This window comes from Mytilus galloprovincialis, chromosome 1 (genome assembly GCF_965363235.1).
Source record: "Mytilus galloprovincialis chromosome 1, xbMytGall1.hap1.1, whole genome shotgun sequence".
In the NCBI taxonomy this organism is placed as follows: Eukaryota; Metazoa; Mollusca; class Bivalvia; order Mytilida; family Mytilidae; genus Mytilus; species Mytilus galloprovincialis.
This window is the reverse complement of record NC_134838.1, coordinates 71,410,106-71,547,163: the sequence shown is the minus strand read 5'-3', so window position 1 is coordinate 71,547,163 and position 137,058 is coordinate 71,410,106. Positions and strand designations below refer to the sequence as shown.

Genomic DNA, 137,058 nt, shown 5'->3' with positions numbered 1-137,058 from the left:
TATTTGAACAATATACGGAATAGGTCATGTTGGTAAATGTTGCAAACTCTGTTAACAGATTTTCAGAAGATCAATTACTTAATTAAAAATTGTTGTTTTGATTTCAAGTAGATAGATATATGATATTATATGTTTCGTTGATACATATGACGTGGCTTTGTACGTATACATCCCGTCATTGTGTTAGTATGCTGTTGTAAAATTTTGTATTCTTGTCTTTCATTTTTGCTTGTGTGCTTTGATTGTATATATAAAGAAGATGTGGTATGATTGCCAATGAGACAACTTTCCACAAGAGACCAAATGACACAGAAATTTATAGGTTATAATACTATGTTTATTGCTGTGCCCCTTTTTTGATACTTCTACTTATTATGTTTGTTTGTTTAGTTCATGCATCATTGTCAATATAACGGAATTTGATCCACAATTTCTACATTTGAAAATGCCTGTACCAAGTCTGGAATATGACAGTTCTTGTCCATTCGTTTTTTATTTTTTTTATTTGATTTTACCATGTGGTTATAGACTTTCCGATTGGATTCTCCTCTGAGTTCAGTATTTTCATGATTTTTGTGCTTTTACTTTTTTCAAGAGACGCAATTAGATGAACATGGTCGAAATTATTTCAAAAACTCGAAATAAAGAAATCCGTCATTAAAACTTGTAAATAAAATGTAATTATTATTGCTACAAAAAAAATCAAGCATCTTTTTAACCTCTGCATATTTAAAACCTGTGTGTAAGCTTTTAAATATATGTTAATGTATAAGTTAGATATCAATCGTGCAATGCTCTGGTCATTTGTCCTAATTTGGTTATATCAACATGTTAGATGTTTTTGGTTTGTTTTTGGTTTTGAATTAACAAATATTTCTGTCTCGAGTTTCACTGAAGAGACACTAATTGTCGAAATGCGCAATTGATGCAACAGTAAAATTGATACCGCATATTTTATGACAATCGAATACCTTCCATCAACTAACTTTAACAGTAGAACATATTAGGATCCTTTTGTGGAGCTAGTTTTCCTGACAATACTTGCTGTATGGATACACAATACATTTTAGATGAACGTTATTCATATATCTCCACTAACTTACCACCAAATGTAATATAAATCATGGTTATGATACTAATGTAACCAGTGTCCACCTGGAGATAGGAATTCGATCCAGATGTTATTGAACACATGCCGGTCCGGTTTCCATTGACTGACAGATATGCTGGATGATTTTTATTCGATGGTGATTGAGTTGATATTCCATTATTAGCAAGCTTATCTGTAATGTATATGCATAAAATGAATACATAGACAATAACTGTTAAGTGTCTTTAAATATCAGCTGTATTTGTACGATGCTAGGAAACAAGGTGTATGTGAGCTTTCATCGATCTATTACACCTGTTCTGAGCCGAGTACAAATTCAGCTGATATTTAAAGACACTAAACAGTTATTGTCTTTATCCTTCAATTAATAATGTATATAATTTGTGTTTTGAAAGACGCATAAACACATGTTTTGCATTTATTTTCGATTTGAAATCCCTTGAGACCCGTGTAGTAATATGATACAGTAATCACACGTGCAGCTGAAAACGGGTTCTCAAAAAAAGAATCTCGAATGGTCAACAATAATAAATCGCTCAAGGTGAATAATTATCTATTTTAACATAACAACTAATTTCAACAGTAAAAACAAATAACAAAACATTGTCCAATTTGAAACAGGAGTGCACGAGTTGCCCTACGCTTCAGACTCGTCATTCACTAATCATGCATGCTGAAATTGACATGGTTGTTTTTGTTACACAGTCATACACAATTAAGTTTTGAAATCGATAGTTGTCATCGTAGAAAAGACTGCTGTTCATGCGTGTATGTTATCAGACAGAACGTATAAAATTGATCGTTAATTCGCAATTGATACGACATTGGAATGCGACTGCAATACACATTCTGAGGTCACACAGGTTCATACAATACTCAGTCCGGCAGTGGGCGGAGCTTTTTAGCGATATCTGTATAGTATACAGATACAGCATAGCGATATCTGTAGGGCGGCTGTATCTGTATAGTAGGACACCCAATTGCAGGATAAAAGTGATTCTTTTTACAATAACAAGTGACAAGAACATCTTTAACGGTCTTTTAAGTATATTTTCGACGAGAACAACAACAAACTTAACTTTATTAAATACATTCCAAAAGGTTATTGACTTTCATTATATTATATTTAATTGTTTTTTTCAATCTCAGCGAAAAAATACTTATGAAATAATTAATTTAAACGATAATGATAAAATAGGTTGTTAGACATAACTTTTTAAAAAGGAAACATACTTTTAACGTGCATAATGCATTATACGATAAACTGTTATACCTTTGCCAACATCACTCAAGATACGAAGTACACTGATACACGTTAACTGTTTAGTTCTTGAATTATTATTGTATAAAGTTAGTATTTGAATTGTTTACTTATATCTTTGGTTTTATACAAGCAAAGATCTTACATCTAGTTATATTGCAATACTGTCCACCAAGTCCAGCTTCACATCCTTCAATGCATACACTGGTGTTCATATCACTCTTGGCATGGAGGCAACCAGATCCCCAAATACATGAACCATTTCCTGGATAACAGTGATTGTCTATGCAATTAGCAGGACAGGCATTTATACAATCAGCTCCCCATGTACCTTTTAAGCATCCTATGTAAAACATGTATAGAGATCACATAGAAAGATCATTAAGACACCGACTAAAACTAATACTTAGATAGACTATGTTGCCGATACAGTATTTGTAACGTATGTAAACAGTTTTTCAGTTTTGTACTGTGATCGTTTCATTTTTCGATATACACAATGATATACATATAACTGTTTAAAAAGCCTGATTTTTTAAATACTAGGACTGTTCTATCTCAGTTATAGATTACCTTAGCTGTATTTTTGAAATTGTTGGAAAAAATTTAAAAAATAATGAGGATTTCTTTCATGTTTCGAGAAATTAATTTATTGATTTGTAAACTGGGCCACAGTTTCACAAACAGAGCTCTAGTTTCTATAATTTGTGATTTATGCGATGCCAAATCTGTCTGTGTGTGCAATAACAATATATGGCTATTGCAAAACTTGGTTTCAGTTTTGAATGACTTTTAACTGAAAACATATTGTTCATATAACTTTTTCTAGCATGAAGAAAAAGGAGTATATGATACAAAAAAACACAACATTATTGCATCTTTTTTTCAAAGATAAATTCTTGATTATTTTCTAAAAATTATGACCTTTGTTCTACTTCCAAATCAATCAGATATTACAATACGAGTACTGCAGTAATGTTATATAACAACCAATCATATCAGACCGGAGGTCTGCAATCATAGTCAATTTTTTCCATTAAACTTAAGAGTTACTATAAAATCTAGTAAAATCTGTAAGAAAGTTCCCCAGAAAAAAAAGCTATGTACAATTCGCGTGGCAACCAAATTTCTGAATTTCCCTGTATATTTGGGGGAATTAAGCATTAAAAAAGTTCTTTGAAATAAATCTATAAACAAACGAGATTTTTTTATTCTAATAAGTTAACAATTTTAGAAAATATGGCACTTAACACAGAAAATATCAATGTCATTCAAAGGTATGAAAATCCATTTTCGGCTTGTTATGGTCACAACAGTAGGATCACGTTATTTTTCATTGTATGGTGTTCTAGGCTGTGCACTTGATACATTACATAATGTTGTCAATATCTTAAACGAACTAAAATATGAAGCGTTCCCTGCAAAATAAAAGTATCATAAAAGAACAGGTTGTATAGCTTTCTAGGTGGTGAGAGTACTTCTCAGTGTTAAAGGCTGTACAATGACCTAATGTTGCTTATATGTCAATTGGTATTTGGTTGAGGGTTATTTCATTACCAATAATACTTTAACTTCATGTTTTTATTTCAACAACTCGTGAGAATTGGATATGATCGCCTAATTGATATCGTGTCTTGTTGTCTAGTTTTCACAGTAATGATGAACATTATACAAAGACGTTTAAGGGCAAAGTTGTTCTATCTCCTTATGGAACGACGAATTTGCTTGAATATATACCAATATAAAAAAGTCTGGACAGGAATGTACATTGTACCTTTTTAAACAGGATCGCGATATATGCGTATCAAATATCTGAACTATGCTTACCAATCAGGATTCTATTTTGTCAAAATTATAAAATTGAGAAAGGAAATGGTGAATATGTCAAAGCGACAACCACCCGACCATAGAGCAAACAACAGCCGAAGGCAACCAATGGGTCTTCAATGTAGCGAGAATTCCCGCACCCGTAGGTGTCCTTCAGCTGGCCCCTAAAATATGCATAATAGTACAGTGATAATGGACGTCATACTAAACTCCGAATTATACACAAGAAACTAAAATTTAAAATCATACAAGACTAACAAAGGCCAGAGGCTCCTGACTTGGGACAGGCGCAAAATTGCGGCGGGGTTAAACATGTTTATGAGATCTCAACCCTCCCCCTATACCTCTAGCCAATGTAGAAAAGTAAAACAATAACAATACGCACATTAAAATTCAGTTCAAGAGAAGTCCGAGTCTGATGTCAAAAGATGTAACAAAAGAAAATAAATAAAATGACAATAATACATAAATAACAACAGACTACTAGCAGTTAACTGACATGCCAGCTCCAGACCTCAATTAAACTGATTGAAAGATTATGTCTTCATCATATGAATATCAGGTACAATCCCTCCCGTTAGGGGTTTAGTATCATACTATCATAAAATATATGAGAAGAACATAACCCGTGTCATGCCAACAACTGTTTTTTTTAGAAATAAATGGGTTTAGTTCCGATGCAAAGACCCTATCAGTGAATCAATGTTAAAGCCAAAATATGCAATCTTTAATGACCTGACAACAGTATCGTAACTATATCCCCTTTTAATAAGTCTATTTAAAGGTTTTGTTAGTTTCTGAGGAGAATACTGACATTTTTGTGCTTTATAAAGAATATTTCCATAAAATTTTGGATGTGAAATACCTGAACGTATAAGATGTCTGCATGTTGAGTTATATTTACGAATTATTTCCTTATACCGGTGATAAAATTTAGTAAATGTTTTGACCAGTTTGTGATATCGAAAACCCTGGTGTAATAATTTTTCAGTAATACATAAATTTCTCTCGCTAAAATCTAATACATTGTTACATACACGAGCGAATCGTACAAGTTGAGATATATAAACACCATAAGATGGTGACAAGGGAACGTCACCATCTAAAAATGGATAATTAACAATAGGAAATGAAAAATCATCTCTTTTATCATAAATTTTTGTATTAAGCTTCCCGTTTATGATATAGATATCAAGATCGAGGAAAGGGCAGTGGTCATTGTTATCATTAGCTTTATTTAAAGTAAGTTCTACAGGATAAATTTCTTTAGTATACATACTGAAGTCGTCATTATTTAGAGCCAATATATCATCCAAATATCTAAAAGTATTGTTAAATTTTTGTATCAAATGTTGTTTTGATGGGTCTATTACACAACCATACTTTTCAATGGCGATAATTGAAGCCATCGAACATATAACGCCGTGTCAAATTTTCGACAATTTAACAATAATTTATTATTTTGTTTTTAAATAAATCTTGGAAATGATTTTAGAGGTTGGGATTACTTTCCCAAGATTACACACACAAATATTATAAAAGTAATGAACAAAAAATATCCACAAGTAAAGTCTCTCGACAAGTTTGTTTTCAAATTTATTTCGTATTTTACAATTGGTTTTTTTTGCTATGCCTCATAAGACTGGTATTTTGCTTGACCCATACATTTTTTTCTACTTTTTTGTACTGTCAATAGTTAATGTTTATTATATGAAAATGTAGCCAAAGTATGTAAAAATTGATATAACCTGAATCGAGAAGGTGTATTGAAAACTGTTTATTTATAGGATTTTCAAGAAGAAAACAGACAACGTTTACTCAAGCACGCATTTTGAAGTAAAGATGTGCCGGTCTTTCTTTTTTATAATGAGATTATCGCTTAATTTTGGGATATCTTTTCTCTAAAAAAAAACCAGCAAAAATTCATATTAATGCTGTCAAAAGGTAAATCTTTCATCTTATGATGGGACTTTTAGGCTGCGTTTATGTTTATGCACAAAAGACATTCCCACGGTATTCCACATACTATAACCGACTTGGATTTCGTTTTGTCTTTACTTTGAAAGTTAGGAAATACATATCTCGATGCTTCATAATATAAACTAAGTATGAACATCGAAATAGGATGCAGATAATCCTTTATTATGCACCTATATTTAACCATCAGAGACAATAGAAACAGATGGTAACCATTCAAATATATTGAAATCTTGATAGTTTTTGTAACACAAAATAATTGATGAATGAAATTATAATGTTGTTATACGGTTGTATAGCTTGCTGCTACATGTACGTGTTGAGGATATTTTTCATGGTTAAAGACCGTACAATGACCTAATGTTGCTTATATGTCAATTGGTATTTGGTTGAAAGTTATTTCATAAGCAATAATACTTTAATTTCTCTTATTCAACAACTCGTGAGAATTAGATATGATCGCTTAATAGAAATCGTGTCTTGTTATCTACTTTTCACAGAATTATTAGAATTCTACAAAAAAAATGTAAGTGCAAAATGGTTCTATCTTCTGATGGAACGACGTAGATGCTTGAATATATACAAATTAAAAAATCTTGACAGGAATGTAAATTGTACCTATTTAAACAGGATCTCGACTTATGCATATTAAGTATCTGAACTATGCTTAACAGTCAGGATTCTACTTCGTCAAAAAGTATCTCCCTATTACAGAAAAGTTATACATACAGCAGAATTACGATCCTAACATTCATGGCAGTTATATTCTGAAAAGGCAAACATATCTACAGTACTAGCGATACATTAGTATTTAATGTACGTATCTTTGTGAACTTTAAACTATTGTCTGGTCGGTTATAAGTGGGAATTTTCGACAGTTAAAAAAACAATTATCAGATTATTTTCTTAATAACTCGTTTCTTTTAGAGGTTTAGAATACTTTCCAAAGATTACACACACGATTATTATAACAATTATGAACAAAAAAGACAAGTGATTTTTTTTTAATCTATTTGTATTTTATAATTGGTTTTTTAACATATTTACTCTGAGTTAGAACTCATAAGAAAGGCATTTTGCATGACCCATATATTATTTTCAATTTTTTTGTACGGTAAAAAGTTAATGTTATTTCATAAAAACGAAGTCAAAATATGCCAAAAAAAAGTTAATCTAAGTCGAAACAGTGATTTATATCTGTTTTTTCGTAGGTTTTTCAAGAAGAAAACAGACAACTCAAACACGCCTGTGCATATAAGGTGTGCCGGGCTTTCTTTTAAAATGAGGTTATTGCTTAATTTTAGGATTTCTTTTTTTCTAAAAAGTAACAAGAAGAAATACATGTCAATGCTGTCAAAAGATAAATCTTTTATTTTTTTATGAAACGTTTTATGCGGAGTTTAGGCAAATGCACGAAAGACATTCACACTGAATTGCACATACCATAACCGACTGGGATTTGTGTGTGTCTTTGACAAAATATTAATGAGTTCCTCGATGCTCCATGATATAAGCTAAGTACTAAACATGTACATGTATATAAGATGAAGATAATCCTAAATAAGTCACCTACATTCAACTTTGGGATACAAAAAAAACCCAGATGTAATCAATTCAAATATATTGCAAACTTGAAACAAGAAATATTTGATGAATAAAATTTTAATATTGTTAAAACAACATTAAATACACTGAAGCAATCCTTTCCATTTTACCGTCTCTAATGAATATTGATTCCTCTTTCTTTTCTTTTTTTTATTTCAACAAGATATCAGTGTGTACCTTTCCATGTCGCAAAATATGAATCACGTTTTACCTTTGGCTTGAACTTGGACTACTAGTAACATATACTGACTGGTATGTTTACCAATAGGCTTTATAAGGCAAACAGTTATATGCAGAGTTATTATTTACGATTTTATTTCATTGAAAATTGATCAATTGCTATGTGAAATTTAAACTGATAATGATTAAGAAACTATGAAAAAACAATTTCATAACTGCAAATACCCACCGTATATTGCTATATAGCACAGATTTATTATTGCTGTGCCTTGAGAAGAGCTTGATCTATTGTTGAAGATATAAACACTATTGGTGAGCGTATTACAGTTAATATTCTGGGTAATGTTTGGTAACCCTGCTGTCGTATCTCTGTAGCATAACGATTTATCATCCGCATCAATCGTTCCATTGGACAAATACAAGCTAAAGCCATCCATTATTTGTTTTGCTTTGTAAAATATTATAATTAAATATATCATGTACATATATACAGTTCTGTTAATATTGATTAAAAAGATGGTATAGTGCTCTATATTGAATACATTTTGCATTGATAAAGAGAATAGTAAGTGATATTAAGTAAACATAGACTGATTTCTTTGTGATTATTACATTGTACATGATACTAATCACAAAAAAATACTACATTGAATATATCAGTGAAAACAATACAATATTTTCCTTACGCACACACCATTAAATATTTGCTGAACGACAAAATCGTTTGATATTCCAAATTTTTTTCTTGCCATATTTTTGGTTACACCGTTGCTACATGACCTTATACTATATATGGGGTTATTAAATTCCAAATAGGGGGAGATCGAAGCTCAAATCGTAATTCGGGATTTTTTAACCCGTATATATCTAAATAGGGCACTAGTTTCCTGTGTACCGAATTTATTTAACGACCATCTTTACATGTAGCATTTTAACAGTGGTAAAGTGTTTGCTTGTACCTAAGCATGTTTTCTGTATATATTTAAATCGTTCATCGTCAAGTTCATCATCTGTTGAAAACATTCGGCTTTTTCTTCAACACCATGTTGTTTTCTCAACATGCTCAAAGGGACGTAACAAATCTAGTCGTTTATGACATTGTATGTTTTCCTTCAACTTATGAAATTCAATATTCCTTTGGTATGTTTATAAAATTCTAGACGGACGCAAAAATGTCCTCCTCTTCATTACTGAGACAAGGGAATAAAAGGAGCCTGGAAATGTTCACGCTATTTTCATTGTTTTTACTTGATAAAAAAAGTTGCCTTTTTAAGATAATGGGGTTAATTTCACATTTCTCAGAAAACGCAATTAAACATGATATACAATAAAAGTCATAATTCCAAGTTAATCTTTTTCAAAGTCAAAGTCCATTCCAAACTGATATTTTCAGTTCCAAGTTAAAATTTGTCAGTCCATAACTAAAATTTCACAGTTCAAATTTGATATCAATATTTGTTAGTTCCCTGACATTTAAATTATAAGTCTTAGCTTTAATGTGAACTGTTAACAGCCCTCGATCCCTTTTACATATAAAATTGATAACGTGGAGTGAAAGGGTGGTTTGCACTCCAACTGCAACCCTACGCTTTACATCTGACAAGCAAACGCGACAAAAGTAATGTTATAAATCTTATTTTATTTCTAGCCGTTTCAGAACTTGTCAAAAAAACTAAATAAACTGATTTCATTCTTAAATTTCACGATATAAACATATTGACACAGCTCAAATCACTACTCTAAAGGCAAAAGAATTGGCGAAGAAATATGTGTATTCGCTCTTGTGTCGTGAATCCAATAATATTCTTATCCAGCATTGTATCCTTTTGATCAAACTGTTAAAAGGCCTTAAAACACTCAACATGCTGAATATACTGGAAAATTAGACACGGATAGCATAACTCTAGAATTGATTGCCTTCATAAATCTCAATTCATTAACAGTAAATTAATATTTTAAAAAGTACTGATACTAACCATTATTATGATAGTATATCTCAATATTTGTCACGTAAGCAACTTCAAGGAGTTTCACACCCCACCATGCAGTAAGCTTGTTCAAACGTGTGTATGTACATTCGTTATAATTGTAGACATCTGCAGGGCCACCTTTAATAGCCAAGTTTGCATAATATGTTCCATATGTTGAACTCTGTGTCGCCTGTCCTTCTGAAGCCAGATTTTCTGGAATTAATTTTATTGTCATTTTAATTTGTATTTTGTATACCGTATATTCATGATCATATGCGATAAAATATTTTGTGACAACATCCATAGTGCAAACCACTGTCAAGAAATTAATTGATGTGATGGTATAACATCGCACTCAAATGTTTATTTTGTTTATCCTTAGCCTTTGTTTTAGGAAAACAGTTTTTTTGGTCTAGCAACCCAATTGTTCATGTTTATTCAACATTATCAAGAGATTAATGCTTGTCATTAGCATTGAATAGCCCTTGGTTGAACCAAAAGGTCATTCACCTCTTCACTTACTGTAAGTAATCAAGAGTTGATGTGAAAATCCTTCTCGTTGATTACTGATCTGCTTTATATATTATTCCCCAAAATAATGTATCTATCACGTCGTTGTCTATATGTATACATTGTTTATTTACGTTGCAGTTAGACTGTGGTACAATGTCTTACATTATTTCGAATATTGAAATGTACATTATGTAACAAGGTGGTTCAATATAAATTGCATACGAGGTCCTATATGCATACAGTTACAGTGGAGATCACTTCTTACCTCACATTAGAACTGTCAGAATAATCTGTCATAGAACTGTTCTAACCTGTCCTAGAACTGTTCTAACCTGTCCTAGATCAGTTCTACCTAGAACAGTTCTACCCTAGAACTGTTTTAAGTAGAACTGTCATAATCAGTTCTAGGTAGAACTGACTAAATCAGTTCTAGATAGAACTGTCAGGATCAGTTCTAGGGTAGAACTGTCTAAAACTGTTCTAGTTCTAACCGTAGAACTGTCAGCAGAACTGACTAAATCAGTCAGGACTGTAAAACAGTTCAAAATGACGTCACTGCAGTAAGGGCACTTTAGAATTTAGAAGAAAAAAATCAGTTCCAATTACTTTGCTATGTAATAGCAGATTTTCTATATTTTTTACTGATCAAATGTTACATGTACAAATATCGAAGTGGATAGAAGGTTATCAAACTCATCGGAGAAATATTTTTATAAGATTGCATACGAAACATCATTTTTTACGTTTATTCGTTCCCCGTTTTTAACGTTCTCTTCCTAAATATAACTCTGTATTTAATTCATGAAATTTTAATCGTAATTTACCTTGTTTGCCTTGGATTTACATTCATGACTTAAGATTCTGTTTTGACAAATGTTCAAACGAAAATTGTACAGTGGATGAATTATGGGATATTAATGAATAAAGTGTTGTATAACGTAAAAAAACTATATACATTTGCACCATCTCGTCAATGTTAGCCAGACTTATCCATAACGATTATAAATGATATCTGGGAATATGGAACGTCAGAAAAATATACTCGATCTGAACATGAATAAAACATTTGCCCCTAGACGTTCGGCTACAAACAAAATCCTGCATTTTTCTTTGCCTTCTTCAAATTATATTAACAGTATACTTTTCCAAGAAGAGAACTTCCCATACATGTACTTTTTATTTTAAAATAAAGTATATGAATCAGTCATGTGAGTGTTTGATGATGCCGTTAAATAGTTTTGTTTTAAAAAAACATCACAAACTATTGACTTAAAAATTCACTCTAGTGACGGTTCATTATTATCATGATTATGGATACAGAGAGAAAATAACGGCGCGATAATTTTTTATTTATGGTATTAATACACCTTATGGCTATTTGTCCGCCATTACTGGATATCACACAGGTTCCCGTAAAATTTTGACGTCATAAAACAAAATATCTGACGCCACAATGGAAAAGTGATTGTTTTATGCTTCAAAAGTTCAAATGGCCGGGTCAGCCGGGATTAGCGATAAGGTGTATTGTGTTCCAAAGTTGGTGTCATTTTTATCATGCGATCTGTCCTGACATAGAAATATTATTGGTTTACAATGAGGACATATATATTTACATGATTAAGTGTAGATATGTTCAGTTTTTGTTGATGCGGTCAAAAAAATTGTTAAAACGACTCAGTCTGATATATCGAAACTACTGAAAGGAGTAGGTTCACTAAGACCCCTTTTTGGCCCCAAGATATAGCAGTTTTAGAAAATTGTGAAAATGCAATCTTTAAGCTATATTTTGGAAAGTAAAATGCTTCTGCTACATAAATATGCGCTGTTCTTGACGATACAATGCACAAATATCGCGTTTTAGCATCATTAAGTCAAGCTTACTGAAATCTTCAAAATTTTACCATTTTGGTCAGTTTTTAGACGGTTTCCGTCTACAATGAAAGTGGCCGCATTCGTGTTCATTCATAATATTGAAAAGTCAGTTGTATTTGATGATAATACAAAACATATATAAAGGTTGAGGATGAACACGGATGCGGCCACATTCATTTTTGACGTTTTTTGGCATATTTGACAGATTTTTCATATTTAAGCTTGAATCAGAGCGTTTTTAATGACTAAATCAGTTAAAATCTTTCACATAAACTAATCGAATCAATTGAAATAGACACTTAAGTGTTTAAAAAGTGTCCAAAAACTTTCGTTAGATGAACTTGAAATTTTAGGCCAAAATCGGCCCTTACCGAACCTACTCCTTTGTTTACAATTCAATATTTTGAATAAAAAGAGGACTTGCTGGTACTCTAAATTGATGTGGAAAATTTTTTGTAGCCGATGTGTTCCAATATTGCTGTCATTTGAATTATACAATCCATCATGATATGTAACTATAAGTGATTTAATATGCGGCTATATATATATATTAAGATTTACATCATAAAGTGTAAATATGATCAGTTTTGGTTGACGCTGTCACATTTGGTCAGTTTTGGTTGATGCTGTCAAATATTATCTGATGTCAGTTTTGGTTGATGTGGACAAATAATTTTGTTATACCAGTCAGTCTGAGGTATGAAAACTACTGATATTTGTTTATGATGCAATATTACGAATAAAAAGAGGACATCCTGGCACTCTAAATTGATGCTAAAGAAATTAGGCAATATTGTGTTCCAATATTTCTATCATTTGTATTATCATGATTATAAAATCCATCCTTACATAAAAATATTACAGATTTACTATGTGACTATAAGAGTTACATAAAAAAGAGCAAATATGGTCAGTTTTGGTTGATGCGGTCAAATATGGTCAGTTTTGGTTGATGCTGAAAATATGGTCAGTTTTGATTGATGCAGACATATAATTTTGTTAATCCATGTATACCAGTCAGTCTGAGGTATGAAAACTACTGATATTTGTTTCTGATGCGATATTTTGAATAAAAATAGGAAATGCTGGCATTCTCAATTGATGCGGAAAAAAAATTGTGGTCATTAATTTCCAATATTACAGTAATTTATATACTACAGTCCCTCTTGACCTAAAATTATAACTGAATTACTGTGCAGCTATATAGATCTACATAAAAAAGCAAATAATGTAAGTTTTGGTTGATGCAGTCAAAAGATTTTATTACACAACTCAGTCGGATGTATGAAAACTACTGATTTTTGTTTATGATTCAATATTTTGAAAAAAAGGACATGCTCATTGGCGGATCCAGGGGGGGGGGTCCAGGGGTTGCAACCCCCCTTTTTGGGAAGATCAATGCATTTGAATGGGCGCATATAGTTGGACCCCCACCCTCCGTTTTACTCTGGGTTGGGAACCCCCCCTCTTTGTATAACTTGTATATTACAGTCCCTCTTGACCTAAAATTATAACTGAAGTACTGTGCAGCTATATGGATTTGCAGAAAGAAAGAGCAAATAATGTCGGTTTATATTGATGCGTCCGAGGTATGAAAACTACTCGTAAACAGATATCACATTTGTGGATATGGAAACAAGTTATTACATTTGGTTAATGAGGTCAGATATTTTTTGTTATGTGATAACGAGCCATCCTGACTCCCGGAATGACAAATGTAAAACAATTCAAATAACGATGCCCCCCCTAATACTAACGGCCTAATTTATGTACAAAAAATAAAAGAAAAACAAATAATTTATGTAACACATCAACAAAAGAAAATCACTATATAACAGGCTCCTGACTTGGAACAGGCACATACATGCAATATAGGGCGGGGTTAAACATGTTCTCTTGCCGATTATAAATCTGAAATAAAACCGGCAAAATAGCAAAACTCTATATAATATTAATCGCTATTTTGCTGAAGTCTTTATATTTAGACAAAGAGTTCTTAAAACTTATAAATCAATTTTAGTCGTATAATTTATAAATCAATTTTAGCCGTAGAATTTATAAATCAATTCTAGCCGTAGAATTTGAAATTAATTATAACCGTAGAACTGTCTAAAATTGTTCTAGGGTAGAACTGACCAAATCATTTCTAGGTTATAATTAGAACTGTTCTAGCTAGAACTGACTAAAAGGTGTCAGGCTGACAGTTCTACGTATGGTCCTAGAACAGTTCTCCTGACAGATTCTGACAGATTTAATGAGAGGTTAGAAGTGACTTTAGTTTTGGTTGTTCGTAGTAAAAATTAGGTTAAAAAAAATTCCGCTCCCTTTTCCTTAAATGATCAGCAAATAAACCCTTTACCAAATATTTTCCAAAAAAAATCTTTGTTGATTAAGTCATGTCCACTAAAAGTTATATGGTGTATATATTATATATAGTTCGATACTGTATACATCAATTTTGTTGTATCTAGGAAAAATAAAATGGAAAATGGAAATGCAGAATATTTCAAAGAGACAACAATCTGACCATAGAGCAGATAACAGCTGAAGGCCTTACATGGGTCTTCAACGCAACGAGAAAATCACACACCTGAATATGGTCCTCAGCACACCCTAAATAGAGTTGTTCGGTGAAAATGGAATTCACACTAGACTTCAACAAATATAAATCAACAACAATTTAAAAACATACAAGACGAACAAAGGCCAGAGGCTCCTGACTTGGGACAGGCGCAAAAATACGGCGGGGTTAAACATGTTTTGTGAGATCTCAACACTCCTATCCCTCTAGCCAAAGAAGAATAAAGAAACACACAACCATACGCATAGTAAAACTTAGTTTAAAAGAAATCCGAGTCTGATTTCAGAATAGGTAACAAAAGAAACTAAGCAAAATGACAATAGAACATAGATTAGTAAAGAACTACTAGCAGTTAAAAACATGCCAGCTCCAGACCTCAAATATTTTATACATGATCAAGGAGATGTCTTCCATTGACAAACGGTGATAATGTCTGAAGAGAATGTGCCAGATAACCTCATTGGTTGATATCTTTGGCGGAAGTACATGTGATACATCCTCATTCTTTCAATATCCAAGCTGTGGGAAGGTCGTGCTCCACGTGTTGTCGGCAAAGTAACTATATTCTTTAACTTTTACTTACATTTGCCTTGGTGGCTTTAAGACCTTGGTGGTCATTTATATATGCCTTGGTGGCAAAAGACCTAGGTGGTCATTTATATATGCCTTGGTGGCAATAGACCTAGGTGGTCATTTATATATGCTTTGGTGGCAATAGACCTAGGTGGTCATTTATATATGCCTTGGTGGCAATAGACCTAGTTGGTTATTTTGATGATTTTTCACATTTGTCTTGGTGGCAACATTGAATTAAAAATACTAGCATTGGGGGCGTTAAGACCTTGGTGGTCATTTATATTCGCCTTGGCGGCTTCTTGATAGAACTAGATGGTAATGTTTGACCTTGGTGGCAAAATGTTTTGGGATTTAGACCTTGGGTAGTTATTATCAACCCAGGTGGTCAGATATGTGTTGTGCCGTGCGGGGCAAAGTGCTATCGCTATATAAAATATATGTGGAAGTGGGGGCTCTGGCCATTTTGGAAACCTATAGTTGAAAGGAGAATAATAAATTGTTTATACAGGGTAAATAGTTTCTTTTGTTACTTTTGAGTGTTGTGGACTCTTCATTGATTATTACATCGTGCATACTGATAGAAAATGCTCTTTAAAGACTTTGTAAGAAAAGAATAGACTTATTGAGAAAGTGGAATAATTTAGTGTGAGATGTCACTTGATATTAATGCTGTTTACCGGAGCTAGTGATGTGTATTGAATTATAAGGTGTCTTCGTCGAGGTCCGCGTTCAGCGGTCTGTTTGATTGTACATAGAATTGAATAGAATGTTTTTGTTTTCAGATGGTGTTACCTACAATGAATGAAGGAGAAGCGATATGACATTGCACGATGATTCATATCAATGAGTTCGAACAACCTAAAAGGAAAGGATTTTTTCTGATCAGAATATGGTGAGAATAAATTGTAATTTAAGTAATGTTTTGATTTCTGAAAATAGGAAAATAATGTATCTGTGATGGAAGCAGCTTTATGTTCAAATGAACCAATTTAAAAGTAAATCTAATAATTTGTCCGTAATTTCATGATGTTTACTATTGGATGTGTATATACTTTCATTGATGTGTTGAAATATGTCACAAAAATCTTTTTGTCTTGGGAGATTAAACAATTGCAATATTTTTGTTTTGTTTTGTTTTGTTTTATTTAATAAATATAATGTTGAATGATTTTTTATACTAGTACAAATGTATACTTAAATTTTATGTATGGTTAAAAATTTTAATTTAAATTTCTTTGTCTACAGTTCGAGGGACACTGATTCCCTAGTGGTTTTCCACGTGAATTGTAGGCAAAGGGATTTTTCCTTTTCAAAGTGTGACTAATGCTGTCTTAAGTACAAATAAACAATTTGTTATTGGTTAATATATTTTCAGCAGACATGTGAAGAATCAAGTGGAAATAGAATTGTCAATGTTCTTGATTAGGAAGTAAAGAGTGTGTTTGATTCAACAACAGTAAAGCAAGAGACAAGCCAGCATAGATAACACTTGGAGGTGAAGTCCCTTTGCTTACAAGCTTTCCACATGCTGAAGATGTTATTAAAATAATGACAATGTTCATTTTGATATGAGTTCATTGCCTTAACTCAACTTTTAAAAGTCTGTATGTGGTCAAATTCATGAGAATTTATTGAATTATGAACTTTTTATAAAGAACTGTGTACACGTATCTTGAAATGTTTAGTAGTGTTTTAAAGTAATTATGGAATAGTATTTAATAAAAAGTGTTGAAGATATTTTTGTTTTGAGTATTGGGAATACTATTCCTTAAGGGAAAGCCTTACTAGTGGTGTAATTTGAGATTGGCCTGCAAACATACTGTATGGACTATAGAGTTTTCTATGCCCATAACTTAACATGAACTGGATGCAAGATTATATCAATCACTGAGGATATGTGTATAACCTCATTGGTTGATATCTTTGGCGGAAGTACATGTGATACATCCTCATTCTTTCAATATCCAAGTGGTGGTTGCTTTAAGGGCTATGTTTGGTCAGGCAATATGTATTCGTACCAAAATGTGGATATGTTTTTGTATTTAATGTATGCATTTTGGGTTGATGAGCTTGAGACAACATTAGAAAAACATAAGCATTACCATTGGATCATGTTGACAAAACAAACCTTCGCTTTATCGATTTTCAAGGGAAAGGTCAATTAGGGCAAGTGTATTGGTATGCTTGTGTTTGTTTTTTCATTACAATGGTAAAAATAAGATTATATATCTCGGATGACAATAATCATGATTATAATGCTTCATTATAAGAGCTTCAGAGTAGTTTTATAACTGAGAAACAACTGTGCACTATATCCAGTGAGCTCTACTGCAATGCATTGTGCATAGACATCCACATTTTGGTTTCTGAAACGTTTAGATATTATCTTGTATTCGGTTTTTTCCTCTAGAGTTTTCTATGCCCATAACTTAACATGAACTGGATGCAAGATTATATCAATCACTGAGGATATGTGTAATATATACATATGCGGATAAATCTTTACGTTTTAACTTTTAATTGCAAAAGACGAAAATCTCTTATTTTTGAACTTAGTTTGTAGTTGCTTTTTAATTCCTTTAGACTATTATATAGCTATCTTTAATGACAAACTATTTACATGTTACAAATCATTGTTATCATAGTTAATGTATGCATGTGTCTGTCCCAAGTTAGGAGCCTGTACTTCAGTGATTGTCGTTGGTTTATGTGTTACATATTTGTTTTCCGTCCATTGTTGTACATAATTCTTATAGGACGTGCTTCTTTCGCTTTGACAATTGTGAATAAACCCGTACACTAAATCCAATAAAATTCGTTTGCACATGCGTTTATTGTCTACTGCAGAATAATGAAGTTTAGCACATTGGAATGCATTTAACATATTTTAAAAACTTAAAACACTTCCAAAGTCACATATTGTTACTAATTCATTTATCGTGACTGTAATGTGTTGCAATTAGAAATTGACATGTTTGACCTAGATACGACAAACGTTCATGCTTGCTCTTCAAAAATCATCCCTCTGAAAAATCATAATGCCTGTCGTTTTCTTGTTTACTATCGCTCGGGCAAAAATAATCACCAATATAATGCTTACTCATGTAAAAACTACAATAAAGTATAGCTTGCATCAATTATTTCTTAGGTAAGGCCGTTATTTTTCTCGTTTGAATTGTTTTACATTGTCTTTTCATACCCTTTTATAGCTTACTATGCGGTATGGGCTTTTCTCATTATTGACGGCCGTAAAGTGACCTATAGTTGTTAATTTCTGTGTCATGTTTGTCTCTTATGAGAGTTGTCTCATTGGCAATCATACCACATCTTCTTTTTTCATATTAAGATCCGAAGATCTTAAAAACAGGATACTAAAGAATCAAAGTGAAAACTAATGACTCACTATTTCATATGATGCCGAAAGATGACTCCAAACTGCAAAATTTAAATAAATTTTTGCAAAGTATAAGCAATTATCCAAACCCTGCCTGGAAGCGATTCGTGAATATTTTTTTATAAGTCTTACTGTAAAATTTACAAATGCTTTCAAATCATTAACAGCTGCCACTGCATTTTATGTAATGCCTTTTTTCTGTGAATTCATTTGATCATCTTACCATTTAAAGAAAAACACGTGTAGCAAAACACTGCTTTATACCAATACACATATTTACACAAACCACTACCATTTTTTCATTCAAGAGTCGATAGCTTTTTGAAATCGCATATTTTACAAATATAATAGTGAGTAGATTTACAAAACAAAACTTTGCTATTGAGATCCGGAATACTAACACCTGTGATTCAAGAAGTCAACCACCGATATACCAATTGAAAGATTACTGAGTTGTAAATATGTGTTAAATTGGATAATCTACAAAAAGAAAAAGTATATGCTATGAAACTAAGTGCTTGGGGGAAGTCCCTCACTCAACTTGCATAGTATATACCTTTTTGATAGACTAACCTAGACGTAGATTTTACTAAAATAATCATACCATTAACTTTGATGTTCTACTACAAGATGATTTCACTAGACATAAGTATTTAACACGCTTGGTGACCTTTGCGTAGCTATAACACAGAGTCTAGACATGTCTGTACCAAGTTAGAAATATGACAGTTCTAGTCGTTCTGTTGGTTTTTGTTCTTTTGAATTTCTCATTTTTTTGGACTTTGAATTTACCGTTCGAGTTGCTATCACATTTTGTTGAAACATTATGATCACCCCGTGCACACGTCATGCAAGTTATCAAACTACTTTAAGTCTGCTTATGACATTCATTCCAGGGATCTTCTAGATCTTACTATACCTTTTATATTTGACCTTTATTATATCCTTCCAATCATCTTGATTTTCCTGGTTATGTTGTTTTCAGAAAATGCTTTTGATTCCACGCTCATACATTTAAACATTATATTTCTCCTTTTTTTGGGCCCAAATTTAAAATTAGTTTGGACATTTTCGATTGTAACGAATCAGTTCAATTTCTAGCAACCATTAATGACGCCTTTCTCCACAAAAGTATGCATTATTCAATCAAGCAAATATTTAAAAAGGTGCATACGACTCAAGAATTTCACTTTATTAGGGGACTTTTAAGTAAAATGTAAGTTCGACTGAAGGAATACTAAATTTAATATGGGTTTATACATACGGACCTTATTCCTCATTGAGTAAGTCTACTGATTCAAGCCAATAATTGCATTAAAAACTACACTAAAGACCGTCTTTAAGCTATGACTATTGATTCATGTTGAAACCCCATTTTAAAATTTAGATGACTAACAATTATAAAAGAACTGTTTATACATGTATGAATTTCGATCCGTTAAAGTATTTGCTGAGTTTTTGTTTTGCATGAAATCAAACTTTTATATTATAATGCAAATTTGACAAAGACGCAATATGATGATCTTTACACTAAACTTGTAGATTGATTAGGTACATAAGCTGACGATGACGAACGACTGTTTAACGTCCAACAGCAGATCACATGCATATTCAGGACGAGATCATGATTCTTAATTATAATGAGATTTGGATAATATTTCTTTTGTGGACTAACACTATATTTCAGTTTTATGTATAATCCGGTCATTGTTTGAACCCACGACTTTAGGTGTAAACGCTTCCACGAGATCATCGACGTTATAGTATGTAAGACTTTGTTATGTTTATACTTGGTTCACATGTACGTTTCGTGATGTGAAGTTGGGTGTCTATTTATGTGAACTATCACACATATTTTTTAGTGGCCAACTGAAGTTGCCTCCGGGTGGGCGATTTGCTCCCTGCGTTGAAGACCAATTAGTGGCTTTTTTACTGTTTATTGTTTTTGGTCGGATTGTTGTCTCTATGACATACTTCATATAAGTAATTAATATTAATAACTAAACTAATTGGGGTAAAAAAGTAGCTGAAGACCTCAAGTTCCAAATATGTACAAGATGACTTATAATATTGATCAAATTTATCTTAAGATTAGTTTAAATGTAATGAAAGGTTTAGCAATACAGATTAAAATATACGAAATGCAAATGCTTTTTCAGCTATGGCCGCAAGAACAACATTGTTTAAACTGCAACTACGTGTCTCTCCTCATCAGCGAAACCTGAATCTAGCAAATTGTTGCACCACAGTGCATCCCTTCCCTTTTTAAACATTATTAAAGCAAATGCAATACTAAATCTATTTTCATTACTGTGGATCCGTGTCAGATCAAATATATCATACAAGAACACGAATAAACTGTATCGTCCAACAAAACACAATAACAGAAACTTAATACAGTATCACAGTGTGTTTTTGGAGATATTTAGTTGACTGAACATTATGTATTGAAATACAAAACATACACTGATCAAGTCTTTCAGTCGGATTTCTAAAAATATACAAGTAAGAAGATATGGTATGATTGCTAATGAGAGAACTCTCCACCAGAGACAAAATGACTTAGAAGTAAAAATCTTTAGTCACAGTAGTTTATTTTAAAAAATCAACAGACTTTACAAAAGAAATTTCAATTTAAAGTTTTGCAACTTTATAATGCGTAACAGTTGATTTAAATCTACAATATTATACCTTTATTCAATTTTATCTGTCACTTTCTGTAGTTTTTCTAAACACTTTCCTCTTACTTTATGATCTTACTTTTTATGTATATAAAATCAAATCAAAACATCCGATAGGGATCTTTATGGTAAAGTTTATGGTTCACACAGGTACAATGTATTTGTTCATACATAATCGCCTACCTCTCATGTAAAATTTAATAGTTTTTTATTCAATTTTACTTGTATCTAAACTTAGTGAAAAGGGTTTGTATAAAAACGCTATTTTTGTTTCTTATTGCGTTTTTGTATTGCTTGTTTACTGCTAATTATAATCCTGGTACCTTTGATAACTATTTGCTGGGTTTTTCCTAGTTATTTATCTATAAACTATGATAACACTACAAATACACATTTGGATATTTACAAACACAAAAAAGATCATATTATGTGTTCTAAAAAGTATTAATTTACCTGAAACTACATTTTGTAGATTGTATTGCAGAAAGGATCCTCTCCTTAAAAGTAAGATGTAAATGTCCATTGTTAAATACAAAACAATTACTTTAAAATGTAGTTGTTGATAGTTTTTTAATCTGTTTACATTTGTCTTGTTGGCAACTATACAACATCCTTTGAAACAGATTTCGTCTGTACAGCACATGATTATGGGTTCACCTTCATGTTGCAAATTGCAGTCTAAAGGTACAATCAGATCTAACCAGGACCATCAAATTTAAAGAATCAAAAATATAATTTTTTTTGCGGTAACTCCATTAATAACACATAGCTTCGCATCGTTTGCATATCTCGGGGTAAATGTCTGCTCTATGCCCTACCTCTAAATTATATTTGTTATTCTGGTTTTCTATCTATACAATTTCAATTTCAAAGATATAGTTGTGCATAATAGCTCCCCTTATTTGATAAAGTGCCTGATGAACCAAGCTCTGCGTGAAGGATAATAGAACATTTGCAATTATCTCCCTTGTATTAACTAATTAAAAATCTGATATTTTTATATATAGAATAATTAAATTGAACGGAGTCATTGTTTATTCAAGGTATACTACAAAACAAAATGCGAAGTGCTCTTATTCGACAAGTGCATGTACATGTATGTACACCTTTCATCAGTTTGAATATAAAAATTGTTTATAAAAGTGATACACATAAGACACAGTATGCAGTCGCAGATCTAGAACTTTTTTTAAAGGGGGAGTCTCAATGATGTCAACCAAAATGTCCCCAACAAAAGGATAATCAGGATGCTCTGCCCCCTAAGTAAGCATCTAGTCTTTAAAAATATTTTGAGTATTCTATAAAAGATAATAATGCTTACATGCATATATTTTACATTAAAAAATGTATATGTGTTTATGATTTTTCATCAATTCGATATTTTCCATTTGGCTTCTTAATTATACCAGCTATATGATAAAAGCTTTATAAGATGGAGGATGTTATACTTCCTCATATGCTTACTTTGTGCTGCAACCAATAGAGATGAAATCTTGACAATAGATATGATGACATGTATGTGCATGGCTATATCTGAAATTAACATAAGTTTGTTTTTTTTTAAATATGCATTTATTTAGGCATAATTGAAGCTAAAAGATATCAAGCGTTAACATTTCATTTGAAGCAAGCAGTTTTATAGTACGGAACTTTTTAAGCAACAACGGGAACTCGAGTAAGACAACAATGAATTTAATTAACACTTCCTGACGACTTCGGAGTAGATTCATAAGCAGCGAGAAGCGATCAAACTGCTCATCATTTGCTTTCTCATAGCAGCTGCATCGGTTTGAATACGGAACTTCGTTGATGTAAAAAATGTTATCCCTGGCTAGATTACCTTAATACACAAATATATAATGCACATGTAGGTAATATTAAATAATAATAACCATGAAACCCAATCATACATTTATCTATGAGTCACCTAAATACATGTTATATTAAGCATAGTTGTATAACCGCCGAATTGATGTAAACGAATTATTTTTTACTTCTTCATGTTGCTCTTACCTGACCGAGTACCAAGTTGTCCTACCACACAATAGGTAACCCGATAAAACATGAATTCCGCAGTCAAAAGTCGTTATTATAAAAACTGTATAAAACCGATATATTCAATATATGAAATGGTATACTTGCATGATATGATTCATTTTTTCAAGACGTAGTATTATTAAACTTACCCTTCTATATGAAGCTTGTTAAAATTAAATCTAGTGGTAAATGTTTCTCGTTGTATATCTAGCAGGAAGTCAAGTTGTTGTCTTTTAAATTGAATTTAAAATAATTGTTTTACATTACCAAACAGGAAAGTTGATTTTAATCTACCTTGAAGTAAAAATTGAGGATGTGGTGTATGTACATTTGCTAAATGTACCATTAAAAGCGATGAATCATAAGACGTGGTATATACGACAAGACTTATTACTTTTTTATTTACCTGTTATCGCAACATAAGATACCCCGGGAGAGTTTCTGTGTAAATAAAACTTATATTATCAAATTTGTAAAGGAAACATGCAATTATTTTACATTCTTACAATGCAAGTGTATCTGTAGAAACTTTTGATGCAGATAAATAAAAAAAAAGGAAAAGAAAACTGATATGAAAACGAATGCATATAACAAATAGTAAACATAAATGTTGGGAACCGAGGAATTTAAAGCAACTATACACATAGAAAAATTGAAACACCCCCTGATATATTGCATTATAGTTTTTTTTACCAAAAATGTTTATTTAAATATCAATATTGATTTTAATAAGACCAATGTTCCTTTATAAAGATGTGACCATACAGGTGTGACCAGTCATTCAGATATCGACGTGAATCATGCCTCCAATGCAAATTACAAAATGCGGTTTCCACGTGCTTCACATTTGAGTAGTGAAGGCCGGCGATTTGAATATTTTATTCACACTCTATGAAAAAGGTACGAAGACGAATATCGGCGGCTCCAAGATGGCAGATAATCGGTATGTGGTTATCAGGGTTTATCTTATGGAGCTATTGGATATCAGATGGGCTACCATTATACTGTAGTCAGCAAGCTAGACACATCCAAACAAATAACGTGAAAGACTTGCAAAGATCTGGTAGACCACTGGTGACATCGCAGCGTGAAGACAGGGCACTGCAACGCCATTCGCTACAAGTCCTGTTCTTCAAAGACAATGGATACATCACCGACAGCTATCAACCAGAACTTTAAGGAACCGGTTGAAATCAGCAAGACTGAAGTCAAGTAGGGTAACAAAAGTCCCATGTTAACGGACCGACATCAACAACAGCTTTTGGCATGGTGCTTAGCTGTCTTTGTTAGAAACTGAGAAACTGGATACATCGGTCAGACGAGAGCCGGTCTTTTTTTCATGTTACAGATGGACGATTGAGAGTTTGGATACATAAAAATACAGCATATACCCAAGCAAAATCAAAGCAAATCCTCCTTTTCGGTGGTGGCTGTGTGATGGTATTGGGGTGCATTTCTCATGATTTCAAATTGGACTTGGTGACTATACGAGGAAACCTGAATGGTGATCAATACATCAGAGAAGTTCTTTAGTCAGTAATCCTTCCTCATTTTGTTACCAACCATTAGCTGCTAGACCTGTGTTTATTGATGACATCGCTAGGCCGCGTCGTGTAAGGGCGTTTACCGTATTATTTCTAGGCGAAGCAGTAACTGCTCTTCCATGAACTAGGATTTGAATGCGATGGGGCATATTTGTAATATGTTATGCCGTTGAGTACATGCAGCCGAAACACATGTACACAATTTACCTCAGTTGGAAGTAGCATTAATTAACAGGGAATGGCAGCAAGTACCACAGCAGGAAATCCGATGACTAACTGGAGGAATGAGACGCAGTGTTGAGGCCTGCATCCAATTACATGGTGGTTTTACTCCATATTGAATATGAAACAATCGATATTGTTAACAGACTTAGAATAGACGTTCTCTTAGTGACATAAGTATCATGCTAAACGAAAAAAGAAGGTCTATACAAAAATGGATATGTCTTAATTTTTGAATATGCTTGTGGTTTTGTGAAAATATGTCCTAGCAGTCTGAATTACTATTTTTGCTATTACTTGTTCCGGGAACACATGAATACAGGCAACATAAGTATAGTGCTGTTCGAAATTCATAAATCGATTGAAAAAAACAAATCCGGGTTATAAACTAAAACTAAGGGAAACGCATTGAATATAAGAGAACAACGACATAACATTAAAATGTAACACACACAGAAACGAACTAAGCATTAGACAAAATCCGATGAGAATAACAAATATAACATGAAAACTAAATACATGAAGTTGGGATAGAAAAGAACCGTGACACGTCTTATAGTAATGTGAATTCACACTCAAATATAAGAGGAAACAAACGACACAACAGAAACACAACGTTAAAATGTAATACACAAAGAAACGAACTATAATATAACAATGGCTCTATTCCTGTCTTGGAAAAAAAATAGTGGATTGAACCTGATTTTGTGGCTTGCCAAACCTTCCGCTTTAGTGGCAATGTTCAATATAACATTTAAATGAAAAAATAACATTACAGGACTACAATACAGAACATATTGGAAAAAAAAGCACACGAATAATAGCTAACAAAAGGCACCAGGTTTAAAATTGAATACGCCAGAAGTGCGTTTCGTCCACACAAGACTAACTAGTGACGCCCAGATACAAAAGTTTGAAAGCGAAAATAAGTACAAAGTTGGTGTTAAACTTTCAAAATTGATTCAATAAATGAGCAATTGACAACTGATCACAACTGATGCACGCGTTTCAAAAGTACTGAAGAAAACATTTATATAATTTAAAATTTCAAAATATCGTGCCTCGAGAGCGTTCTCGTGGAAACTTGATCGGTTTTAAAGGCTGCACTTAGTCGGATCAACAATCGACTTGATCAAATCAACGAATTAACCATTGGTTTCGTTTGACCTTTTCTTGTCTAACCATTACACCTCTAAGGATAAAGCAAATACTGGTCGACATGAAGTTAGAATAGTGTGTTTGGATCAGGTACAAAATTCTCGTCTTGTCAACTATATTTAATATAGATCATTAATATTGTTTTCGCAGAATTGATTTAAAATCAAAAGAATAACAAAAACACAATTGAAACAATAACAATAGCATTACACGACATGTTGGCAGCACGAACCCTACCTATGCAGCATGTGTTCAGTTTCATAGTTATTAACCATTCCAATCGTTCCCTTACACAGTATGGAACTAATATGTTCTTTTTTATAGTAGCTTTCATGAAAGAAAATGTGATACAACAAAAATACCTTACTACAAAGAAAATTTAAACGAAAAAGTCCTTAATAAATTGGCGTTTCCTTGTGTAGAAAATGGTGGATAAAACCTTGTTTTATAACTAGCTAAACTTCTCATGTGTATGACAGTCGCATAGATTTCTTTAAACTGACGACAATGTGTAAGGAAAACAATCAGCCATGATAGGTAAAAATGTCAAAAATTGGAGTACAGCAGTAAACATTGTGATATAATTTTCAAATTAATTGATAAATTTGTTTAAAAAAACCGAGATGAAGTACAAAAACACGTTCATTTTTTATTATGAAATCAAAACAGAAGACAATAATATCTCCTGTAATGGATATGCGGGAGTATAACAATCTTTTTCCTGTATGCGATTGGATCTGTCATGGATATGAATAATACTAATATACACACATTGAACATTTGACCTCTGTACAACAATCTATACACTGTTGATTCATTCTTTTAATGTGTTTTTACAAAATTATAGCGTACACTGGCGTACAGGATTCCTTTGATTACTCAAACAGTAAATTGCTCTGTCATTACACATTAAAGATTCGCATAAACTGACTGTCCTTCTAATAAATCTTTGATACACTTGTAGCAGTACTCATACTGATCCTAAAAAACATAACCCATTCTCATTATACGTCACTTATTCACATGAATAACTATTGGAAGGTATAGTTCTATGCTATGTTGTTAAGAGTTTTTATTTTTGCTAGAAACGCGATAATGTTTGATAAAGGAAACCGTTGTAATAATTTTATAAATCTAAAACTTATTAGATTTAGATCTCTATATAACTATAGTATGTTGTAGTATAATACTTTTTGTGTGATTATATCGGTGCGATGACGAAGTTTGTTCTTATAATGTCCTGTTAAAATACTGGTTCATGCACGATGAAAGTTTAGCGCTCACAACTATGTTTAACGTCACTCCCTCAACATCCTATACATGCATTAACTCAGTCCGTCCAATTCGGAGGTAATGTTTAATGTGTGGCTATCCTATTTAATACTCGTTTATAGCTTACAACATAAATCAAGCAATTATTGTTCTTTTGGTTTTTTTGTAGTTTATTCTACGAGTAGTAGTTCTTTTGGTTTTTTTAGGCTAAACGAAGCCCAATGCCCAAATATTTACTATTTTGTCTATGTGTAGTGGTTGTCTTTTTGGCAAACATACTACACTTTTTCAATAAATAAAGCAGTACACAATTAATTGTTATTTGGGAAATGTAAAATATTGTTTTAAAAGTACGTCACATAAATCGTTAGGTAGTGTAATGTGATGTTGTAACACAGTATGTCAACTTGTGTAACTCTGACAATCGTATAAGCAATCCATAATATGGCTCGATAGCTGCTGTGATATTTGTGTATTTTATAATGATTGTAGCTCTTGCAAACTTACAAAATTAGTCACAAATTCTGGTCGCCGTAATTGTATTGTTCTTATAACTTGGAACACATCGACTTGATCATCAATCTTCATTTTCTCTAAAATCAAACTTAATGCAACAAACAACCCACTTGTTGTTGCACCATTGCTGGAAAACACATGCATATGTTAACTATACATATATTGCAATGTTAGGAAACAGGGAAGGTAAGGGAAGATGAATCTAATTCATTATCATCACTACAGCTTATCTGTATCAACACATTTAAAACATTCTCTTTTAAATCAAATCAGAAGCAGTGTTATTTGTAAAGCTTTAATATAACAGGCACTATGTCGTCTAGTTCTAAAGTTTTTTTCATTGTCTAAGATGATAAATGTTAACAAATTTTTTTTATTGTTCGTCATCCATGATATTTTAAATGAAAACAAGAAAGATACAAACAAATAATAATATTTATTAAAGGGTCAACTATTGCTTAAATTTTAATAATCTAAAAACGATAATTTATGGTTGAACGCCTGTTGATATTCAAATTCAATATTTTTCAATATAAAATAAAGAATTAACTTTTCGCGATTCCGGATTTTCGTAAGTATTTTCCTTAAAATTTATTTCGTAGTCTGTTTGTAATTTACACACTATTTCAAAAAGTATGGTTTTTAGAATACCTGCAAACGACAGTCACTGGACCGGTCTGATGTTTGCGTTGATCAATCACTCTTTGCAACAGTACCAGCATGTCAGCTGTAGTAGGTAGAAAAGAGTTGCCACTTTTACATTCTTTTGCCGAGAACACATGTATAGATCTTTTATCATGTTTATTCTTGAAATTACAAAAAAATGGAAATTTAAATTATTGCAGATGTTATTAGTCTGCTGTTGCCGTATTATTAGACATACCACAAATAACACTTCTTAGATTTTTTTCACGGTATATTATACAATTTTACTAACTGTATGATAAGTTCTTTTCAAACGAAAACTAACAGTTTTTTCTGAAACAATTTTTATAATTAATCATTTACTGCGAGACGTGTATTGCCAATTTTGTGTAGATTAACGAAATAATTACGATTGACATACTCGGGTAGGATTGCTACGGATGATTCCGACAACAACAGTAGGCGTGTTATACACCATTGTGAAGATAAATCAAATTAGGTTTACGGCATAACAAGTTTTAGTTGGGTTGACAGCCGAGACACGGCATTTAATGAAATTTCGTCACCGTATGACATTTTTCAAAATCGCGAGTTAAGTACCTTGTGTTATATAAAGGTATATAGGGGAAAAAAATTCTGAGACGAGTGACTGTGAGTGGTTATTAGTGTTCTTAACATAATGCAATATTTGAAAGTGAACGCTAAGTAAACTACAACCAACCGATATCAATAGTATACTTCTGTAATACGAATTCTTGCATGGTCTAAAAGAATGTTTTGTAAAAAATTGCATGCTTAAATACATTATTTTTTTTATAAAAATAACTGCCACATTTTCTCAAATGTACTTCCGGTGGCTGTGTTTTTTAACATTAATTACTAATTAATGTTTTGTTAAATATTTGTAATTATCATTGTTTATCTAAACATAATATAATACTACCATGTTGTTCGATTCTCTTAACAATTCACTTCAATTCAAAAAACCATATTCCACTATTATAGACTTGCTTATCAATACTCAGAAACCTAACAAATCATATGTTTTCTACATAGATATAGGAAGATGTGGTATGAGTGCCAATGAGACAACTCTCAATCCAAATAACAACTTATAAAAGTAAACCATTATAGGTCAAGGTACGGCCTTAAACAAGGAGCATTGGCTCACACCGAACAACAAGCTATAAAGGGCCCCAAAATACATGTATTCACAATAATCAAATATGAGATTTACACTGTAATTCTTACCTACAATTTTAATCAAATGCAGCTTTACACTGTAAGACATTTAAGGATGTATTTTAGATGTAACAAATAACGTTCTTTTCTAATTCCTATCTGTTATGGCGAATCGTAACTTTTGCAATAACATCTCTTTAGCTAACAATATGCACGTTGGAGTTTTGTCAATCTGTGGTCCATTCATCAACGAAATTTCAAGACTAATATCATGTGTGTCCTAAAAAAAGGAAGGCACAACATTCTTGTATTATTTGACATTAATTGTATTTTCTTACCGCTCGATGTATTATGGAAAGTTGAACTTCTCTCGGCGTCTGATCATTATCAAGCTCAATATCAAACTTTTCAAACTCCAGTAGTTTCTCTGTTTTTGACCATAATGGAGCATCCTTAAAATAAACAGAAAATGAAATCGTTACTTCAGACTTCCTAGTTTTAAATACAGTATTTTTATCATGGAATTTATTTATCTATTTATTTGGTCTCATCTTTTCAGTTGTATTAACAGAGATTGAACTGTGGATTTTTAAATTCAAATACTTTCGACTCAGCGATACCAGACGTCAGAGTTTATATGACAATCTAGCATATAGTTTCGATTTGGTAATTATAAATAAGATACACATTGCTATCATGTATTTGATATTATGTTTATCGTGACCTGGACTTTTGATGAGACCGAACATTCCAAAATCTGCAGACTAACCAAAACAATAACAATTATGAGAAAAAAATTCTTTCTTGTTCACAGATTCCTATGACAATACACTCTACGCATGCTACGGTAGTTTGAGGCTGTTAGAAATATGTGTGTCCTATTTTCCCCATGTACAGTATCACATTGGATTCTGATATTCAAGATATGTTCTTTTCCGCATGTATAAGCGACTTTATAATCAATTCATGTTTGATTCATTTATCCTTTGATCATCTAAACATAATTTAAAAATGTCGTTTTTAGTTTTTTAGCGATGTTTTAATTACTCCTGCAATTCTGTTGAAAGTCATATGAAACTTCAAATTTGAAAAACAAAATGATGCATATGTTTTTTATAACTAAATAGTTAAATTTTATTATAAATATTCTGTACATAAACCTTTTTTTCTCAAGAAAATTTTATAAATTGTCCAAATTTAGCAGATATTTACTTTTTTTAATTGTTTGTTCCAGTTAACAATTCGCCGATATGTTTTCCGTAGGCAGTGAACTCAGCGTTACCTTTCTCGCAAAAATTCGCTGATCTCAATACACATGGATCTGTTATAAAATAATTTATCTTAGTGTTCATGTTATACGTTTGAAATTGACGTTTTAGAGAATGATGCATTCTTACATCACTGATCATTGCCAGAGTCAATCTTAAATTAACTCCCTTTTGTCCATTTTGTAATCATTTTAATTTGTTATCGTCCTGAACTTGCATGTTTTACTTCCCATTTGACGTTAAGCAATAAACATTCAACCATTCAATCAAAATGTAATAGTCTTGTGATATATACTTTTCCGAAAAACTCATACACGTTTAACCAGTACGAATAACCACCTGGTCATCAACTGATTAAGCTTAGTTATAAAACATTATTAGAATTTAATTAAATGAAAATAAAATCATTTATTGAATTAACATATACATGTATTGAGACTCGATAAATCGAGTCGTCCTTACTCTTATTGTGCTAATTTGAGCATGTGACAGCCGAGTAGTAAAAGTCCGTGCAATTTAACGGTCTCTTTTACCTTGAAAACCGAACAGAGTGGACGTTAAAAAATTAAGAGAAATATTTTACATACACTATCAAGAAATGTCTAGAATTTTTAAATTTTAGCTTTAAAAATAAACATCTTCCATTTACGCAAAGGCAAAGTTTACTGAATCTAATTTATAAAAAAAAATGATCCTTTAGAACTGGCAAATTATAGACCAATATCATTATTGAATAGTGATTACAAAATACTCTCATACAGTACAGTATCACATTGGATTCTGATATTCAAGATATGTTCTTTTCCGCATGTATAAGCGACTTTATAATCAATTCATGTTTGATTCATTTATCCTTTGATCATCTTAACATAATTTAAAAATGTCGTTTTTAGTTGTCAATTAATTTTAGCGATGTTTTAATTACTCCTGCAATTCTGTTGAAAGTCATATGAAACTTCAAATTTGAAAAACAAAATGATGCATATGTTTTTTATAACTAAATAGTTAAATTTTATTATAAATATTCTGTACATAAACCTTTTTTTCTCAAGAAAATTTTATAAATTGTCCAAATTTAGCAGATATTTACTTTTTTTAATTGTTTGTTCCAGTTAACAATTCGCCGATATGTTTTCCGTAGGCAGTGAACTCAGCGTTACCTTTCTCGCAAAAATTCGCTGATCTCAATACACATGGATCTGTTATAAAATAATTTATCTTAGTGTTCATGTTATACGTTTGCTTAATATATATTCTCCTTTGTTGCTTGTTTGCTTAGGCGACAATCGATAAACTATGGCTTCAACACACGGCAGTTATTTAGCTGTCATATTTTCTCATTGTAACAATCCGAGAAAAAAAAAATTGACGATTATACGATATAGTATGGTAAAAATGATGATCAGAAGACTAAGTTTATGTTATATACATATTGCTTTAAGAATTGGATAAACAATAATTTTCACAAGTCACTCGTTTCATATGAGTTTAAAGGAGTATAATTAGACACATACCAACTATCATACCAACAACATTTAAATGTGTACACTATATTTAGCCTGATTGTGATGTAAAAAATTAATTAAATAGTTCATAATTGTCTCACTTCATTTAGTGTGTCCAAAAACACAACAATACTGGAGTCATGATCATACACCATTGTCCAGAAATCAATCACAGTTTCTTTTAATGGACAGTGGGTTACCAAGAAGCTCCCATGTGGAGAATATCCCTACAATAATAAGATGTAGGTATTTAAATGAAGGCTATGTGATAATAAGCGTTTGAAAGGGTTGATGAACATAATGTTGACGAAATAAGTGCAAATTTAAACTATGTATAAAAGATAATAACGTATAAATGTACTCTCAATCCATTAACTTTTATAAAATTCTTTTCAAAAGGAAGAAACCCATTCGTGTATTCAAAAATAAGTTTGTTACATGCTTAATTTAAATGTGTCATTCCTTTTAAATACAAGCACGGGTATGTTGTTTTATTTACAAAACATATCAACTAGAAATAAAGCGGCAGTCCCCAAACTGGTTACACTTGCAAATATCCATGTAACAAGTTTAACTCAATCAGTTCTGTAAAGAAGTGTAATGAAAACAACTAGTTTGACCGGATTTCACAGTTCATTAAAAATGAGTACTGGTTTAAATTCACTTACTGGTATTAAGACTGCATTGATGTAATTGTTTTTGTTTTTACCAAAAGACATAAGATATGGCCTGAAGTCATCATCTACAATGTAAATGAAAAGTCTTATTTAAAATGGAAAAAACGAAATAGGAACATGTTGAAACAAATAAAAAATCAATAGTCCAACACATTTAAATAAACCTAATTAATTTGTTGTCTTGGTAGTTAATTTATATCGATTTCAATTAAGCAACAAAATATGCAGAACAAAATATGAAAAGTTTAACCTTAAAACATATATCTATTTAATAGTATGGCATATTTTATTATATTATAATATATCTTCATCAATCACAGACCAATAACATTAGTAGAGTTGGTTGTTGAAGTGTAAAGTTGACTGAGTCAGCTTTTATTGACTTGTCTCTTTCTTCAATTACCTTGGAGTTCGGTATATTTCTCATAGTTTTCTCGAAAAAAAATTCCAGCAACATATATATAAAAACATGACTATGAAAGCATGTATCGATAAACGAATTAAGACGCGTAAGACTCAAATTTGTAAGAAGTGGAAACAATTTCGGGAATTCATTTCTCATCATCTAATTGCAACTTTGTTTAAATTGACGTTTTAGAGAATGAAGCATTCTTACATCACTGATCATTGCCAGAGTCAATCTTAAATTAACTCCCTTTTGTCCATTTTGTAATCATTTTAATTTGTAATCGTCCTGAACTTGCATGTTTTACTTCCCATTTGACGTTAAGCAATAAACATTCAACCATTCAATCAAAATGTAATAGTCTTGTGATATATACTTTTCCGAAAAACTCATACACGTTTAACCAGTACGAATAACCACCTGGTCATCAACTGATTAAGCTTAGTTATAAAACATTATTAGAATTTAATTAAATGAAAATAAAATCATTTATTGAATTAACATATACATGTATTGAGACTCGATAAATCGAGTCGTCCTTACTCTTATTGTGCTAATTTGAGCATGTGACAGCCGAGTAGTAAAAGTCCGTGCAATTTAACGGTCTCTTTTACCTTGAAAACCGAACAGAGTGGACGTTAAAAAATTCAGAGAAATATTTTACATACACTATCAAGAAATGCCTAGAATTTTTAAATTTTAACTTTGAAAATAAACATCTTCCATTTACGCAAAGGCAAAGTTTACTGAATCTAATTTATAAAAAAAAATGATCCTTTAGAACTGGCAAATTATGAACCAATATCATTATTGAATAGTGATTACAAAATACTCTCATACACTCTAGCTTTAAGAATAAAAAAAATCTTAAATTTAATCATTAATGCTGATCAAACAGGATACATAAAGAACAGATTTATAGGTTTTAATTTACGCCAAATACAAGATGTAATAGATTACGCAGATAAGTTTAATATAGAAGGAGCAATTTTATTCATAGATTTTTCGAAAGCTTTCGACACATTAGAATGGAATTTTATGTATCATACTCTAGAATATTTTGGTTTTAATAAACCCTTCGTAAATTGGATAAAAACCTTGTATACAAATATAAATAGTTCTATATTTAATAACGGCTGGATATCTGCCCCCTTTAGACCCCTAAGAGGTATCCGGCAGGGGTGCCCGTGCTCTTCTTTACTTTTCGTAATGTCAGTAGAAATAATGGCTAACCAACTAAGGCAAAACAACAATATAAGAGGCATAGAATTAAAAATTGATAGTAAAACACATTGCTTAAAAATCACGCAAGTGGCTGATGATACAACTCTATTCCTAAAATCTAAAGAAGAAATCAGAACAGCATTAAATATAATAGAAATTTTTGGAACCTATTCTGGATTACAACTTAACAAAAATAAAACGGAAGGAATTTGGATTGGTAAACTAAAGCATTGTAGAGATAAAGTAGATGAGATTAATTTCACGGACAAACCTGTTAAAGTGCTAGGTATATATTTCGGCATTAATAAAAAAGATTGTGAAAAATTAAATTGGGATACTAGATTTGAAAAGAGTCGAAATCTGATTACATCGTGGAAAAAAAGAAACTTAACCATTTTAGGTAAAATTCTAATAGTTAAAACTCTCATTATACCACAATTTACTTTTTTTAGCAAATGTTACAGTTTTAAGTAACTCAAAAATAGTTGATATAGAAAGAGAAATCTTTAGTTTCATATGGAATAGTAAGAAAGACAAAGTTAAAAGAAATACTTTGGTAGCAGATTACAACCAGGGAGGGCTTAAAATGACTGACATAAAAAGCTACTTCTCCTCTCTTAAAATAAGATGGGTCTCTAGATTGCTACAGGCAAAACAAGAAAATTGGACATTGATACCAAAGCTATTTTTAAATATATTAGGAGAAAATTTCCTCATTTTTAGAATGAATTTAAACAACCAAACTTTAAAAAAACTAGATTACATAACTAAGGACATTCCAGAATTTTACTTAGAAATAATAAAAAGTTGGATTCTATTTCATGAAACGAACAACACAGAATTGAAAAACTTTGTCGAAATAAGAAAGCAAGTTATATGGGGTAATAAATTTATAAAATTTCAAAACAAGCCGCTTATTATGCTTAACTGGATACACAGTGATTTTATTTATATAAACGATATTATTGACGATAATGGAAAAATTGCCCAAGATAAAATATTTAAAAAACTGCGAAACACTAAAAATTGGATAGCAGAAATTTCAAAAGTCAAAAACTCAATTCCAACCTCATGGCTAAAAGCTTTAGCTACGGAATAATCCATCAAATCAAAAGTAAATTTTAACCGATTATTTATCAATATAAACAAAGAAAACATTGATACTGAAAATTTAAGCAACAAAAACGTGTATCAATTGCTCGTTCAAAAAACAATTTCTCCAAACATTGGCATAAATAAATGGAAAAATGAATTACAAATAAATTATAATTTTACCAACTATATGTTTAAGTTTATACACCAACATTTAAAACTGAATAAACTTAAAATGTTTAGATGGAAATTAATAAGTTGCATTTTACCAAATAGAGAAAATCTCTACAAATGGAAAATCGACACTAGTCCATTTTGTCAACTTTGTCAACTTAAAGACACGTATCAACATTTTTTTATCGAATGTAAATTTCTAAAAGAATTTTGGGAAATCATTAATAAAAACTTATCTCAAATGAATTTTAATAAAAACATTAACTTAAAAGATATTGTAATAGGCTACAAAATAACAGATAAGGAGTATATCGGATTCAATATAAATCTGACACTTATAGGATTTGCTATCTACAAATCATTCTATTTATCCAATCAAAGAAATAAATCTACTAAGGTATTCAATCTCTTTAAATTTGAATTAGACGAATACGTAAGATCCTACAATCTACAAGAATATACTACAGTCCAAATGCTTCAAACTTTAATTTCTCCAAAAATAAAATACTCTTAAAGAAGATATTTCTAGAACACTTTAACTAATACAAATAAAGAAATGACTTACCTAATATGTTTCAAATCCAAATAAAAAGAAATTAAGTCGCCAAATTCAACATACATCCTTTAAAAAGCATGCTCTCTCTCACCTTTAAACAAGGTAAACCATCCGATCAAGAAAATCGATATCACACACTCTTAAATTATGTAATTTTTAAACGAGATAATTGACACCAGACAATCAATTTCGGATAAGTGTATTATATGGGTGTTATTTAATTATGTATGGAAGAAAAGTATATCATTAATTTCAGATCAGAGTATTGAATTGTATTATATTATTATTGAACATTGTACTTAGTTGTAATATTCTAATATAAAATTTAAGAAAATAATACTTATCTATATGAAACCCTGTTCTTATAGATACTAACAATTTCAGGGTACCTTACAGTTAAAGCTGTAGCGGTAAGGTTATTGTTAACAGCTTTAGTGCAATAAATTTATATTCAAGTGTAAAAAAAAAAAAAAAAAGAAATGCCTAGAATTGGTCGACGGAGAAATGGGAATGGGCGCGCACGAGTGCCCGTTGTTGAAGCTCAACCACCAGAGAGACAACGCGGAATGAGGAACCGTGCAGTTGCTGCACCAGGAATTCAAGATGTGGGCGCAGTTGTTGGTGAAGTACAAGCACCTCTTCCTCTACCAATCCAGGCTCCTTTGCCTATTGAAAGATAACCTGCCTTGCAAGGTCCCGTAACACCAGCGCTGAACGTACAAGCGCCATTTGCGCAAGTTGAAATTCCAGCTCCTGTACCAATGCCTAATCAAAATGGTGAGATAAATAGTGATCCTAGTGTTATGATATTGTAATTATTATGTTTATTTATGTTGGCCTAATTTGTGTTGTATGGCCTGATAGTTGTTTACCAAATAATCTTATAACTGTGCAGTTTAGGAATCACTGGAACAATCACAGAATGATTGGAACTTTCTAGAATGATCCTTATAAAAGATGCGTAATTTAAACTTCTACGTTATTCCAGAAACTTCCATTGTAACTTTCCAGGATTTTCCACAATGTTCCATTATAGAGTGTTCTAGAATTTTCCATGACAACACTATATATACAGACACTAAAGTTAAACTCTCATAATTAAACTTGGACATAGACATTGATAGACATTAGTATTCACAGCATTTGGATTGACACTTTTATTCTACAAACAACATCATACTGGATTGTGACATTAGTAGTGAACGTAATATTCAAATTGGATTCCGAAAGATTTCCGGATACAGATAAAGATAACAGATTGGACTCATATTTTGACAGTTAAGTTAACAGTAATATTTGTGTAATACCTTTTGTAAACTTTTGTATATTAAATATTGTTAAATTTTACTATTGATTTGTGTCTTTTGTTGGCTACAATTTAAAGGCGATTTCTGGCCGTAACAGAAATTGGGGGCTCGTCCGGGATACTGAACATATTTTATTCAAAATTTGTTTAATATTTTTATTATAACTAGCCAACAAAATTCTACAAAATGGCATTTGATGCAGGTAAATTTTTGAAAACGCCAGACCTGGAGAGTTTTGATAATTTAAAGAAAGAGGAACTAGTGTTGCTTGCTAAACAACTGAAATTAGTTTTCAAAGTATCTATGAGAAAACAAATTATAAAAAATTTGGTTATAGACAAATTAGTTGACGAAGAAATTTTAGGTGAAGAGGCTCTTGATCTTAAGGTTGAAAATGTTGACGCCTTTAAGTTAAAACAGCTTGAATTAGAACATGAACTTAAATTAAAAGAAATGGAAATGAAGGAGATGGAGAAAAGAAAAGAAGATGAATTTAAATTAAAACAGGCAGAACTGGAAATGAAGGAAAGGTTAGAAATGGAGAAAAAAGAAAAAGAAGATGAATTTAAATTAAAAGAACTGGAAATGAAGGAGAGGGAGAAATTAAAAGAACTTGAAATGAGGGAAAGGCTAGAGATGGAGAAACTGAAAATTGAAATGGTCAAAGAAGAAAGCAACACTAAAGTTCACTCGAAATCAGATTATTTTGATGCAGCAAAAAACATACGTTTGGTTCCAAAATTTTGTGAAAAAACAGTTGATAAATATTTTCCACAGTTTGAGAAAATTGCTAACAATTTGAAATGGCCTATGCCGTATTGGACTACGATGCTGCAAAGTGTTTTTGAGGGGAAGGCCGCTGAAATATACTCCGCACTTCCATCAGAAAAAAGTTCCGATTATGACACGGTAAAACAGGAAGTTTTGAAAGCTTATGAGCTAGTACCAGAAGCATATAGACAGAAATTTAGATCTTATAAAAAGTTTGATTCACAAACATATGTGGAATTTGCTCGGGAAAAAGAAGATCTATTTGACAAATGGCTTACGTCAAAGAAAACAGATAACAATTTTGATAACCTAAGACAATTGATATTATTAGAAGAGTTCAAACTATGTGTTCATTTAGACTTAAAAACACATTTAGACGACAAAACTGTTGAGTCAATACATGATGCAGCTGTCATTTCAGATAATTATACTCTTTCACATAAAAGAAGTTTCAAGGGTCAAAATGTCAATACTTCCAGTGGAAATTACAAAAATCAAAGCAATGAGCGTACTGATAGTAAGCCTGTTGCACAGAATAAGAGTCAGTCCAGTTATAATATGTCTAGTCCAAAATTTGATACTTTTGAGAAGAAGTCACTGACTTGTGCTTATTGTAAGAAGATTGGTCACCTGATGGCTGATTGTTTTAGACTCCAGAAGAAGAATGAACGAGATAATAAGCCGAAGACCAGTGCTTGTACGACACCTTATAATACCAGTACATTGGAATGCCCTGCGCGTCAGGCTTTTAAGTCCAGTTTTTGTGATTACATGGAGGAATACAAACCCTTTATGTCTGATGGATTTGTTTCTATTGTTGATGATACCACTCTTCAGCCTATTAAGATTTTACGGGACACTGGAGCTTCTCAGACTTTATTGTTAGAAGGTGTGTTGCCTTTGTCCGAGAATACTTCTGTTGGTGCCTCCGTTTTGTTACAAGGTGTAGAGTTAGGTTGTATAGATGTTCCTCTCCATCGTATTTATCTGAAGTCAGATTTGATAACTGGACCAGTTGTTGTAGGTGTTCGTCCTAATCTCCCTGTTGAGGGTGTTACATTATTGCTAGGAAATGATCTAGCTAGGAACAAAGTGGTTGCTGAACCAATTGTTACCAGTGAACCGGTGGTGGATGTTAAATCACCTGAAGATGATGCTGAATTGTATCCAGCTTGTGTTGTTACTAGGGCGATGGCTAGAAAACAACAAAATCAGAATTTGCAAGAAGACAAGTTTGATTACATGGACCTTTCTGACACTTTTATAGCTGACATTGAAGGTCCTGGTAGCTCAGAAAAGGCCATTACAAGACCACCTAGTGTTAACAAGAATGTTATTATGCCATGGCCAGACGTTAACAGCCATTCATTAGACCGAAAGAATTTATCTGAAGAACAACATAAAGACCCTGAGGTTCTTCAGCTCAGCCAGAGAGCTCAACCACAGGAGGAAGCAGACAAAGTGGCCGAATGCTATTACCATCAGGACGGCATTTTAATGAGGAAGTGGAGGCCTCCTGATGCCACCCCAGAGGAGGAATGGAGAGTGCTATACCAAGTGGTGGTGCCTAAAGTTTATAGGCAAGAAATTATTGGTCTTGCCCATGACACCCCCTTGGCTGGGCACTTAGGTATAAGGAAGACTTGCCTAAAAATATTGCAACATTTCTACTGGCCCAGACTTAGAAATGATGTCGCAGAATACTGCAAATCATGTCATATATGCCAGGTTGTTGGTAAACCTAACCAGAAAATACCACCAGCACCACTTCTGCCTATTCCAGCCTTTGACGAACCTTTCAGCAGAGTTCTAATTGACTGTGTTGGACCTTTACCAAAGACCAAGACTGGAAATGCATATTTATTGACAATCATGTGTACATCTACCCGCTTTCCTGAAGCTATTCCGCTCAGAAATATCAAGACACCTACTATCGTCAAAGCTTTGATCAAATTTTTCACATTAGTAGGACTTCCTAAGTCTATACAGTCCGACCAGGGATCAAATTTCATGTCAGGTTTATTTCAGCAAGTCGTATACCAGTTAGGGATTGCTCAGTACAGATCAAGTGCTTATCATCCAGAATCTCAAGGTGCCTTAGAACGTTTTCATCAAACATTGAAGAACATGATTAGAACTTTTTGTCTTCAATTTGACAGAGACTGGGATGATGGAGTTCACTTTCTACTCTTTGCGGTTCGAGAGGCTGTTCAAGAATCCCTTGGATTTAGTCCCTTTGAGTTGGTATTTGGTCATACTGTAAGGGGACCGTTAAAATTGATTAAGGAAAAGTGGCTTACTGAACATACTGACTTGAATCTTTTAGACTATGTATCTAGATTTAAAGAAAAATTGTATACTGCTTGTCAAATTGCTCAGAAAAACTTTAAAAATGTACAGAACAAGATGAAAATATGGTATGATAAAGCTGCCAGGGACAGAGTTTTTGAGCCTGGTGATAAGGTACTTGTATTTCTGCCTGTCCCTGGACATCCTTTACAGGCTAAATATTGTGGTCCTTATACAATAGAGAATAAAATTAATGATTTGAATTATATTGTAAAAACTCCAGGTCGGCGCAAACAAAATAGAGTGTGTCATATTAATATGTTAAAACCATATTTTGAGCGTACTAATGTACTATGTGATAGTAAACCAGTTGCCACTTTAGGCATGGTTAACTTTGAGAACAATCATGACAAACCAGATGTAATTGAACCAACTTTTAGTTGTAAAACTATGGAAGAGACAGTTAGATTGAAAAATTCAGAAATTTTGTCAAATTTAGATTCAAAACTTGCACATCTGTCTTTTGATCGTAGAGAAGAAATAAAAACTTTGGTATTTTCTTTTAAAAATCTTTTTCCAGATGTGCCAAACAAAACCACTGCTGTTTGTCATGATGTTGATGTCGGAGATGCTTCTCCAATTAAGCAACATCCTTACAGGCTCAATCCACTCAAACTTGAAGTTATGAGAAAAGAAATTAAATATATGCTTGACAATGATATTATTGAGCCGAGTAACAGTGAATGGAGCTCTCCTTGTCTCCTTGTGCCAAAACCAGATAAAACTTTTCGTTTCGTGACTGATTTCAGAAAAGTAAATTCAGTCTCAAAATCTGATTCCTATCCGATTCCAAGAATAGACGATTGTATTGACAATATTGGTCAAGCAAAATTTGTGAGCAAATTTGATTTATTGAAAGGTTATTGGCAAGTTCCATTGACACAGAGAGCTCGTAAAATATCAGCTTTTGTTACACCAGATGGCTTATTTCAATATACTGTAATGCCATTTGGCATGAAAAGTGCTCCAGCTACATTTCAAAGAATGATCAATAATGTTATAAAAGATTTAGACTGTTGTTATGCTTATATTGATGATCTTATTGTATGTAGTGATAGCTGGGAACAGCATTTAAAACAATTGTATGATACTTTTGATAGATTGTCAAAATCAAATTTGACTGTTAATCTTGGTAAAAGTGAATTTTGTCAGGCCACTGTTGATTATTTAGGGCATACAGTTGGCCAAGGTCAAGTAAAACCTATTATGGCTAAAGTGGAAGCTATTTCCAAATTTCCACCTCCTACAAATAGAAAACAACTTATGAGATATTTAGGCATGATTGGATTTTACAGAAAATTTTGTTCAAATTTTGCTACTGTTGTTCAACCATTGACTCATCTTTTACGGAAAGATTCTAAATTTATCTGGAGCAAAAATTGTCAAAAAGCTTTTGAAAATAGCAAATCACTTTTAATTAATAGTCCAGTTCTGATTACTCCAGACTTTGAAAAACAATTTAAACTTGCCGTTGATGCAAGCGATGTAGGAATAGGAGCTGTTTTATACCAAGAGACAAATGATAATGTTGAGAAACCTATATCATATTTTTCTAAGAAATTAGATAAACATCAGAAAAATTATTCAACTATTGAAAAAGAGTGTTTTGCAATGTTGTCAGCACTTCAACATTTTGATGTATATTTGAATCCCACTGTATATCCTATTCTTGTTTATACTGATCATAATCCTCTCACCTTCATGCATAAAATGAGAAACAAGAATCAGAGGTTGACTAGGTGGAGTTTATTGTTACAGGAATATGATGTAATTGTAAAACATATTAAGGGTAAAGATAATGTAATAGCTGATGCTTTATCTAGAGCTTATTAAATCACTTTGTATATATTATGTATTTTTGTTCATATTATTCATGATAAGTTTTTGTTACACTAAAACTTCTTTTAAGGGGGGAGGTGTTATGATATTGTAATTATTATGTTTATTTATGTTGGCCTAATTTGTGTTGTATGGCCTGATAGTTGTTTACCAAATAATCTTATAACTGTGCAGTTTAGGAATCACTGGAACAATCACAGAATGATTGGAACTTTCTAGAATGATCCTTATAAAAGATGCGTAATTTAAACTTCTACGTTATTCCAGAAACTTCCATTGTAACTTTCCAGGATTTTCCACAATGTTCCATTATAGAGTGTTCTAGAATTTTCCATGACAACACTATATATACAGACACTAAAGTTAAACTCTCATAATTAAACTTGGACATAGACATTGATAGACATTAGTATTCACAGCATTTGGATTGACACTTTTATTCTACAAACAACATCATACTGGATTGTGACATTAGTAGTGAACGTAATATTCAAATTGGATTCCGAAAGATTTCCGGATACAGATAAAGATAACAGATTGGACTCATATTTTGACAGTTAAGTTAACAGTAATATTTGTGTAATACCTTTTGTAAACTTTTGTATATTAAATATTGTTAAATTTTACTATTGATTTGTGTCTTTTGTTGGCTACAATTTAAAGGCGATTTCTGGCCGTAACACTAGGCTTATACCTAATCAGTCAGAATGTGATGTTTACGTATCTCAAAATTTAAAAGAAAAAATATGGAATAGAGAATAAATAGATTTGTCATTACTTCTTTATCAAAACTTTATTAGTCAAATTGACAGACCTCAAAATGTTATAAGTTATGATAATGCAGTCGGTTCACTTGTAATCACATCAAACAAAAACAGCAAAGTTAAATCTATTCAAAACATTGAGTCATGGACTGATGCATTTATAAACTATATGAAAATATTTATTCAACGTTTTCCAAATTTAGCTAATGAATTGACCACTTATATGTCAATCATTAGAGGTACACAAGTGTCTTTTGAGAAGATTTATTGTTATGACCAGAAATTTATATTAAGAATGGCAAACAATCCTACAAGATCTTGGTCTTCCATTGATGGCATTTTATGGTACACCGTCATAGCTAATGGAGAACCGGAGGGTAATACAATTCAACAGACAAGTGTAGGTAATCGACCATGCTATGATTACAATTTTAAGGGAGCTTGTCATCGACAAAATTGTTTTACACCCATTTATGTATGAAATGCGGAATGGCCCACCCTTTCGCTGGCTGTCCACAACAAGCAAATAGCAACCAGGCATATGCTCGTGCTCAAAATGCAGCCCGATGCACATATCAAAATACAGTAAGAGTTGCTAGAAATTTTGCACCTAGAACTCAAACACATTTTCAAAGAGCAGCGAATTCGAATCAAGGATTGTCAGAATCTTTAATTAATCCGCTGGACATATGGTGTCTTGGCTTTACTTCGATCAATGTCACAGAATTAAATAAACTCCTTTTCAATTACCCAAATCAACATGATGCAATGATATTATATAAGGGATTTTCTGAAGGTTTTAGGTTAAATAATTTGGACCACGATGTAGGATTGAATCAAAAAATTTACATCCAGTCATCCAAAATCCTTGGGTGGCATGGTAAAAAGTCATGAGTGAAGTAAAAAATGGTCGCATAGCTGGTCCTTTTTTGACTAGACCTATATCTAATCTAAGGTGTTCGCCTATCGGTGTAATTCCTAAGAAAACTGGTGGATTTAGATTGATTACGCACTTATCTTTTCCGCCAAATTTGAGTGAAAATGACTTTATTGATGAAAAGTTTACTACAGTAAAGTATTCGTCTTTCGACAATGCTATTGATTTGATTAAAAGATTGGGGTTCAAATGTGGAAATTGGAAAAAGAACATTAAATCCGCCTTCAGATTGCTAAAAATTTATCCAGGGGACTTTGATCTATTAGGGTTTAAACTTAATGAATATTATTTCATAGATAAATCATTGCCTATGGGGTACTCAGAATCAAATTGCTTATTCGAAAAATTTTCAACTTTTATTCAATGGGCTGTCATGAATGAGTCCAATTCAGATAATCTTGATCATTATTTGGATGATTTTTTATTTGCCGGTAAAAGCAATACTGAGGATTGTAAAAATCTGATGAATAGTTTTGATAGAGTATGTTGTCGTCTTGGAGTCCCAATTGCTCATGAAAAAACAGAAGGCCCAACAACAAAACTTAGTTATTTAGGTTTACTTATAGACACAGAAAAAATGCTAATACAAATTCCGGAGGACAAAGTATTGGAGTTAAAGTCGAAAATTAAATGGGTATTGGGTAGGAAAAAGATCACTTTAAGGGACCTTCAATCTTTGTGTGGGTCATTAGCTTTCTGTGCAAAAGCTCTACCTGCCGGCAGAGCATTTAGCAGACGAATTTATTTGGCAAGTAATCACGCAAAGAAACCGCATCATTATGTCAGAATCACAGAAGGCATGTATCAAGACTTATTGGTATGGGAATTGTTTTTAGACAAATTTAACGGCATTAGTTACATGCTTGACATTGATTGGACTTCAAATTCAGTTTTACAACTATTTACTGACAGCGCTGGTGGTTCAACAAAAGGGTGTGGCTGCTATTTCCAAGGTAAATGGGCTTTTCTTAAATGGCCTGTAGAATGGTCTGGTACTGAAGTTCTCAGGGATATATCATATTTAGAAATGATACCTATTGCACTATCTGTTTATTTATGGGGTAATCTATTTAAAAAAAAGGAAATTTTATTTTATTCGGATAATAATACCGTGGTTGAAATTTTAAATAAGAAGACGTCAAAATCTATACGAATTATGAATCTTGTTAGACACATAGTATATTGGTCGTTATTAGGCAATTTTCACATAAAAGCACAGTTCATTCCTGGTTATACAAATATAATTGCAGATTGTATTTCTCGTAAAAAATTTCAGAAATTCAAAAGTCTGGCTCTGACAGCAGATACACATCCAGCTACAATTCCGTAGGAATTTTGGATCATTTTAGGCCAGAAATAGCAAAGCTATTGGACGCATCGAATTCTCAGAACACATGGAAAACGTAATAATGGACTGACTTCATTTGTTTCATTTAGATTAGAAGAAGGTTTAGGAAATACATGGCCGCCCAGTATTTCGCATTTAGTAAATTATGTTGCTTCTTTATCAAAATTAGGGTATGCTCCTGCAACGGTTAATGTGTACTTTTCAGGTTTAAGCTATTATTTACGAATAAACGAGCTCACAGATTTGACTTCATCGTTCATTATACAAAACATGTTGAAAGGAATGGACAAATTATATGGTGTAGTAGATAGTCGCAAACCTATAACTTTAGAAATATTAGCTCGATTAATAAACTCGTTGCAATTTGTTTGTTCTTCAGTATATGAATGTACGTTATTTAGATCCATGTTTTCGTTAGCATTTTTTGCATGTTTGAGAATTGGTGAAATTACAACTAATAGAAATACGCAACATGTCATTAACAATGACGATGTCAATGTTTCACATCATTCACAATCTGCATATATCACAATTCCATTTTCGAAAACAGACCAAAAAGGTTTATCTACAACATTAACAGTTGAAAGGTTTAATCAAGTAGATATTTGCCCGGTGAGATTGTTATTCAACTTTATTTCAATCAGACACAAAAACAATGGACCACTTTTTTGTCATTTTAACAAAACCGGTGTAACACGATATCAATTTTCTAGTGTACTATGCAAGACCATGACATTTCTTGATTGTAAACCAAATGAGTACAACACGCATTCATTTCGAATAGGTGCAGCTACACATTTTGCTATGAAAGGCCATATTGATGAAGACATTATGACTTTAGGTCGTTGGAAATCTGCATCCTTTAAACGTTATATAAGAATTGAGCTAACCAAATAACTTATAATTTCAGCTTGTCTTAGTAATGAAATATGGATTATTGGTTCTTCAATAATATGCAGTGCTCGTGATCACTCAGAGAACAGACCTTCAGGTAGTAATTTAAGTCTTTTAAAAAATAATAATTGTTTTTTGCGATGGGCAGGCAAATCTGGTATGAAATGGGACGATGTTGTTGGCACCGTTAACAGCATAGTTAATTTATGCAGCAAAATTCCACATGCGTTGATATTGCATTGTGGTGGAAATGACATAGGAAATGTACCATGTGGTTCTCTGCTTTATCACATTAAATTCACAATAGCAATTCTGTCTCAAATGCTCCCAAATTGCTCTCTTATATGGTCAAGCATTCTTCCCAGGCGTTCATGGCGTTACTCAAGCGATGATCATGCCATGGAAGTTACAAGAAAGAGAATAAATAGGGGAGTGAGATCTTATATACTCAAACATGGAGGATACGTTATCAAATATCCAGATTTTGACGACCGTCATCCAGCGCTATATTCTGACGATGGAGTACATCTATCATTTATTGGAAATGATATTTTTTTAATCAAATTCAATCAGCACTTGAAACATTCATAAAGTATCCACATTGTGTTGCATTTCCTCACGATCACCTTTAATTTAAAATAAACATAGTTCATATTGACAATGGATGGAAATACATTTATTTTGTGAAATTTGGTTGTTATATAAATGTTGAATTCGCAATATTTTTTATTATTTTGACTGTTTAAATGTTGTTAAGTTGATTATAGAATTGGAGATAACTGAATTGTCATGGGTAATTTTTGTGGCGGATTATCATTCTGTACTAAAGTCCGAAATATAATTTTGGCGAACTTTACTTCATTTTATGCAGACTATGGATAGCCCAGCTGCTAATTCTGAAATATTGCTGAATGGACCGCCCTTCAGTACACCAGCTTTGGATCGCCCAGCTGTGATACAATGATTTAATTTAGTTCAATCGTCATCAACATTTTATTGATTGACAAATATTTTGGTTGTGTACTGTTGTTGTAACAGTTGTTGTTGTTTTATGAATGAATTTTGATTAAATGTTGCCATGACAATTCAATATCCAAACAAAATCAGTGTTTGTTATTTGTTGTAGTGAAATTCAAATCAAGGCATCAATGGCGTCTGTTCGTCAATTCTGATAATTGGTTAATTTACACCAAGTGATATTTTTGATCAAACGATATATTCAATAAATAGTAGTTACTTGATTGAATGATACGGAATCACGTGTCATATTTAATTTCGATATATTTTTTTTCTTGAAATTGGCAGAAGCAATGAATAACCTTAGCAAATTGAAGCCTCGATCGAACAACCCTAGGCTTACTATTCCCCGGTGAACAACCCCGACAAATTGAAGCATCATTCAAAATACCCTATTATTCAGTGCTGAATAACCCTTGTCGTACTCAATGATCGCGAGATGATTTCCTTTAAAGTGTAACGTCACTTAAGTCAGTTGAACAAAATAAAAATATGGCAGCAGCCAGGTAAGAAGTCCATCAAGTGACGAAGACACAAGATCATACAAGACTTGGCAATTCATCTATAATTGTCGAAGATATCTCTTGTAAACGGCCCTTTTCAGGGCCATCTATATTTTACAGAAATAATCTTCCTTTGTTGTACATACGCGAAATGTCAATAGACGCAAAAGAGTTTGCTAACGTAAGTGTTTTGTCAATCGGTTACATTATTTTACTTTTAAAAGTAACATGTTCGTTCTGTATAATAAAACATGTACGGCCCATTGAGTCGATGAATATCCAAAATGGTCAACCCGAGAAAGGATTACTACCCTTAGGTAAAACCCCTTGTGATATAACCCTTACTCGGGTTGACCATTTTAGATATACACCTCCTCCGCGGGCCATAAGTGTATACTATTGTATGTCTTTACATAAAATATTCTTTAATTCGTTCATTTATTCAAAAAATGTTATGGAAAATCGGCAAAGCAAACAGTCTTATCGAGATGAGAAATATAAGTAGTAATCTGCTCGATCATTTTAACAGACACGCCCTTAAATCAATTCATGACGTAACACATTAAACAATGAATTTCAAATTTGGAAAAGATTTGCCAACTGCTTCGAAATTAATTAATGTTCTTCCAGTGAATTTGAAAGTATCGGTGAAGTCAGTGAATCAGTTGTCTGTCGAATCTTTGTTGCGGTCGTTCTTTTTCAATGATTGAAAAGAGGCAACTAAACAGAATATGTATTTACAATTCAGTACATATTAGCAACTATATCTATGGTGTTGAGGACTTTTCGGGGGAAAAAATGTAAAGCAATCTAATAAGGAGATTGCAACCCATTGTAACCACAAACACACGTGTTTGGCAGCACACTTGTTGAAACTATTTTAGAAAGGAAGTACATGTGCTCCTGTTTTCCTAATTAACGCATGTTACATTTAATAGCTTAGAAAGTGACCAAAAAATGAAATCATTGGATTATCAAAGTAAACATTAATGCCTTCATTTAAAAATTTTAAAATCATGTATGTATGTACTAGATATCATGAGATGATGACATGCTTCCATATCAACTGTGTATAATGTATTGTCAAAAAAGTTATCTCTGACAAAATAGCACTTCTGTGTTATTATCAAATACGAAACATATGAAAATATACACATAAACAACATGAATAACAAAAACAATGCATATTCAATACACTCACGTGGTAAAATAGAATTCACTGCATTCTTTGAAATGTTCTCCTCAAGTCTAGAAGATGTATAATGTTCCGACGAATATGATGGACGAAGACTTTGCAACCTCTATAAAACAATAATTGTGTTGTGTTTATGCGTTTTCCGTAAACATAAAACAAATTTAAAACAAAATAAGTACACATCATAACGTAAACTTTACTTATGAATACATTTTATTCAAACCAACAATTTACCGGTATTTACCTTCATTTTACCTCTTAAACGTAAAATATCTGATAGAGTGCACTGTTAAATGGGTAATAACTGAACGCGACACTGCTTACTTATTTAATGAATGAAAATAATTAATTATGCATTTGATTGCGTATGAGAATACTCTCTTTTGGTTAGTTTTAGGTATGATAAATCCCTGTATAGATACTTTATCAGTACCTATATCAAAGAGTCAACACTAAATTGACCACCATATATGTTTTGACTTTTCTATGTCATTGTGTTGCAATTGATTTACTGAATCTCAAATTACCGATATTTTCCTTGCGTCTTCTTGCTTATTTAACAATTGTTTTCCCTTTCTGAAACTACAGAAATATCGATGTTTGTATTTTTTTTATCATTGACACATTTCATATTAAACGGTTAAAAGTAAAATAGTTTTTGCATCATTGAGATTAACTTTGCACCCTCATTTTTGTATTGAGAAAAATGTTAAGTGTTTTCGTTCATATCAAGAAACTATTCTAAAAGTCATATTCAACATAAAGTTAAATTACACAGGATTCTTAGACACGACGTAGTATCGATAGCCATTGAGAGGCAGTCTGGAATAATTTTTCTAATGCCAGTATCTCAATGTTTGTCATTCTTATTTCTAGTTTTGTTCTTTTTTCTCTTATTAAATTTGGTTTGTGAGTTTCGATTATGGTTTTTGTAACTGTATATACCTGAAATTCTAATCGATACGTCTTTTGGTTTTGTGGGACTTTTGTATTTTCTTGTTCTTGAACGTAACTACAGAAATCATTTACATGAATAGAAGTGTCTGGTACAGTGAACAGTTCTTGTAATGTTTCAAACACAGCCTCGTATTGTTCCTATAAATATAATACTAGAATTATACAATAAATTAAACTGTCAGTCTCAAATTAGTATTAAGAAAAACAATCATTTAATTGTTAAACACTGTAAAAAAACGGTTTGTAAAATGTTTAACTACACTGGACTTGTATCTTGTCTTCCTTAGACTGACCAGTTGCTCTAACAGTTGGAAGAGAAAATCAAATACGTTGTTGAAATTCATTACAAACCAAATAGTTGGCAAATGTTGTGCCAAATACGACTTATGTAATTTATAACTTGTGTGTAATACTATAGTCTTCCTAGTAGTTCGACAGATCATGTAAAAAGTAAATGTAAAGAAAATCAACATTTACATATCATTCCAACACAAGTTAGAAATGCTGACTACGTATACTGTGCTAATGATAAATTAGAAACAAAACGTATACCACTACAAAATTTAGAATATAGCTCCAAATTGATATATATCTGTCAGTCAAAGTATTCCAAGCTGTTTGAAAGCATGTACGTGATTTTTTACATATCAATTGTGTTTTCGTAAAAAAGAATACAACAAGCAGTCAAACACCCAATGTTTCACAACGATTACTACTCTATTTGCTCTGTTTGAAAGATGGTTTTAACAGCTGATCATACATCTGTTTTAATTTGTTTACTTCCAAAAAGATAACTGTTGCATTATTACTTTCATTGTAGTTAATTTAGTCGTCAACATTCACCAAGGGGGTTTCCCGTTTGAATGGTTTCACACTACCAATTTGTGGGACAACGTCATAGCTTACTGTTCGGAGAGAGCCAATGCTCCATGTTGACTTTGACCTATAATGATTTAATAACTATTAAAAATCGTGACTTGGATTGAGAGTTGTCTCATTGGCACTCATCTCACATCTTCCTATATCTATTGATTCATTATTGATATTCTTAATTGGTAAATTGGTTTATGAACTAATAAAGATTTAGGTAATGCATAAAGTAAAATCACAAAAATACTGACCTAAGAGGAAAATCAATTCGGAAAGTCCATAATCACATGGCAAAATCAAAAAAACAAAACGTATCAAAAACGAATGGACAATATTATTGCAACCAAATATACAGTACACACAGGATTGCATTGTACATGTATTTGGAATGAAAAGTTAAGATGTTCTTTTGTATATTCATTTTAATCTTTACTAATGATTTTTAAACTTCATAATATCGTATAAAACTTACAAATGTTTGAATCATATTCATTCTGTCCTTCCGCATAATCTGTACATATTCCTTGACATCAATATAACCAACTGATTTGCCATGCTCGTATAAAGAATCTATTGCAATAAATGTACCCGTTCTGCCAATGCCTGCACTAAAAAACAGAAACATTTTCAAAAATTAAAATTGGTCTACGGTAATAGTGCAAGGAAAACAACGGTATAAAATATATTTTGCAACTTTTTTAGTGCCTATCAGGCGTATTTAGTGGAAAGAGTATTCCTTTTTATACAAATAGTTCAGATAAGTTTTCTTGTTGGATTTTCGGAAGGTTATTGAAAGAAAAAATGTGGTATTAAGGATTACCTTTTCTGTTTCTTAGTTCGAAATTTTTGGCTAGCTGTTTATAACATGGTATTTGTTATTCTAAAAATGGTATCAGATCTTGTACGTCCATTGTACTTCATTTTTTTTATTTTATGTACACAGCAATTGCCTAAAATATTTGTATCTTACCTGCAGTGTACGAGAAGTGGTCCAGACTTGTCACAGCTAATATTCGTGACTGCTCTATAGAAATTCACCAACTTGATACTGTCTGGAACACCATGATCAGGCCATTGGGTAAAATGAAAATGATGAATCCTTCTCCCTTGTTTTTCCTGTCGGAGGAAAACTAATTATTGATACGCTTGTTAGCATATTTAATGCACTGACTTTTTGTAGACAACTTATTATCTTCTTAAACGTTAACGGATGGCGACAAAAATATCACTAGTGCTTTCTTTTTTTTTGGCGTGTTGTCAAAACTTCATCAGAGAAGTTGTATGCACTTTAGAGTTGACCGTGTTCTCAAAAACAGTGTTGTTAATTAACTATGATTTAACGATTGAAGTGAAGGCTATGTATATATTAAAGCAGGTTTTTGATCGACATACCCTAAGTTTAATAATTGCCTGCGTATCAGCATTATTTAATTGACATCAATCAAAACAAAAAGTATATTACCAATTTGTGCTTAACGTTTATCAGCCTGTACATGTAAACAGAGTGCTCCTTTTCTACTTCCATGGTCAATACAAAGTTGCCTACTATCAATGGCTTGTTAGTTGTCTGTGGCCAATACTGGTCACATTTTTTCTGCAAATGTATAGTTAGAAAGTTCGTATAAATAAAGATGTTATTTATTTTTTGATAAAAAAAAATAAGTCAAAAGCATACGACTAAAAAGGAATACGCATTTCGTTCGGGCAACCATTAGCTCGATACTATATTCCTCATCTGGAGATATATCCAGTCTTCAGTTGTTGACAATCACATGCGTCGAAGCCATATTTTTACAAAAAGAAGAAAGCATGTGTGTATCTGACATATACATGTACATGTTGGTAACTTTTGATATTTCAATTGAGAATAGACCAGTACAAATGTGTTAAAACCAATCTAGTACGGTCAAACATACTGTCTAGTCCCTGAAACCAACGATTTGTATTTATACTGAAAAGGAAAGAATCGTCGTTCTCAAACTACATTCTCAATGACATTTCGGTGTACAGTCAATTAATGATTTCCTTTTAAGATTTGATATCAAAACAATGACAGTTTTTAGATTTTGTTAAGACAATCATGCAACTCATGTGTAATTCATAACAGTATTTAGTTGGACAATTTTAGCAGTTTTCGTGTTTGCCAGGCAGTAACTTTCTGTGTGACAATACTTTCATATTGTACCGTTTGTCCTTATGGATCATGAAAGTTATAAAGTCAGAACTTTAAAGCGGTTTACTTTTTACGACATTGTTTTTTTACTGCTACATAATTATTTGAAATAACTAAAAATAAACAATCTTTCAATTCTCTGAATTCATTTTAGAAACTCAAATGTTCAACAATTTTATGATGTCATATACTTTTCCTTCTTCTTCAAGTTGAGTAACCATCACTATTTTCCCAACATTTTCCTGCCATATCATATGCCAGAAATCTCTCACAGTATTTCTTTTTGGACCTGAAATCATGAAATAAACAAGCAAAACAGACAATGAAGGACATTTGCACCTGTAGTTCAATTTGTAATCTGTTTTTCTCTTTGAACATTATAATTATGCACAATATAAATGAACAAGTTTTGTAAGTTATTATCTATTTGTGTACTGTGCCATAAAAAAAAATCATTATCTGAATCTGTTTAATGTATTTATTTCACAGTCAATGTGTACTGGCAGTATAAATTCTTAATTCGGTATAAGAATGCATCAATCTAACAAGCATCTGAGACTGTTGAGCATGGCATTGCGAAATTGCTCCGAATGCAATGTAAAAAATCAAGAGTTGTGTCATTTTTAATTCGATATAAGCATAGAGTTACACGAGATACTGTCAAATAAGAAAATAATTAAATCTTTCAGCTACTCGGGATATATGTCATTAATTGATCAAATAAAACAATTTAGATTAATTTTACTGGAAAGCCATTTTACTGATTTCGAATACTTATATTTTAACACACTAGGATACATTTTTCTTTCCGCTCAGATTCTGTTGAGTAAAGGGAAAGAACCGTGTTCAGCAATTCCAGTAATGGTTAGCGTTATACATGGTTATATAACGATATTTAATAGAACAACAGACTTATGAAAAGTCTTTAATGCATAGACCATAGCAGAGAGAATTTTTACTGAAATGATTATCTCGTTAAAGTTCGATTGGTAATAGGGGTTTATAGCATCGGTATGAGTGTGTACTAACTCATGTAACAGATACTTTATTTGTGCTTGACTTCATCTATTACCATTTATCTCGGTGAAATGTTTAATATTGTTTTGGAATTCGATTTTATTTTCTGGTTGCTTTGATTCGAACGCCATTGTTGAGTGTCTTCAGTAGTATTTTATTCTTTTTCATTTGCATTGTTTTCTGTGGGACTACTTTGGCACTGTTCGTAAAAATAAGAGATCAAAAAGTAACGCATTCAATTCATATTAAAGAAGGCAGTGGAATTCATTCATCGTCCTTGAGTCATTGCAAAAGCTATAACAAAAACATTTCATGATAGCAGTTTATCTAATTCAAATTAATAACTATGCTTTTTAGTACGTATTTTGAGTAAATTTATAACCGTTATGATGACACGTAAAAATTTAATTGTGTTAAGAAAAGTCTGAACCGTAGTACACCATAACCAGTGTTGTTCCATCACAGAAAAGTAATATGTTCTTAAATATACAAACCTTGAGTAGCAATGTACGCCTTTTCTTTATAGTAGCTCTGCAATTTGAAATATTCAAATATTATATCAAATCACTTCAAAAAAATAACGCTTCATAACTAATTATTCACAAAATGAAGCGCTTTATAACTTAGTACATGTGTTTAAAGAAGGTAAACAAATTTAAGATAAATAATCAACAATTATTCACTGAACTAGTTCACATCTTTGTTTAGGGGCCAGCTGAACCCCTCCTCCGGGTGCGGGATTTAATCGCTGTGTTGAGGACCAATTGCTAAGATTAGGCTTCATTCTACTTTTTGAACAGCGTGTTGTCTCTCTGACACATTCCCCATTCCCGTTTTTAATTTTGACTATAAAGGTTTATGGGGATTTGGTATAATTACCAATTTGACAACTCCCCATCCAAGTCATACTTTGTAAAATGTAAATCGTCATAGTTTAGCGTACGGCCTACAACACGGAGGCATCGCTCACACCGAACAGCAAATTATAAAGGGCACAAAAACGACTAGTGAACAACCAATCTAACAAGAAAACTAATGGCTTAATCTCTATAAAAACACAACCACATTAACAATAGTTATTAAAGCTATACCAGGCTTATTATTTAATACGCCAGACGCGCGTTTCGTCTACATAAGACTCACAAGTTACGCTCAGATCAAAATTGTTATAAAGCCAAACAAGTACCACGTTGATGAGCATTAGGGACCCAAAATTCCAAAATGTTATGCAAAATACGGCTAAGGTAATCTATGCCTGGAATAAGAAAATCCTTAGTATTTTGAAATATTCATACTTTTGTGAACAGGATTTTTATAAAAATGACCATATAATTGATAATTATGTCAACAGCAAAGTGGGCTGGTAATACACGAGAACAACTAAACAACAGTTTCCTGACTTAGAACAGGTGAAAACCAATGCAGCGGGTAAGACGGTTTTAAAAGAAACTCGTCCTTCATTCTGACCTAAAATAATAGTGTAACATCACAACATAAAAGGAAACATTATGAAACAGCATGAGCAATCACTTACCTCAATCAAAAGACTTAACAAAAATAAGTAAACATACACTGAAGGAATAAATTTCATGTATGACACAATGTGAATAAAAAAATAATAAAAAGAGTCAGAGTGAGAGGTAAGATAAAATCAGAAACTATGACCTTGGACGAAATGCCATTGAATAAAATAACTTACAATGGATTTATTTTTTTAATTGTTAAGAGTACAAAGAGTATAGAATTGCTTTTTATAAAATAAATAGATTTTAAGTTCATAGTACATGAAATCCGAATACAGAAGTGAAAAGTTTTCGTCATACTAAATACTAACAGTATCAAACCTGGTATATATTAAAAATAGTGAAATGAAATATTACACAAAATGTTGAATATGTTGAATAACAAAATAGCATTACAAACTGATCAACAGGTCAAATTAACACGAAAGAACGATTTGAGAGTACTCACATTTACTGAAAGCTAGTTCAAAGCAAAAACAAATAAATAGTAAAAAATCATGCACTTCATATAAAATCTAAATTGTTATTCCAATCTGTATCTATAGCTATAATTAGGAACTTACGTCGATGTAATTTGCATTTATGTAATCATATGTTGTATCTCCTTTCAAAACTACTCTGGAGTGGTCATCTGAAATGAAATAATAGATTTATTGTTATATCGATACGAATTTTTTTACTAGCATAAATTATATATATTTGTAAATGGTAGCAACAATAAAAAATATAAAACAAAATTAATAATCCATAGTTATATTTAGCATGTTTAGCCAAAAGAGCGAAGTTGTCAAAGTTAGACCGTTTAAGCTATCTCAAGTCTTCTTTGTTTCTCAGTGTATTCGTTTTTTCAAAACTACGGACCGATATAATTTCAAAGTACAAAATGTATACACAACTTTAAATTGAAGTATGATCCGTACTATATAAATGATTGTAAATATATTTTGCACTTACATGGCCATGTCGTCAAAAATCGATTTTTAGCTTTATTTTCTTCTTTTGATCCCTCAACATGAGCATGAATTAGACCTTTTGGGAACATCTGTAAAACATAAAATACTGCGATATATGGAGGAATCACAATTGATCTATTCATATTTATCTAATTTTGTACAAAATCATAGTGTACAGTTTTACATCAATTCAATTCAATATTCGGTACGTGAGTTGTTGTCTAATAGTCCGTTTCTATGTATGTTGCATTTGCATTGTTCCGTTGTTTTCCACATAAAGTTGATGTGTTTATCTCGATTAAAGTTTGTAACCCAAATCTGTTATCTCACAATCGATTTTTAAGACTTTTGAACAGCGGTATACAACTTTTTTCCTTTAATTAGACATTCATGGAGTTTCAAAAGGCTCCGCTTTCTCCGTTATGATTTGTTGAATGTAGAACTACGTTACTTTGCCGGATAAGATTAAACCAGAAATCCTTGTGGGGATTGCGATAGCCTTTTTTTCCAAGTAGCTCTGTGGTATATCTTTAAAATGTTAGAAGGCAGATATATCAATACAAATGTTGAGCTTAGTATTAAAAATGTCAAAAAATAATTTTGACCGAAATGTATGTATATGTGTATCAAGATATCAATTATGGTGTCTTGAATTCTACTATACCAACCCCATATTCCTTTTCAAAGCCATGATCTTTACGCTTTTCATTTATCACGTATGACAGGTCCTCAATTTGAATTTTGTGCTGACATATATCATCTTCTGAAATGACATTGCCATATACATTGACATTTCCCTCTTCCTCCTCATCAGGTAAATCATAAGAACTTATATCACGTGTTCGGATTTTTCTATCATGCTTTTCTTCAAACGATAGTTGTATATTTTCTGAACTTGCAAAGTCGCCTGTCACGTTTTCATACATTGCACTTTGATCAGTTAACGCTGAACGAGTCTTTTTGTCTGAAAATTGAGAAACACTGTAGCTAGATTTGTTTAGAGACACAGTTCTTCAATAAATAAATGAAAAAGATTCTTTATAATTTCATGCAAATAATATTCTGTTATAATTTTTATATGATTTGCATTATAGGAAATACGTTGATATGATTGGTCGAGAGGTCTTCCGGTAGTTGATCTTGACGTTGGTTATTTTTCGATAGATGACGTTGACCGAACTTCTTTTCGTTACCAATGTAAACAAGATGGCGGCATTAATAACACCGACGTTAACAAACAAAATTTTCACTACACGTCAATCGTTAAATAAAATAATAAACACAAAAACATTCGTTTGAATGATAATAAGAGTTTTTGCAATTTATTTTTTATCAGATAAAAAATTTTCATTGAGTACATATTTTTGCGTTAAACAACAAATATATTCATACGCCAGGCCTATTGAAGACATAAATATACAATTTACTACTTTTAGTTGTTTGTGAGTGAATTGGTAGAGTTTATACACCAATAACTTCCTTTAAAAAGGCGTTAACCCTATAATGTTTTCGCAGGTATTGTAATTTTGTTTAACGTTGCCGCATTCACTAAATTAGTAAATGTAAAAACAATAGCTTTGTTACTCACAAATTTGTATTTTGTAAGGTTCCGTACGTTCTCTAGTTTCTTTGCGAATTCATATATATCCCACTTCAAATTTCCGTTAATTTTTTAAGAGAATAATGGCATGAATGCATAGTTTTGCTTTAAAAAAAAACATAGATATACTGTAAGCAGTCACAGATTAAAAAGTACTTATTTCATCGTATTGTTAATATTACAAAATATACATTGTAGTTTACTGCAGCTATACGAAAATATTGCCTGACAAGATTTTGAGGAGTTAAAAATATTAATAGTAAAACGAGTAAACGTTTAACCCTTCATCATGTTAATCATTTAATATCGAAGAAAAAACAACATAAAAAGATTGAAAACAAATAGGTACTCACTCTCTTCCATGTTGGGATGATTTCTGTGTTTTTGCGATCTAGAGAACCGTCTGAAATACATGAAAGAAAATTTTAATCCATTGATAAAATTGATGTAGTAATTTTCTGTTAATTCAATATTCACAAATTTAAGGAGTATTCGAACCTTCAAGATTGTTCTATCCATATGAAAAGTTTAACTTTTTCGAAATTTGTGTTTTAAGCTAAAGCACAGCACAACTAAAATAGACAAAACGCGTGTCAGACTTTTTTAAAAATAAGAAATATCATTCAATGACTATTGTTATTAATGTGTATGATATTCACATTAAATGATAATAAGATTATATACGAGTAATTAAAAGAAGTGTATAAAATGGTAGAGTACGGAGATAGTGCGGCGAAAAAAGTGTGTGCTCCCATGTTTCTGTGAACCCCCTATGTAATAAATAAATGGTCTATCAATAATGAGAATATCATCCTTAGAGGAAATCTACTGAAACCAATAAATACCTGTAAACGATAAACAAAATGATAGCAAGAATCACCATGAATATTGCAGCACAAACTCCTCCTATAATGAGCGTAACAGGTCCTGGTCCTTCTATAGACTGAAATTCTATAAATATAACATCATGTTAGTAACGGATAATGTTTTGTCAGGATTTCGTTTAGAAACTAAATTAATATTTCTTTCAAAACTGATTCCAATGTTAATAATATAATACTGATTTGTACTTATTTACAAAAAATCCATTTTACGATAAATTTGCATATATCAATTTTCAAACATCTTCCCTGTTATTACCTGCTTGCTTGCTTCCATAAGTACAATTCCCTTCATATATTTCACAGGACGTGTTTAAGCAATTGTTACAGTAACCAATACAATTGTAGCCAAAATATCCTTCGCTGCATTCTAAAATAAAAAGAAAGAGAAGAATGGATTTTTAATACACAAAACGGAATACGTACATGTAAACAGCAATTGTTATACTAAACCCATATTTTGTTTTGGAATCAATCAAATTATTTAAAGTTAATCTTTCTAGTTTCTGAATATCTAGGAAGTTGTGAAAACACAAAACCGCTCACTTTTTATGGTAAAGAAGTATGTACACTGTGTTTTACTCACCTTTATTACAAGATTCACCAGACCATCCTTTGTCACATTTCCCGCCAGGGCACATTCCCGTAGATTTATTACAAGGCTCTGAGAGACAGTTGCACTTTTTTGCACAATTTTCACCATAGAACCAATTAGCACATGCTGGAATTTATATTTCACACAATTAGATATTGATATAGTTGTATCTATCGTTAGACTGATTTTTGGGTTAAAATATTGAATGTTTTATTAATAGTAGATAATATAAGAGCTACACTATGTAATAGGAATATAAATTAAATGTAAAAAGGTCAGAAACGTTAATAAAACATAGGTATAACTAGCTTAAGCAATTAAAAGGTAAATGAGTAATAAACGATTTCATTGTATATATGAATCTGGTTTTTTCCTAGTTAAAACACATATAAGATAGCAGTAGCTATTTATGTTCCATTTTGCTCGTACAGCACTTTTTTGCTCAAACATGAATACATTTTTTTGTAATTTAAATATTCAACATGGCTTTATACATTCAGATATCATCGTACTTCAACTTTGTTATATGTAATTTAAATCGTGATCAATGTTGATCCAAACATTTAAACTGCAAATTGCTGAGCAGATAAAACTCTCGAGGAAAAAATTATCATCATTACGTTGTGAAATCTACCCGGAAATTTGTGTTTAATTATAGTCAACTGTGTAAAAATGTTAATATCAGTGAAAATACACCTACTTCATGTAATTGTAGTATCTCCGAATATATTTATGGACCCATTTCCCATGTTATGACAGGAGATCTTAACATCGTTCAAGACCGAGAGTTAAAATCATTCCTCAGTAAAGGACCTAAATATCGCCCCCCCCCCCCGTCAATTATTAATTGGAATGAGTGTCGTAATATCATCCACGACTCACTCCATACTTACTGTATGAAATGGATAAAACGGGAAAAACCTGACAAAAAATCTTTGGACTCTTTTTTTAATTCAGTAATGAAGATAATTGATATACGTATTCAACATTTTAAAGAACATTTTACTATTAACAATAACCACAAAAAAACCTATTTCTCGTATCAAACATAAACTAAAAGAACTAGCCAAGAAATTTGTTTTTGTCCCGGCCGATAAATCTGTTAATAATATTATTATTGTTTGACGTAAATTTTACATTGAGGTTCTGAAAAAAGATATCACCAATTCACCAACATTCCAACTAACTCCATTTTCAGAAAACGACATCTGTAACAAACATAAACTTTTAGCTACCGCTTTACAAGCAGAGCCAAATACAATGAAAGTCCCAACTATGTACTGGCTTCCGAAGCTACACAAAACACCTTACAAACATAGATTTATGTCGTCGTCAAGCCATTGTTCCACTACTAAATTGTCTATTATTCTTACCAGCACACTTGGTACAATTAAAAACCTAATAATAAATTGTTCAAATAAGGCCTTCGAAAATAGTGGAATTAATTACTTTTGGAGTGTCAAGAACTCGTTGGAAGTACTTGATAAACTGCATGCTTATATTGGTGATTTTGAATCTGTTCAAAGTTTTGATTTTTCTACCCTGTATACCACATTGCCTCACATCCTCATTAAGAAAAAAACCACACACCTAATTAAATTGGCATTTAAAAAGTCAGAGTGTGAATATATATGTTCAAACTCTTTTAGGTCATATTTAAGTAGCAATAAACAAAACAACTATGTCAATTGGACTTGCTTTGATACTATATATGCCCTTGAATTTTTACTAGATAACATTTTTGTTCGATTTGGGGATTCCTTATATCGTCAGATTATCGGAATTCAAATGGGGACTAACTGTGCACCACTTATTACGGACCTGTTTTTGTATTGCTATGAGTTACAATTTATGACAAAAATAAGCAAAGACCCATCGAAACAACATCTGATAAACAAATTTAATAATACTTTTACATATTTGGATGATATTTAGGCTCTCAATAATGACGACTTCAGTATGTATATTAAAGAAATTTATCCTGTTGAACTTACTTTATATAAAGCTAATACTAACAATGACCACTACACTTTCCTCGATCTTGATATCTATATCACTAACGGAAAGCTGAATACTAAAATTTATGATAAAAGAGATGATTTTTCATTTCCTATCGTTAATTATCCATTTTTAGATGTCGACGTTCCCTTGTCACAATCTTACGGTATTTATATATCTCAACTTGTACGATTCGCTCGTGTATGTAACAATGTTTTAGATTTTAACGAGAGAAATTTATGTATTACTGAAAAATTATTACACCAGGGTTTTCGATATCACAAACTAGTTAAAACATTTACTAAATTTTACCATCGGTATAAGGACATCATTATACAAATATAGCCTTTGTATGAGGTCGATACAGGGATATATTGACCTGAAAGAAGTATATTGACTGAGGACGAAGTCCGAGGTCGATATACTTCTTTGGGTCGATATATCCTGTATTGACCTCATACAAAGGCTATATTTGTTATATTATTAATTTCCTACCATGTTTGTATCAAAATCGTCATTTAGGTTTGTTGGAACTTTATAGATATTACATTTTCTCCTTGACAATAACAACATATTAGCTGTTATTTCATTTTTTTTTTTTGGACATCTTATGTATTTGAAGACTTGTTTTCGTCAAATAATCGATCACAGATAACATTTGTTTCAAAACGTTAAACAATATCCTGAAATTCATTACATGACGTTGAGACTACTTTAACAGTTATAGTAGTCTCAGCATGACGTCACAAAGTATATCGGTTTTTAGATATTCTAAAAATAACCGTGCAATATGCTTTTTGCCGGTCAATATGCATTTTGCTATCCGCCGTTTTTTCTCTACCTTCGAAAATATAGTTTAACATGTGACTATCCCTTGACGAATCAAATTTGTTAAAATATACGAATTAATAATATTCGTAAATATAGCTCAACATGCAGACTTCTCATACGTTCAGGTATTTCACATCCAATTTTTTATGGAAATATTCTTTATAAAGCACAAAGGTGTCAGTATTCACCTCAAAAACTTACAAAACCTTTGAATAGACTTATTAAGAAGGGATATAGTTACGATACTGTTGTCAGGTCATTAAAGATTGCATATTTTGGCGTTAATATTGATTCACTTATAGGGTCTTTGCATCGGAACTAAACACATTTATTCAAAAACCAGTTGTTGGCATGACATGGGTTATGTTCTTCTCATATATGTTATGATGGTATGATACTTAACCCCTAACGGGAAGGATTGTGCCTGATGTTCATATGATGAAATCATAATCTTTCAGTCAGTTCAATTGAAGTCTGGAGCTGGCATGTCAGTTAACTGCTAGTATTCTGTTGTTATTTATGTATTATTGTCATTTTGTTTATTTTCTTTGGTTACATCTTCTGACATCAGACTCGAACTTCTCTAGAACTGAATCTTAATGTGCGTATTGTTATGCGTTTACTTTTCTACATTGGCTAGAGGTATAGGGGGAGGGTTGAGATCTCACAAACATGTTTAACCCCGCCGCATTTTTGCGCCTGTCCCAAGTCAGGAGCCTCTGGCCTTTGTTAGTCTTGTGTTATTTTAATTTTAGTTTCTTGTGTACAATTTGGAAATTAGTATGGCGTTCATTATCACTGAACTAGTATATATTTGTTTAGGGCCCAGCTGAAGGACGCCTCCGGGTGCGGGAATTTCTCGCTACATTGAAGACCTGTTGGTGACCTTCTGCTGTTGTTTTTTTTCTATGGTCGGGTTGTTGTCTCTTTGGCACATTCCCCATTTCCATTCTCAATTTTATTAAATATTCCAAAACTTTCAGTCTAGTCATATCTCAATCTCAACCTTTCGTTTAAAAAGAAGATAAATAATGATGAAAAAAATGACAATAATCTTTTAAATTCCATCAAGTACTTATGAAACTTTAAACTGTTTTTGGGACAGGAGGCTTGTATTAAAATACATACATTGATTACATTTAGGGTAGTTTATGTACCCTGGTTTACATTTGTCCCTCACATTGCAGAAGCCGTCTACACGGTCACACGTGTTCGATATGCAACCATCACATGACTGTGAACAATTTCTACCAAAATAACCAGGACTGCATTCTAAAATTTCAATACATAATTATAAGAACAATTAAATTTAAAATGATAATGATGATGATGATGATAATGATAATGATGATGATGATGATGAAGTTACTGTTGGTAAGCAAATAAATTCATCATAGATACCAGGACTAAATTTTGTATATACGCCAGACGCGCGTTTCGTCTACAAAAGACTCATCAGTGACGCTCGAATCCAAAAAAAAAAAAAAAAAAAAAAGTACAAAGTTGAAGAGCATTGAGATCCAAAATTCCTAAAAGTGTTGCCAAATACAGCTAAGGTAATCTTTGCCTGAGGTAGAAAAGCCTTATTATTTCAAAAACTTCAAAAACGCATTATGTTTGTTGAATGACACATGTATATATGATATTATGTACATACACTTATGATATCTAATTGTATAAATTTAAACAAAGATATGTTAAATTATATTTTACTATGATGGCTAACGTTTGTTCTAAAAACATTTGGTCTTAACTTAATATGAGGATATTGTTTCCAGACATACATGATGTGTGGACCACTCTTTTATAGTTCTAACAAACAACAATATGTATCTTACCGGTAAAGCAGTTAGTATCTTTCCATCCTTTTTTACATCCTCCATTACATTTCCCCGTCACATGGTCACAAGGAAGCAAGAAACAGTGCTGTGAACATACGTGCATACATTGGTTTCCAAAATTACCTTCCTTACAGGCTAAAACAACATTAATAAGTGATTGACACACAGATACTTGTAAACTGACTACAACACTTTCTTTCGCCTTTACTTTTTCGACACACTATCAATGACGTGTGTTCTTTGGCTAAACGAGTTGATTAGCGAGTTACATCACATTGTTTATATTATCATACCCATTTAACATTTTCTATTTTTCATATGTTGTTTTTACATCAGTTATTTGTATATTAAAGTAAATGATTACAACATTTCTGAAAATAGGTATTTAGTTCAAATATTATTGTCTGATACGTATAATATGCTTACGTTCGTTGCACCTTTCACCAAACCAGCCATCAACACAACCATGTGTGCAGTTTCCATTAACTAAATTACAAGATCCTGATATGCAGTTTTCTGAACAATTCATTTCACAGTTTACTCCATACTTTCTTAAAGGACAACCTATAAAGGGAATTTAAAACAGCATTTGTTATAATAAGAATTACATTAATTTACACATGTTTTTTCTGATCTAATAAATACATTAGATGACAAAATGAATGCGCCTTACTGCTGGCAATAAAGTATGCGAATTGATCATGAATGCAGTTTATAATAAACTAAGATAAATAAGAACGTACAGCACTTTAAAAATCAGTGGGAAAAGGCTGAAGTCATAAGATGGACAAAAATACAAGTAGACGTGGCCGGGTACTTGTACATCCAAACAACAAAAAGACACTAGGTACAGATCTTAGTTTAGTATTATCTTAGAAAATACTAAACTAAGATATGTACCTAGTGTCTCCCAACAACAGCTAAGATCTGTACCTAGTGTCTTTTTGTTGTTGAGATGTACAGATCTTTGTTTAGTATGATCTAGGCCGGGTACTTGTACATCCCAACAACAAAAAGCCACTAGGTACATATCTTAGTTTCGTATTATCTAGGCCGTGTACTTGTACCTAGTGTCGTTTTGTTGTTGGGATGTACAAGTACCCGGCCACGTCCACTTGTATTTTTGTCCATCTTATGACTTAAGCCTTTTTCAACTGATTTTTAAAGTTTGTTCTTATGTTGTACTGTTAAACCACTATCCCAGTTAAATAGAGGGTTGGGATCCCACTATCATGTTTAAACCCTCCATATTATGTATGTATGTGCTTGTCCCAAGTTAGGAGCCTATAATTCAGTGGTTGTCATTTTTTTATGTGTAATATATTTTTTTTTTCGTTTATTTTTTGTACATATCTAAGGTCGTTAGTTTTTTCGTTTGAATTGTTTTACATTTTCATTTCGGGGGCTTTTACCGCTGACTTTGCGGTATGGGCTTTGCTCATTTTTGAAGGCCGTACGGTGACTTATAGTTGTTAAATTCTGTGTCATTTTTGTCTCTTGTGGAGAGTTGTCTCATTGGCAAAGGCGATTTTCTTTTTTTATAAGTTAGAGAAGAACTATTTAATTTTAAAGAAGAGAATGGGGTTATTGTATTTGGATTTTATCCTGAATGTATTGTTCGTACCATCAAGATGATACAATAATCCATTTGTTATTTTTAGCGTCAAATGGGAATATATTTTAAGGATTTAATGAACAAATTATACGAAAGGTAGTTGACAGGTACTTACCACCAATTTCTATTTCGCACAAATATACTTCGGATGTTCCACTTATAGAACTTATAGTAGGCGGTACATATATAACATATCTGCATACAGCAGACACGTGAATATCTGTCGTCGGACGTTCGCCATGATATAATACTATTGCGTCTTTCCAGTCGTCACTTCTGTTTGTACAACGAACTGAATGGGTACCAACGTTAAGTGATGCAGAACCTGTGTTCATAAAGTTAATACACATCAATTTAATGTAGTTTTATTCTCAAATATGAAATATACTTTAACTTGCAAATCACAAGACTACTAAGGACACTTTTACAAATACACGCAGAAGTTTAGGAAAAGAAATTAAAGGTTTTGATACATATTTATATAACATTATATTTTACCTCCATCATGTTCATCAAAAACACAAAAAAAAACCAATATATTGTAAAGTCAAAAATACATAGAAACCAAAACAGTTGAAAAGGTATCTGACAGAATAGGACCTATAGAAATGATAGCAATATCTATCTCAGGTCAGTTTAAACCTTTTAAATGATTTGTAAACTTATAAACTTAATATCATCTGACAGTAACAAATTACGTAAATTTAAACAACATCAACAATAAAATTTATTTCACATGTAATGATTGTTAAATTTGGTAACATCTCTAAATTGAGAGTTTACTCATAATTAGTTACATTACCACCGTAATTTTGTGTCACTGACGAGTTGAAGTAACACTTTAACAACGTATGCCATTAGTAGAGCTAGAACTGTTGATACTTCTCCCAAAAAAAATGATTTTAACACGGATGTTCGTGGTGTTGGGTTGCTCAATATTTCTGTTTTTGTCCTATGTTTTGTGGTTTATTTGTTTTTATGTTTACTTATTTTTTTCTTGCCTTTTCCCATAAATCCTAAGATGCAATACATGTTATTTTCCAAGTAAATTATAGTAGTGGCATTAAGGCCTGGTTTTGGCCAAAGAAAATTAAATGTTTGATAATTTTTTTTTAAATTGGCAAATAATGTATAAAATGCATAGGGTCAAGAAATATTAAAGAAAAATATAAATATTTTTATCTGATGACGTCACAATTACGTCATAATATGTACTGTTTTCACAAAAACGATGAAAAATTCAGAATTTATGCAGTTTTCTATCTTTATTTCCATCGCGGAAACATCATGCGCAGGCAAGAAACAACAAAATAATTTAACTGAAGTTTTATTATTAATATTGACATAATCTCACCAAATATAAAGTTGTTTCTCGGATGCGCACATACTTTTTCAATCTAAAATATACTCAAAATATGACGAAAAATAAGGAAAATCACGATATTTTACAAAATATGCAAATTAAGTCATGTTTTGTTGCCATGGTAACTTGTTCAATGTCAAATTTGTTTTGTATTTTTTCTGAATACTTTGTACTTTAGTTAAGTTTTCAGTAATTTAAGAAAATGTATGATAACTTTTAAATTTGCAGTAATTTTTGGGCCTAATAAGGGCCTTATTGCCCCTACTCCTTGAAATCAACTGTCACTCACCATTTAAAGTCAGATAAATCATGGTTATGATACTCGTAAACCCCGTGTCAACCTGTAGATATGAGTTGGGTCCAGATAACCTTGAACAACTACCCGTCCGTTTGCCATCGATGGACAGATAAGCTGGATGACTTTTGCTCAACGGATTTCCAGTCGCCGTTCCATTAGAAGCAATATTATCTGTTAAGCGTTTGTAAAAAAAAGGATTGATAATGATTGAGCTTTATTTCAAATTTTTATTTCATAGACATTTAAACCATATTAGAAATATGTGATTGTCCTTATTTTTATAGTCGCTTTTATTTTTTAACAATAACATGCTTACACATTAAACCGAACAATGTTTTAGGTCAAAATGATGGTAAAAGTCCATGATATTTTCTTCTCATATATATATGTATGATGGTATGATGCTAAACCCCTAACGGGAAGGGTGTGCCTGATATTCATATGATGAAGACATAATTTTTCAATCAGTTTAATTGAAGTCTGGAGCTGGCATGTCAAGTAACTGCTAGTAGTCTGTTGTTATTTATGTATTATTGTCATTTGGTTATTTTCTCTGACTTCTCTTGAACTGAAATTTAATGTGCGTATTGTTATGCGTTCACTTTTCTACATTGGCTAGAGGTATAGGGGAGGGTTGAGATCTCATAAACATTATTAACCCCGCCGCATTTTTGCGCCTGTCCAAAGTCAGGAGCCTCTGGCCTTTGTTAGTCTTGTATTATTTTTAATTTTAGTTTCTTGTGTTCAATTTGGAGTTCAGTATGGCGTTCATTATCACTGAACTAGTATATATATGTGTTAAGGGGCCAGCTGAAGGACGCCTCCGGGCGCGGAAATTTATCGCTGCATTGAAGACCTGTTGGTAACCATCTGATGTTGTCTGTTCTATGGTCGGGTTGTTGTCTCTTTGACACATTCCCCACTTCCATTCTCAATTTTATGTCACTCTACCCGGTCATATTATTCGGATTTTGAACTGACCAGTGTTTGCTCGTAATCTTCAGTGCCACTTGACTTAATGACAAAATTTTAAAATAACTAGTGTATTTGTTATGTTCATTTAAGACAGGGGTCGATCATTGAGTATAATTGGTGTTTTCATTTGGGGAAACAGTAACTAGACTTAAGATACTTGAACTGAAAATAGAGCTTTTGAATATCATTTGCGATAAAATAAACAAAAAAATCCCTGAACCTGAATCACATCTAATTGAAACTGTTCTCACAAAATTACGTGGAAGATTGAATGGAGTCACTATATACGTGTTTATGGTCACCATCAAAGATTTATTGACCGATACGATGAGTCTCAAATTACTTTTGATATACTTTCGCTATCTGTTTTGATAGCAGTATATTTTTCGAATATGTAATTGACCCGATTATGTCCTATACTCGCATGTCACTTTTTAAATGAATATATTAGGCATGATGATGGTCGGTAATGTATACATAGCAGAAGAAGCTGGCCATGTCGACTGAACCGGTCAAGCTTCTTTTTGAGTTCATGTGATTCCCATAGTTTCTATTGTTTACCTTATTTTGTCTCTCTCTTATCGATTGATGAGATTTGGACAGCGGTAAACTACTTTTTCTAGATTGTACTTTTAATTAGTACTTAAATACATCAGGAATTATGATTTAATTCTTATCATGTTAATGGTTTTTTTTTCAAACTTCGCTATAGTAATTAAGTATGTCATGATTATATACTTTCGTTATAAAATTCGTTTGTTTTATTTCATTTGTCAAAGTTTTAATGTGGGATGTTGAAAATTGAAGTCGTGAGTATTTCTTCGAGTTTTTCTGTGTCATTTGTTTTTCCTTTTTCCCCTAGATATTCAAGACTCAAAGATAATACAGAGCATCGCGATAATACGCATAACAGTTCATAAAACGCCTGTACCTTTTCAACGAATAGAGTTCCATATTTAACTCTTCGATGTCCCAACAGAAACAAAACAAAAACAGAAGGGAGCTTATTTCGTTACATATAAACCAGGCCCTTGAGCGTCATAAAAACTGCATAAAGCATTTGAGAGATATTGTCCGAAAACTTTGAAATTACCCTTTTATAAATGAAATAACTCAGAAATTTAAAATCCAACATTTATAAGTATCAAAAGGAAGATAACGTCAATTGATATAAACAATTCACCAAAATTGCAGGAACATTCATTTGATTAAACCGTTTTTTAGTTATTGTCGATCATGCTGACGACGGACGAACGGACTGACAACGGTATACCATAATATGTCCCTTAAACGGATATATAAAAATTGAGAAACTTTAAGTGAATTGTGCATGATATCTTCTAGACACAAATGCAATACTGTAGTTGGATAGTCGACCTTCTTATGGATAGAAACAAGTGTCTATTTATATGGATAGTCGACCTTCCTATGGATAGAAACAAGTGTCTATTTATATGGATAGTCGACCTTCCTATGGATAGAAACAAGGCCTGTGCAAAATCCTCATTACTGTACATATATATCGTATTGTATCAGATAAATGTTTATTCAAATATAAGATTTTACGGCTTATGCTTTTATAGCGATAAATTACTCACAAAACTCATTATTACAGTTCTGTCCAACAAGTCCAGATTTACATCCATCGCTGCAAACACCTGTGTTTGTATCACAATGGTCGTGGAGACAGTTGCTGGAATCACACCCCCAAATACAAAAACCATTACCAGGGTAACAATGGTTGTCTATACAGTTAGCAGGACATGCATTTGTACAATTTACTCCCCATGTACCTTTCCAGCATCCTACAAGGTATAAAACTAAAATTACGAGGTCCAATTTGTCAGCCGTCATCACGTAAAACCGATGAATCAAAGAATTCAACTTTATATATAACTAATATAGTACAATGGTGTTGATTAAAAATTACACCACTGTAATATATATAGGGGGTTGAATCCGCGTTTCCGGAAATACTGTTCAGTCCGTATATGATTTTGTTATATACATGTATGTAATCGTAATCACATGTACTGTCTCTTTTTCGTTTTGCAAGTGCCATTAAAGGACGTAATTTTATTAGCTGTTGATATTTTGCCTCTCGCACCCCCATACAGGATCATTACATGGCGGAGGACCCGAAATATAACTTCATTGAAAGGACTTTATTTGTGTAAACCTGAACTGAACTGAAATGAAATGAAAATTTTTTCCCCATAATTTTCACTGAAGTGGGAAAACCACGTGGGTGGTCAAATTTTTTATGCAGATTATGATTTTCTTCAAGTTGCCTTATGAATCCCAGTTTTCTGTACGTGAGATTCATCTCATTACAGGCGTATTATTTAACATGCACATTTAATTTTTTTATCTGTACGTGAGATTTATCTCATTACAGTGTTGGTTTTTTTTCTTCGTTGATGTCGGCGCCGAAATATAGCAATTTAAATGATATGAGCGATGGTGAGTCTACTTTAAGTTTACACTCATTAGTTGAAACGGACGACGAATTTACCGACGATTCACTTTTAAGTTCATATTTATTGGCACCGACTAGGCCTTCTCAAAACCAAGAATTAGATCAAAGTTTGCATTTATTAGCCCCGACTAGGCCCTCTCAAACCAACACATTAGATCGTTCTATGCCAATTTTAACACCACAAATAAGTTTGGTTAACAGATTGCATCAAAATAATTTGACTTATAACACAAGTGCATGTTACACTACAAGTACGCCTAGATTAGAACATACAAGTATACCTAGAATAGTACATACAGCTGTCATGGAAAAATTAGCTCCGTGTAGGAAATTCGGGGGATATCCCCATGAAAATGGACTTGTTTTCTTGCGTGAATTTGACTCTTTTGCTACACTACATAATATCATGCCTTATGAAAACCAAAGGCGAATAGCAGCTTTTCATCTCCAGTTAACGGGCCCAGCCCTCACGTGGTTTAACTCATTAACATCCAATGACAAAAGCTCCTGGGAAAAACTTATTGAACTGTTTAAGAGAAAATATGTTAATCTCGATTGGCAAAGTCCAACAATCATGCTAGAAAATGAGGTTTTTGAACACATAAAGTTGTCACCGGGTCAAGCACTCGAAGATTTTTACTGCCAGCTTGTAGAAAAAGCTCAATTATTACACAAAGCTGATCATGATATTCTCACCAAATTCATCAAGGGTCTTCCCGATAAGTTAGCTTTCTTTGTAAGGGCAGGTAACCACAAAGACAGTAATAGTGCACTATCAGCTGCCAAAATGGGCGAAGCATACGGGTACAGGTTACATGATGAAATATCTGTTTCTGCCATCAAACAACAAATTACACCTAAAGCTGTTGTTGCCGAACAAAACCCGTCAGTCGTACATGAACTGAAATCACAAATTCAAGATTTGACAAGTGCAATACAAAAACTTTCAGCTCAATCAGAACAGCCCAGACAGCAACCTCAAAATCGCAGGCAAAATTATCAAAATTTCCGTCAGTCTGATTACCCTAAAGAACAGCGGGATTACAATTTGAACAGGCGGCCCGAAAATCGTCCACCCTTTTATTGTCACGCTTGTAAAGGGCCACAACATTTTAGGCGCGATTGTATGTGGGATGGTGAAGGTCAGGCTAACCCAAGTTCACAATGTCAGCTCTGTAGTCAGTATGGGCATTCAGCGTCACACTGTTTACGTTTTTCAAGCCAACAGGGAAACCGTCAGAACCCGGGGGACACTGGGCACGCTCCCTCGGGCGACCACCCTTAAGTGCCAGAAGGCGTAGTCGCTCTCCTAGTAGACAACACAACGTACATGTACAATCTTGTAATTATACTTGTGACAATAATGAATCTGACTCATATGATAGTACTTGTTCTGAAATAGAAGGAGAAGAGTCATCTCGCCCCACATTTTTATATATGCCAGTTACTATAGACAATATAGAGATAGCCGCACTTATAGATAGTGGCAGTTCCATAAATGTAATATCACAACAACTTTTTAATTCGTTGCCAGAACATTACCGTAATTCTTTTAAAAGTGCAAACGAAAAGATACTTTTGGCAAATAATGCGTCAATAAATATTGTTGGTACAGCACGTATAAAGATCAAAGTTCCGACTGGCAAACATTGGTTACATGTGTACATACTATCTCAAACCTCGAATCCGTTGATTTTAGGTACCAATTATTTATTTACTAACAAGATAGTGCTTGATTTTGGTAAATTGTATATAAATACTAAGACTGTGAAGGTTAAGTGTCAAAAACGAATTTCTGTCCCTGCAAATTCAGAATTTTTTATGTGGAGTAAACTTGGAAAGAATGTATTATACGGTACGCAGGGCATATGTACTAGTAGTGACTATATGAACAAAATAGGTTTATTAACAGCTAAGGCTGTAGTGTCAGTTGATCAGAAAAACTCAGTGCCGGTAAAACTAATGAACGTTGCTAATGAACCTATCACAATTCAAAGAGGGAAAGTTTTAGCAATTTTTAAAGTATTAGATACTGATTATTCAATCACGTCATTAGAACCGGACAATGGTAAAATACAAAGTGTGCAAAATGTTCAGTTAAGTCATAGAACGGTGAATGAACGTGATGATAGCAAATTTTTATCTTACTTTGATATACCTAGTCACTTGTCCGATACTGAAAAATCAAAACTTAGTCAGTGTTTGCAGTCAAATAAATGTTTGTTTGTAACGGACGAAAATCCAGATTTAGGATACACAGACATTGTTCATCATAAAATATGCATGAAATCCGACTTTAAACCTAAAAACCAAAGACCTTATAGACTTCCACCTGATAAAAAAGAGGCCTTACGTGAACACCTTGATGAACTCCTTCGTCAAAATATAATAGCGCCAGTCAGTGAAACTGAGGATGTTCCAATAATCAGTCCTATTGTTTTGGTTTCAAAACAAGATCGAAACAAGAAACAACAAGAAAATTCACAAAAGAGCAGTGCTAAGTACAGATTTTGTTGCGACTTTCGCTATTTAAACTCCCAAGTTCAAGATTTTTCGTATTTTATTCCTGATCTGACCGAACTAACTGAATCATTTTCTGGGAAAACTCCAAATTATCTGGCTTCAATCGACTTAAGCTCAGGATTTTTCCAAATGCCTGTAGATAAAGACAGCCAAAAGTACACTGCGTTCAATACATGTTTTGGAACTTTCAAATTTCGTCGACTTCCAATGGGGTTAAGTTCTGCGCCTTCATCATTTCAGTTATTGATGGATAAAATTCTACTAGGGGGATTGACATTTAAAGTGTGCTTATGTTACTTGGATGATATTCTTATAGCATCAGAAACTTTTGACCAACATATCGATGACTTGAACACTGTTTTCGGCCGCTTGAAAGAAGCCGGTCTTAAACTAGGACCCAAGAAATGTAGCTTTGCACAGCAGTCATGCGTTTTTCTGGGGCATTTAATTTCCAGCAAAGGCATTCAGCCCCCACCGGAAAGGTTGCAAGCGATCAAGGATTATCCATCTCCAAAATCTGTTAAAGAACTACGCCGTGTCGTCGGTCTACTAAATTGGTTTAGAAAATACATTCCAAATTTTAGCTCAGAAATAGAACCAATGACAAAATTACTTAGGAAAAATATGAAATTTCGGTGGTCTGCGGTGCAAGAAAATGCCTTTCAAAAACTGAAAAATTTGCTTTTAAATTCACCAGTTCTTGCATTTCCAAATTACAATATACCATTTCATTTGGCGGTTGATACATCCAGTAAGGGCATAGGATACGTTCTTTACCAGATTCATACTGATGAACATGAGGAGGACATGATCAGAGTGGTCCGTTTTGGTTCAAAATCATTAAGTCGTTGGCAAAGATCTTATGGCCCCACCAAACTTGAATTACTTGGAATGGTGACTGCAATTCTTGATTGTTCTGTATACTTGCGTGGGCGTAGATTTATCGTTGAATGCGATCACCAGGCTTTAAAGCCTTTGTTTCAAAAACAGCTGAAGGGAGCAATTTATGAGCGCTGGATCGCCATACTCCAACAATATAATTTTGATCTTCGCTATAAACCAGCAAGGGATATGCAGGTTGCCGATGCCCTATCGCGTATTCCGCGGCAGGAGATTTCTGATGGATTTATTAGTCCTGATATTGAAGACCCATACTTCCCGTATAAGGAGGAAATAGTAGGTGATATAAACATTGAAGGTGGATACAAATTTCCATCATTTAGACATTCGGATTCTAGTGAAAACGACCAGATAAACAATATTCGAGTTGATCAAAATTTAACATCAAATTTCAATTCATTAAATCCGGATTATCAACACAAACCCGACTTACAAACGACAGCAGAATATGATGCCGATACGGAAGATGATGTTCCTTGCAAACAAAACAAACTAAAACGCAAAATTGTTTCAAAGAGAAAATTACTTTCCATTCCAAATATTAGAATAAATCCGTCCGAAAATAACCCAGTTTCAGTAAACAACACAGATATAGAGATCGTTTCCGACAATGATATGAAACAAAATATTGAAATACAAAATCCGACAAATACCGTAGATACCGATATAAGCGTACCATCAACAGATCGTAGTAGTGATGATCAATCAACTGTTTTAAATGAACATGATTCGGATATTTTCAATCTTACAACGGATGTGAATACGGATCAGGATAACCAAATGAGACGTCAAGTTGAAATGATAGATCTGTTCGAGAGATCTGACTTTAGTGTAGAAAGTTTAAGCAATCTACAACGGAAAGATTCAGAATACAGAAAATTTGTTTCGTACTTGGATAAGGGAGAACTGCCGAAATCACAAAAAGAGGCCCGAAAACTACTTTTGCAATCGCCTGATTTTATGTTGATAAACGGATTACTTTTTCATTCTCGAATTGCAAAATCAAAGCGCGCTAAAAATCTAAAAAATTACCAACTAGTTTTACCAGCAGTTGTAGTGAAAACCGTTATTTCTATGTATCATGACTCATCTCTTGGCGGACATGGCGGAATACAACATACAATTGACTTAATAAAGGAAAAATATTTCTTTTCAAAATTGGCGCAGAAAATTTCTGACTATATAAAAAGTTGTCCGGCATGTCAAAGAAGGAAATTGACAAAAATCAACACTAAGGCCGGAATTGTCGCATACCGTACGCCAGATTCGCCGTTTCAAGTGTGGCAAATCGACATTTTTGGACCAATAAATCCAATATCTCCAACAGGAAATCAATATGTTTGCACGGCGATTGACCTTTTTAGTAAGTTTGTATTTGCCGAGGCTATTCCTACCGCCGATACTATTACAGTGTCTGAAGTTTTATTCAGGATGGTTTCGCAGTTTGGTGTATTTGATACTATAATCAGCGATCAAGGCTCCGAATTCATCAGTAAATGTTTCAAAGAAGTTTGCCGGTTACTAGACATAAATCATGAATACACCCCGAGTTTTGCACATCACTGTCTGGGTGCGTGCGAACGTTCGCATAGAACTTTAGCCGAACGCATGACTCCATACATTGCAGATGGTAAGAACTGGCAAGATTTATTACCTTGTATTCTTTTCTCAATGAACAATACCGTTAACGCCAGTCTAGGATATTCTCCATTTGAGATAGTTTACGGCAGGAGGCCTAATTTTCCATTAACCGGACATTTTAGACAGGATATAAACACGCTTCCAAACGATTGTCATGAATATGTTCAAAATTTGTGCGCAAGATTAGAAATAATTCGATCAGAAGTGAAAGAACATGCATTAACTTCTCAAATAAAAATGGTGGAACGTGTAAATGACAGTTTGAACCCTCTACAGTACGCAGAACATGATTATGTTTATCTCAGCAAAAATCCTACAGGACAGGGACAAAAACTGAAATACCGTTATGCTGGGCCATATATCATTCATAAAATTCACAGTCCTCATATGGTAGTTTTGAAGGACCCAGATTCACAAAAATGCCTTCCGAATCCTATTCACATTAATCGGATAAAACCGGCGTACGTGCGTCAACCAAATCCTGCACAATACTTCATGGATCAAGTTGAAACAAAAATGCATGTAAATACAACCACGGACCAAAATACTGCATCGGACTTCTCTGAAACAAGTGAATTATCGAATACGACAGTGTCACATTCTGAAATAAATGACAATGATTCAAGAGATACAGAGAACGACACAGGAAAAATTGTGATGAATAACAATTCAAACAATGCGACAGACGAACAAACAAAAAAGTGCAAAGGGAAAAGTATTCAGTCCCCAATCCGGAAATCAACCCGATTAAAAAAGAAACCAGCTCGGTTTGAAGATGAAAGTTTCACCGATCCAGGAGACAAAACTGTTTCGAGTGATGAAAATCGTTTTTACAAAGTTAAACGAATACTTGCTAGGAAAATTGTGGACGGAACAATGAATTATTTAGTTCATTTCATTGGAGAACCGGCTCAAAATGCCCGTTGGCTAAAGGAGTCCGATTTTGACAAGAAAACCCGTGATTTGATAAACCACCGACCACCTCCACAAATTCTTTAAGTCGTTTTGTGTCCGTGAGGTTTACCTCATGATACACCGTTTTTTTTTTAATGTTTTATTCAGACGTGAGCGTTTAATTTTATGGAACGCTCATATTGTACATATTTGTTGTAAAATTCAAGACAATTGCCAATGCTTGACGAGGATGTTTATTTTGAACCTTTTTGTCCGTGAGATTTGTCTCATGACAATGCCCTTTGATGATGGTACAACGACTTTTTCTGGCGAACTTTTCATGTTTTTGTCCGTGGGATTTATCTCATGACAATCCGTTACTATGATATCAGATGAAATTCAGTACAGAGCGGACCCCTATTTCAATGTTATTCAATAAGAACTTTTTTTTTAAATATATGGACATTAGTTTGTTTGCATATATAATATACATGTACATGGAAACTGATTATTAACTGCTTAAGATTTTTTTTTGCATATGTTGATATTATTTATCTTTTTGAAATACTTGAACAATTCGTATTATGTATGTTTAATATGCTTGATTTTTTCTATTATTCTGAGGAAAATAATGAACGATTGTTGATACGAGTTGCGTATACATGACATTATGCTAAACACATTTTTATACATGTAGATTTTTATTTCAATTTCATTCACATGAGTATCAAGTTTGAATTATCTAGTCATTAATATTTGATTTATTCAATTTTGTAACATAATAGCAGAAAGTTGGTACTGCGTTTTCAGATTTGTAATTCAATAATTATTTTCTATGAAGAATGCCGAATTTTGTATGTTTATATTGAACATCGATCTTTACTATTTTTGAAATATGTTGATGAGATCGTATGAATATGGTTCATTTTGTATTTAGTGGATTTTTAAGGAAACACGATAGTGCTATACAGTTTCATTAGCAAACAAATTAAGGAAAATGTAGAGAGAATGTTTTTTTTGTTGTGTTTTTTTTTGCATGGTATAAAGACGGAAATCTGTAGTTTACGTCCAGTTTTGGAACTTTTATGAGGAGTATATTATCTAGGATCTATGTTAGTGATATCGAGATAATTTCATAAATAAACCCCGTGAATTGTATCTTTCTGATATGTTTTATTTGTTAGCAATTTTATATTTTTTATGAGAGTGTGTGTGCGTAAATGGGGTTGGTGCACCATGATTCTGTGAGAGATTGTTGATATATTTTTTTGAAACTTGCAACTTATGAAATGGGATCATTATAGGACATTTTCACAATATTGTAAGAGTTAGGGGCTCTGTTGAATTTATTACTCAATGATACATGTATCACGAAACAACTTCGGATCTATAAAAATATATTTAACTACTAACTTTCAAAAGTTGAGATTTCGCAACGTCAGATAATTGTAATTTTTCATGCTGTGTTTTGAGATGGTATATGAGTTGGTGCATATATATTGTAAAGCGAATTCAACCCTGAGCAAAATTTACATTTTTCTTTTGTCGGGGGGATGTAATATATATAGGGGGTTGAATCCGCGTTTCCGGAAATACTGTTCAGTCCGTATATGATTTTGTTATATACATGTATGTAATCGTAATCACATGTACTGTCTCTTTTTCGTTTTGCAAGTGCCATTAAAGGACGTAATTTTATTAGCTGTTGATATTTTGCCTCTCGCACCCCCATACAGGATCATTACACCACTCTAGGCCCATTTGTTTTCCACGTAAATAATATTGCCGATAATTAAGAAGTTCCGAATCGAGTCCGACACCGATACCAATAGTATATTCACCTGTTACCTATTACCTTATCTGTACGTTCCGCATCTGACAGGCGCACCACCAAACAGTGTATTTAGAATTTTGCTGTATACTGTTGAGTAAAAAATACTCCATTCCAGGCCCTTTTGTTTTCCAAATTATTAATATTACCAATGATTGAAGGTTCCAGGTAGACGGGTTTAAACAGAAAGATTTTTGAAAGCAGAGAAAACTGTGCACCTTATACATGTTATAATCGGCATAACTTTATCAGATGACAATACCAATACTAAAAAGGCATACGCATACATGTAGTTATATATCAGTCACGGACCCGCGATATCACGGGTATGTTCTAGTAGATATGAAAAAGGAGAGTAGTTGGAAATTTCCTCATTGAAAAATTAACTAAAAGACATAAATAGTAAAATGACAACTGTTACGAAATAGATATCAACGAAATTATCTAAAAAAAAAACAATCGTATTTGCTTATTTTGTCAGTCTACACGAACATATTTTGTTTTGTAAATCCAATTCTTTTTCACAGATTTAGTTTTCTAATATCTTTATTGTACCTATTGCTTACATAACTGTATTTTGCCGTGAAAGTTCGTAAATAAGAATTTAAGGAGAGTCATTGCACCTTTAATTTTACTACATTACTGTACAGATTTCCATAATGCACTTGCATTGTATCGTAGAAATGTGGTATGAGTGTTTATGAGACAACTCTCATACTAAGTCACAATTTGTAAATTGTAAAGTAAACCATTATAAGTCCAAGTACGATTGCTTTATTCACGTTTCTCCTTCATTTGATAACTAGATCAAAACAACATCAAGGAATAGGGATGCTCTTGAGAACTGACATCATGATATTTACCTGTGATTACACATACATGTATCAATTCTAAACTAAAATATTGTAATAAAGGGTTTTGTTTAACAATCATACATGGATATATTTGTTTAGGTGCCAGCTGAAGGACGCCTCCGGGTGCGAAAATTTCTCGTTGCATTGAAGACCTGTTGGTGACCTTCTGCTGTTGTCTGCTCTATGGTCGGGTTGTTGTCTCTTTGACCCATTCCCCATTTCCATTCTCAATTTTATGTATACATGTATATTAAAACATTAACAAATGATTTTTTAACAATAATTGATTTTCATATATTTGAACATAACCAGAAAATGTTGCGTTATTATTTTTATCTAGATCTATGTTTGATTTACAACATTAGACAGTTAACAAAATCAGCTATATATTAACAAATTTAAAGAAAAGATAAACATGTCTCCTTTAACTGTAAATGTGAATATTTCATAAAAAAATTAGCAAGAAACAATCACACCATTATGTTTTGCTATTGACAATTAATGCATGCTGACCGAGAAAGTCAAATATACCACATCTTGCATTACCGCGCTAGATTGTATCAACAAAACATATAAACCCAGGGTAAATGATGCGTTTTGTTAATATTATACAATGAACCTTTTTTCAAATGCCCTCTTAACAGTATTATCGTAATGAATTTATACGATTGCATTTCTGTAACAGATTTTTATCATGGTGCCAGTCCTTAAAAGGACAGCTTATCTAGTGTTATTGTATGCTAATCGTCAACTGTTATAGGAAAGTAACACATCAACTGTTCCAGACCGTATGAGTATTTGGACCGTACGCGTACGGTCTGGACCGTATGCGTACTTTTTCAAAATACTCATACGGTCGGATCGTACGCGTACGGTCTGACTAATATTAAGAAGTTGGCAAAGTTAATTAGATGCATGTAACAGATCAATTTTACTAACTCTCAAATTGATATAAAAAAGTTTAATTGTAATTGAAAAAAAACAACTTTATATTTTAAAAATGATTTGAAAATTCACACTAGTTGAATCTGTTAATCTCATGTATTTAGCATGTCGATCACTCAGTAAAATAATTGAATTATGATCACTAAAATTGAAAATATCGGAAGTAAATATAATGTGGGAGAACAATTATTGTTTTGGAATATTTAGCAACTTTACAAAAAAATGCAAATGCTAAGGAACATACACGAACTGCAAAAATGTAAATGTAAAAAATATTAGTACGTTACTTGTGGTAGCAAGTGTAACATTGGTTGAGAGTACCAAAATTAGGATCAAGATATACAATTAAACAAATATTTAATTTCAATTGTTCATTTGATTATTTTATCCGTGTAATTGTATTAATATTAATAAGTAAAACTAAACATAAAGATTGTGATTAATGTTAATTTGTTTAGATTTAACCCATATGATCTAATAGCAAATACTGGACCATACGCGTATACGCATACGGTCCGACCGTACGCGTATGGTCGGACCGTACGAGTATACGTATACGGTCCGGACCGTACGCGTACGGTCCAAATACTCATATGGTCTGGAACATCAACTGTTACAGGCATTTTACATAGTACGGTCTGAATTTGGAAAATGTTTATCAAATGCATCGTATACTGAATGTACGTCATAAACAAAGAAATCAAAATACTACAAACCATATATTGCTATATAGCACAACTCTACGAAAGCACCTTCGCCAGAAGTTCTTCTGTTGAAGAAAAACACATTTCTTGTGAGTCTATTGCAATTGATATCCTGGGTAACTTCAGGTGTGCCAGCTTTTCCTTTATCTGAATAACAACTAAATTTATCCGTAGCACGAATGGAGGCATTGGAAAGATATAAACGAAAACCATCCATACGGTCTGGTCCTGTTAAATGAATAATATTAAATTCGTAGTAGAAATGCAAGGGTGAATGTGTATAGTAGATAAATGATCTCAGTTAACAGTAAAAATAATTAATAAAACTATTTAATTATTTTATATCATCTGCCCGCACTTTATTTTATAAATTATTATTATATACATGTAAGAATAAGAAGATGTTGTATGAATTCCACTGAGACAAACCTCCACAGGAGACGAAATGACATAGAAATTAACATATATAATTCACCATATGGCCTTCAGCAATAAGTAAAACCCATTATGCATAGTCAGCTGTAACATGAACCGTAATAACAAATGTGAAACGATTCGTACGAGAAAACTAACTGCCTGATGTACATTTGTAGTACAAAATAATGTACGAATAACAAATACAATGTATGGTGCATGTATACAGTATCAAACGACACACATTGAATTATACAGGATCCTGACTTTTGACAAGCTCATTCGGGTTTCGAAGTATTGATAAAGAATTTACTAATCGCATTTTGTTTCGGGCCTAGGTTTTTCTCGGAAAAAATAGAAGTTTTATCACAAAAACTAACTATTGTTTTGGTAAATTTAACATACTGGAACTTGACAAAAATTTGAAAACTCGATGTTAAATCTATTATTTCCGTAATTTTAAACAGTGACAAACTGTTTTATTTTTATAACAAACAATGTCAGCTCACAAAAGGTCAGCTCCTTCCAAACACACGCACTCACAAAAGGTAAATTATCTGTGTATATTATAGGTGCTTCGGAAGCCTATGAACAATGGTATTACTAAACTGTGGTGAAGCTGCATAAATGATCCAACCATAGTACAATGTGTGTGTAGCTTGAAATACATAAATATACATGTACATGTAGTAGATCGTAATATGGAAATCAACGATATTCGGGACAACGTGTCAATATAACAACATTGTTTTGATTTTCTCAGAAACACATGTATTAAATGAGTCTGAAAAGAAATTTAAAACAGAGGATGTTTAACACCCGTCTCAAAGGAATCGACCCTGTTTGTCCTTTTGATAATATTTTGCATATATGTCAAATATATTTATGATAATGAATGTAAATTTGTTTTGCTTAGAAGCCAAGACCGTTAAAACAATGTAAATGAGCTAATGTACGCTGTGAAATGCCTCGGGAAAAACTTACTGCTCCCTCTATAATATAATTTAATATTTGTCACGTAGACGAGTTCTGGTAGTAGTAATCCCCACCAAGCTGACCATTTCCCCGCAGCTGTAGAGGAGCACCCATCATCCCATTTATTACTTGCTGGTTCTTTAATAGCTAGGCGTGGACCAAACGTTTGGTATGTTGAACTCTGGTCCACCTCTCCCTCTACAGCAAGGTTTACTGAAAATTACGAGGATACAAAATAAATTTCACTTACATTAAAAGGTACGACTGGTGAATATCAATAAATTTATTTAACACATGACATGGGTAAAATCTCTTTGTTTTTACTGTGCTATAATCTGGATAATGCAAAGCAAAGGTGTGCATTAACTACCTCAGATATAAACTGCACAGTTCAAATCTATTTTTACCTTTAGGGGCGGTTCCTGGATTTTGAAAGGGGCGTTATTCTACAAAATCAAAAAAAAAATATCACCAAGTGTAGCGAGTCTAAAAGCAATATTATTATATTATTATGCTAAAACACGATACTTTGTCCAATCCAAGGGTAAACGACCTATCCCCCATCCCTGGATCCGCCATCTGCCTTAAAACTACGACAAAGGTGAAGTTTGTACAAACATCGTAGTTTATAAATGGGTAAAAAAGAAAGGTCTCTCATTCCCTTTTTTTTTATCTAAGCTGGGACATAAAATATTTTATCATATTTTGAGTACAATGTAAATCTTAAATCAGTGTTTTATAGTCAGAAAGGTAGCTAAAAAAAAGATTTGGATATTTCTGCCAAAAATGTAATGTATCTTAGAATATCCGAATAACAAAAATCTGATTTGGATTAGCTTTAGAGTCAATGGAATTTATAACGACTTTTTGAATATCTATCTATTCCTATAAAGTATTTCTGCCAAAAATGTAATGTATCTTAGAATATCCGAATAACAAAAATCTGATTTGGATTAGCTTTAGAGTCAATGGAATTTATAACGACTTTTTGAATATCTATCTATTCCTATAAAGTGAATATTTTTGGATCGAATTTAATGAGGATCATATTTAAGTTAGTTTCAAAACAGGGGGATTAGCTGGAGATCAATCAGACTTCATTTAGATGGAAGTATCCGGAACATCATTATGTAACATCCTATATATGATAATTGCTTTTGTGATATCATTGCTGACTATCATAGAACATGACGGGTGTACGCGTGCAGATGTGGGTCGGCTAGAAAAGGAGGACTGAGAGTGTTACAAGTTCATTCGATTATCCCACCTAAAGCTCTACAATCTGGTTGATTTTTTTTCTCTCGGGTGTCTCCGTTAGCTTCAAATGACTGAAAGTTTTTAAGCCCCTTATAGCGTGTTCGACTTATAGCCGACACTCGAATTTACGCAAATTCATTTGTTTACATTTTCTTCTTTCTACTTGTAATTTAGCTCTTTTTGTTGATGGCGTCTGTAGGGGTAACCATTTACGAAGAACAAATATGACAGACAGTAGCTACATGTAACGATCACCACTGAACCACAGGACCCTTACTTAGGACAGGCTAATGAAAAGTATTGCGGGCTTTCCTGTCCGGACTTTTTATTAGTTTATCCTGCCTTTTTTGTGAAGTTACTCATTCTGCCCTTTTTTTAAACTAGAAACTCCTGATTTGCATTTTTTTAATCTAATCCTAGCCCCCTCCCCTTTCCCGAAAAAAGGTACCCCCGTAGAGTAGTAATAGGTAAAATGTACATATCCAACAGATTTAATATAAAACCGCCATAAATATTTTAGAGAACCCCTAGCATTGTTATCTTAAATAAAGGAAAGACCCATCGGTCATTGGTATTAATTTTTCTATTGTCATTTTGGCGAATTTCCACAAAACGTTTCAGGAATTTATAAAATACAAAATATATGCATAAAGTGGTGTTAAGGTGTAAATGCAGTCATTATCCAATGCATTTGAAACGCTACAGGAATGTCTAACCGTTGAGGATTGCCTCAAAAAGGATCAATGCAGTTTTTAAATAATATTCAAAGTATGTACAGGTAATAATACCTTTAGTGTTTTGACACATTCCCCACATTTAAAGTGTAATAATTTTGTCAACCTCAGCGTCGTGAATATACCTCTTCTGATTATATCTAGTGAAATGTTTTACACCAGTTGATACCGTATTTTGTTATTCTTTTCTTCCAATTGAGCAAATTGCCGGCAGGAAGGAGATAAAAAAAAACGAGGCCTATAGATATTACCAATGTTATTTCAACTGATCGGGCGGAGCTTACGTTTTAATTTGCATAAGAACAGTCTATTTGAAGATGTGTGTGATATGGAGGATTGCCGTTATAATTATTACTGATTTCTAATCACCTATCAGTGTCATCAAAGGAATTTACAAAACAATGACTGGACACTTCATTGATGAGTTTATCCTAAAACACCTATCTTTAGATGGACTGGTTTATTGTGAGCGAATCGGTTAAACTCCGCCCGGCCAAGTGAAATAAATAGAGTAATACTAAGCCCTATAATTGTTCAAGCGAAATACACTAACATACGGTAGTTTATTGCATAGAACTTTCCATAGTGGGTTTCCATAATAATGTACATCGGTTTACAAACATTACACCGGTATACTACATAAATATTTGCTTACTTTGTGCTGTAACTTTCAAAATAAAAACCTCTACTATAAATACCAATAGTTTTAGTGGCACAATCATCTACAATAGCAAAAAAGTCAGATGTACTGAAGACAACAAAGTCGAGCATGCTAGCTCGTACTACATTACAAAATGTCATTTTGATTAAACCAACCTTTGCCACGAAGCGTAACAAAACAATATGGATATGTAATGTATAATATTTAACATAATTCAACCAACTTCACAAATTGAATGTAATGTTAAAACTATATCAGAATATAAAAAATTGTATGATTTCGTTTCGATTTTCATCCGGAAATGATCACATTTTTATTTTGAATTTACAAGGAGTTTCTATTAAATAAAAACTGCAGACTCAAGGATAATATTTGCGTAAACGTAGCCGAGAAGATGAAAATACAATATTTAGTCTTTTGTTTGAGCCGCACAAAGAGCTAGCCACAATTAATTTAAAGCAGTTGTCGAATAAAAATACGGATTTTCATACAAGTTTAACAAACAAAAACAATGATATACTATTACACAAATGTATTAGCGTTTAACAATTTGAATTCCCTATTATACCTATATCACCCTGCTCAGTCGATCCATAATTCTCGTATCACGGCTTTGAGACGAGAGCAGGCGTTATCAGCGACGTCACAATGTCTGAGTAGAAGTTATTAGCGAAGTCACAATGTGTGAGAAGACGTTCTCCATCTTGCTTTAGTCAAGCATAAAAAAATTTAAGGGAAGGTGAAAAGACCAGTATTAGAACAATAAACAGATAAAGGGTAAAATCACCAAAAAAAAAAGAACTTTGAGGAAAATTCAAAATAGAAAGTCCGTAATCAAATGGCAAAATCAAAAGCTCGAACACATCAAACGAATGCCATTGGATAACAGCTGCCAAATTCCTGACTTGGTACAGACATTTTCTTATGCAGAATATGATGGATTAAACCTGCTTTAACAGCTAATACCTCTCACTTATATGACAGTCGCATCAAATTCCTTTGTATTGACAACGATGAATGAACAAAACAAAAAGACAGTGTTGGGTGTGTACCGATTAATAATTAAGTCTTAGAATAAAGATTTTTTTATTAGTTTTTAGTGGCTTTGGACTAGCTGTCAGTATTGCAAGTACTCTCAGATATGGACTTGGTGTCTTTTTGTTGTTGGGATGTACAAGTACCTGGCCACGTCCTCTTGTATTTGTAGTATTTTTATTTTATCCATCTGATGAGTTAAGCCTTTTTGTAATTGATTGTTATAGTTCGTTCTTATGTTGTACTGTTACACCACTGTCCCAGGTTAGGTTAGGGGAGGGTTGGGAGCCCGCTAACATGTTAATCTCGCCATATTTTGTATGTATGTGCCTGTCCCAAGTTAGGAGCCTGTAATACAGTGGTTGTCGTTTGTTTATGTGTTGCATATTTGTTTTTTGTTTGTTTTGTACATAAATAGGGCCGTTAGTTTTCTCGTTTGAATTGTTTAACAATGTCATTTCGGGGCCTTTCATAGCTGACTATGCGTGTTGAAGGCCGTACGGTAACCTATAGTTGTTAATTTCTGTGTCATTTGTTCTCTTGTGGAGAGTTGTCTCATAGGCAACCATACCACATCTTCTTTTTTACATAATAGCTATAAACGTCAAAAATAGGGGAACAACAGTCAACAATGTGTAATAATCTTAATCACTATAAAAACAAAGAAAAATATAACAAAGAAGCACAAAGATATATAGGCAAAGCACATTAGCAAAAATGAAAGACAAGAATACAAACATTTATAAGAGCACAATAACGTAATGACGGGATGTATTAGTACAGAGCCACGTCATGGGTATTAAAGAAACACAAAAAGGCATATATACAAAGCACATGGGCAAAAATGAAAAACACGAATACAAAAATTATTATAGAACAATTATAACACAATGACGGGATGTATAAGTACAAAGCCACGGCATATGTATCAGTGCAACACAAAAAGGATAATAGCAAAAATGAAAGACAAAAATGCAAAAACTATTAGAACAATATCACAATGAGGGATAAATAAGTACAAAGTCGCGTCTATTGGATATCATCATAATCGGTTTTCTTCGTATAAATATCGTAAGATACATGTATCAGCAGCTCGACACAATCTGACGTGTTTTAGCTCGTTCGCTGCGCTCACTCGTCAAAAAGGTTCACATTATGGGTTGCGACAAATATTTTTCGTTATCAATGTGTAAAACTCCGATAATCTATACATCCTACCAATTAAGAAAAGTATTGTTGTCCTATACAGGGGCGGATCCAGCAATTTAAAAAAAAAGGGGGGGGGGGTTCCTAACAAAAGATTAAGGGGGGGGGGGGGCAAAGCAGGGGTTCCAACTACATGTCCCCATTCAAATGTATCCTGGATCCGCCACTGCTATAGGACTAGATTTTTAAAAAAAACTATTAAAAAAACTGGTACACAATATTAATAATTGTTATAATTGTTGTCAGTTAAACCCTTATAGTACACAGTAATGTTACGCCTGATAAGTGTTTGTGGTTTATAAAGGATATGATCACAGGCACTTGTCTCCGAATTTTGCTTTGTCTATCTTATTCGATTGCCTGGACTGTGGATATGATGACAAATGTCAAACTGGTACATGTATCTTGTAACAAAAGATATTTGTTTTTTTCAAAATAAATTCCAAAAAACTTCAATTTTTTGTTTTCATTTGCAATTCTATTGTTATTCATTCATTTTTTATTTTTTTTATTTTTGCTGTTTTTTCACGTTTTTTCAATCATTAAAACATTGTTTAATCACATATTTATTTCACATAAATCTTTCACTTTATTTTCACTATCACAAAGACAGAATAAGGACAGCTTTCGTGGTCACTGAGGGCATACACTCTTGCTTTTGAAACATTGCTTTATCATTGTTTATTTCACTTTTAAGTAAGTAAACATGATTCTCAAAGCTAACAATTAATTTGTTAATTTCTTTTAATGTTGTATATAGGCGACTATCATGTTTGAAGATGGTTGATAAAGCAAATTAACATAATAATTGCTGCACCCTCTTGAAAAATATATCATGTGTGGTAACTGAGTGAAGCATATTTTTTTTTCATTTATTTATTATATTGAATGTTTTCGATTTTATGTTTCGGTCTGTGCTTTCGTTCGTATGTTTGTTCAACTGAAATAGTGTTTTGTATTTACAGTACTGAATATGTTCTCACGAATATTAAATATCAATTTATATAACTGTAATTAAGAAATGGGTTTTAGGGACACGTAAATACAAAATAAGTCTATTTTCTTTATTTTATTTTATTTGTCGCATTCTGGTAAGTATGTACAAAGTAGACATATAAATAAATATATACAATGTAATATGTAATATGTAAGCTTTGCGAATTCATATATGCATGTAAAATGTCTTACCTGTTATTCTTTTCACAAGTGTAACTACTTTGTCAAGTAATGAAATTCAAATTTGCAAGTGTGGATGTACAAGGTCGAAGTTTGTATTATATATGTGTGTGTTGTCTTACAGGAAGTCTAGATGTTGTAATTTCAATTGAATTGTATGTCAATTCATTACAGGAAAATAGCTATTTCAAGTTCTTAGTAACTGTTCTTTTTTTGGGAGATGATGGATGTAAAGACATGATTAACCTGTTGACGCGTAAACACCGCAGTTTATTTATTTTTTTTGTACTTTTTTTTTTGTGTATATATATTAACTTACCGAAGCCGTCTTTATTTTTCTTCTACAAAAAGCTTGGTCAAAGCAGGGAGTATATGCCATTATATAAATAAACATAACTTTGTTTATTCCTTTTTTTATTCTTTGTTCCATCCTGTCCGAATAACAAATTTGTTGGACACAAGTAACAACTTAAAAAGCATGTGCTGTATTTTTCATAGAAACGTTGATGAGATATGAGCTATAGAGAGCCAGAGAAGAAGCAGAACATGCACATACATTTGTATTGATTTAAATAAATTGATGAAACTATCGTTAGGGAGCTACCATTTGATTTTTAGGGGGGGGGGGGGGGCGGCCAGGATGAAAATTTGTGTCCTGCCTTTTTTTTTTTTAGTTGTAATCTCTGTCCTGCCTTTTTATTTTTCAGTCTATTCCGTCCTACCTTTTTTTCTTAGCTTATCCTGACTTTTTTACAACAATTGTCATCCTGCCTTTTTTTTGCCAAGTTACTCATCCTGCCTTTTTTTTTTACTCAAAATCCTGTCCTGCCTTTTTTTCAAATTTCATCCTAGCCCCCCATAAAATCAAATGGAAGCTCCCTTACTGAGAAACTAATTACATGTATGCATAGTTAACGTCTAATGACGATGGGTTTGGTAAACATGAAGTTTTGTACTTTCAAAAGCATTTAGATTACCATGGTATAGCAAGACTTGTTTAAGAATGCAACCGATTCACCATTGAGTAAGACCTAAAGAAAACAAATATTTATTCTATCTTATTAAACTACTTTCTTTTATAAAAGTAACATTCTAGGTCAACTATAGTCATTGTTGTACAAACCGCAATGTATCACAAAATAAAAATATATTTTGAACGACAGACAATGTTTATTGTACGTAGCTAACAAATCTTAATATCATATGTTTTATAAATGTTAATGTAAAACATCAAGTTCAAGTATGTTGTTACATGTCAAAATTAATGTAAATTAGTGTGCATAAATAATACAGAAAGCCAGTATCCGGAATCATTATGAATAAGATAAATTCCTTCGCGGGCATTTTATATAGTCATGGGGAAAACGTAAGAAATCCCACATACTGTTATGGTTAAATTTTAATTAACTTCATTGGTGCATTTTGAGGTTAAATGGGGGGTATGTCCGAGATTAAGTATAATGTCATTTGCATTGTAGTAAACAACTCAGTTTTATAAATGTTCTCCACGGTGGGTATGGTTGTCCTGCGAGAGAACGTTCTGTGCTGGTGATTCGGTCCTGACGGGTGCTGGTGATCAATGAAAAATGTAAACAAAGACGAAAATGATGATTTTTGACGTTTTCACTCATAAAAAATGGAAGAAAACAGTTGAGATTTATCAATTTTGTTTCTTATGGGTTTTTATGTAAACCATTAAAAAGCTGACCCTCTAAACTTTTTCAGTAAGCGTAACACAAAAATGCTCATTTTCAGAAAATATAGAACTGAAAAAATAAAACAAAAATGCTCATAGAGTCCGCTTTCTATACCGCAATCCACACAACAAAACGATTTTGTGAAAAAAACATTGCAATTTATTAAAATTTAGCATTTTCTCAATTTATTCATGTCCTGATACTGTGCTGGTGGGTCCTGTCATTGTGCTGGTGGGTCCTGATACGGTGCTGGTGATTTTGGATAAGAAGTTGGTCATATTTGAAACAAATGTTACAAAATCAATAAAATTGGGCAGATAATTGTTGTCAATAGGATCTATGACTCCTATTTTAGCTCTTGTGCATCCATTTGGCTGTTTAATATGTGTTTTCAAATGATCGTAACTTGTATTACATAATTACATAAAAGGGCAACATCATTCGTCCAATATCACATAACAATATATAGTATCTAAAATAAGAATAGTTTTGTTAAGATATTAAATGCCCCTTACATTGATGCTTCGACAATGATCAAAGCCCATGCCGCATAGACATGTTTGTTAGCGCTCCGCATACCCCTCCCCACTTCCACCCAACCAACCCTCTTCATTTCCTCCTTCATTGTCACAGTGGTGTACCAACACAACAATTTATCACATAAAATAATAACACAAAGACCCACATTATTGAACAACGAATGCTCGAAGGTACTGAAAGCTAGTTCAAAGCCGCATTTTCAACTATTAAATAGATAAACCATATACAAAAATCCACAATCGTGTCGATTAAAAAAGATTCAAAACTTAAGTTCACATTTTAAAGTTTGATGAAGCAGGACTTTAAAAGTGTGCAGTGAATCTTGTGCTCACAACAGTTATTGTTAAGGAATTAAGAAGGTACCAAGAAATGTTTTACAGTTCAATTTAATGATCATGAATGGAAGGAAATGGTATGGAAGTTTACATAGGACAAAAAGAAATTGATAGTATTTTTTGGCGAAAGACTTAAACGCTTCTTTGCATTATATAGTACAGCTCTTCTATAAAAGCATGCAAAAAAAACTTTGATTGACTTGCTTGCTATGTTTGCTTGGATGTTTTCAAACAATAGGTAGGCGGAGTTTCGATACATACTGGGATTTGATTGGACAAATACAAACTGAAAGGAATTGAAGTTTATGTTTATGTCCAAACAAATTCTAGTATATAGTAAACAGACTACATACCTGTCGTTTACAAACATCCAAACAATCATATGCATAGCAAGCAATTTGATCAATGGTTTGCTTTGCATATATTTATAGAAGAGCTGTAAATACTAAAAAAAAAATCTTGTTGTCGTAGATGGTTAAATCCTCAACAAAATCTCAATAACTTTGTTGGAACGAATAAAGGTTTTAAATTAAATTTTCGTTGACTTTTTAGCTTCCACCCTGACGAGGCATGTTAGCTGTTCGTATGCTGTTGCACCTGACGCACGGAAACTTTCACATTTCCATCTTCTTTTCTGAAATATTTTACCCAGCTCATACTTGACTGGATTGTTATCCTAGTAAAAGGTGTAACCAATGAATTGAACACAAGTTAAAAATTCCACAATACTATTTAATTCGTTTTATGTGTATATTTGTTCGAAAAAAAGTCGAAAAGAAGAGAGTTTTTTTAATGTCATGATTATCTGTCGCTTTCTAGATCTATGCTTAGCATTTATTTCAGATGACATGGACTCCTCACCCTGGTGACCCTGCTGCCTTTCATAACTTCATCCGTATACCTATATTAATAGATAAACAAAAGGCTGCAACTGGTATTTTTGTATTTAACATGATTCGTTGTAACGAGAATATTTGTGGTGAATGCAAACTGTGAGGGTCAAAATCTTAAATTGCTTATAAATGTTGCTGGACCCAGTTTCGTTATCTGATCTGAATTTTCTGAAAGTGCAAGGTAGATAGACATTGGCCTTTCGATTTTTTTTACTCGGTAAGTTTTGCCCTAATTGCTTGATCTTTTGCAATATTAAAGCCGATTTCAATTAGTGTGTAGACAAAGGGAATATCTTTGGTAATCTTGCTTGCTGAACAGAAAAGGCATTGTTAGGTTATGTAAACTACCCTACTTTAAGAGTAGACTAGTCCGACAAATGACACTTCTTTCTGTCTGTAGGACCAGGCTTCTTCGAAAGGAGGGTAGTATACCTTACCTAACAATGATTTCACGGTTTAGCTAACAAGTAAGCTAACCAAAGATATTACATTTGCCTACATACTCAATGGAATCGGCTGTAACTAAAAACTCGAATACATTTTAACAGACAGTGGTCATGTTTGTTGATGAATATTGTTTTTCCTAGATTCACTCTTGAAAAATCATTTGGTAACATTTGGTCAAGTAATTTCAGAAAAGATCTTTTTGTAATTGCGGACGCCAAGACATTACATGAACCTCACACGACCCATTGACACAGGTGAGCTTATATAATTTTTATGATCTTATAGCGATTCGGGTTGATAACCAGTTGAAATTAAGCCAGTTTTATGTGTGTGTAGATTTGTATTGTTTTAAACTGTTATGACCTTTTAAAGTTAAATGTAGGTGTTTAATCTAAGAATTTCTTTTTTTAAACTTAATATATACTTGTTTTATACTCAATTAGTAGTATGAAGCTACGAGATATTTTAAATTTTGAAATTGACATATTCTAGTCTGCCCTTTCATAAAATAGTGATTTTTTTAGTGTTCTATCGAACTTTCGAAAAAAAATACCTGATAACCGTTCAGACAAAAAAAAATATGTTGAAAAAATCTTACAGATACAGCAAGTGATACTTAATAGCTATAAGATACATTTTTCTTTTAAAATACAACTTTTAAATCTTACGGGAAACTATTTCAAGCTTAAAACTTTCACTGTAATCTCGCTCTAACTTATCCCCCCCCCCCCCCCAAAAAAAAACAAAAAACAACCAAACAAACAAACCCGCAATACTATTGTCATTATTATAGTCAGCACTAAATTGTTCCCAAACAAATGTGTTTTAAGCTGCTAAAGACATATGATTCATATGACTCAGAAAGTCCTTTGTTCTATATTTTTGCTCTCCATTTTATGCAAAACCTTTTACATTTTTATTTTATGGGTTATTGTTGAAGGTCGTACGATGACGTATGGTTGTTAACACATACTTCCTTTGGTTTCTTATGGAAATTTGTTACAAACATACCACATCATCTACTTTATATAAGTATTGTATAAATTACAACGTATTTTGGTGATCTTTCAAAATGATCGTAATCCCGAAAATCGTAAACATATTTTCTTATCTTAAAAGGGGGCAAGAAGGGTTCCATTAACAGGTCAATAAATAAGATTACAGTTAATTTAAAAAAAAATTAGGGTTATTTTTTCTCTCATAATAACAGTAAACAGATTCACAACAATGTCAATTTCAAGAAAGCAGACAACAGTTAATTAGTCAATAACAGTACAGCATCAATGATCTTGAATATATGCCACTTTTAACTAAAATATAAAGGCACAGAACCAGGACATAGGAGCACAGAACCAGGACCGTTTTTCTTATCACCAGCACAGCGTCAGGACAATTCCGTTTAACGAACTTGCACGACTTTTGCAATATAATATTGTTGTAATATACTTTTGCATGGTATACTTATGATGCATCAGAGAAAAATTAAGCAACAAAACAGTCGTTTTATTGCCGTTCTGATACAATGTTAACAAACCCACCAGCACAGAATCAGGACCCACCAGCACCTGACAGGACCAAATCACCAGCACAGAACGTTCTCTCGCAGGACAACCATACCCTACGTGTTCTCGTCCAAGTACAATGTTTACCTAACTCGTTACTTGTTCCAGGAACCTATAAAAGAGGGACGAAAGATACCAGAGAGACAATCAAACTCATAAATCGAAAATAAACTGACAACGCCATGGCTAAAAATGAAAACGACAAAACATCCAAACAGCCCTTAAAGCAGCCGTTGAGAAGGCAGTAAACTGGACCAAAATAGTAATCGTACCAAAACATCATACGCAAAAATGGGGACCGTCTTTCAATTCCAATTATACGACAACAACAAAATATTAAATGCTAACAAAACGACTTCGGTTGCCAGTCAGGGTCGTTAAAAACCACTAGTTAGTCAGTTATTCGGTAGTCTAATTGTATATATACATGTAGCATATAAGTTGAATGTGTTGTACAAAAACGATTGTATTTGTGTCAGATCTTTGTATAAAGTAGTAGTCTGACAATTCCTATTCAAGTAACCAAATCATGTCACTCTTTGGTCCTTACAGCTGACAGTACGACTACGTGCAGGATCAACTCCTCATTATCTGCTAGCTGCAAGATGTTACACTTGGTGTATGGTTCAACGAAGTACGTATATATGTGCAGAGCGAACTGACTCAACGCCGCACATTACAAGAAGTTGAAAAGAGTTCGCGATAGCATGCACTCCAAAACCTTATTGCGGCGTGTGTTATATTGCCAAGACGTCCGAGGACCCTGTATTCGAGGTGTTTGGGTAATGAACTAAAGTCAATCAGTACAGTTTAAACATCTTAGATTGTGGATACCTACCACAAAGTCCCTGACCATGCTTCTTGAGGATATACACCACCGAGGCCTCGAATCATCAACCAGCAAAACAGTAATGTGATTAGCAGGCTACCCAGCTGAGCCCTTAAAGCAGCCGTTGGGAAGGGCGTAAACTGAACCAAAATAGTAAAAATCTGGGAATGGAGAATAAAGTAGGCGGTTTCTTTTTTCATAGTCAAAATACTACCAAAAGAGTTTACAAATGTTTATTCTTCGACAATAGTTATGACCATTTGACGCTTTTTCTTACATAGATATAGGAAAATGTGGTATGTGTGCCAATGAGACAGCTCTCCATCCAAGTAATAATTTATAAAAGTACACCATTATAGGTAAAGGTACGGCCTTCAACACAGAGCCTTGGCTCACACCGAACAAAACGCCATAAAGGGCTTCAATAATTCCTAGTGTAAAACCATTCAAACGGGAAAACCAACGGTCCAATCTATATAACGCTCTCATCTTTAATATACATGTAAACTTTTAATTTCTACCCGGCCATGCTGGTGAACAAAAAAAAAACCGCATACTATAAACTGATCATGCCTAAAACAGCTCCGACTTTCAATAACTTAAAACTGTCTTTGAAAACTGGTGCAATGTAACAGTCATTTCCATTAAAAAACGAAAAGGGAGTTGAAACCTTAGTTTCTTAATAATTTTAAAATTTATAAACAGACAATTTTAGTAAAGTTTGTTTAATCATGTCAGTACCGAAGTACTGACTACTGACCTAATGATACCCTCTTGGACTGATAGTCCACCAGCAGAGGTATCGACCCAGTGATGTAAAAAATTGAAAAAAAAACACGTTTAATAATTTCTTGTAATATTGGCAATACTGTAGCATAATCCATATCGTTTTTCATTTTCTATTAACCCATTCAGCGCCTAAAGAGGCGAACGATATACAAACAGGGTTTTTAAAAAGAGAAAAGAAATTATTGGCTCACGTTGGCGGAGGTGCTCAAAAATTTTAAAAAATCTCTCGTGAAAAAAAACAACAATTTGTGTCAAAACACGGTAGGTATAGTGTCCGCCTAGGATCGTGGTGTTTCGAGTGATTTGGTCCATTTTTTTCGAGTGTAGTTCGGGTCTTTCGAGTGATAAAACATGCGATAAGTTCAATTAACGGATATTTCGTAATTATAACAGTTTTTAACATTACTACCTATTTTATATTGAATACTGTATATGTTTTGACCAACAAAGAATCTCAATTTCCTTGTATTTATTAAATAAATCAGTGATTGTTATTGTCCGGGTTTTTTCGAGAGCAACTGTAATTTCCTCCGGGTTTTTAGACAAATGGTCCGGGTTTTTTACAGAAAATTTGAAGGTTTACTAGGCTTTAAAAATGACTTTTTTCTAGTTTATAACTGTAATTAAGTGAAGGACAATATCATATTTTCCCAATAAGTCATCAAAAACATATCAAAATGAATCTTATTTTTCAATTTAATGCAAATAGTCTGTTTGGAGAGCGTTATACAACTACTTTCCAGTGTTCATTTATATATAACTTGATCCTTAACAAAATGGTGTCTAGAACATTATGCAGGGGTCTCATATTCATTTTAACCTCATTTCATGCTACTTTTGATTTTACAGTTAATAATATTTCTTGTGGTGAACTCCAGAGATTACTTAAAGAAACCTATTAATAAAAAAAACATAAAAAAGCACACACACTTAATCCCTCCCATTTTTATTGCCATTGAACATAAAATGTGAATAAAATTTCAGATAAAATTAACAATGAAATGAATTATAGTTCCTTAGCCTAAATATGATCCTTTAGCAATGATAGACAAATACAAAATGTGTATATCATATGCTATCACCAGCTAGATTGTCCATTGCATCGAACGACACCAGGAACAACATTTTAATGTCTTGATTAATATTCATATTTTCCACTTTTTTGACACTTTTCTTTTATTACAAGGGAGTTATCAGGGTGTTTTGTTGCTATATGACCAATTATTATATTTGTATAATCAGATTCCTCCTCACAGTTGTAGCATTTAGTCATTTTCGGTTTCCATTTCTTAAACAATAAAATAAATAATACAAGATACAAGACAAATAGATCATGAAATATATCCTAAGATGTATACTCTTTTAAGAACATACATCTCATCTTATGCAAGATATGCATGTACGTCTCAATTCGGTTTGCCTATGCTTATGTTCCGGACCATATGAGTATTAGGACCATATGCGTAATGGTCACGACCATATGCGTATTTTCATATGGTCAAACTGTACGCGTATGATCGGACCATATGATAGATATAGGAAGATGTGGCATATGTGCCGATGAGACAACTCTCCCTCAAAATAACAATTTATAAAGGTAAACCATTATATGCCAAGGTACGGCCTTCAACGCGGGGCCTTGGCTCACACTGTACAACAAGCTATGAAGGACCCCTCAAACTAGTTCAAAACAATTCAAACGGGATAACTAACGGTTAAGGGATGGGGTGGGGTAGAAAAAAATTTAAACGAAAGATATAGTTATGTTATTTAGCGAAAAAAGTAATAAAGTGGCGAAAAAATATATTGTTTTGGCGAAAGAGTGGCGAAAAATTAAGTGCCCAAGGCCGGGAACCCCAATTTGGAACCATATAGGTATATCTTCTCATATATGTTATGATGGTATGATACTAAACCCCTAACGGGAAGAATTGTGCCTTATATTCACATGATGAAGACATAATTTTTCAATCAGTTTAATTGAAGTCTGGAGCTGGCATGTCAGTTAACTGCTAGTAGTCTGTTGTTATTTATGTATTATTTTAATCTTGTTTATTTTTTTTGGTTTCATCTTCTGGCATCAGACTCGGACTCCTCTTGAACTGAATTTTAATGTGCGTATTGTTATGCTTTTACTTTTCTACATTGGCTAGAGGTATAGGAGGGGGGTTGAGATCTCATAAACATGTTTAATCCCACCGCATTTTTGCGCCTGTCCAAAGCCAGGAGCCTCTGGCCTTTGTTAGTCTTGTATTATTTTTAATTTTAGTTTCTTGTGTACAATTTGGAGTTAAGTATGGCGTTCATTATCACTGAACTAGTATATATATTTGTTAAGGGGACAGCTGAAGGACGCCTCCGGGTGCTGGAATTTCTCGCTGCATGGGAGACCTGTTGGTGACCTTCTGCTGTTGTCTGTTCTATGGTCTGGTTGTTGTCTCTTTGACACATTCACCATTTCCATTCTCAATTTTATACATTAGAAACGATTCAATAAAACAATAAACTTATCTATAACAATGACGGTTACATGAAATATATTAATTTCAAAGGCTACCCAAAACAGCACAAGTTACAAGTTGAAACCCATTGTCTTTCAATTAATTGTCTAAGTTGGCTGTATCTGTTTTCTGTCCGTCTCTAGTATCAATTATTAGATTCTTTATCATATCGATTTTTTTTTGTCAGTTAGTAAAACAGTTGAACTCCTGCTTATTAGTTCATCAAGACATTTTTGGAAGTTATCTTCCAAGTCGACATTTGCTGTTCAGTAATAGTCATCCCTTGAGGTCCAAATACTTATATGGTCCAGAACACTCACATTATATTATTGACATCACGGATATATACTGCACATGCTATTTATAAGATTGAGAAAAATAATATATATATATACAAATGAACGATACTTGTTTCATGATAAAATGCAGTGGCGGATCCAGAAATTTTCATAAGTGGGGCCCACTGACTGACCTAAGAGGGGGCCCGCTCTAGTCACACTTCAGTGATTCCCTATATAAGCAACCATTTTTTTTCCAAAGAAGGGCCCCTCCCCCCCCCCCTAAATCCGCCTCTGAAATGCAAGTGTTGATACACCATGTGCCTTGAAAGTACTTAATTTGAGCCTTTATTTTATAGTTTTTTAACGTAAACACATAAGATTTTTAGCTATAAGAAATGTGTATAATCACTCGATAAAAAAAGGACACACTCGAAAAAGCCCGGACGGCTCTCGAAAAAAACCGGACATGAAAAACTGAATTTACTCTCAAAATGTCGTTTTCAATGCAATAACAATAGTTTTTGTAAAGTGTCTGTATATCTAAGGATACATAGAATCCATGTATGCATTTCCGTCGACATTTGCATTGGTATGTGTAAGAAAATGGCTTTATTCGGTACTTTGGAATAAAAGTATTTTAAGGCTAAATTTAACTTTTTAAACGAAAAGTAATGTCAGAATGATACTATCTTTATATCTCAAATGCTAACATGTCATGTACAACCTTGTTTATCAAACAGAAGCTTCTATATCACATCTTGTTAGAAAAGAAGTCTGTTTGTTTACATTTCTGATCATATTTACTCGAGAAAAAGTGGTCACACTCGAAAAACCACGATCCTAGCCGGACACTTTTCCTACCGTGCAAAATAGTAGTATCGGATCGAAATCGGACAAAGAGCTGAAAATATCCGCATTCGGATGTTACGGCAAGACACCATCAACTAAAGCAAGAATACTTCGATAGGTGCTCAAGGTTTTCAGTTGTAGGATTTTGTCATCATTCAGTTGCAAATTGTATTTTTTTATCTTTATATCAAGGTGGAGTGTGTTTTATCGATTTAAATCAACACCTTACATAGTGAAAACATATGCACTCGGCACACACGATAAACAGGAGTTTCACAAGTGTCCCCCTCATAAAATAAAGCGAAAAAAGTTTGAATATTTTTTTTTCCTTTTTTGGGTTCTTTGGAATAATGTGTAAATTCGGGACAAGATACCTTGGGTCGAGTCTGTAATTGCATGCGACTTTGCAAAAGAGCACTGCCGAAAAGAACAAGTTAATTCTGTTTAATATTAACGTGAATCTTTTTTGTTTCGAGTACACATCGTCTCATATAAAGGAAACAAATTGAGAGGTAGTCCCGGGGAGGTAGTTAGCCCTAGTGCCAGATTTCTTTTTTCATTTCTATCATGACTTTACAGTATGCCTATAAATACTTACATTTACCACCAATTGAGACATTGTGACAACATAGTGTAGTGGTATCGCGTCGGCTTTTGAATGCGGCGATTAACATTCGAATCTCACACAGTGCATATTTTTGTCCAATACGTTTTTCTTCTAATAATATTTAAAAAATATATTCAACGAGATAAAATGGCTGGAGTATTTATTTTGATTATAATACATGTAGCTATCAAGTAAGTTGGTTGTCAATAAACAAGTATTTTTCGATGGGATGTTTAGGGACATTCTTCACGGTTCTAGTCTCATTTACAGTGTTTCTATATATGCCGCTAATTTCCGCTGTTTCTGGTCCGAGACCACGAATATAGTCCCTAGTGTTGATAGTGGGTTGCTTGCCATTAATTTTTATACATTTGTACCCCTTCCAAATTAATTTCTCCATGTTTAATACCTCAAATTGCAAGTAGGGGGGGTGAAATTACACTGTAAAAAAATTTGGGTCCAGAATTTTAAAGGAAAGTAGTGATTTGCTCCAGCCGTAAAAGGTTGAAAATTAGCACTTCGGAAGCTGTCAAAACATTTCAAGACGCCCTAAACATAAAATTGTCCATATTTTGAGTTAGAGCCGATAAAGTTTTCTATAATTTTGATATAATTTGTCCCAAAAGTAGTACAATACATTGTAAAAGTTTCTTTGAGAAAGCGCAGGTGGGATTTTTTTTTATATTCATTTATGTTCTAAAAGAAATGCACTACGAAATAATTGTGGTCTCGGACCTTCTGGGTGGGTCACAGTGACATAGAAATGAACTAAGGTTGAAATCTCGTTTATCAATATAATAACCTACCAGATCTTGACTGTTACATTTAAAGCTTTTTTGTTTTGATGTTCTGTGTGTTATATTAGAATAAGAAGATGTGGTATGATCGCCTATGTCCAACAAAGTTCAAATGAAATGGATGTTAGCTAGCATGAGAAACTGTACGGTCTTCAACAACGAGAAAGACACACACAGAGGCTATAAAAGGCCCGACATGAAAAATATGGGAGAGATCCGTTTGTGCCAAATATGCGTCCTTTTGCGCCACTACTTTTTTCTCCAATGCTACGTTTGCGCCAACTGTTTTAAAATTACATGGTATCATTTGCGCCAAAAATAAAACATATACGATTGCGCCAATTAAAAGAAAAATGACTTTCCACCTCCTTTATTCGGAATTGGCTGTTTCAGAATCTAAAGCATCATGGGTAATTTTATTGTTCGTACCCCAAATTAAAATAACGTTACGTCATTGGTTGAATTTCCATTTTTTAGAACGTTTAAAACCAATCACAACGATTTGGTGTACGCTTTTGAAAATATTACCCAGAATGCATCAGATTCTGAAACGGCCAATTGGAACCGGCAGTTCACACGGCAAATTTTTCCTTTTCTGAAACATACTTTCTTCTTACTGCTATATTGCATGGGTATTTCCCAATTTAATGTGTTTAGTAGCTTGTAACTTCACTTTATTGTCCAGTTCATAATAATTCCTGTGGAATGCTTCTGCTCCATTACTGGTACGTGTTCTACTCTATTCTACCATATAGTGACCGTCTTCAACAAATTGAAGATTATGTCACAGGAGGAAACTTACAACAAGAAATAGATTGAAAAATGTTCATTTTTTTTTTAAAATACGAAAAATTAAAGAATTAAATGTTTTGTATAATAAGCTGTTATAATTGAGTTAATATTGATGCTTTGAAATTGAAGATTTGAAAGATTTTACTGAAGTGCAATTTGCAATGTTATCCGGTAGTTTATTCCAGACGATAATAGTTCTTGGAAAATAGGATTCTTTTCTGTGCTGTGTTTTGCAGGATGGAATTTGGAAGCTGTTCGAATTAGAATGTCTTGTTTGTCTTTTTTGTGGAATTAATTTATTATTTTTAGGTATTGCAACCTTTTCGTGTTCAATTTTGTATTTGCATTACCAATCTGGAGTCTTTTCTTTTGTCAGAGAGACTGCGCTATTCCAAGATGTTGTAACATGTTACCAACGCTTGAGGTGTTTCTGTATTTGTTGGTAACAAAACGCGCAGCCCTCCTCAACTTTTTCAATGCTATCTATGTCTTGTTGTAAGTATGGATCCCAAACAGAGCGGTAGATAGTTTCAGCCTATACGGATGGTGGGAACAAAGCACTGTGTCACCAACAGATGTGACCAAAGCTTCTATTTTCTTCTCTTTTGGAATATCTTGTAATAAATATTCAGCAAAGCAATAAGTTTTCTTCTCTCTCTGTACATGAACTGTCTAATGCATTACAAGTCATTTCTCTCAAGATGCTCATTTTCATGGTGAAATATATCCAACATAGTGATACTTTTTAAGCCAAAAATAAGAACAGGTAAATTGGCGCAAATGTGTTCCGAATATTGGCGCAATTGATACATTTGGAAAACAAAATTTGGCGCAAATGATACCCCTGAAAAACAGTAATTGGCGCAAAAGGACAACTGCCAAAAATATTAAACAATTCAATTTAAAAAAAAAAAAATGACGCCCTTATTTAAAACAAAACAATTTACGAAAAACAGACATGAGCCAACGACAACCACTGTGTCAGAACTACAAGTTCCTGGTTTTGGACCGGGATATTAAGTTGTGGTCTGTCAATCATGTGTGTGCGCGCTCATACCTTTCCGATCTGGGACAATTGTGTCACAGTACAACATAAGAAAAAGCTATAAAATCAGTGCAAAAAGGCTTAACTCATCAGATGGATACAATTAGACATCCATATGACAAAATGTGGACAAAAATAACATCACAGAGTGGACGTGGACGGGTACTTACTTATACATCCCCACAACATATTATTATTTGAATGCATTTATTTGAATGTACTACATGTATTTATATTGTATATAAGCAGATAACTGGTACATGTATAATAGATGCTATCAAATCATATCCTATCATCAAATGTGTGTACAACATAAAATAATGTCCTCATTGACAGTATTTTCAAATAGGCACAACTGCATGTTCATGTATTATAATATATCAAATCAAATCAAATCAAATGTCGTTATACCTTATAAAAGGATTTACAGAGAGCATATTAATCAATTATACACTGAATCATAAAGTTAATGCAATACCTACACAAACAATACATGCAATCTAACATACATACTTATTAATTGAAGGACGCCTCCGGGTGCGAGAATTTCTCGTTGCATTGAAGACCTGTTGGTGATCTTCTGCTGTTGTCTGCTCTATGGTAAGGTTGTTGTCTCTTTGGCACATTCCCCATTTCCATTCTCAATTTTATACTTATTAATAACTAATGAGTCTTATGTATTAAAGGAGAGACCCAGTGCAAAGAGGGATAACTCTATGTGTTCACCTTAACTTGTGTCCGTCTTGCTAAACTTTGACTAAAAACTGCGTTAAAATAAACCGATCGTTTTTTTTTATGTTTTTTTTTTTTTTGCATGATCCATCTACTACCAGATCACCGCAGCCGCCTTGCTGGAGTCTTTTTGTTCTGCATGCTTTCCATTGTTCTGTTACATCTTGTCGGATATGTCAAATCATGCCAGAATAAAACTCAAGACTTTTAAAATATATCTATACTATTAAACGAGAAGACCTCATTTTTGGTGTCGCTTCTCTTCTTTCCACAATAAATTAATCAACACGCCTCTGTGTCCTATAGGTACAGTGCATAGTCGCATTTGTAATCCATTCATATGATTATTAAGATTGAGTTATTTTAGGAGAAAAACGAGAAAAAAGGCATCCGGGTATTGTCCCGTCATTGTACGAAATTTTAAGTCAGATTAGACTTCCGGTTTGCGTTTTTCTGTATACTTTGAACATACATATACTACGAATAAAGTGTATTTTCAGAATTTTATCTGCTATCATTTTCAAGTTTACTATCCACGGCAGTCACAGAGTTTATTAAGTATACTATATCAATGATCACCATGGATCGATAAGTAAACTTAGAATTGAAAGTAAATACGCTTTATTTATATAGTAATGAATGTTCATAATATACAGATAAGCGCTAAAATTATTCATGTGAACTTTTGATACTTTTTCTGAAATTCTCCAGTCATTAAATCTTTTACAAAATTCATTGATTACAAAAAAAAAGAAGATGTGGTATGATTGCCATGTTGAGACAACTCTCCACAAGAGACCAAAATGACACAGAAATTAACAATTATAGGTTACCGTACGGCCTTCAACAAAGAGCAAAGCCCATACCGCATACTCAGCTTCAAAAGGCCCCGAAATGACAATGTAAAACAATGCAAACGAGAAAACTAGCGGCCTTATTTATGTACAAAAAATGAACGAAAAACAAATATGTAACACATAAACAAACGACAACCACTGAATTACAGGCTCCTTACTTAAATAAATGTTCATAACATACTAAATGTATGTTCATATTAAAATTGATAGAAAACCAAAAATTGTGAACTTTGGAAATAAAGGTGGAGGGTAAAAAAAAACATTTTCCTGTCCCCAATAACCTATGACTTATGATACTTTTGCTGAAATTCTCCAGTCATTCTGTATTTAACAAAATTCTTCCAACAACACTTTACATACTGATACTTTAAACTACGCTCTGAATGCCCGCGATTTCGCGGGTGTGTTCTAGTATATATATATAATATATAGATCCAAGAATTATACCCCTACATCATGACGACTGGTTTAAACTTTCTGTTAATTATTAACATCTATAAATATTGTATAGAATGAAATTCAAAACAGTGTGGCCATTGATTGACACATTAAATTCATCCATTGACTGGGACAATTTAGGTGAACGTTTGTATGTAACGACCATTGCTCACGGTGTACTTCTTAAAGACATTTAAACTATGGGGTCACCAAAGGTTCTCAAACACCTTAATAAAGTTATTCGAAAAAATTAATCAGAAATAACACGATGTTTTGATTTATATCAATTATATAAATCAAAACATAAAGGTTATTTCTTATTAATTTTTCGCATTATTTTATAATTAAAGGCGTTAAGAAACCTTGGTGACTCCACAGTTTAAATGTCTATCATAGGTACGTCGTGAACAGTGGTCGTAACAGACAAACGTTCACGTAAATTGTCCCAGTCAATGGATGAATTTAATGTGTCAAACAATGGCCACAGCCACACTGTTTTGAATTTCATTCTAACAGACAAACGTTCACGTAAATTGTCCCAGTCAATGGATGAATTTAATGTGTCAAACAATGGCCACAGCCACACTGTTTTGAATTTCATTCTATATAGGGGCTCATATAGGGTTGTACAAATTACAATTCATAAAGTATATCATAATGATTCTATGGCGTTCTTAAAGTAGATGTAATGAAGAGTAAATGTTTTATATAACCCATATAAACACCTGAGATGTAAAATAGCTATCCAATTTGGAATGGGTACTGCGTCCTCATGGAACAAATATTACAGAAGGCACTCTTAAACAAAATGCAGTAGATTTTCTTTTCAAGCTATGTGAACAATGATGACAGAGAATTTCACATACGGGCAGAGGATAAAGTTTTCCTTAGATTGTATTTAGTTTTCGTTTATATTTTTTCAGTTTCTATTCCCAATTGTGTTTGTTTAAGCCTTAATTTTGTTAAGGTGTAGATGTATATCATTGCTTGTTAATGTATGGTTCTTATGAAATTGAAAATCAATAGGTTAGAATTGTAATGTTTCAGATCTACTTATGTAATTTCTAATCTAGACTCTGTAATCAGGTAACCTAAATTCGTAATGATTGTCACAAAAATGTTTACAGAATGATGTTTTGCTTCTTGGTTTCACACGGGTTTATCCATTCTATACGCCTTCTGAAAAAAAGATGAGGTAAATACATTAATTTCATCCTTATTTCAAAGCTTTGCATTTGGTTACTAATTTTCTTTGATAGTTTACATTAAGCTTGAAATATTCAAAAGTTTTGTTAATTTAGAAAAGGCATATAGATAAGATTACTTTATGAATGTTTGTTGGATCCTTTTCTGTTTGATAGTCAGTATGTTTATATCCATATCCGACATACTTGTTTATTTTAGTATCGTGATTAAATATTTTTTTGACTAGTCGATCTTCTACTTTTTTTTAAATACAAATTTTGACAACTTATATGAGGGTATAGTGTTCGCCCTTTACCCTCAGGCGTCAAACAGTCATTTTCAGCTACCAAAATGATTAAAATTTTATCGTCATCCATCATATTATCCTTATCGTGATTCGTCAGAGGTCACGTGATTCGTCAAGATCAACCTTTTTTTTTTAATGTCTAAAAGTCACTGTACATTTTATCGTCATGCACAAACATTTATCTTTAAAATCATTTGACCAGAATTTTTACTGTTATTCGTTAAAAAAAACCAACATTACGACCCTCTTATAAATGTACGTACCTTTACCCCTAAAATGCATCTCAAACAGCAAGTTGTATTTTCTGTAACAACATATCCCTGACGAGAGTATAAATTCTTGGCTCGATTTGATGATACAACCCATAGATACATAGTCTGAAATTGATTAAACAAATAAAGTATAAGCATTGAACAATGCGATAGAATCAATGTTTCTCTTAATTTAGGGAGCAACCATTTAACTCTAAAAGGGGGATTACGATTTTGTTGTCTGAGTCTGAGCCGCATTCAAGATAAAAAAAAAATGATCAGCAAGATAAGACCTTAAATAAGTCAAAAATAAAATCGCCAGACGACTCCTTATTACAGACGGGACTCAACAACTGAAACTAAGGTGTTACGATATTTTTATACTCGAGACAGTTAAATTCTAATATTTAAAGCGCGAGGCTTACCGAGATTTTTAGTATCTGATGAGATTGGAGAAATATGTTATAAATCGTGCATTATGATGGTTAAATCTTTTTCTCTAATGTTTTTTTGTTGTTGTGTGTTATGTATATGTAAAGTAAGACATGGTCGCCTTTTTTTAAAGACGTCAAAATAGGAAATTTATGAGAAACCAAAAAATAAGTTAATTTTCGGCCAATCATTTGCCGGGAACAGTTATTTCATCTTTTTTTTTTAGCAATCAGTTTGGAAATGTGAAAATAGTTAAAACAATAAGAGAAAAATAACTCTAACACGACAATTTTTATCATAATATTTTCATTTTGGCCTATATTTTTTAAAATTATGAATCTCTATGCCTTGTTTACACGTACGTTTAATTCGAATTGAATTCGAATCCAATTCGATAATCACATTCACATACTCTTCCTTTTTAATTTCGAATCGAATTCGAATTTGCTAATTCGCATTATCCAATTCCCATTTTAATTCGAATTCGTGGCTTATTCGCATTATCCAATTCGAATTAGAAATACGTTTTCGCTAGTGAATACGAATTAGTTAATTCGCATTAATTCGTATTAAACTATCATGATATGGACAGTTTCTAAATTTAATTCGAATTAAATTATAAACAATTAATTGATAATGCGAATTAAAAGTTAACGTCATTAGGAGAGTAAAGTTTATTTAACGCGCATTGTAATACGTATAAGAAACTAGTTCGGACGTAAAACTTTTCGAATTCGATTTAGTTAACGTGAATCGAATTCGAATAACAAAATGTACGTGTGAACTAATTTGAATAAGTTAATGAAAATCAAATTCGAATTACGTATGAACGCAGCATTAGAGTGCAATTGATTAATCAAAAGTCATTGACAATATTATCAAAATCGTCAGACGTCTCTTAATATGAATGTTTGCCCTTGTATTAAAGATTTTACTATCCATTTCGTGTTTGTCAATCATTTGATAGTCAGATAAAGCAGAATGAATCTATTAAGTCACATCCATACTTACTCTACAATTATGATGTTTTGCATCTGTTTCAACAACGTTCAGAAGTACTTTCCCAATACCCTTTCCTCTAAACTTGTCATCAACACATATACATTCAATATAGCAATGCCCGACAGGAACATTCTCTGTTGTTGCGAAATCTAAGCAAAACAACCTATAAAATGTTAATACACATATCAAAAAAGACAATATTGGACCCTTTATTGCTTGCTGTTCGGTGTGAGCCAATGCTCCGTGTTGAAGACCGTAATTTGTCTCATTGGCACTCATATCACATCTTCTTATATCTAAATTATTTAATATTACTCTTTGATAAAATTGTACATCATATGTTTACGACGAAGATATCGTATGTACTATGGCATGGTATTGGTTGCAAAAATTCGATATTTTTATTTAAATGCAATATTTTATATTTAATTGATATATTTCTTCATTTAAATGCAATATTTTTTCATTTGAATGGTATATTTTTTCATTTAGATGCAATATTTTTTATTTAAATGGTAAAATTTTTCATTTAAATGGTATATTTTTTCATTTAGATGCAATATTTTTTATTCAAGTGGTATAATTTTCCATTTAAATGGTATATTTTTTCATTCAAATGCAATATATTTTATTCAATTGGTATAAAAAATCATTTGCATGCAATCTTTTTTATGTAATTGGTATAATAGTTTTTTATTTATATGCAATAATTGCATCGTTGGGAAATTCTTTGACGCCTTAAGGATGTACTTAGGTGAGGTTAGGTGAAAATTAATAAATCAAGAATTTAAAATTGATACTATAAGCTGGTAGAGCATTCGTTAAGGATAAAAATAAGCAAAAAATATTGATAGGTCATGGACCTCCTTTTCGAGATATTTGAGATTTAAAATATGGCGGGAAAAAGCTGACTCGGACTTTTACCTTATATTTGCATTGGTATTATTTGGGTCTCAAAACAAAGGAAAGAAAATCAAGAATTTTCGAAAATTTTGTAAAATGACCTTTTATGTGCTATTAAGTCTTATATGATAAAATAAATGGGTGTTATGGGGCAAAATATTTTACCTTGTATTGTATGGAAAAACACCAAGGAGTCCGAACATTTGACACGAATTCCAAAACCTCACCTAAGTACATCCTTAAGGTCAAATTTGCAACAACGTTTGTGATTGGTCGGTATTTATTTGGATTTTCTCCCCTTTCTTTCCAAACTTGAGTGACCAAGAAATAAAAAACGCATCAGCCTCAGAAAATCGCCCATCTAACTAAAATTTGGCGTTCGTGCGAGTTCGTACACTGGCAATTAATGCCAATCATGGCCAGGCAGAGCAAAAAATGCGAGTGACAAGTAATAATAATTGATTTGACACAACTTGTTCATGGAGAGAAACAGATGCCTGCGTGCATTGCAAAAACATCTCCAATATAAACCCTTTCTGAAGAAACTCCCCTACAGTCTTCACATTGAAATAAAAAAATATAAACATAGCTAGTCCCCCTCCCCCTCTAAGTCCAGATACATGTTATCATGACGTTCTTTTGTGTTATATGTATATTTTTTTTTTTTACTTTTCTTGATCCTCTGAGACGTTGCAGGTGGGCAAACATGAAAAAAGAATAAAAAGCCTTCCAGGACGTTATAATTATTTGAAGTAAGCCACCTCTTTTTTTTTTGCTTCATGAAGAAGAAAAAATCACCTAATTACAACAGCAGAACCAGAGACCCCGTGACAAGGAGAGACATAAGCTGTTATACTCTGGGACTAGTTATTTAATAAAGGCAATTCAGGATAAATTGGAACCAGTTGCTAACCCATGTTACAACAATAGTCCTATGACATAGGACTTCACTGTATGAGGCGTGAACTTCATATTTAATACTATATATCTATAATATGTGCTCTCATGTATTATGCTGCAAATCATTTTACATTTAGGATTCGTTGCTGAGCTTTTTTAACTGTTCTCATCACCGAATCCCTTAAATAGACTTTTTTCAAACCCCACAGTAGTTCAATAATTACTATACGCCATTGCTTAAATAAGTATGCAGAGCATATTTCAAAACATATTTTATCTTCAGGACTTTTGAATGATTTACTTTTAAATACTGCATTGGGAAAGGAAGGAGGGTATACAAGTTTATTTTTTGATACAGTATATGATATGATTATAGGTATCCGACAAATTATATGATTTTACGTTTAGCTATTATCTAGAACCGTACAAAATGCAGATATTAAGACACACATAACAGGGGCTGATAAAAAACATCGGTGTCTTATGGGGGAGGGGTAACTTCAAATTTAAATATTTGTATAGAGCTGTATATATGCGAGTATTGGCAGCAATGGTTATGGTGTGTGTGTGTGTGTGTAGGGAGGATCAAAGATAGTTTCTATCATTCTATAGTTCTTTTAGTTTTTACCATTTCACTCTATTCTTTATCCTTTGATCTCTATTATATTTGTCCTAAACATCCGTGACATATTTGCCACTGGACATAAGGCAACCAAAAATCAATCAACTTATTCTGTATATTTCATCATTTCTTAACTATGTCATCTATATAGGTTTGGTCCCGCCCCTTATCTATTTTTTTGTTTATATATTTGATTATGCCATTTTTTGGGGGAAAAGGTACAATGTAGGGGCAAGGCGTTTTTAAAAACATATTAATAGGTCGCGTTTTTTGTTTTGTTCTTCGGAAGTGAGGCAGAAGAAGTCTATTTCTGGTTTTTTTTTTTTTGCATTTGGGAGATCTTCTGGCTCTCTTTTACCTCTTCTTTTTTGATAGGTTATTATGACGGCAGAGGCACAAAACAAACATGGCGTCGTTTATTCTAAATGAAATTATTAATTTATGAATGCAGATATATAATAATGTGAGCTGTTTATAAACGTTTTTTATGGTATGACAGTAGGACGATAAGCTGGATAAATATAAGAATTACACGGACAATAACTGATGTAAAGGGACAATTATTTGATAGTCTAGGGTGGTTTTTTATTTGGTTAGTATTAAACGCTACTGTCAACACTAGTGGGCTATTTCGTGGTGGTCAGTTTAAATTTATAAATGAAGGATGGGGAAGGGAGAGCATTATTACTCATTTCAATCTGGCTCTAATCATGCATATTTTTCAGCTCTTACCAGGCAACCATATTCATAGATGAAATCCTTCTGTCACCCACCCGAATAAATAAATAAATATAAAATGGCTCTTATTTAACACAAGTTTAAATTCATTGATTGTATGTTGCTAATTTGAACACCCAGTGACAAATATTTCATGCTTGTTCATGAAAACACGAGCTTAGAAGTCCGGTATATAATATAAAAACGAAGAGATGGAATGTGATTGCAAATAAGGCAACTATCCACCGGAGTTCAAATATGAAGTGGATGTAAGCAATTATAGACAATCGTAAGGCCTTCAACAATGACAAAAACCTGATACTGTAAAGTCGTCTATAAAAGGCCCGACATGAAAATGTAAACAATTCAAACGAAAAAACTAACAGCCTAATTATACATTTCAAAAAAAATTACAAAATATCAAACATGAGACAAGACATGAAACAACGACAACCACTTAACAACAGGCTCCTTACCTTGGACAGGCAAATAAAGAATATGGCAGGGTTGATATAGAAACGAAGATGTGGTATGATTGCAAATGAGACAATTATCCACAAGAGACCAAATGACACAGAAATCTACAGCTATAAGTCACCGTACGGCCTTCGACAATAAGCTAAGCATACATCGCATATAGTCAGCTTTAAAATGCACCGAAATCACAAATGTAAAACAATTCAATCGAGAAAACTAGCGACCGAATTAATGTACAAAAAAATGAACGAGCACAAATATGTATATTTGCACAGCAACAAACGGCAACCACTGAAGTACGGGCTCCTGACTTGGGACAGGCACATACAAACAGAATGTGGCGGGATTAAACATGCATGTTAGCGGGATCCCAAATCCTCCCCCTGATCTGGGCTGCTTAGTTACATCTATTGTTTTTGAGATACGGAGGGACATATGAAACCCCCCTCCCCTTTTTTTTTCTTCAAAAAAACTAAATATCACTAAAATAAAATGTTTAATCACAACCAAAAAGTATACAGATCTTTACATTAATATAACAAAGAAGTGTGTAAAGTTTTAAGCAATAATCATAAATTGTTTTTGAGATTACGGCGCGACATGTAAAAAAAACCTCCCCCTTTTTTAAAAAATACTTAATAACTGAAAAATAAAATTATCCATCCATAGTTTGTCTTTACTTGTTAAGTAAACAAATTAATAAATCAAATGTCCTGAAATATTTATGTGAGTTATTATCTTCCATCCATAGTTTGTCTTTACTTGTTTAGTAAACAAATTAATATCCATTTAATTTAGACCATTATTTACATTTTCACACAGGTAAACTAATTTGGCTATAAATAGATCAAAGCATGTCTGTGTAGACTGAATCTCTAATCTAAAATCGTAATTGTTATAATTTTATTTCTTTAAATAATCAAATTTAAATTTATGAAAATAATCATGAGTGATAAAATAGTATTGCATAAAGCTTACGTTTTCGGAAGACTATTTATGCTTAGGTTATGGTTCTAGAGGCTTCTTCACATATTTGTAAACAAACCAATATGGCCGCCACGCATGATTACCTTTGCTCATGTGAAACAAATATTTCTGACAAAAGTCAGATTTCTCTTGTCAAAAGGGATTTATATCTATATTGCAATTATTCAGAAGGAGGTACATTCAGTTTAGATTATATTTTGTATGAGCATTTACAGTTTAATTAAAATTCTACCAACAGCAACGTACTGCTCTTGTCAACTGAGTCTTGAATAATTTTATAAAAAGATTCAAACCATTTGAAGTAGAAGGGCATATAATTCACATGACAAAGGAAAACAATGAATAAAGACATCAATTTAATAAGAAATAGATCCTTTCTATTTATTAAAAACAAAATCTTCTTGTCTGCAAATTCGTAACTTCAAGGGCGAACATGTAAACAGGGCGGGTTTTCCCCCGATACCAAATCCACGCATGCCTACTTCAAATATCTACAGTAAAAACATCCGGTAAACAAATAACGCCGTCATGTAGATGAGATAAAATCTAACTAATTTACATAAATAAAAGGGTACATATTTACGGTAGTGATTGTTTTTCAATTCTTATTTACAAATTAAATGATTCAGATGCTTAATAATGTGTAAAAATCGGTGTCAGCAATCAGAAGTTGTTATGAAATTGTAAATTGTAATACACAGAAACGAATGCGGCATACGGAGAATTCAATGATTTTTAAAATCGGCACAATTGGCCTTCAGTAGACTTGAAGTCTTCTGCCACCAAAAACTCGGAACAATCACAAACAAAAAACTAATTTTAAGACAATAAACACAAAGCACCGACATAAGAGTATTTGCAATTACTGGAAATTTGCTCAAAGCTAATACATGTTATAACTAGAACTGAAATAAATCTTGTTCTTCCTGATTGAGTTATCAAACAGTACACAACGCGCGGCAAAGGATTTAAAAAAAACAGTCTGAGAAACATCTTGTTAACGTTGTATATAGATATAAGAAGATGTGGTATGAGTGCCGTTGAGACAAGAACTCTTCAACCAAGTCAAAAACATCACGGAGCTTTGGCTCAAACCGAACAGAAAGCCATAAAGGGCCCCAAAAAATGACAAGTGTAAAACCATTTAAAGTATAAACTATTTAAAAAAAAAAGTATACAATGTACTTGCATATATATCTATATACAATGGAAGTTTTTGAAAAGTGGCCCGAACGTTGTGACCATTCGGAATTTTTTTAGAAATACTAGTCAGGACCACAAGATTTTAATAAAACAGCCAGTGCAGGACTCGCACGAACGCTAGATTTAGTTAGAGGGGCGATATTCTGAAGCGTTTTTTTTTTTTATTATTGGTCACTCAAGTTTAGAAAGGGGAGAAAATCCAAATAAATACCGACCAATCACAAACGTTGTTGCAAATTTGACCTTAAGGCGTCAAAAAATTTCCCATGATGCAATTATTGCATATAAATATAAAACTATTATACCAATTGAATAAAAAATATTGCATGCAAATGATTTTTTATACCAATTGAATGAAAATATTGCATTTGAATGAAAATTATACCATTTGAATGAAAAATTATACCATTTGAATGAAAATTTATACCATTTGAATGGAAAATTATACCATTTGAATAAAAAATATTGCATTAAAATGAAAAACTATACCATTTAAACGAAAAATTATACTATTTAAATAAAAAATATTGCATTTAAATAAAAAAATTACATTCAAATGAAAAAAATATTGCATTTAAATAAAGAAATATACCAATTAAATATAAAATATTGCATTTAAATGAAAAATATCGAATTTTTGCAACCAATACCATGCCATAATGTACATGTATGCGACTTAATACGTTGTACGCATTTCCTTTTAGAACGTACATTTACGATTTATATATGATAGATAGAAATTAAAGATGGCGGGCTAGACAGAAGTGGGTAATGGGCGCTCTCACATGAATGTCTTATATTGTGTACTTAATGCAAATTCATAAGGAATGGAGTACTTGAAGTTGAATTATATTGATGGATATATAATATTTCACCTGTAAATAGCAAGTATATACAAAAACGTGATAAATACTGATGAACTGACACTCTCTATTTTGTCACAAAATGGCGGATACACCTAATCATGATGTAAACAATAGACTTGCCACATGTCATACACCTGTTGGGAATAGTATTCAACAGGCCCGACAAGTATTATATGGCCATACATCACAATATAACGTCCCATGTAACACACCAGCAGTCGTGTCTTCAAATGTTCAACAAAAACTGTCTTTCTCTGACCAACCCTCCCCCCTCGACCCGAGACAGATGACCAACCTAGAGGCAGTATTAAATGATATATATTCAAAATTACAAAACATAGACACTCTCCCTAATTTATTACAATCATTACCATCGATTGACGCAAGACTTGGTGGAATAGAAAATAGATTTTCTAGAATGGAGAATGAAATAGTGCAGATGAGAAATGATGTAAACAGACTTGAAAATAGGGTTAAGGGAACGGAATGTAATAACTCAGAATTAAATGAAAGATTAAACTATATCGAAATGGAACGAGATCATATTAAACAAGAAAATTATGATTTAAGAGAAAGGGTTGTGGAGATGCAAGCAAGATCTATGAGGGAGAATCTTTTATTCGGGGGTATAGCGGAGGATACATGTGAAAAAGAGGACCGTGACAATATCCAAACTGAGAAAGTTCTCCAAAATTTCATAAAGGAAAAACTTAATATCCCTGACAATATCAAATTTCATGTGGTACATCGGCTGCGTCCACGACAAGATGGTAAACCACGCACCATTATTGCAAAGTTTGAGCGTAGGAAGGATCGTGATAGGGTATTGAAGGCTGCACGCGACAATTTGAAAGACACTCAGTACAGCATTTATGAGCAATTTCCGAATGAAATTATGGAGCGTAGAAATATATTGTGGCCCATATTTAAGAGAGAACAACGAGCAGGTAGACGAGTCCGATTCAAGGAGGACAAGCTTTATGTCGACGGTCGTAGGATTTTTCCACAAGATGTAACTAATCAAAACAACCGTCAAAATTATTCAGCCCCTAACAAACAGATGGACAGAAATGATCAGCAAGATCCCCCTTTTCTGCTAAAACACTTTGGACCTCCTACTGGTGTAAATCAGCAACCAATTGTAAAGAATGGATAGGACAGGCACACAAGAGGACAGTCATCTCAGATTAAATTATCTTGTCTAAATGTATGTGGACTTAAAAAAAAGCTTAATTACCCTGAATTTCAGGAACTCATTAAATCTTATGATATTTGTGTATTTTGTGAATCAAAAACTGATGATTTAGATATCTTAAATGTTCCGAAAGGGTATGAATATTTTTCCAAAAACCGCAAAAAATTTGACAGAAAATCTGGGGGGATTGTTGTTGTGTTTAAAAATTTATTAAAATCACACTTAAGTTTCCTGTCTAGTGATTCGGGGTATGTTCTTTGGCTGAAATTTAACCTAAGACATGAACCAAATTTTTTACTTGGTTGTGTCTATATACCTCCTGAAAACTCGAGGTATTCCTCTGTAGAGGCATTTGATGAAGTAGAAAATGAGCTCATTTTTTTTCAAGAGGAAAATATTCATACTATCCTTATTGGTGACTTTAATGCCAGATGCGGCACAGGTAGAGACTTTATATTTCCTAATGATGATTTAGCACAAATTTTGAATTTTGATGGTGCAGATGTAATAGATAATTATTTTCATAGCTTCCAAAAACTGATATTGTGTGATATCCCATTAGACAGAGCTAATGAGGATAAAGGTAGATGTAATACTTTTGGATCAAAGCTATTAAGTTTTTGCAAAAATAATAACATGTTTATTTGCAATGGACGAGTGGGTTCAATTAAGGGGGTTGGTCGTGTTACGAGTAGTCAGACGAGTCTTATTGATTATTGTATTGTATCGCCAGATCTATTTCCACTTTTGTCGGAATTCGAGGTCATTGACTTTGACCCATTATACTCAGATGTTCATTGCAGGTTACATGTTATATTCTCAACAGGTGTTACTACTGATTTGCATAACAATGATTCTACTCCGAACACGGTAAATATACCTGTTCGGTGGAACAATGAGATGAAAGATCAGTTTGTTAACATGGTTGAGGACAAACTCTCGACTGAAGATTTGTTCAATAAACTTGTCACATTAAATGTTGAAAGTGACACGTTTCAATCAGATATTGACAATTTTGTAGATTTTTTTAACAGCATATTTATTGATTCAGCGCATAATTGTTTTTGTGATAAGGTAGTTCGATATAACCAGCCGAATAGGCAAAACAAGGTGTTTCAACCCTGGTTTGATAAAAATTGTCATCAAAAGAGATCTGAATTTCACAAGTCAAAGAGAAAACATTATCTCTCTAAAACAGACGAATCCCGAGCTGATTTGAAGTATCGCGCTAAGGCTTATAAGATTGCAATGGGCAAGGCTTTTAATGACTTTCAGTTTAAGGCAGAGAAAGACTTGCGCAGTGCATCTGAAGGCGAACCACGAGAGCTCTGGAATATTTTAAATAACTTGAATAAATCTACTTCAAAAAGAGATGAAATTGATCTCGATAACTTGTATGAGTATTTTAAGAATCTGAACATTGATAAACATCCAGATGATGATGATGACGAATTTATCTTGCCAAACTGTGATGATGATGTTGTAAATAATATACACAATGGTGAAGTTTCAAACGATGAAATTTTGAATGCTGTGAAAAATTTAAAAAACAGCAAGGCCCCTGGGTTTGATAAGGTCATTAATGAGTATATTAAATCGACCATTAATGCTACTTTGCCTATGTATAGAGAGATTTTTAATATGATTTTGAATACTGGTGTAGTTCCTCAAATTTGGACGGTTGGAATAATTATTGCTACATGTATATATAAAAACAAGGGCGATCTGAACAACCCAGATTCGTATAGAGGTATAACATTAGTGTCCTCACTTGGTAAACTTTTTACAGCAGTACTTAATAGTAGGTTGACAAAGTATGCTGAACTGATAGAAACTATACCAAAGGCACAAGCCGGATTTAGAAAAGGATATAGTACGAATGACAATATATTTATACTACATGTTTTGATAGAATTATACTTTTATAACAATAAGAAACTTTTCTGTACTTTTGTAGATTTCAAGAAAGCATTTGATACTGTTTGTAGGGTGGGACTTTGGAAAAAACTTATAAATTGTAATATCACGGGAAAGATATTTAAAGTTATTTATAATATGTATGGCAATATCAAGTCTTGTATCAAAAAGGGGGGTGAGTTATCAGGGTTTTTTCCTTGTGAAGTTGGTGTTCGTCAAGGGGAAAATTTATCTCCTTTCTTATTTTCTGTATTTCTCTCGGACCTTGAGACTTTTTTCAGTGAAAATGGTATATCTGGACTCCAAACCGTACCACAAAAAACTCTTGAACACCTAAATACGTTTTTGTTGTTATTTATACTATTGTATGCTGATGATACAATAATTTTAGCTGAATCAGCAGCAGCATTGCAAAAGTGTTTAGATGTATTTGAACAATATTGTAATATATGGAAACTATCAGTAAATGTTGAAAAAACTAACGTGATGGTATTCTCCAAAAGAAAGTACGCTATGATTGATAATTTTAAACTATATGGTTCAATTATTGAAAGAGTGAAGTCGTACCCGTATCTTGGTTTGCTTTTAAACCAAAACGGGAAATTTGTAATAACAAAAAAGTTAGCAGAACAAGGACAGAAAGCACTTTATGCTCTATACAGAAAGATTAGGAATATATCTATTCCAGTAGATCTACAGCTTAAGCTATTTGATTCTTTAATTGATCCTATACCTTTATATGGGAGCGAAATTTGGGGATATGAAAAATTAGACATATTGGAAACGGTGCACTTGCAATTCCTAAAGAAGGTGCTCTCTGTCCGAAGGTCAACGCCAAACTTCATGGTGTACGGCGAAACAGGTAGATATCCACTAGACATACATGTAAAATTACGTATACTTAATTTTTGGGTAAAATTACTTCGAATGATTCTAAACTGTCTAGTATTATGTACAAGTTATTGTATGAAATGAATTGTTCAGGAAATATGCAATCAAAATGGTTATTAAATGTGAAATCTATACTTAATGATGTTGGCTTATCGTTTGTATGGGATAACCAAGAAGTTCTTAGTAAAAATAGTATAAAATATTATGTTAAACAAATCTTACAAGACCAATTTGTACAAAAATGGCACAGTATGGCTGAAAGTGCCTCAAGAGGGGAACTTTATTTATCATTTAAAAGGGATTTCTGTCTTGAAGGCTACTTGATGAAACTAAATAAACAACGCAGAGTACACTTGAGTAAACTGCGATGTTCAAATTTAAAATTCCCTATAGAAGCCGGAAGATGGTTAAATATACCTCGTGAGGACAGAATATGCACATTATGTGACATGGGTGTAATAGGAAATTAATTTCATTATCTGCTAGTATGTTGTAACCCTAATATTGAAAGAATTAGAAAAATACATATACCAAGATACTATTTTTTTAACCCAACTGAGGACAAGCTATTTGGTTTGCTATACTATTGTAATATAAAAGTGCTCAATAATGTTGCATTATTTTTGCAAAAAATCATGAAGTATTTTTGATAAAAGAAACTGTTTAGTACTTACCTAATTCAAGTTGTGTGTTATAATCCAATTAATCATATGATATGATATATATATTTATCATATGTTTAGTAGTAAATACAGTAGTTTTGCATATGTGATAAATAGCCTGCTGTTTAATCCATATCGCGCAACTTTAATGCGCACCCTTTATCGCATACCCTTTATCACACCCCTACCCTTTATCGCATACCCTTTATCACACCCCTACTTTTTTTTTTCTTTTTTTTACATAAAGTCAGTTTTGGTTTTTTTTTTGCTTAAGAAAAATTTTCCTCAAAATAGGTAAATTTTTTGAATGACGTCATTGTTTGGTCACGAACGTCGAGTTTTCATATTGTATGTGACGTCACGAACGTCAAGTTTTCATATTTTTTGGCACACTAAATGCAACTATGAAAAATACAAAACTCACAAATTAATACAATAATAAACAAAATATTTTTAAAACAACAGCACGCAAATTGTAAGGTAACCCATGTGCTTCGGATAAGTAATGAAGCAGTTCTTTTAAGACCTTTGAAACAAGACAAAAGTAGAACTGAAGGTAACCCAGTGCTATGGATCAGAAAACAGTTCATATAATATAATACTCTTCTGTTGAAATATATGATAAAGTGTATAATAAATGGCAAAATCCGTGTCACATGCCGTATCACCCTCGACCAATATCATCCCTCGGGCCTAAAGGCCCTTGGGCTGATATTGATGTCTCGGGATGATACGACATATGATACGGATTTTGCCATGTATTATTCTCTATATATATGTCATGATATGTGTATTTGTTTGGATCGTTTAAATCACGTGTTAAACAACCGTATGTTACGGTGTGTTTGATGACTTATATTAAATTGACCTGTATATTATGTTTATTTCAGTTTTGTTCTGTTATTATACCACTTCTGTCAAGCTGTATATTATGTATATCTGCCTCTTTTAACAGTGTAAACTGTCAGAGTGTACAATAAAATCTTGAAATCTTGAATCTATAAATCCTAATAACATCAATATAATGACAATACAGAAAACAATGTGGGTCGGCAATCAAACCTTTTTTTTTTTGTATTCGCTGTTGGTATATATGTATGATTGTGGTACATTGGTATAATTTGGTGCCTTTACTACAACTCGAGAATGTATGTTTTTGTTTCAGAAAACTGCCTAGGTATATACTAAGTGAACGTTTAACAAATATCTGGTACTGGGAAAATCATTAAGGCAGGAGTAATCCATAATATATGAATGTGTAATTTATGTTTCAGTGAATATACGACCTATGCCGGAAATGTCACATTATATGCCCTGTATGAGACATGAATAACAATATTTTTTTATGAGCATACTTAGATTTTCTTGATGGACTTGACCAAACGATAAATTAATAAAAGAATATCATATTGTTTACAACTTCTGTGATGTAAAGTTTTATATTTTCCGGGATCAGCATGTTATAGTTATTGACCAAGCAAGTTGGTTTATATCATTTAATCTGCAAGGCTCGGGTGACACTTATTAACCCACATGACGTAGGAGTTCGGTTTAAATGGCTGTCCCGAGCCTATCCTGGTTTCCGTTACTACGGTCCAGGTATTAGCTAATAGCTATACGCTCTCACGTATATTGGTATACGTGTAACATACTGAATACGCGATCGGGAACAAGTCTATTCCGAGCCGTGCAGATTAAATTTTATATACAGATTTGATTGGCCAATTACTGTTCTAACACATGACGACGGCACACGGTATTCCGCAATCCACAGCTCCTATTACAGTTTCTTGTAGGGTAAAGAAAGGGCAAAACACGCTTATATGTAGTTAAAGGTTGGTAAGTACTATTTTTTTTTTTTTGATTTAGGTTTCTGCCTTTACTGTTAAATTATTTGGAGAATCATAATTTAATGGTAGATTTTTTTCAAATAAATTTGTTTAGAAATGGACATGTGTGTAGAACCCTATATATTGTTCAAAACTACACTATATGTTGCCCTCTAGAATGCTAGATGGCTTTACTTCGTTTTTGTCGTTAACTTTGATTGCTGTCTTATTGACACATAACCTTCATCTTCTACAGTAAAGTTCCGTTTGTTGCACTCGGTGTAAGAAAAATCAAACCTTTGGGTTATTGAGTATAGATTAATGGAATTTAAGTAAATAAACTTAAATTCAGTTATCGCTGAGGCCACTGACGGATTGTGTTTCATGTTTTAGATTTACCTAATATGAGTGACGTTTTTATCTGTGACGTAATTTAGTACTTTTTAGAATTTCATCGCAGCAAGCAAACTGTTTAAATTTCGTAAGCGGTAACATTGAAAACCCTCTCTTCCACTCCTTTTTTTTGTACGAGATACTGCTCTTTGTATTTATTTTTCAGGTTTGTGTCGGTGACTGGTGATACAGAGTTGACTGATGGTGTTAACTTGTTTGTTGTTGAGAAAAGTGACTTTTATTTGAACTTTGAGCATCATAAAAAGATTCCCAGTAAATGGCAGAATTCGCTGTATAGAATCTTAACGTTAACTATGAAATTTTAGGTTTTTGGATAATACAGACTACACTTGTGTATCCCACGGTGTTTTCTAAAGTTAAAGCACCTGTCCAGTGTATCCCACGGTGCATCTTCACGTGCATTTTCATATATATCTATCTATCTATTTATCTGGTTGCCATATTAATCCGGGCAATTAACCGAACCATATATCTATCTACATATACATATACATCTATGGTCTATCTATCTATGTATAACATATATCATATGAATCTATCATAATTTTATTATGAATAAATGCTGTTGCCAGATATCGCCAAACCATATAATTATGTATTTTGTTTTAATGGCACCATCTGAGATGATTGCCTTTCTTTCCCTCAATAATATGCTTTGAGAATGATGAACCGAGGAGGAATGTACCGATCGCGAAATTCAAAATGATTATAAGTTAACTTCCCTTTTCAATCTTTAAAAATCCCAAACCCCCTTTTTTTACCGTCCATTTTGTATTCTACTTTTAAATTATTATTTTTTTAACACACGTCACATCTAAACAAAGTCAGATTCATCTGCAGTTTAACTTAGAATACTGATTAGACAGGTTACCCTGTATTTCTGAATTTCTGTTTTCCGGTTTGACTGTGAAACACTGATTTAAGATTTACATTGTACACAACATATTAAAAAAATATTCTATGTCTCGCCCATTAATTGGAGAACATAAAAATTATCATTGTTTTTAGTCTCGCTTCACTCGGTGATATTTTTAAAATTTTATGGAATTACACCCCTTTCAACATTTACCGCCCCTAAAGGTAAGAGTACCTTTAAACTGTGCAATGTATCTGAGGTAGTTAATGCACACCTAATTTGCTGTGCATTATCCAGATTAAAGCACCTTAAGATCAAAGAGATTTTGCCCATGTCGTGTTAAGCGGCTGCGCAGTTACGTCACACTCTCTTGTTTGAATATCAGGATATATTTCTTTTCTCTATTGTTTATTTGATTTTAATTATAACTAATTGATAAGCATAAGTATTCCGTTTGCTAGTGGGTAAACTAAATATATGTAGGACCAGACACGCAATGAATATACCGCAACTTGTACAAAAAAAGAAGAATAATGTAGTCTTCTCCAAAATATATTTGTATTGTAATGCAAATACAGAGCCACACGTTAACATCTAAAGCATTTCTCAAGTTGGGCAATAATTTCAACGAGCATAATTATTACGAAATATAGTACGTGTATATTAGGCCGGAAAATATAAGTGGTGTTTCATGTTTCCCCGTCTACCATACATGCATTGCATTTCCTAACTCCTTACTAAGAGATAAGTTGAGAAGTTGTTTTACTCTTTTAAAATCATATTATTATATTTCAGTATTCCAACTTATTTAACTGGAAGTTAGTGTACAACATTTACTATTCATTGCTTTAAGTTGGTGTCAAATTTTCCCAAAAAAATTTAATATGTATATACATGCATATGTTTGTCCATTATACTCTATACTGTAAACCCACTTGAGACCCTCATACTTGTGCTTGGTCTTGTACTTACCCACATAAATCACAGCAATCAAAATCTGGAACTACATCACTTGACCTTTCACTGTAAAATATAATTACGATATAAATACCAAGTCGTTTACGTGACTCGGTCGGGGTTATAACCAACGACTGACATTACTTGAGGCGAACACGCTACCACGTAATCACCGAAACGGTTCGTGTGGATAAGAACAAATGCAAAAAAATAAAATTAGTTAAAATAATAAGTAAATAATCTAAACATAAATAGAATTAACACCATTTACTGTTAAATTTTGTGCAAATAAAAAAATCCATCTTGGGGTTTTTCCCACACTTTAACCAATCAAATTCTATGCCCTTCATCCCATCTACCATTTTCAAACATGCAGTAAAATATTTTGGTCAATTTAATTCAAGGAATTTTATGCATAAACACATCTTTTTGCCATAATTAATTTTGTCGCTTTGATCGAATAAAGATAATAAAAAAAACTATCTCTGAACGAAAGAAAACAGACAGAGTATATTTTATAACTTACGGGAATTTTTCTGTGTCTCCGTGATACCCTATACTGCATAAGCCAGCGCGTACTCCGTCATATTCAGCCACAAATATTCGATTATACACTTCCTGAGGTCGACCCTTACTGGTCACTCGAGTGAATTCTATAACCTTTGGAATACTGAAATATTTATAATTGGATTGGAAATTGTAAAGTCGTTGCGTTTTCCGTGAAAATACAAAATATTTGACAAAAACGAAGCTGATTGTTCTGCTTTGCATTTAGGTTTATGGGGTTGATAAAAATAATACTCCTTTTCTAATTGTGAGGTCAACTTGAAATTAATATATAAAAAAACAATGTTTTTAGTTTAAACAACACTAGAACTCACCCGCGAAATCGCGGGCATATACAGCTTGTGAACTGTTGTAGGATGAATTTTTGTAAAAGATATTATGTATGGACAATTACATAAAAAGTATTTTCCTTTTTTTAAAGTCCGATATTTGTTTCCTTTCTGTTAAATTCAATTATATTCGTATTTCTGGCCTACGACCACAATTATTCTTCTCCTTTGCTACAATGCTTCTTTTGGTAAAAGTCTAATCAAATTAAAAATTTGCACCGTTTCAAACATGAAATAAATGTAACTGCTTATATATAGACCATTATTAGTCTAAAAACTATGCTTCTATGTCAATCCATCAGTGCTTTTTTTGAGAGCCTTATTAACATGCCAATGGTAGAATTTGAATCATGTATAAATGACTAATACCGACTAAGGCAAATTTGAGGGGTAGTCGATCGGAGGGGTCCTGATCCCGAAATCCCGGCTCAAAACCACGAAATCTCGAGATGCAGAGTTTAAAGAAATTCATATCCCGAAATCGAAAAATATATTCCCGGATCCCGTAAGGATAAATCCCCAAATCCCGAGCTTAAAAACACCCGGTCCCGACGCCGCGAAAAAAGTTATGCCTCCCTCTAATCTCTCCCTTACTTTCATTTTTGCCAAATAACTATTTTCCCTTTTAACAATAAATGTTTATGCCCTAATTATGTGCATTATGTTTTCTAGTCTGCATCTGTGCGTTCGTTTGTTCGGTCGTACGTCCGTCCGTCTCGTCCGTCAATCCCACTTCAGGTAAAAGTTTTTGGTCGAGGTAGTTTTAGATTAAGTTAAGCATGTTTTACTTATTTTAATATATATGCAAGTGGTATGACCCCTCAAATAGTAAACATTTCAAAGAAAACAGTAAACAGAATCAGGGACTTTCTTTACTAACATAGAAATTCCCTGATAGAATACAGAGAGTCTCTATATATTAAAGTATTGTAATCGTAGTTTACATGTAGATAAACGCGAAAAAAAAAAATTCCTCTCTAAGGAGGTATAATAGTTTTGATTTTTGTGATCTAAACACCATGTATGGAGAACGATCTACGATTGGTTGTACTTGTGTCACATGTTTTACTTATTTTAATATAAATGCAACTGGTATGAACCCTTAAATAGTAAACATTTGAAAAAAAAAACAAACAGTAGACAGAATACAGAGAGTCTCTATATACTAAAGTGGTATAATCGTAGTTTACATGTAGATAAACGCGGAAAAAAAAATTATAGTTGTGGTTCTTGCGATCTTAACACCATGAAATGGAGAACGCTCTGATTAGCTTATCTATTTTTTATTTTAGTTATCTATCATACGAATGGTTGTATTTGTGAGTTTCAAACCGGAAGTCTTATCTATGATTAAAGTCAGTCTGATGATGGAATCATATCCGGACTCCTTTTGGTGTCAGACCACCAATTAAAAATCCCTATCTGTTCAACCAAATTGTGCAATTTTCACAGCTTTCTAAATATTTTACCTTAAGTTTAACTTCATAGAAACCAGGTATATCCTTTATTGTACATGTATCAGCTTTCTACATGACAATGTTCACCATACCTTTAAAGCCTTCTAACAAAATAACTGACCTTCAAACAGAGGTACCCCCAAAAATATACCTGGTTTTCTGGAAATCTAAAATTAGTATACTATGGAGCGCATTAATCCTTAATTTTTAATGCAAACTCATAGACAAGTAAATTTTGGCTCAAAATGATCTAGATATATTTCTCTTTCACCAAAAGTTTCATTCCTGCAAATTTGTTGGTTAGTTTAAGTAAACAAGAACATCAAAAGCACTATTTTGTGTCAGAGTAGGGCTACTTTTACATACGTTTTAAATTGGAGGGAGTAATTGGTGGTCTGACACCAAAATTTTTTGTCGTTTTTCTCCCAAAATAACTCAATCTGAATGATCATAACAATGGATGACAAATGCGACTATGCATGTTACCTATAGGACACAGAGGCATGATGATGGATTTATTGTGGAAGGAAGAGAAGCGACACACAAAATGAGGTCTCCTCGTTTAATAGTATAGATTTTTTCAAATAAATTAAACTGGACTGGGCAACAGGCATAGTGTAATATATATAGGGGGTTGAATCCGCGTTTCCGGAAATACTGTTCAGTCCGTATACGATTTTGTTATATACATGTATGTAATTGTAATCACAGGTACTGTCTCTTTTTCGTTTCGCAAGCGCCATTAAAGGATGTAATTTTATGAGTTCCTAATATTTTGCATTTCGTATCCCCATCCAAGATTATTACATGGCGGAGGACCCAAAATATAATTTCAAAGGACTTTATTTGTGTAAAACTGAACTGAAACCATGTGAACTGACATTTTTTTCCATAATTTTCACTGAAGTGGGAAAAACACGTGGGTGGTCAAATTTTTTTGTGTGCCCGATATACTGAAAATAGACAGTTTTTCATTGACACCATATTATTCCATCTACTTGTGGAACGAGCGCCACGACCACGCTTCTCCAGAAAAATTTCGAACACAGGAAAAAATACTTGAACATCAAATTACAGAAGTGAATAAATATATTTCACAGTAAAATACACTTTTTCATAAAAACTCTCCATTATTTGGTCTTGACTTGGAACGGAACAGAAAACATAGAGAGCGTTCCCAAGCATCATATAATTTAAATTACGCACTTTATATCGATGGAATTCATCCTATACCAGAATTAGCCAGGTTATGGGTTATAAGACGGAAATACTGTTCAGTCCGTATACGATTTTATTATATACATGTATGTAATTGTAATCACAAGTACTGTCTCTTTTTCGTTTTGCAAGCGCCATTAAAGGATGTAATTTTATGAGTTCCTAATATTTTGCCTCTCGTATCCCCACCTAAGATTATTACAATAGCCTATGTAAGCCCTCTCCACAAAACAAGGTACAATATGTTACATTCAAACATAGCAACACATACACAAACAGAACGACAAACAGAATTAATTTTTTAAAAATACCTTTTAGCTGACTGGAATGATGCTTCAAATAGTTAACTCAGATCAAAAGAATGACTATTTCAAGAATACTTCAAATGTTAACTCAGAAAAATAAGAAAAATAGATGTTTTGAGAGTTAGAAGTTCTAACGAAAGTTCTAACGATTCAGTGTGCACACCCGTAGCCAGGATTCGAGGGGTTTGTACGACCCCCCCCCCCCCCCCCCCCTTTTTCTCCCTTTTTTAGCTCACCTGGCCGAAAGGCCAAGTGAGCTTTTCTCATCACTTGGCGTCCGGCGTCCGTCGTCGTCCTGCGTTAACTTTTACAAAAATCTTCTCCTCTGAAACTACTGGGTCAAATTTAACCTAACTTGGCCACAATCATCATTGGGGTATCTAGTTTAAAAAATGTGTCCGGTGACCCGGCCAACCAACCAAGATGGCCGCCATGGCTAAAAATAGAACATAGGGGTAAAATGCAGTTTTTGGCTTATAACTCAAAAACCAAAGCATTTAGAGCAAATCTGACATGGGGTAATATTGTTCATCAGGTCAAGATCTATCTGCCCTGATATATTCAGATGAATCGGATATTTCGTTGTTGGGTTGCTGCCCCTGAAATGGTAATTTTAAGGAAATTTTGCTGTTTTTTGGTTATTATCTTGAATATTATTATAGATAGAGATAAACTGTAAACATCAATAATGTTCAGCAAAGTAAGATCTACAAATAAGTCAACATGACCAAAATGGTCAGTTGACCACTTTAGGAGTTATTGCCCTTTATAGTCAATTTTTAACCATTTTTCGTAAATCTTAGTAATCTTTTAGAAAAATTTTCTCCTCTGAAACTACTGGGCCAAATTTAACCAAATTTGGCCATAATCATCATTGGGGTATCTAGTTAAAAAAATGTGTCTGGTACCCCGCCCAACCAACCAAGATGGCCGCCATGGCTAAAAATAGAACATAGGTGTAAAATGCAGTTTTTGGCTTATAACTCAAAAACCAAAGCATTTAAAGCAAACCTGACAAGGGGTAAAATTGTTCATCAGGTCAAGATCTAGCTGCCCTGATATTTTCAGATGAATCGGACATTCTGTTGTTGGGTTGCTGCCCCTGAATTGGTAATTTTGAGGAAATTTTGCTGTTTTTTTGTTATCTTGAATATTATTATAGATAGAGATAAACTGTAAACAGCAATAATGTACACCAAAGTAAGAACTAAGTCACTATGACCAAAATAGTCAATTGACCCCCCTAAGGAGTTATTGCCCTTCATAGTCAATTTTTAACAATTTTCTTAAAATTTGAAGATTTTCAATAACATTTTCCACAGAAAGTACTGTTATAGATAGAGATAATTGTAAGCAGCAAGAATGTTTAGTAAAGTAAGATCTACAAACACATCACCATCACCAAAACACAATTTTGTCATGAATCCATCTGTGTCCATTGTTTAAAATTCACATAGACCAAGGTGAGCGACACAGGCTCTTTAGAGCCTCTAGTTGGTTATTATCTTGAATATTATTATAGATAGAGATAAACTGTAAACAGCAATAATGTTCAGCAAAGTAAGATTTACAAATAAGTCAACATGACTGACATTGTCAGTTGACCCCTTTAGGAGTTATTGCCCTTTATAGTCAATTTTGAACCATTTTTCGTAAATCTTAGTTATCTTTTACAAAAATCTTCTCCTCTGAAACTACTGGGCCAAGTTCATTAAAGATAGAGATAATTGTAAGCAGCAAGAATGTTCAGTAAAGTAAGATTTACAAACACATCACCATCACCAAAACACAATTTTGTCATGAATCCATCTGCGTCCTTTGTTTAATATTCACATAGACCAAGGTGAGCGACACAGGCTCTTTAGAGCCTCTAGTTAAACATGCTTCCACCAAATGCACATTCATGGTGTAAAAATTGTGTAATCGTGAACATGTTGATGATAAAAATCAAATATTTAGATAGAAGTTTTCTGAAAGTTTATCATTTTATAAATATAAAATAATATCTTTTCTCCTTCACAATTTTTTAGATAACGTTTGATGTTTGGATTGGTTTGATATTTCATTTTGCTCTTGATGTTTAGTAAGTTTACATCAATTCATAACTGCACCTTATTAAACAAAAGGCTTTAAGCCAGACAACGCACATGCGCCATGACTATATATACATACATTGTATGTAAAAAAAATATAACATTAAACATAGTACCACCGGGCTTACTGTTAGGACTTTTCTTGTAATGTACTGATTGAAATATGTTTTTTTTAAGTCCAAACTAACGAAAACATATATCCCCATTCCTACTCTAATGAAAAAAAATAGCCACCCTGTTGATGACTTTTTCCTTAAATCATTCGCGATTTCACGAAATCGTGCCCGCGTTACACTGTGCCGATTTTTACGCCGATGGCAACACGATTATGGAAATTTTCGAAATCGGGACTGATCGTATCCAGATCGGGCTGTTCGTAGTGCCATCTTTAACCATTGTAGAACCATCGGCCACTTTTTCTAGCCTTCGGGGACAACTTCGGGAAGGGTTCTAAATTTTTTAACATGTTAAAAAATCCCCGAAGGTGCGTCCGATGTTTAGGGTTCGTATTGAGTTCGTATCCCCATCCTCACCATCGTAATGTCACCGGGAATGCATCTTTGAACATCGTATTGCATTCGTGTTTTCATCGTTTCCATCGGGCAGTTTTGACATTACGATGTCTACACGAATGAATCACGAAGATAACCGAAGGTCTTACGATGTCAACACGACTCCGCGAAGACCTCGTAATCCCGTCGTGATGCCATCGAATAAAAGTACGAAGGTGACAAGATGGAACTACGACGGCAATAAATCCAGCTAAATGTAAGTTAATTTTCGCGCTTAAATACATTTAAAGTGCCATGCGCGATATGCACTGGTCAGTCTAATACGACAGTTAAGAAAGAACATGGACCTCATATCATATGATTCTATGCAAACAAGAAAGGCGACAGCGTTGTTTCTATTAATATAAATGGAACAAAAACAGCAGGTATTACAGGCTCAGGATTTACTTTTACAAATAAAATATAATTTTTTGTCAATTTTTCATATCAAATAACATAATAAAAATCATAAACGCGCCTCGTATATCAACACTGCTGGTACACGTATATAGGGAAACCAACTTTTTCTTCATTATTCTGATTTTTTATGTATCGTCTGAGTTGTTGTCACACGAATGTTTACTCCATAAACATTTTGTTTTCTATATGTCATATTTGCCACATTTGTTGCTTTCCCCACATCCTTCCTTTCCTTTTTAATAAAAGGGATCAACGAACCCCTTACCTTTCCTTTAAGATAGATCAGTAAACATGGGCATAATTATGGGTGATTATTCAGACTAGTGCACACATTTTACAGTTTAAACAAGGCCATGCCGAGCGTGGCATCCCCTCGTATGTAACATATTGGGGACAAATATGGACACTATATTTGTATATGACACATGCAGAAAATGGTAAATTGAATACGCATATTTGATACATAAACTATATTTTTAGAAATCAACCAAATTATTCAGTAACTGGAAATACCCACGGTCTTTCGTTTTATGATTAAACCAAAAATTAAATGTACAATATAATGTATATTCAATATTGATCAAACAATTTAAAACGCGTGATGCCTTCGGCATATAATTTAAATGCATCGTAAGCTGTACACGACGTCTTTTAAACATCGTATGGCCATTGCGCCATCATCGTAATCCATCGTGAAGCCTTCGTGATCCATCTTGTAGGCTTCGAATGTGATATGAAGCTTAAATACCGTTTTCGGTTAACATTCGTATGTCTATCTTTTGCTATCGTATATACTTTCGGCAAAAATCGTATAGACTTCGTTATTCATCGTACTTGCTTCGGTCACTTTTGGGTATTTTAACGAGATCGGGACCAACTTCGTACGAACTTACAATTTTCGCATTCGGGTGTCCATCGTATATAAAAATCGGGACAGTGTGACGCGGGCATATACAGGGTCCAATTTGTTTACTACGTTCTATTTGAATGTATAAATTATACGTAGATGCTATATTTGTGAACTTCAAAATTCCCCAAAATATTGAACTTGGTTCACGCAATGAAAATAAAATGTGTGTACTAACAGATCAAAGGGTCCAGTTCAAAAGTTTACATGACTTTTTGTATAATATATTATAAAGAATTTATACCTCGATTCCTTTGTTGCATGTACGACTTTGTCAATGAAAGCTTCTGTTGACAAATGTGCATAAAAGCTGCAGTCTTCATGTGTATCCATCATTTTTCGTATTTTGATTGGACCATGATTGTATAGTACTTCTTCGACAGCCGCTGCGGTATAAAATGGTTGCTGAGTAACGACTGCCATCAGTAATCTTTTTTTTTTGCCTATATCAAATTAAAAGAAAATAGAGAATACTAAATGTAACTTTCATTTCCTGTTAACGCACGACAGCATCTACATGTTTATTTACCAAATTAAAATGAATTTAAGTTTCACAAATGTGTTATACTCTCTTTCATTTTAATGTGCATTATAAATGTATGTGGGGTAACTGTGTGTGTGATGCCCCATAAGTTAACATGTGTATTGTATCCATGGACAATAGAAGGACAATTTAACAATTGATTAGCACTCAGACAGTACCAAATATTCGAATAAGTCAGATGTTAGTTTAATCAACCATATTGTGATGTGAAACTATGAAATGAGTCTCAAAATTCCTAAAGAAATTTTACTTTTCCCTGAAACACAATACAACACAGAGACATATTATAGAGTTGTTGGTTCTGTTCGATTCCGGTGTTTGATGGAGAGTTGTTCAATTCTCAATCATACAACATCTTATTTTTAGCTCACCTGACCTGAAGGGCCAAGTGAGCTTTTCTCATCACTTGGCGTCCGTCGTCCGTCGTCGTCGTCGTCGTTAACATTAACATTTTGAACTTCTTCTAGAGAACCACTGAATGGAATGAAACCAAACATGGCATGAATGTTCCTTATGAGATGCTGACCAAGTGTTGTTACCTGGTAGCCGATCCATCATCAAAGATGGGTGCCAGCGGGGAACTTAGTTTAACATACTAGGACCCTATGGGAAATGCATTCAAATAAATTCTATTAGAGAACCACTGAATGGAATGAAACTAAACATGACATGAATGTTCCTTATAAGGTGCTGACCAAGTGTTGTTACTTTGTAGCCGATCCATCATCCAAGATGGCCGGCAGCGGGGGACTTAGTTTAACATAGGACCCTATGGGAAATGCATACACATGACTTCTTTTAGAGAACCACTGAATGGAATGAAACCAAACATGGCATGAATGTTCCTTATGAGGTGCTGACTAAGTGTTGTTACTTTGTAGCCTATCCACCATCCAAGACGGCCGGCAGCGGGGGACTTAGTTTAACTTAGGACCCTATGGGAAATGCATACAAACGACTTCTTTTAGAGAACCGCTGAATGGAATGAAACTTAACATGGCATGAATATACCTTATGAGGTGCTGACCAAGTGTTGTTACTTTGTAGTGGATTCATCATCCAAGATGGCCACCAGCAGGGGACTTAGTTTAACGTAGGACCCTATGGGAAATACATACAAATGACTTCTTTTAGAGAACCACTGAATGAAATGAAACAAAACATAGCATGACTGTTCCTAATGAGATGCTGACCAAGTGTTGTTACTTTGTCGCCGATCCATTATCCAAGATGTCGCTAGTGGGGGACTTAGTTTATCATCGGACCCTATGGTAAATACTTTCAAATTGAACCACTGAATGGAATGAAATCAAAAATAGCATAAATGTTTCTTATGAGATGCTGACCAAGTGTTGTTACTTTGTAGCCGATCCATCATCCAAAATGACCGCCAGCGGGGGTTTAGTTTAACATACATGTAGAACCCTTAGTATGGGAAATGCATACAAAGGCCTTCTTTTAGAGAACCACTGAATGGAATGGAACCCAACATAGCATGAATGTTCCTTATGAGGTGCTGAGTACGTTTTGTAATTTTGTAGCCAAATTTTATCTTTTTTTTATATGATTTCAAAAACCCAAGTAGAGTCAGGTGAGCGATACAGGCTCTTGAGAGTCTCTAGTTTTTATAATAACAGATATTTTTACCAAATACAATGTAGTGATAATGAACCTTACAATCTGTCGTATAGCATCTAGAACACGGTATTGTATCTGCATGTATCTGTAATGTCTACTCTGACTGGAGAATTGCCTGTCATTCGAAGTACAATGTACCTCAGGTAAACACGTTTTTCTAGTATCGATTTTGGGTTATATATCATCTGTTATGTGTTGTAATTAATATTGAGAAGACAATAAGCCAAACACACGCAATTTTGAAATGACAAAAATAATTTTTATTTGAACATTATGAAAGTACATGCACAAATACTAAGACTATAATATTACTACATGTAGTTACCATGATTATTGTATCTAAACATATTGTAAATGGTACAAAAAAATTCATGTAATTCTATATTTATAACACGATTGTATGATGTGTGACGACCTAGATTTCATGTCCAAGATGAACAGATATTTATACAGATTACCCATACTTACAAGTAATTCGTTACGTTCTTGTTCTGTTGTCTTACACTGCTATTACCACTGTCAGTGTTCTGAGTGTCATGAGTACACCATGTACATAGTTTATAACCTTTTTAAGTCTATTTATTCACACACAAATACATAATTGCTCAAATACATGTTGCAAAGTTTAATACTGCCACTGTGTATTACACAATAAAGGTATTTAAATATGAAATACAATGAACTAAATGGTACAGTAAATAAATTGCTGAATGTAAAATTAAAGGGAGAGAACACATTATATCAAATATCACAATACGGGTGGTTAACTCTGCTATTGATCCTACAATGAGAGATCAATAGTGATGAATTATTTCCCTTAGGAAAGTAAGAATAGAGAATGGAAACGGGGGAATGTGTCAATAACAACCCGACCAAAGAACAGAAAACATCTCAAGATCACAAATTGGTCTTCGCAGCGAGAAATTCTCAAACACGGAGGCTGGCTTTAGCTGGTCCTTTGGTGTATACTAGGCTAGAACTAATTCCGAGACATTCAAATGAACAAAAAATATTTAAAAAACACACACGACTTACAGACATATATTTATAGTCGTTATGGATAGCTAGTGAGATGAGAAGATGTATCTATGTGTTTTATTTTTTTATAAACATTTTGTACATATAATTAATTTTATTTAGTTTTCAAGTCTGTTCATTACCTTTTATCGTTTTCTTTACTCAAATCGTTTGATATCGATAGTCATTTTTTATTCTAAGAATTGGTTAGAGTGCCAATGTATTACCATTTTGACTTTAGCATGGTTTGAATCATTGGAAGCAGCGCATTTCTCACGTTTACGATAACAGATTGAAAAAGGTAATTCCGCATTTGAGAGTATAAAGTATTTTAGGAAATATTTTCAAAATCGTACACCAAAACGACGTTATTGGCTAACACCAACCCCAAAAATTGAAATGCAACCAATGACGAGTCGTTGTTTTCATTTTGAGGTACCAACAAAGAAAATTACTGTTATCCCTTTTTATTATGAAACGGCGAATTGACATTAAGACTATAATTGAATCCTAATTTTATATTCAGGTCCATGCAGTGACAACGGGACATACTTTCGAGTGGAAGTATAGGTTCATGGACGAAAAGTGATGATAATGAAAAAAAAATGAAGCTTTTTAACGATAAAATTGTTTTTTTTACCAGCTGTTTATATTCAGTATACTTGTATGACAAGGTTAGTACGAACATCATTGGTATGTTCATACATTGTAATAATAAATTCACTGTTAACAAAACTTTATTTTTTTGAAATATTAAGGCTTTTCTACCTCAGGAATAGATTACCTCAGCTGTATTTGGTAATTTTCTGGTCCTCAATGCTCTTCAACTTCGTTCTTCATTTGGCCTTTTAAACATGTTTTGATTCGAGCGTCACTGATGAGTCTTTTGTAGACGAAACGCGCGTCTGGCGTATATATAAAATTCTAAATCATAGTACAATTTATCTATGATGTCTTTTGAGTTTATTTAATAAAGTCATCTGATATATAATTGTACCCGAATTTACCAAACCACAGACAATGAAGCAGTCTGAAAGTTTAAACAACTTCAAAGATTTTTATCAAAACATGCTAAGATGATAATCAAAATTTGTATATAACAGATACGCATATTTTCTTTTATTTTCTATAAAAGATTGCTGTAATCATTTTTGTCAAAAATACATACACGTACTTTACAATCGTGATGTCAAAATTGACTTTTATCAGATGTGCATTCTCGCACCTATATAGGTGTGGAGGTAATACATGTATTAACAATTTACAAAATAATATTTATTTTATGGTTATTCACTTGCACTGGTATTAAAGAGATAATCGTAACTGCAATTACGATTATCCCAATATGGCGACGGTAGATATAGGTAAAATCTTTACACTCATTTTTCTTAATTGTAGCATGTTTTTGTCAATAGTTACTCAGCCGCAAGGTTTATCTATACCATTTCATCATATTTGAATCGTAACGGTGCACTGGAATTGTCTAAGCGCTTTGAAAATAGCCGTTGAAAAATTCGGGATGATAATCGTAACTCGGAAAAAAGATAATCGTAATTATGGTATTTAAAAATAAAAAAGATAATCGTAACTGGAAACTGTTTTATTGATATTGACACTAAAAACGTATATCTGATAGCATATTATGAAATTATGGCGATGAATTATTTACGAAACGTCCCAACATCTTATGACATTTCTTTTTATGCATATATAATTAATTGTTCTTATGAAAACAGCTACATACTAGTATATTATAAAATTGGAAGGGTGAACAAGCTT

The 137,058-nt window shown here is 32.9% G+C and overlaps 2 protein-coding genes and 1 long non-coding RNA gene across 3 annotated transcripts; 1 reads left to right on the top strand and 2 right to left on the bottom strand.

Annotated features, from left to right (window-relative positions):
• The first annotated feature begins 15,354 nt into the window (after nt 1-15,354).
• LOC143043948 (uncharacterized) lies at nt 15,355-17,423 on the top strand. The gene is made up of 3 exons (XR_012968594.1): nt 15,355-15,452; nt 16,256-16,365; nt 16,849-17,423. It is a non-coding gene; the product is annotated as an uncharacterized LOC143043948 (long non-coding RNA).
• Nucleotides 17,424-27,147: 9,724 nt separating this feature from the next.
• LOC143083002 (uncharacterized) lies at nt 27,148-89,785 on the bottom strand. Its single transcript, XM_076259100.1, has 30 exons — nt 89,682-89,785; nt 86,247-86,313; nt 83,610-83,813; nt 82,224-82,439; nt 71,039-71,245; nt 68,457-68,636; nt 66,920-67,129; nt 65,616-65,753; nt 65,187-65,324; nt 64,477-64,620; nt 60,511-60,645; nt 60,184-60,294; nt 59,889-59,994; nt 59,397-59,446; nt 58,112-58,407; nt 57,445-57,532; nt 57,054-57,121; nt 55,462-55,498; nt 54,142-54,239; nt 53,240-53,371; nt 52,748-52,893; nt 52,250-52,385; nt 50,896-51,045; nt 49,957-50,056; nt 33,566-33,639; nt 32,999-33,124; nt 30,463-30,576; nt 28,949-29,103; nt 28,289-28,424; nt 27,148-27,490 (listed from the first exon to the last, which is right to left on the bottom strand). Exons 2-30 carry the CDS (start codon nt 86,311-86,313, stop codon nt 27,419-27,421), a joined length of 3,834 nt encoding a protein of 1,277 aa, XP_076115215.1. The 5' UTR covers nt 89,682-89,785; the 3' UTR covers nt 27,148-27,418.
• A 16,898-nt stretch (nt 89,786-106,683) lies between these two features.
• LOC143082991 (uncharacterized) lies at nt 106,684-134,896 on the bottom strand. Its single transcript, XM_076259072.1, has 7 exons — nt 134,731-134,896; nt 132,325-132,523; nt 124,760-124,903; nt 124,249-124,299; nt 108,847-109,000; nt 107,416-107,529; nt 106,684-106,839 (listed from the first exon to the last, which is right to left on the bottom strand). The coding sequence occupies exons 2-7, from the start codon at nt 132,501-132,503 to the stop codon at nt 106,810-106,812; spliced, it is 672 nt and encodes a 223-aa protein (XP_076115187.1). The 5' UTR covers nt 132,504-132,523; nt 134,731-134,896; the 3' UTR covers nt 106,684-106,809.
• Nucleotides 134,897-137,058: the final 2,162 nt, after the last annotated feature.

Coding starts and splice junctions, on each gene's coding strand:
- LOC143083002 (XM_076259100.1), bottom strand. CDS start 86,313: ATGATTGTGCCACTAAAACTATTGGTATTTATAGTAGAGGTTTTTATT. Junction 60,646..64,476: donor CTACCCTAAATGTAATCAAT/GTATGTATTTTA, acceptor TATAAATTCCAG/CATGTGCTAATTGGTTCTAT. Junction 30,577..32,998: donor TTTTGGACACACTAAATGAA/GTGAGACAATTA, acceptor GTTTATTTTAAG/GATGCTCCATTATGGTCAAA.
- LOC143082991 (XM_076259072.1), bottom strand. CDS start 132,503: ATGGCAGTCGTTACTCAGCAACCATTTTATACCGCAGCGGCTGTCGAA. Junction 124,904..132,324: donor CATGCAACAAAGGAATCGAG/GTATAAATTCTT, acceptor TAAATATTTCAG/TATTCCAAAGGTTATAGAAT. Junction 106,840..107,415: donor GATGCATTTTAGGGGTAAAG/GTACGTACATTT, acceptor TCTTTTTTTCAG/AAGGCGTATAGAATGGATAA.